General features: G+C 39.6%; 3 protein-coding genes and 1 pseudogene across 10 annotated transcripts; 2 read left to right on the forward strand and 2 right to left on the reverse strand.

Moving 5' to 3' along the window:
- Window positions 1–10980: 10980 nt before the first annotated feature.
- LOC118352619 (uncharacterized) lies at window positions 10981–34725 on the reverse strand. 7 transcript variants are annotated; one of them, XR_004810014.2, is made up of 5 exons: window positions 34219–34725; window positions 33459–33854; window positions 14862–15273; window positions 12205–12327; window positions 10981–11173 (listed from the first exon to the last, which is right to left on the reverse strand). XR_004810014.2 is itself a non-coding variant. In XM_049115743.1 (3 exons), exons 1-2 carry the CDS (start codon window positions 34723–34725, stop codon window positions 33498–33500), a joined length of 864 nt encoding a protein of 287 aa, XP_048971700.1. In that variant the 3' UTR covers window positions 15280–18903; window positions 33459–33497. The 7 variants fall into 7 exon arrangements, 1 of the variants encoding a protein (XP_048971700.1); XR_004810013.2 differs by having other exon boundaries at window positions 33448–33854; XR_007413709.1 differs by lacking the exon at window positions 14862–15273 and having other exon boundaries at window positions 34224–34725.
- Window positions 34726–34835: 110 nt separating this feature from the next.
- Window positions 34836–58492, forward strand: ZNF367 (zinc finger protein 367). Its single transcript, XM_025423091.3, has 5 exons — window positions 34836–35228; window positions 48869–49019; window positions 51541–51660; window positions 52962–53100; window positions 55943–58492. Exons 1-5 carry the CDS (start codon window positions 34836–34838, stop codon window positions 56163–56165), a joined length of 1026 nt encoding a protein of 341 aa, XP_025278876.1. The 3' UTR covers window positions 56166–58492.
- Window positions 58493–60699: 2207 nt separating this feature from the next.
- Window positions 60700–109240, forward strand: SLC35D2 (solute carrier family 35 member D2). 2 transcript variants are annotated; one of them, XM_025423092.3, is made up of 12 exons: window positions 60704–60939; window positions 71867–71900; window positions 73898–73984; window positions 81087–81154; window positions 84803–84874; window positions 85770–85838; window positions 90320–90422; window positions 91728–91820; window positions 97051–97118; window positions 106502–106580; window positions 107611–107693; window positions 108530–109161. In XM_025423092.3, exons 1-12 carry the CDS (start codon window positions 60752–60754, stop codon window positions 108630–108632), a joined length of 1047 nt encoding a protein of 348 aa, XP_025278877.1. In that variant the 5' UTR covers window positions 60704–60751; the 3' UTR covers window positions 108633–109161. The 2 variants fall into 2 exon arrangements, with proteins under 2 accessions (XP_048971708.1, XP_025278877.1); XM_049115751.1 differs by lacking the exons at window positions 90320–90422; window positions 91728–91820; window positions 97051–97118 and having other exon boundaries at window positions 60700–60939; window positions 108530–109240.
- Window positions 109241–113136: 3896 nt separating this feature from the next.
- Window positions 113137–114377, reverse strand: LOC112643494 (syntaxin-18-like; annotated as a pseudogene).
- Window positions 114378–123480: the final 9103 nt, after the last annotated feature.

Raw genomic sequence — 123480 nt, forward strand, 5'->3', positions numbered from 1 at the left:
TAAGGTGATGACAGTATTAACCCCAGCTTGAAGGAGAGTTGGCCTCTTAGTGGGGACATTCCCTTCTTCTCAGCCCAGACCATCAATCTGCATCTTCTCTTGCTTTGTCTCTGGTCTGTATTTTTAGGCCAGCTTAAGCAGTTGAGTAGCTGTTTGGCAGTCCAAGGCCCGGGTGAACTGGCTAATTTTGGGAAGCACTTTTAGACATTTATAGAAAATAGCCCTTTTATTTTGCAGCTGGATGTAGTGGGGCCATTTGACAAGGTGGGTGAGTTCCCGTTTGGGTTGGATGGCTTGTCCAATGCCAAAATTCTTGGGTCTTTTTACAAACGGGATTGACCACCTTCTTGGCCTCCTGCTTCTTTACAACAGCAGGGTTGGGGCCACCTTCTTCCCTTTATCCTTCTTTCTTTTAGCATCTTGGATGGCTAGAGGTGAGAGCTCTTATAAGCAGCATTTAGATGGGTCTTGTTTTTTTTTAAGATTTTATTTATTTATTCATGAGAGACACAGGGAGAGAGGCAGAGACACAGGCAGAGGGAGAAGCAGGCTTCCCACAAGGAGCCTGATGTGGGACTCAATCCTGGATCCTGGGATCACGCCCTGAGCCTAAGGCAGACGCCCAACCGCTGAGCCATCCAGGCATCCCCGGTCTTGTTTTTTAAATCCATTCAGGCAATCTATGTCTTGATTGGAGCATTTAGGCCATTTAACTTTAAAGTCATTATTGATAGTTATGTACTCATTGCCATTTTGTTCATTATCTTCTGGTTGTTTTTCTTTTAATTTCTACTCTGTTCCTTTTTCTCTTGCTCTCTTTCTTTGTGATGAGTTTCTCTAGTATTATGTTTGACTTCCTTTCTCTATTATAGGTTTTGTTTGGGTTTGTGGTTACCATGTGATTCATTTATAATTTCAAGACTCTGTGCAATTATATCTAGGAAAGGGGCTATTTCGTGTATAACTTTGAATAATCAATTGAAATAATTCATTATACTCTGACCAGCCTTATTTGAGTTTCTCTTAATTGTAGTTCATTGATTTTCTTGTATTTATGTTTTTAAGCAAATTTGGTCATTCTTTCTTTAAATATTCTTTCTGAACAGTTTTATATTCCTCTTTTTCTGGAACTCCCACTATGCACACGTCACTATGCTTGATGATGTCTCGCAGGTTTCTTAGGCTCTGTTTAATTTTCTTTCTGTTTATTTTTTCCTTTCTGTTTCTTAGACTGGATAATCTCAAGTGACTTATCTCCAAGTTCATGGATTCTTTTTCTGCCAGCTCCTATCTAACACTGAACCACTAGTAAAATTTTAATTTCTGTTATTGTACCTTCAGCTCTAGACTTTCTATTTTGTTCCTTCTTATAATTTCCATCTTTTTTTATTTACTACGTGGTGAGACATCATTCTTATACTTTCCTTTAGTTTTTTAGACATATCCTTAGGCTTTTTGAACATTTTTTGAACATGTTAACTGACTGAGCCACCCAAGAGCCCCCAAAACTGGACATTTTAAATAGCATAGTGTGGCAACTCTGAAAACTGGATCTGTCCCCAGCTTTGGATGCTGCTACTTATTTTAGTTGTTTAGTGAGGTTCCTGAATGAATGCTATAAAATCAAAGTATAAAATGCTATACTTTGTTGCATGTCCATGCTGACCTCTCTGCTTTGTTAGCCTAGTGGTCAACTAGTGATTGCACAGAGATGCTCTTCAATGCCTGGAACCAATGTATTTACAGTCTTTCCTAAGGAGACAGTGTTTATTGGCACACAGTTCAACACTAAGCTGCAAAGTTTACTACTCTGCCTTAGCCTTCACTCTCTGCTTATGAGGAACCTCAAGATTAGCCAGAGGTGAAAACTCAGGTCTTTCCTGACCAAGTGCAAAGTTTCACACGTTTGTCTGACCTCTTAGGTTCCAAAAAGATATCAGAGCTTTTCAAAGTCTGAATGGATATTTCATTTTTCATCTTTTCCTGTCAAGCTTTTCTGATAGTCTATTGTTTGCCTCAACTATTACATTGCACATGTCACCTCTGGCAGTCATAGCATTAAAATATTACCAGTAAATATTTTTGACAAACACTCCATTGGCATTACTTTTTTTGGTAGGTCCCAAAAAAGTATTAATACCAGTATCTTGGGAAAATAAAATAATCACAATCTGTTGTTTCTATTTTTAATAACTTTTTAGAGACTTTTAAAGCCTCTCTTTTTAGAGAGGCTTTAAAAATCACTTTTATTGAATAAATCCACAAAGTAATTATATGTAGATCAATATTCTCTTTACCTCCCACCCTTTCATTTCGATACTTGAAAAACAATTCTTTTTGATACTTGAAAAACAATTCTTATGTCTTAGATAAAATTTGATTACTTGAAAACTGCCTGAAATAAACATGAAACATTGTTTTTTCTCAGTGTATCTCTCCATTTCTTATTTTTAAAGATTTTTTTAATTTCAAAATTATGAAATGTTAATAAATAGTATATTGTAGTTATCAGTGTATAGGTCTTTCACACGTTTTGTCAAATTTAACCCTAATTATTTCTATTTCTGATGCCGTTATAAATAGTATTTTTTATAGATTTTAATTTTTAGAGCAGTTTACATTTATTCGAAAAGTAAGCAGATAGTACAGAGTTCCCAAATGTTCCCTGCAAACAATTCTCCCTATCATTAACATCTTATGTAAGTATGGTATGTTTATTACAATTAATAAACTAGTATTGATACATTATTATTGACTAAAGTATATAGTGTATTCAAATTTCCTTAGTTTTTACATAATGTCCTTTTCTTTCCAAGATTCTACCAGGATACTATATTACACTTAATTGCTATGTCAAGGAAACTTGGTTCTTCTTGGCTGTGCTATTTCTCAGATTTGATTTTTTATTTATGACAGTGGCATTTTTGAGGAATTTGGGAGATATAGGATGTCCTTCTGTTGGAATTTGTCTGATATTTTTCCCATGGTTAGACTAGGGATGTGGATTTGTGGGAAGAAGATCACAGAGGCAAAGTACCATTTTCATCACATCATCAGGATACATACTATCAACATGATTTATTATTGCTGCTATTGACCTTTATTCCCTGGCTTAAGTAGTGTTTCCCCAATGTAAAGTTACTTTTTGACCCCCTCTTTCCATACTATATTCTTATTTGGAATTCTTCTGCATTGGAGATTTCTCTCTTCTCCCCCATTATTAATTTAATCAATCATTTATTCATATAATATGGACGCATGGATATTTATTTTATACTATATGTTATAATCCTATACCATATGGTATTGCTCAAATCACTCCAGTTTTGACAATTGAAAGCTCTTTCCATTTACTCTTCTGTCCCTTTGTCATACTCATATCAATGTAGGGCTTTTTTGTTTTTTGATTGATCGATTTTTTTTAGCACTTTTCTTATTTTTTGAAACTACAAGAAGCTTCAGGATCATCTTCAGTATTTCATAGTATCAGCCATTTCTCCAAGGAACCTTGGTTCTTAATATTGATGATTTTTATTAGAAACCAAGATCTAGGGATCCCTGGGTGGCGCAGCAGTTTAGCGCCTGCCTTTGGCCCAGGGCGCGATCCTGGAGACCCGGGATCGAATCCCACGTCGGGCTCCCGGTGCATGGAGCCTGCTTCTCTCTCTGCCTGTGTCTCTGCCTCTCTCTCTCTCTCTCTCTATCATAAATAAATAAAAAAATAAAAGAAATTAAATCAAGATCTAAGAACTAGGCATGTAAAATACTTAAAAAATGATATGAAACTGTTTAATGAGTAGTTTCTTGAATATAACATCAAAGGAACAAGGAAAAAATTGAATTCATCAAAATTAAAAGACCCCCCCAAGAAAAAAAAAAGATCCTATAAGGAGAGTCAAAGGATGCACAGAATGGGAGAAAATATTGGCCAGTCCTATAGCTGAGAAGTCTAGTATTCAGAATATATAAAGAACTCTTAACAACTCACTCGTAAAAAGATAACACAATTAAAACTAGGGAAAGTATTTCTTTTTTAAAAAGATATTATGTATTTATGTGAAAAAGAGAGAGAAAGAGAGAGTGCATGATCAGGGGTAAAGAGGGAGAAGAAGGCTCCCTGCTGAGCAGGGAGCCCTATGTGGGGCTCAATCCCAGGATCTTGGGATTATGACCTGAGCTAAAGGCAGGTGCTTAACTGACTGAGCCACCCAGGTGCCCCTAGGAAAAGTATTTCAATAGACATTTCTTTTTTTTTTTTTTTTTTAAATCTTTATTTTTTTTATTTATGATAGGCACACAGTGAGAGAGAGAGAGAGGCAGAGACACAGGCAGAGGGAGAAGCAGGCTCCATGCACCGGGAGCCCGACGTGGGATTCGATCCCGGGTCTCCAGGACCGCGCCCTGGGCCAAAGGCAGGCGCCAAACCGCTGCGCCACCCAGGGATCATTTCTTTTAAGAAGAAACACAAGTGGGCAATAAGCACATAAAAAGATGGTTAATATCATTAATCATTAGGCAAATACAAATGAAAACCACAATGAGATAGCATATCACACCCACTAAAATGGCTATGAATTTTAAAGGAAAATAACATGTGTGTTTTCAGGAAGTGAAGAAATTGGACTTCATACGTTGTTAGTGGGAATGTAAAATGGTGTAGCCACTGAGGGTATTTGGCAGTTCTTCAAAAAGTTAAATATAGAGTTATCACATGAACCAGCAGTTCCGCTGTTAGGTATATATCCAAGAGAATTGAAAACATGTATAGACACAAAATTTATACATGCAGCAGCATTATTAATAATAGCCAAAAAGTGGAAATAACCCAAATATTCATAAACTGATAAATGGATGAGCCTTGAAAACATGCCAAGTGAAAGAAGTCAGACACATAGTCACATGTAGTATGATTCCGTTGATACAAAGTACCCAGAATAGGCAAATCTATAGAGTAGGTAGATTAGTGATTTCCAAGGGATTGGGGAAGAGAATTGGAATCTGTGGGGTTTCCTTTGGGGTGATGGAAATGTTCTGAACATAGATAATGGCACTGGCTGCACAATGCTGTGAATCTACTAAAAATCCTGAATTGTGTATTTTCAAATGGTTAAAATGATAAATTTTATGTTGTGTAAATTTTATATCAATAACAAATAAGTGATATGAATAATGTGATCATTAAAGAAAAATTGGAAAATAGAGATAAGCAAAAAGAAGGAAATCTATATCCTAACTCCATCCCCTCAATACACAATCTTCCTCATTATCTCCTATGCATATGTATACATCTAAATAAATGACATCGCAGCTTATCATTTCTGGTTTGCCAGAGCAGATTCTGAGACAAGGATCTGAGGACAGTAAGTTTTTTTTGGGAGAGAGGAAACCCCTGGCTGGAGGGTAGGGAAGTGAAACAAGGAAGGGAAAGCAGTTGGTAAAGTCTGCCTTTTCAAGCAAGCAAATTACCACTGTTGGGCAACTGAAAGTGAATTTCACTGGGGAAATGCTGGGAGCGAGTGCAGATCATGCACCTGACCCATCACACTCGAGAGGAGCTGAGTATGTATACACCAACTGTTTCCATTGTTGGAGAGGTGCTGGGAGGAGGCAGTGGTATTAATTCCCCAGCACTTCTGATGCACCGCCCTAACATAAAATGGGGATTCCGGGGATGAGAATAAGTTCCCAAAGAGCTGCAGGTTCTAGCAGCTGGAAGTCCAGCAAAAGTATGTGCTGAAAAGATAAATGTGAGAGGATATGAGCAGGGCACTGATAACATAAGACTACATATACTGTACATATATAAGAATCAGATTGATAGGTCGATATAACTAGATCTCAAACTATATCTGAAATATTTTCATCAAAGCATCAGTTTGGATATACAGATTAATCCTTTATTTATGGCTAAAGGCATTTTTACTTTATTAAAATGTTCATCACAATTGGACACTTCCAGAATGGCATTGAGTTTTCTAGGATTCTAATAGAGAAATTCTTTTTTTTAAGATTTTATTTATTTATTCATGAGAGACACACACACAGAGAGAGAGAGAGAGAGAGAGAGAGAGGCAGAGACACAGGCAGAGGGAGAAGCAGGCTCCATGCAGGCAGTCCGACACGGGACTTGATCCAGGTCTCCAGGATCACACCCCAGGCTGAAAGCGGCGCGAATCCGCTGGGCCACCGGGGCTGAGAAATTCTTTGTCAAAGTAATTTTCATTAAGGCTATCATGATAATACTAAGTTAGTTTAAATTTCCACTACATAATGTGAATATGAATATTATTACATTTATTAATTCATGATTATTACATGAAGCTACATTTTGTATTATTCTGACGATATTGATATATATCCTTGCTTACAGGAAACAAAACGCCCAATGTTAAGGTGATGTTAATTGCAGAAAATATGATGCTTCATTGGAGTTAGGCTTTAGGAGAAAATATTTGGATGTATTATTAATAACTAATTTGCATTGTCCTTTCTAAACCACGTTATTATTTATTTATTTATTTATTTATTTATTTATTTATTTATTTATTTATTTTCTTTCTCTCCTTTTCCTCCCTTCTTCCTTCTATTTTGCTTTGGTTTTTTTGTTGTGGTTTTTTTGTTTTGTTTTGTTTTGTTTTTTGTTTTTGCTACTGGGGTATGTTAGATCATTTTCCTACCTGTTGCTGCAAGTCAGCCATGTGGCACAAAGGTAGCTGGTCAAACACTCTCCAAATCTTCTAAGCAGAGTGTTCTCTGGAGATTGAAAGCTTGGGAATTGCTGAAGATAGGGCAAAAAGTGTTGGGAAGAAATCTTTGGGATCTTTTCTCTTTAGCTAGAGAGTTTCTAAATTCAAAGCAGTACACATTTTACTCTTGTACTACTTTGAATTTAGAAACTCTTCAGCAAAGGGGCACAAGAGAACTTTCTAGATGGATGGAAATGTGCTGTGTTCACTGGGATGGCATTTAGGCAGGTGTATACTGTTGTCAAAAGTCACAAATCTGAATTTTATTGTATGCAAGTTTATTTCATTAAAGTTGATTTTGAAAAAAAAATATTGTTGGTAAAAAAACAATAGCAACATAGGAAACAACAAAGCAAGTAAAATATCAAAAAACAAAACAAAACAAATTAGGGGTGCCTGCGTGGCTCAGTTGGTTAAGTGTCTGCCTTTGGCTCAGGTTATGATCCCAGGGTTCTGAGATCGAGCCCCATGTCAAGGTTCCTCCTAGGAGGGAGCCTGCTTCTCCCTCTGCCCCCGTTCTTGCTCTCTCTCGCTCTCTCTCTCTCTCTCTCTCAAATAAATGAAATCTTTAAAAAAAAAATTCAAAGTAGTATGTACGATGTAACCAATTGAAGAAAATGTTATTATTTACATTGTTACAGATGGTGAGCATTGAGTAATGTATAGAATAGTGTATTACTGTGTTGTACACTGTTCAGATAGTATAGCATAACACTGCATGTGAACTATATACATCAATAATTTTTTAAAGGAAGAAAATGATATTACTTCATGTGGCTCCAGAATCCCTTCTAGGGAGACAGCTAATATTGGGACATTGCGCAGCTCTCCCCCCACTGTCTGCTAAACTCTTCCATTATCTCAATGCAAATCCCACTATCCCAATGGATAGTTCTGTACCAATTCAATGATAACTTCCCATTCTCCCTTCCCCCAGCTCTGGTATCCATACTACTGTGTAATTTTTGAGTTGTGATACACTGAAAAAGGGGTAGAGGTGTACATTAGCATGGGCCAGTGGATGTTGCACATGAGGAAGTCAGAATATGGGAAACAGAGAGAGCTAAGAGAAGGGGGAGTCTGCCTCAATCTCAGGAACTCTGGGAAGATTGTCAACTCCTACCACGTGTGAAATTGGAGGACCAAAGCAATTTAATTTACCTCTCAAGCATCAGAAAGGCCTGCAACAGAAGATGAGATTACAAAAAGCACTTGCTAGTTTCTGCAAGGCTTACAAAATTCATTTATTTATTCAGTAAATACTGACCAAGCACTTACTATGTGCCAGGCACTGGGATGACAATAGTACCTAAGATACGTTTTCCACCCTTATGGAGTTTACCATCTGGGAGGAAGGCAGTAAACAAAAATCCCAAAACTTTAAAGTTATAAGTAATTGTATTTGTAATCGGCACAAAAAATCCTCAAAGAGTTTGCAATCTACTGAGAATGCAGTTGGGCAGGAATAACCCTAAATATACAACTACATTCTATAATATCCTTCCAGTAACAGCTAATATATCCTTTTATCTTTGAGGATTTCTGGATGCCCATCTTTATAAGTGTAATTAATCAATCCGTTATCTGCTCTAGTACAGTTCACACCAGTCTTTAATTTTGGGCAATCACATTGGATTTCAGTTATTGTTATTTGGTCTTCCCCACTAGACTGTCATCTCCTCAAGGGCAATTAGTTTACTCAACTTGGCTTCATTTGATTGAATAAACTTTGGTTGAGAACCTGCTGTGTACTGGACACAATGCAAAGTGCTGGGGACCCAAAGATATAAATATCCTTAGCTGTTGGTTTCATACTTAAGGAAGCTCACTTCCAGGAAATTGAATAGGACCAGGGGAGGGAGACTGACGGAAGGGGGTCCAGGGAGGAGGGTTTTTTTTTTTTTTTTAGAATTTTATTTTATTTTATTTTTATAATAAATTTATTTTTTATTGGTGTTCAATTTGCCAACATACAGAATAACACCCAGTGCTCATCCCGTCAAGTGCCCCCCTCAGTGCCTGTCACCCATTCACCCCCACCCCCCGGGGAGGAGGGCTTTATAACAGGGTGAGAATAAACAAGCAAAGTCTGAACTAGGGCAGTGGCAGCGGGAATGGAAAGGAGGGAATAAATTCAGAAGACATTCTGGAGATAGGATTTGGCCATTCATTGAATATGGAGGAAAGTGGAGTCAAAGTTGAAGACAGTTGCTATTTTTTTCCTCTTCTAGTTGAAAGCAAATAAAAGGTTGATTCTGCTTATATGAGAATATATCTAGAATAGGCAAATTCTTTTTTTTAAGATTTTATTTATTTATTCATGAGAGGCACAGAGAGAGAGGCAGAGACACAGGCAGAGGGAGAAGCAAGCTCCCTGCAGGGACCCCGATGCCGGACTCAATCCCGAACCCCAGGGTCACGCCCTGAGCTGAAGGCAGACCTGCAACCGCTGAGCCACCCAGGCATCCCAAGAATAGGCAAATTCTTAAAGATGGTAAGTGGAATAAAGGTTGCCAGGGGCTGAGGGAGGAGGAAATGGTGTTCACAGTTTCTGTCTAGGTTGATGAGAAAGTTTTGGATGTGAATAGTATTGATGATTGCACAAAATTGTGAGTATACTTAATGCCCTTGAATTATACACCTAAAAATAATTAAAATTGTACATTTTATGTTATATATATATTACCACAATAAAAACTTAAAAAAGTGAAAGGATATATTTTTAGAGAAACGATCAGCAAAATTATTTACACATCAAAATCATTCCTTTTTTAAAATTTCAGATTTTTTTCTTTTTTTTTTTTTTTAAAAGATTTTAGTTATTTATTCATGACAGACAGAGAGAGAGAGAGGCAGAGACACAGACAGAGGGAGAAGCAGGCTCCATGCAGGGAGCCCGAAGTGGGACTCAATCCAGGGGCTCCAGGATCACACCATGGGCTGAAAGCAGCGCTAAACTGCTGAGCCACCCGGGCTGCCCAGAATCATTCCTAATTAGGGACATACATACATACCTTTGTGGCATGCTTTATATAATGAATTCACATGTGTTCACTGAAGAGTATTATATAGTTGACTCCAGGATAGCATAGGTTTGAACGGCATGGGTCCACCTATGTGCCCATTTTTTTCAGTATATACAGTACTGTATTTTTTCTTATCATTTTCTTAATAACTTCTTTCTCTAGCTTATTTTATTGTAAGAATGCAATATTAATACACATAGTACACAAAATATGTATTAATTGACTATACTATTGGTAAGGCTCCTGGCCAACCTTAGGCTAATAGCAGTTAAGCTTTTGAAGGAGTCCAATGTTATATGCAGGTTTTTGAATCTCCACATTGTTCAAGGGCCAACTGTAATCAGTGCTATAAGAGAATGTGGAGAAATGACTTGCAAAGAGAGTCAATTTAATTTTTAAAAACTATACACTGAGTGCCAAATTTCACACTCCATCTCATTTACTCCTTATACAATCATGAGGAAAGTATTAGCTTCATTTATTAATGTTTTTAAAGCTGGATTATTCTTAAGTCAGCATTTTCTGATTTGTCATTATAAATTGATGTGCATAGCTACTGAATCTTTTTCAAAACCAGTAATTGTTTACTGCATCTTTATGTAGCTAATCAGAGTTTTGAGAGTTTCAAGCATGAACACCATATTTCAAAGTTAAATTAGTGGTAGTGTCTACTTACATTAATTCATTCACTAAGTAGAAGAATTAGTGTCATATAATGAGTCTTGATCATTGACATGTCTCTTTATGAAGTTCTTTGGTTTAATTTTTTTTTAGATTGTATTTATTTATTCATGAGAGACAGAGAGAGAGAGGTAGAGAAACAGGCAGGCTCCATGCAGGGAGCCCGACGTGGGACTCGATGTGGGACTCGATCCTGGGCCTCCAGGATCATGCCCTGGGCTGAAGGCGGCACTAAACTGCTGAGCCACCCGGGCTGCCCTAATTTTTATTTTTAAGATTTGTTTTGCCTCTTCTTGTAAATTTCGTAAAATAGTTTTATTTTTTACCCTTGAAATTTATATATTTCCCTACATATTCTACTAAACTTGAGATAATTCTTAGAACCTCCAAATAATAGTAAAAATGTTGTCATAGGTATTTTTTTAAGTCCAGATACAGAAAAAAAAGACAGTATCATTAAGCCTATGAATCATCCCACTTATACTCCATGAAAGCCACACAAATATTAGCAATAAGGACAAGGATCATTCAAAAAGGGTCAGGAAGGTTATATTTAAGGGATAATTTTTCTTACTTCAGCATGTGCACATTTGGAAATATCAGTGCTTAGGGGTGCTGGGTGGCTCCCCCGGATAAGCCTCTGGCTCTCAATCTGAGCTCAGGTTCTGATCTCAGGGTCATGCATTCAAGCTCTGCATTAGACTCCATGCTGGTTGGAGCCTATTTAAAAAAAAAGAAGAAGAAAGAATATATGAGTGCTTCAGGTAACTTATTTGTAATATTCATTCACTTTATGACTTTTAATTAGAAAAGTTTGAAATTTATTGCCTAATATAAATTTAGTGTTGTAATAGATCAGATATTTCCCCAGCAGTGCTTCAGAATATCAGAGGCATTCCAGTTCAGGTTAGCAAGGGAGCCCCAGACCATCAGACCATCAGACCATCAGGGGGTCTGCTATTGTTTTTCTCATGTTAAGTTAAAAAAAAAAAAATGTAACTTTCAAAAATGGGCAAATCCTTAGAGACAGAAAGAAGATTAGTAGTTGCCACAGCCTGGGGAGAGAGGGAGGAAGGAGCCGCTGCTTCATGAGGGCAGGGTTTCTTTTTGGAGTGATGAAAATGTTCTGGAGCTAGAGAGTGGTGATGATTGCCTGACATTGCCAATGTACTAAATGCCACTGAATTTTCACTGTCACACGGTTAAATCAATAAAGTTTATGTTATATCTATTTTACTGCAATAAAAAAGTAATCTTATTACAAAATGGTAATTTAAAATTATTTATACCAGCATGAGGAGATAAACATCACTGGCAATCTGGCTACCCAGATGGAACCAATGCTGCCATTTTGGGGACTATCCTCCTAATTGTGCTTCTGTGTATCTAATTATGGTCTGTCTTAGTTAAGTAACACAAAATAGAAAGCAGGTGTCTTCTGGAGACCATGGGCAGAAATGCAGTGGGGCCTCAGAAAAGGGTAAAGGCCTCTGGGAGCTGAAGGGTCATCGAGAGGTCAGGCAGAATGGGCTCTGTGGGTCATAAGAGACACAGAGAAAGGCTGAGACACAGAGGGAGAAGCGGGCTCCCCATAGGGAGCCTGATGTGGGACTGGATCTCAGGACCCCGGGATCATAACCTGAGCCGAAGACAGACGCTCAACCACTGAGCCACCCAAGCGTCCCTTACATTATCTTGCTTCACTTCCCCATCCACATGGCAGATTGCTGCCCCATAGCCCCTCAACGTACCTGTTGACATGCCAGTTCCCCACAAACTGGCTGGTTTTCTCAGACCCAATTCCAAGTTCTGCTCAGCTTTAGCCAGGGGATTCAGGTCAGGCAATATAAACAGGAATTAATTCAGATCATTTGCTTTGAAAAATTTTGAGACAGAGGTATCATTAGCGTTAGGTGTTTTCCAAGGCATGAAAAAATCATAATGATAATAACAGTTATGATTATAATAACAGATAATAACAGGAACTTTAACAACATATTGTACATATACAGTTAATAATTTTCTACATTAGTAGGTATTTCACAACCAATTGCAAAAGTAGGTGTAATTTAATTAATTGGTTAACTAATTTAAAAGTCGATGTGAAAAAAAAAGTTGATGTGCACTATATCTTCAGTGAAGTCATCAATTTGGCACTTCACATGGAATGCTCTGGAATTATTTTTTTCTTAATTTATTCTCTGATTAAAGGCCAAGCAGTGCTTAGGATGCAGGTTCTTTAGAGAATTTCTTGATAATATGAGGATTTAAGTAAGTATTCTTTTTAAAAAAAAATTATGTATTTATTGGAGAGCAAGAGAACACAAGCTGGAGGAGAGGCAGAGGCAGAGGCAGTGGGAGAAGCAGGCTCCCCACTGAGCAGGGAGCCCAATGCCAGGACTCAGTCTGGGACCCTGAGATCACGAGCTGAGCCAAAGGCAGATGTTTCACGGACTGAGCCACCCAGGTGCCCCAAGTAAGTATTCTTTTTAACTGAAAAGGGCAATTTGGGGTTTTGTTAAAAATTAAAGTATAATTTACATTCTACAAAATCCTATTGTAAATGTACAATTCAGTTTAATGAGTTTACGAAGTTGTGCATATGTCACCACAATCTCATTTTACAGCTTTCCCTTCACCCACAGAAGACCCCTCTACCTAATCGCATTCAATCTCATTTCTACCTTTAGCCCAAGGCAACCACCAATTTCTTTTCAGTCTCCATGGATTTGTAAAAAGGATAATTTTATAAAAATTTTTATAGACTTTGTGGAGCTCTCAATATCATCATATACAAATAATGTCCAATTTAATGAGATAATCTCTCATTTGATCTTCATCAAAATATGTAATTCACTACCCTGTTTTTTCTACTATACATTCAAAGTTATACATATGCATAGTTGAAGTATGTAAGTATATATTTATGGGGGGTGAGCTCATTTTTTAAGTCCTCCTGAATTGTCCCGCATCAGCTGCTGCTCCCTGCCCCCATCAGCTTTTTTTTTCTGCCAGTCACCATCTGAATTCATGGGCTCTAGAATGGGATGCTGCTTTGTCCACACAGGCCGAGGAATCATGAGAGAGGAGACAGCCAGACTATCCTTTCTGCTTCGTCCCGTATTTTTCATATGACTATGCCCCATGCCTCTGAGGATACGCTAAGCTCATCAAACATTTGGATTATCACACACGGGTGGAAAAATTTGAAAGTATTCCTGAAGTCCTGGATATAAGTGCTGAAGGAGTTAACCCTCCACAGGGACTCCTCATTCCTGTTTGAATCTCTTGCTTCTGTCGTTAGGCCTATGAAAGTATCTCCTTCTAAATCCTGTCATACATAGATGTCCCCAACCCCTGCCACTTTCCTGGAAACTCTAGTCCCAACACATAAGGATTAGTCTTACTGGAGATCCACACTTCTCTCAGGACTCTAAGTATTCAAGTACGAGTTACTTGATCCCTGGGTGGCTCAGTGGTTTAGTGCCTGCCTTCGGCCTAGGGTGTGATCCTGGAGTCCCGGGATCGAGTCCCACATCATGCTCCTGGGGATGAGTCATGCATTGGGCTCCTCACAGGGAGCCTGCTTCTCCCACTGCCTGTATCTCTGCCCCTCTCTCTCTCTCTCTGTCTCTCATGAATAAATAAATAAAATCTTAAAAAAAGAAAAAAGTATGAGTTACTTCATCCAGGTTGGAGTTATATACTCCAGAGAAGAGGGCCTAGGAACCAAAGTTGGTGGTGGCCTCTCAAGTGTCAGAACAGGTCAGAACAGGTGGGCATAGGTGTGACGGAAGACTGGTGTTCCAATCTCAGGAAACGTGTCAGAGTAGCTGTGGGTAACTTAAAATTGAGTTCTCTTGATAGCTCTCCTCCACTGGAAGTTGAACATAACTTTTATTCTCTGGCCTATCCAGGCTAACTACAGAATAAAATACACAAATATATCATCATGTTTATCATACCATCCCCCAAGGACAAATTTTAATTCTCAGAAGTCGTGCAGTAAAGTCATGAGGAGGGAGAGAAGTATTTTCCTGCTGACTCATAATTTGTAATCAATAAAATCTGTCTTGTACATTATTTACTGCACAAATATAATATAAGCAGTATTGGTTCTCTTCCCTCTCCCCCTTCTCCACTCTCTGCTTTCAAATTATGACCTCTCGGGTCTTCTAGGAAAACAAAGAAATCCTATTGTTAGTTCATAAACTGTATGTTTTCTTGGCTGTTCCCTTAACTGTCTTAGACTCAGCTGAAGCTGTGAAATCAGTACTTATAAGTTCTTGATTAAATTCTTGGCCAAGGTCATACTCTGTCTAGGGAGGAGGAGAGGTCATGATTTCATTCTTCTAGTTAAAAGCACATAAATTAGTATATGTTCTTAATTTACATGATTTCTACTTACCCTATTTACTAAGCAACTCATGGATACAGTGGCATTCTGTTAGTCCTGTCCAGTGATGGTTCTCAAATATGGGCAATACAGTTTTGATAAGATAAAGCTGAGTTTACTGCTTGGATTGGTAAGAAGCACACCTCCACAGAGCTTTGGCAATGTCTCAAAGAGGGTAAGGTCAGGTCAGAATTTATTGAGAATTTGAAGTTTGTCTTAAGGTGAGTCTATCAATGCAGAGATTTGACTAGAATTGGGTAAGGATTAGACAAAACAGGATTGGTGGAAACAATAAGGAATGGGTTTTGAGGCTAGAGCTTCAAAGAATTGCAGGGCACAAACTGCCTGTTGATGCCTTCCATTGGAGACTTTCTTTTGGGAAGTTCTGTGATGAACTCTCAAAGCTTGATGGAAAAAGAAACTCCTAGAAAAGTAATGAAGATAGAGGAATAAAAAAAACAGGTTAGAGAAGAAGGTATGTGAAGTAGTTTCAGTTCTCAGTGTCCATGGTAGGTGGAACGTAGTTGGTTTGGGTTATTAGCCCCCCTTTTCAATCTCTCCAAGTGAATTAAGCTGTTAGAAACAGATAAATTCCAAATGTATGTTGCTCAAATATGAAAAAATTTACTCTTCATTCAGGTTAAGTCCAAAATAAGTGTTCCTAATCAATGTATGGTTTTCCTCCTTGGGGAGAGGACTCCAGCTTTTTAGAAACTGAGCTCCTTTATCTCTTAAGGCAATGACCCTCACATTTGAGCAGTCACCAGAATCACCTGGAGTTTTTGCTAAACTATAGGTTGCTGGGTCTTATCCCTAAAGTTTCTTGTCACATGACCCCACCTAGACACATAGAGAACTAGGAAATCTTATCCCTTTGACTGAAAAATAATTTTTGTAGAAAATGAACCTTAGTGGATATGTATCCACTTCTTTCTAGCCTAGCATGTAACCAACATAACTCCAAGAGCACCCATTTCCCACACATAGAGCACACTCAACTCCTCCAAAGACCTATCCAATTTACCATATTCTCTTTACAATCCTCTTTACTAAACCCAAAAGTGTCTCCCCATGGTTTACACCTTATAAACCAAAAAATTGTTTGTTCTACAATACATAATGGTTAAACAGGGATAGGATAAAATGCCCATTTAGACAAGAAAAATGGAGAAACACAGCAGTCATAGCAATTTGTCCATAGCAATGACAAAATCCTGTAGGACAGGCATGGATAGGAGCGGGAGAGCAGTTCACTTAGCGGATCCAAGCATGCTGTCTAGAAAGAACTCCCTTTGGCCATAATCTGTGACACTTGTGGTCATGACTTCATTGTGACCCTTAGTAGGCTTCTGATCTATTTGCAATCAGGCAGTTCAATGTGCTTATAACTGCACTTTAGGCAGAATTCTGAAGCCTAAATCTACTTTTCTATTTCTTTGTCCCCTATTGCTCTTTTTAAAAAAAGAGAAATGCTTTTCTTTAAGATTTTCTTTCTTTCTCTTTCTTCTTTCTTTTCTTTTCTTTTCTTTCTTTTCTTTTCTTTCTTCTTCATGAGAGACACACAGAGAGAGAGGCAGAGACACAGGCAGAGGGAGAAGCAGGCTCCATGCAGGGAGCCCGATGTGGGACTCGATCCCGGGACTCCAGAATCACAGCCTGGGCTGAAGGCAGGCACCAAACTGCTGAGCCACCCAGGGATTCCCCACTATTGCTCTCTCAATGGGGACTACATTGAGGCCCTTTTGAAACAGTAGGTGAAAATGTCGCATTCATGATGGCTTGTTGGTGTAGATATGTTTTGGTATCTAAGACCTCTTTCAGGCTGGTCTCTTACTGTTGGGGTCTGCAGTCATTTTCTGCAACCCTTAGAAGTCCCAAAACTTTGGATTCTCATTACCTTCCATTTTTCTGTTTGCAAGCTGGCCAGTTCTTCCCAGATGTCCATGATTTATGATAACTTGCTAAAAGCAAAGTAAATGTTAGCATACACTAACATGCCTACTCTTACTAACCATTTCCACTCAAGCTACTGACTTGTAGACTCTGGTCTTCTTTCCAATCCATCAGTTTTGCCAAATGTCTTGTGGCTGCATGAAACAATAAATCTGTGTGTATTCAGTTTTTGACTGCTTCCCCTGATCACTAACCAAGCTTCATATACTTTAGATTTTTGTCACATCAATATCCTATTTCTGATACTAATTTCTGTATTAGTTAAGGTAAATCTGGCTGCTCTAACAAATGAACCAAAAAATGTAAGCTCAGTCATGATAGATGCTTATTTCTCACTCATGTGAAGTTTCATGAGATTCTTAATTGCTAGCAATTTCCATCTTTGTAGTGATAGAGCCTGATTGGGGCTCTGCTATCTCCTAGGGCTTCAGTGTTCTTGGCTTGATTTTCTGCATCTAGCTTACAGTCAAGAGACTGTGGGCTAGGCATATTCTCTTCTTAACATTGCTGGTCTGGAAACAACACGCATCACTTCTGCTCACATTTTATTACTGAGAACAAGTCACATGGCCCTACCCAGATGTAAGGACTAACAAAACATTAGTCTCTACCTGAGTAATCCTTTTGTAGCAAAACTCCACACTGTGGAAGGGAAGCACAAATCTTTGGTGGCCATCAGGTCATATGCCACACCAGCAAACCCTATCATTTATGCCATCCAGGCAAAATCTAACTTGGATATAGGTAAGTATTCTACCAGTTAGAATTGCTTTGGGCTGTTAGTAATATATTTCAGAAATAAGAGTGACTTAAACAAGACCAGAGTTTATTTCCCACTCACATAAAACATGTAGAAATGTATCTACAGAGAGAAAAGAATGAAGCACATCTATAATGAGAGGAACTGAGGCCATGTGTTTTCAGAAGGTTCTGCTGGCCAATTCCAGGTTCTAACCCTGACTTTGGAGTCCATTAGACACCTTTCTTTTTTCTTTCCTTTTTTTTTTTTTAAGATTTTATTTATTTATTAATGAGAGACACACAGAGAAAAGCAGAGACACAGGCAGAGGGAGAAGCAGGCTCCCTTTGGGGAGTCCAATGCAGGACTCAATCCCAGGACCCTGGGTATCATGACCTGAGCCGAAGGCAGAATCTCAACCACTGAGCCACCCAGGTGCCCCTAGACACACTTGTTTTCTTTTAATAATTTTCTTTGTTCTCTGACCTGGTCTGACAGGCTTACTATTACCTGCAACCCAAATCAGATCTCCTATTTGAAACCAAAAGTTATTTCTAAGAATATCAGCAATACTATCATTGCTTATTAGGAGGTATTTGGGCACTTGTGACAGTATATAGGGCAAATTGATGCTAAAAATTATTTCCTTACTCTCTTGACTTGCTGAAACTTTCATGGGCAAGGTTCTTAAAAATTTTGGGGGGGAATGGTCTTTTGTATGAAAAATGTACCTGGTTTGTGCTTAAAAATTGCTTTGAAATATTGTGGGAAATGATTTCCTCCTTAGATTTGTCTTTGTAAGATAACTTTTTGGAACTCAAATTTGAGTCTGTTGCCAAACAAAACATTGAGAAAATTATTTTGGAGAATTTTTATGGTAAAATATCTTCCTGTTACTCTCAAAACAAGTGATCAGATATTTTTATCCTATTTCATCTACCCCTATTTGCAAAGCTATTCTATTTGCACTTTTCTTTGTGAAGACATCATTTAAAAGGATTTATGTTATGCTCAGTCTCCCACACTAACTAGATTTTGTAGCAATCAAGCAGCTTCAAATACTCTTATTGATACGTTTTCAAAGTGAGAAAATCTTGCTTTGTCTTACTCAGGTTTTGATTTATCTTGAAACTTTAAAATACATTTTAAAAAGAGTCGGGTTTGAGCTATATATTGTTAAAAAGAGACAAAAAGCTTCAGACAGAGTCACTTATTCTAAGTCCCACACCATCAAACTGAGACTTAATGCCTAACTTAATTATAGTTTCAACCTCTCCTGGGAGTAGAATTTTAAACTAGTCAATCTGGAATTACCTGGTCAGCACTAGTAAGGTAATCTTTCTGACAGACCGCTGTTGTCTTCTAAAGAAAGATAAGCTTGTCACAAACAATCCATTCTTGTCTACTTTCTTGTCCTTCCCCCACTTCCCCCACCCTGCCTATAAGTCATTTTGTACAACTCCTTGGAGCTCCCTTATTATTTGCTAGATGGATACTGCCTGATTTATGAATCATTGAATAAAGCCAATAAGGTGTCTTTAAAATTTACTCAGATGAATTTCATTTGTTTGTTTAACAATATTGGTGGCAGTGGTGGGATCTGAGAGAAACTTCTGTTGGCTTTAGGGACAATGAGAAACACAGACACTGGTACACAACAAACTCTTTAAAAAGAAAAAGAAAGGAAGAGAATTCAAATAGATTTTATCTATCTATCTATCTATCTATCTATCTATCTATCTATCTATCTATCTATCTTATTTATCTATTTATTTTAGAAAGAGAGTGTGTGAGAGCATGAGCGGGGTGGGGGGCGGGCAGAAGAAGGAGAGAGAGAATCTCCAGCAGACTCCGCACTAAGTGTATAGCCCAACTTGGGGCTCATCTCATGACCCATGAGATCATGACCTGAGCTGAAGCCAAGAGTCAGATACTTAACCTACTGTGCCAACTAGGCACCCCTGGTGTTCTCTTTCTTGTCATTTCTGAGGGTCGTGGGTAAGTTCCTCTCCATTCTGAACTTCACTTTCTTTCTGTCAAGATCACAATCTAATTGGCTTTCCTGTTCAGGGCTCAGCATGTCAGCCTGAGCTGGCAGATAGTTCCAACTGGAACCCAAGTCTCTAGCCTTTAGTTAAGTCTGCAGTTCCCCATTTAATTGAAACCTTCAGCTCTTGGTTCAGTCCCAATCCCACATTAGGATACTGTTGCTGGTTCAGTTTGTACTCCCCATTTGTTTGGGTTTGCTGGTTCAGTACTTTCTTCAGTTGACAATTGCTAATACACTCAAGGCCTCTGTCAGCCAGTCCATAGTAACATCTCTTTCGTTACTGTGGTATGTTGATGTGCACACGTTTATCTTGTTTTGTGTAAATAAAATTAGTGGGCATGAGTCAAGACCTAAAAGCTGTTTCAGTGCTAACCACTTAACTCAAAGACTTCTGGGTTAGGATAACTTGGTCACAGATTGAGTTAGACCGATACTAGGTCACCTGCCAATCTCAAGAAAATTTCCATGCAGTGAGGTACACTGTAAAATACCACACAATCCCCAACACAGTGGCATGCTCCTCTTAGGTATTAATTTGGCTCTGTGGGACGTAAGGCTTAACTAAAGAAATGTGATCCTTAGTTCCAAAGAGTTGAGCTTGTCACTTTCTAGCACAATTGTTTATATCTAAGAACTGTGATCCTGGAAGCTGTAGATGTCTACACAAATGGCAAGGTCTTACTAAAATTTGTGTCCTGAGAACTTGGCTTGGTAACTCTCAGGTTGGGGGCCCCAATATACGGCCGGACAGTACTATGGGTTAACGTCCATTTGTAGCTAGGGTCCTGCCAAACTGTCACCCCTCAATCTAAATTTACAGTGGCCAGTATGAGAAAATGATCTAGTTAGACAAGATCATTCATTTAAAAGTGAACTTCAAATCAAGTGAACTCAAGTCAAACAAATAGAATGGGACACTTAGTTTAACTGGCATTCAGAAGTCTCCAAAAGGCTTCCAACATTCCAAAATAGCTTTATTGATAGATTCATTACAAATGGTTAATGAAAAATTAAAGATATAAAAAATACTGACATTAACTCCTATGATTCCCCTCTTTCTTCCTTTTAAAAAGTACTTATTGTAGTAATTCTATCTGAGTTGTCTTTCTACTCTGAAGACATCACAAGATCATAAACAAAAGTTCACCAAGTTGATGGCCCTACAGATGCCTCCGTGTCTACCCTTGAAGGAGTACCCCCATAGAGCTCCTCCTAGGGTTGATGGTACTCTTGAGGGATTTTCTGATACAATGATAGGATATTCTTTTAAACAGCCAGGAAGAAACTAAAATTATTATTATTTTTTTAAAAGATTTTATTTATTTATTCATGAAAGAGAGAGAGAGAGATAGAGAGAGAGGCAGAGACACAGGCAGAGGGAGAAGCAGGCTCCATTCCGTGCAGGGAGCCTGACGTGGGACTCGATCCCAGGTCTCCAGGGCCACACCCTGGGCTGAAGGCGGCACTAACCGCTGAGCCACCTAGGCTGCCTGAAGAAACTAAAATTAAAATTAAATGGAAAACTGCCAAGTTTTGATAGACACCAGAGTCTGCAGATGAGATCCTCAGAAAACTTGCAGAAGCCAATCAACGGTAAAAATTCTTACCAGAAGGAGAGGCGAAAAGATCGTGGCAGTGTAGGAGGACCCTAGGCTTGCTTTGTGTCACAAAAACAACTAGATAACTATCAAATCATCCTAAATACCTTCAGAAATTGACCTGAAGCCTGGAAAAACAAACTCCACACCTAAAGTTAGAGAAGAGAACATATCAAAGAAGGTAGGAAGTGCAGAGACATGGTTCAGGGGAGAAATGGATCATGGTACCGTGGAGGGGAGGGAGCCATAATCACCAAGAAGGATGAGAGAGAGGAGCGTAGAGGGGAACACACAAGGAGGATGTTTCCCCATAGTTACTGGCTTGGAAAGCAAGAGGGGCTGAATTTTGTAAGTCCTTGCAACCAGAGAGGCTTAAAGCCTGAGCTGCTTACACTAAGCCCCACACCCTGCACTCTTGTGGAACTGCCCTTCTCAGTCAAGCTTACCTCAGTCCCAGATCCCGGGGTCCTATTCACTAGAAGACTGGCACAAAACCCCGCCCCTATCATGTCTCCTGACCAGAGTTTTGCATGGCCTTGGTTCTGGAGAAGGTGGTGACAATTCTCATTTCACAAGAAGACCAGAGCACAGCTAGTTAAAACTTGTCATATTCAGACCAGAGACTAAACAATGCCCACAGAAGGCACTACACATGTCTGGTCTGAAGGACAGAACAGCCAGAGCACAACAGCAGAGTGCCTGCAGCACACACTAGAGACACTCCCTGATATGCCAGGCCCAGACTACTTCTTCGTAAGGCCATTACTTTCAAGAGCAGGAGACATAACTGGCTTTTCTAATACACAGATACAAAGACTTGGACAAAATGAGAAGACAGAGGAATATATCCCAAATCAAAGAACAATATAAGGCCACAGCCAGAAATCTAAAGACAGTATAAATAACATGCCTGGTGGAGAATGTAAAGCAATGATCATAAGGATATTCACTGGACTTGAGAAAAAATAGAAGATAATCAGTGAGACCCCTATGACAGAGATAAAAGAGTTAAAAAAAGAAAAAGTCAGAGATGAAGAGTGCAATCAATGAGCTAAGAAACACTCTTGTTACAATAAACATCAAGCTGGAAGAAGAGGAATGAATTCATGACCTAGAAGACAAAGTAATGGAAAGCAATGAAGCTGAACAAAATAGAGAAAGAATTATGCAAAACAAGAATAGACTTAGGGAACTCAGTGACTCCATCATAGTAACATTCCTACTATTATAGGGGTCCCAGAAGAAGAGAGAGGAAAAGGGGCAGAAAACTTATTTGAAGAAATAATAGCTGAAAAATTCCCTAATCTGGGGAAAGAAAAAAATATCCAGATCCAGGAGAAAAAGAGAACCCCCAACAAAATCAACAAAAAATAGATCCACACCAAGATACATTATAATTAAACAGGCAAACATATAGCAACAAAGAAAAACATCTTGAAAGTAGCAAGACTAAAGAAGACAGTTATAAGGGAAAACCCACAAGGCTATCGGCAGATTTTTCAGCATAAACTCTCCAAAGCAGAAGGGACTGGCATGATATATTCAAAGTACTGAGTGGGAAAAATCTGCAGCCAAAAATACTCTATCCACCAAGGCTAACATTCAGATTAGAAGGAGAAATAAAGAGTTTCACAGACACTAAAGGAGTACATCACCACAAAATCAGCCCTGTAAGAAATACTAAAGGGGACTTTGTAAGTGGAAAGAAAGACCAAAAATGACAGTATGAAGGTAGTAAACACAAAAGCAGGTAAAAATGAATATTTCTATTAAAAAATCAGTGAAGGATCTCATAAAATAAATGGATATAAAATATGACAACATATAACTAAAATATGGGGAAGATAGAAGTAATGAATGGGTTCAAACATAAAAGACCATCAAGTTAATACACAGATGTTATATACAAACCTAACCACAAATCCAAAACTACTAATAAATGTACAAAGAATAAAGAGAAATAAATCCAAATATATCACTAAAGAAACCAGCAAACCATAAAAGAGAGAAAGATAAGGGTCAGAAAATATCTCCAAAAAAACCCACAAGTAATAAAACGGCAATAAGTACATATATATCAATAATTACTTTGAATGTAAATGGACTGAGTGCTCCAATAAAAAGATATAGGGTATCAGAATGGATAAAAAACCAGGACCCATCTATAGATTGCCTATAAGAAACTGATTTTAGACCTAAAGACATTTGCAGATTGAGACTGAGGGGATGGAGAAACATTTATCATGCAAATGGTTTTCAAAGAAAAGCCACGGTAGCAATACTTATATCAGACAAACTACAGACTTTAAAACAAAGACTGTAACAAGACACAGAGAAGGACACAATATAATAACAAAAGGGATAATCCAACAAAAAGATGTAATAATTGTAAATATTTATGCACCCAACATGGGAGCACTCAAATACATAAAACAGTTAATAATAAACATAAAGAAACTAATTGGTAATAATACAATAATAGCAGGGGACTTTAACACCCTACTTGCTTCAATGGACAGATCATTTAAACAGAAAATCAACAAAGAAACAATGGCTTTAAATGACACACTGGACTGGATGGACTTAAAAAATACATTCAGAACATCCAATCCAAAATTAGCAGAATGCACATTCTTTTCAAATGTACATGAAAATTCCTCCAGAAAAGATCACATATTAGGCCACAAAAGAAGCCTCAACAAATTCAAAAATATCAAATTCATACCATGCAATTTTCATGACCATAATGCTATGAAACTAGAAGTCAACCACAAGAAAATCTACAAAGACCAGAAATACATGGGGGGTAAATTACATGCTACTAAACAATGAAAGGGTCAACCTGTAAATAAAAGAAGAAATAAAAAACACTTGGAAACAAAAAAATGAAAACATAATGGTCCAAAATCTTGGGATGCAGCAAAGGGATGTTATGTAGCAATACAGGCATACCTCAAGAAGCAAAAAAAAAAGAAAAAAAAATTCTCAAATAATCCTAGTCACAGCAATCAGACAGCAAAAAGAAAAAAAGTCATCCAAATTAGCAAGGAAGAAGTAAAACTTCCAGTATTTGCAGAAAACATGATACTGTATATAGAAGAGCTGAAAGACTGCTAAAAATTGCTGGAACTGATAAAGAAATTCAGTAAAGTTGCAGGATACAGGGGGCATCAGGGTAGCTCAGTGGTTGAGCATCTGCTTTTGGCTCAGGTTGTGATCCTGGGGTCCTAGATCTAGTCCCATCATTGGGCTCCCTACAGGGAGCCTGCTTCTCCCTCTGCCTATGTCTCTGCCTCTCTCGCTAATGAATAAATACATACAATCTTTAAAAAGTTGCAGGATACAAAATCAATGTACAGATATCTGTTGAATTCTATACACCAATAATGAAGGAGCAAAAAGAGAAATTAAAGAATCGATCCTATTTACAATTGCACCAAAAATAATAAGATTACCTAGGAATAAACCTAACCAAATAGAAGAAAGACCTCTTTCATTGAGGAAAGAAACTGAAGATGACACACATAAAAATGGAAAGACATTTCATGGTCATGGATTAGAGGAACAATTATTGTTCTACACAAAGCAATCTACAAATTCAATGCCAATGAAATCCCAATGAAAATACCAATAGCATTTTTCACAGAGCTAGAACAAATAATACTAAAATTTGTATAGAACCACAAAAGAGCCAAATAGCCAAAGCAATCTTGAAAAAGGAAAGCAATTCTAGACTTCAAGTTATATTACAAAGCTGTAGTAATTAAAACATCTTGGTACTGGCACAAAAATAGACACATATATCAATGGAACAGAATATAAAACCCAGAAATGAACTCAAAATTATATGGTCAAGTTATCTTTGACAAAGCAGGAATTAATATCCAATGGGAAAAAGACTGTTTCTTCAACAGATGGTGTGGGGAAAACTGGACAGCCACATGCAAAGGAATGGAACTGAACCATTCTCTTTCATCATACAAAAAATAAACTTAAAATGTATTTAAAACCTATATGTGAGACCTAAAATCACAAAAATCCTAGAAGAAAGAACAGGGAGTAATTCCTCTGATATTAGCCAGAGCAACTTCTTTCTAGATATGTCTCTTGAGGCAACGGAAACAAAAAAAATTAACCTATTGGGACTTCATCAAAATAAAAACTGCACAGAGAAGGAAACAACAAAAGGCAACCTACAGAATGGGAGAAGATATTTTGTAAACAACATATCTAATAAAGGGTTAGTATCCAAAATATGTAAAGAACTTATAGAACTCAACACCTGAAAAACAAATAATTCAATTAAAAAATGAGCAAAAGACATGAATAGACATTTTTCCAAAGGAGACATAGTGATGGAAAATAGACTAGATGCTCAACATCACTCATCATTAGGGAAACAAATCAAAATCACAATTAGATACCACCTTACACCTCTCAGAATAGCTAAAATAAAAAAAACACAAGAAAGAACAGGTGTTGTTGCAGATGAGGAGAAAAGGGAACTTTCTTGCACTGGTGGTAGGAACGCAAACTGGTGCAGCCACTCTGAAAAATAGTATGGAGTTTCCTCAAAAAATTAAAAATACAACTACTTTATGATGCAGCAATCGTACTATGAGGTATTTACAAAAATAACAATCCAAAGGGATACACACACCCTGATGTTTATAGCAGCATTGTTTACAATAGCCAAATTATGGAAACAGAGCAAGTGTCCATCAATTGATGAATAAATAAAGATGTGACATATATATTATATATAATATATATTAGATCTATAATGGAATTTTCCTCAGCCATAAAAAAGAATTATCTCTTACCATTTGCAAGAGAATATGATGCTAAGCAAAATAAATCATTCAGGGAAAGACAAATGCTATATGATTTCACCCCCATGTGGAATTTAAGAAACAAAAAACAAGGCGGGGGGGAGAAAGAGACACAAACCAAGAAACAGACTCTTAGCTATAGAGAACAAGGTGCTGGTTACCAGAGGGGAGGTGGGTGGGAGGACAGATAAAATAGGTGCTGGGGATTAAGGAGGGCACCTGCTGTGATAAATATCAGGTGATGTATGAAAGTGCTGATTCACTATATTGTATACCTGAAATTAATATTACACTGCATATTAACTATTTGAAATTTAAATAAAAACAAAAAATTCTTACCAGAGTTAGCTCTCCTGAATCTGCTGCAGTGCCCAGCAGAGGAAAATAAATTTTTACACCGTCCCTTCCTTTACTACTTGTCCCCACTGAAAACTGACAAGATAGTTGAAAGGATTATTTTTCCAAAGTTGATTTGTGGCCTGAAATTGCCAAATTGGAAGAGCCTGATAGGACCTTTTTTGGGCCTTCACTATGCTAAAACTACACAGTGGCAAATAACACTTTACTTCTGAAGCCTTTGTGAAAGGATTTATTAAAACATCCCAAGGACACACAGCTCTCGATCTAGAACACAAAATCCATGAATTCTCATTCCTATCTAAGATAAAAATCTTCTCCCTGTTATAAAGAAGTGAGGATAATGTGGTTGGATGGGTAGATCAACCCATGATATGATGTAAATCATAACCCAATTTGAAAAAATATTTTATTTATTCATGAGAGACACACAGAGAAAGAGAGGTAGAGACACAGGTAGAGGGAGAAGCAGGCTCCATGCAAGAAGCCAGATGTGGGACTCCATCCGGGGACTCCAGGATCATACCCTGGGCTGAAGGTGGCGCTAAACTGCTGAGCCACCTGGGCTGCCCATATAACCCAATTTCTTAAGGAATTAAAAGCTAACGTCTTGGTGGGGGTGAATGGGTGAAGGGCACTGAGGGGGGTACTTGACGGGATGAGCACTGGGTGTTATTCTGTATGTTGGTAAATTGAACACCAATAAAAAAGAAATTTATTATAAAAAAAAGGAAAAAAAAAGCTAACATCTTTATCTTTAAAAATCTTAGTAAAGGCTGAGCCACCCAGGCTGCCCATATAACCCAATTTCTTAAGGAATTAAAAGCTAACATCTTTATCTTTAAAAATCTTAGTAAAACTAGAAAAACAGCTTCAGAAATAGTTCTACTTTTACGTATCCTTTCTACCAATCCCCAAACCTCCACAAAACCAAACGAACTTCTGATTATTGTAAAATTTCTGGCTTTAGGAGACAAAAGTCCTTCTTAGAGGAACTTGCTTTCTTTCCTAGTAGCTTTGAGACATAAATGGTCTACTTGGCCTTCTCAGGAACCCTTCTAGGTCATTTCTTTGAAATACAAACTGTAAGGAAGTAATTCTTATCAGAAATAAAACAAAGGCAGGGGGAATGTTATTTGAAACTCAGGCAAATAAAAAAATCTTAGGAGTCCTCTCCACAAATATTAGTAAAAAGCTTTAGCCACCTAAGCAGGTAACCTTAACTTATTCCATCTACCAAAAATAATTTGGATCTAACTTCTTTTGTAACCAGTAGGTTTTGTATTATTGTAAGTGATTCATGGGTTAAAGTTTAGAATGGGAGCCACTTAGAAAAGTCTCAGTTTGTGTCTGTCTGTGATTATGGGTATCTGTATATACAGATATATTCATGTGTTGTATTTTTCTACCTCCAGATGATAGAGCCACAATTAATTTGCAAAGGAATTCTATTTAATTAGCTTAAAGAAAATTAAGGATTCTCTAAACTCTCAGAAATATAGAAACTAACTCAAATGTTTTTCAACTTTATGTGATCTAGGCTTAATTATTAGTAAATAAAAGTAGTTTAAGTTTGTTGATTTTTTAAAAATATTTTTGTCCATCTTAATGTATTTTTATTTAAGATTTTATATGCCTTATTCATGAGAGAAACAGAGGGAGGGGGGCAGAGGGAGAAGCAGACTCCATGCAGGAAGCCCGACATGGGACTCGAACCCAGGTCTCTAGGATCACGCCCTGGGCTGAAGGCGGTGCTAAACCGCTGAGCCACCTGGCTGCCCCAAGTTTGTTGATTTAATTAAAACAGGCATGTGTCTTTAGAGTAATTAGCATTAAATATAGTAATTTTATTCTGCCTCGATTTAGTAAAGGCCAATTAAGTTCATGTTATCTCTTTAAAAATTTGTCAGCAAGAAAAATACTTTGGGATGATGGATGACTTCTCTTAACTTTTCACAGGTGGTCTAAACATAACTGTTAAGAACAAAGGATTTAAATAGAGTAGTTAGCTAAGTGTTTCTAGGTGAACTCTTCAGCAATAATCATGTTTTAAGGTATTTAGTTTCCAAAATTGTGTTGGTTACTTAAAACCTTAAAGATATCCTGAAATAAAGTAAATGATGGATTAAATATCCAAATCATTTGCAAATAAAATAAAATATTAAAACATAAATCACTGAACATAGTTTTATCCATATTTTGGTTTCTTTTTAGAAAAGAACTAAACATATTTGGGTGTATTAGAAAACACGTTTTGTGCCACATTGGAAATATTACTGTGAGGAAGAATATCCTTCTAGAAATTATAAAATGTACTTATAAATTTGCCAACCCACAGAATGTTAAGGTAAAGACAGTACACAACTACTTACTTCTGTTTTTACTAGGAATTAAGGATTCTAAGGGTAGAAAACTCTTTTTTAAAAAGAATTTTTAAGTTCTTTTTAAAAACAATCTCTACCCCCAACATGGGACTTGAACTTACAACCTAAGATCAAGAGTTGCAAGTTTTACCACTGAGCCAGGCAGGTAACCCAACTACAAGTTGAGAACTCTAATCAGTATATGTAATTAAACTAGTTAGGGTAAAAGGAAACAAGTTTGTATAAAAGGTAGGTAAGGAAAGTAAAATGATTCATTATTCCATAATGAGAAAGAAGAAAAACATAGGACAAAATCTGAAGGGATTTTCTTTTAAAGATTTATTTATTCATGAGAGACACACAGAGAGAGTCAGAGACACACAGGCAGAGGAAGAAGCAGTCTCTCTACAGGGAGCCCAGGGTCCTGAGCTGAAGGAAGCCACTCAACCACTGAGTCACTCAGGTGCCCCAGAGACAGAGAATCTTAGGGAGGCTCCATGCCCAGTGTGGAGCCTGACATAGGACTTTACTCACAATGCCAAGATGGTGATCTGAGTTGAAATCAAGGCTTGGATGTTTGACCTACTGAGCCACCCAAGGGCCCCTGTACTTGCCACAGTTAGACATAAATATCATTGTAAATCATAGTACATTTGCACTCCCATGTTCTTATGGTTATCCTATATCAGACCTACCCCCAATTGTGAAAGGATCTATCAGCACCCATCTTGGCAAGGAATTTAGAACAACTTTTTATTTCAGGCCAAGATATTTACTTTTCAAATGCACTAAAAACCTAACTGACTCCCTGGTTTGAATGGGTAAATGCAACAATCCCCATGAACGATTCCATTAACAATCTCAACTTAGTGGGAGCAGTTTGTTCCCTGACAGGGTTTGTACTTGTCTGTGATGGTTATTTTCCTTGAGCCTGTGAATGCTTCCATGTGGGTGCACAACTGGGAATGTGCCGTGGGCAAGGTTGTCTAACTGTTCCTCTAAATGTTCACAAACAAATTGGGACATCTCATTGGTCAATTCCCGAATTTACATTGTCAAATTAGAAAAGACATACCAGGAGGTATTCACAATTCAGGATTTGCTTATTATGGCAAAATTTCACTTACTTTCCTGGCTAGGAGTGAGTTCAAAGGAGTCCATGTTCAGGGATCTCTCCTTAACTCTTAAAAATATTTCAGAATCCACTGTTAAAGGAATAGCTGCCCGATAAAATCCCTTATACTCTCTGGCCAAGGTTTTGTTTGTTTTTTCCCAAAGCTGTTGTTAACAATAACATAGCCTTTGATTATCTTTTAACTAAATGAAGTATTTGTGCTGTGGACAACATCACTTGTGGCACTTGAATGGACACTCCAGGGAAGTTGAGATTCAGCTACATAAGATCACTGAATAGGCCTCTTGGCTTAAGAAAGTGACTTCTTCAATGGGATCTTTCTTTGACTTTTTTTTTTTTTTGAGAGAGAGAGAGAAAGAGCAAGAGTGAATGGGGGCGGGCAGAGTAGGGGAGGGAGTGAGAGGGAGGACTACATGCTGAGAGGAGAGCCCTACATGGGGCTCCATCTCAGGACCCTGAGATCAAGCCCTGAGCTAAAACCAAGAGTCAGATGCTTAACCGACTGAGCTCCCCAGGTGCTCCTCTGACTTATTTGATTTTGATTGATTTGGGCCTTGGAGACCATGGCTTTGAAGTACACTCCAGATAGTACACTCCGGAATTATCATTATTATCATTATTATCATAATAATCAGAATAGTCTCCCTGTGTGCTATATTTTGTCAAAAGCTTTATTCATTTTTTAATATATTATTTATTTATTCATGAGAGACATAGAGAGATGTGCCCAAGATTGCGAATCTGAGAAACCACCAAGGAGCCGACAACGATGCAAACACACGAGGGCTCATTTACGAGCTCGAGCTTGGGTCCAAGTATACCCGACACAGGGGAACAGGGACTTGGACCCCAAAGTGGGTTACAGCTGGGTCTATACGCTGGTCTAGGGGATTTTCAGAAGGGGTGGAGGAATTTCTCAAGTTCTGTTTACATTCTGATATGGGGCTTTCAAGGGCTTTGAGCTCTGTTCTCATTCTAATATGGGACTTTTCACCACTGCCGTGGGGTCTGTTGTCTTTCTGATATGGGATTACCTGCCGAGGACATTGAGGACATTCTGCAGTTTTTCCCATAAAGTTCAGCTCCTATTCACAGGGGCTTCAGATGGCTGTACTTGTGCTAATGCTAAACTCGAGGTGGAATGGCCTTGATTTTTCTCGGCCTCCACGAGAGAGAGGCAGAGACACAGGCAGAGGGGGAAGCAGGTTCCACACAGGGAGCCCGATGTGGGACTCAATCCCAGGACCCTGGGATCATGCCCTTAGCCAAAGGCAGATGCTCAACCGCTAAGCCATCCAGGGGTCTCTCTCTCTCAAAAGCTTTAAATACATGTTCACAGCGCAAATCACCAAGCAGATAATCTCTCTGAGACTGGATCTTCAGGAAATGAATGTAATAAAGAGAATGACCAATTTAATCAATGTGAACCTGAAGTGATGATGTGTGAATACCACAATGATTCAGCAAAAAGACATCATGCCCTGTGACTATCACAGAGCACTGGCAAACACTGCCAGAACCTCAGAGTTGTCTCTGGGAGCGGTACTAATATCTTACATTTTGATTACATCTTTCCATTAGGCTGAAAGCATGATTAAAAGGGGGCTATTGTTAAGACAAAACAGGCCCCAAATGGAGTCAATTGTGCTAAGCCCAATGTCACTAAACAGATTTAATATCTAACTTAATTAGTTTCAACCTTTCCTAGGAGGGAAATCTTAAACCTGTCCATCTACAATTACCTTATCTCTAGGGAGATAACCCTCCTGATACAGACCCCTGCAGTTCCCTCAGGAGGTAACCTTGTTGCAAACAATCCACTCTTGGCTAATTACTTCCCTTTCTACCTATAAAAGTCTTTCTTTTTGTATAGCTCTTCGGAATTCCTTTCTATCTACTAGATGGGATGGGGCCCGATTCATGAATCACTGAATAAAGCCCAACAAATCTTTACAATTTACTCAGATTAATTTTAAAAAACAATATCTCTATCAGAAGATGTCTATATTTTTAACAACTGGAAAGATTACTATAATAATAAAAAGTATCCTGAAATGGGCTTTAGTATTCTTCAGAGTTAATATACACTGTGGGATGTTGATGTCTGGGCAGGACAAAGACATCAAAAATATGATCTCGCACACTTCAGCTTCCTAGTTGCATGAACAGGGAGCCAAAGAAGCAGATCTTGCATGACCTCAGCTCTGTTCCTGGAATCACCCTCTGTTCACTTCACACATTCCTGGCATGTCTTTCATTCTCTTGTGCAGAGAACAAGTAGAGTTGCCAGGTTACTGTTGATGAAGAGTAGTTTTTAGAAACAGAAAGTCAGTGTCCTGGTTCTGAATAATTTATCTTGCTCTCTGGGGCATGTTAAACAGTAACTATTGGTTGGTGCTTAATCTATTGGATCTTACTCAACCTATGATTTGAGTGTCTATGATGGATATATCACTTTTTTTTTATCTTTCAAGTATAAATTGGATGTGCTATATTTCCCTTCCAGAAGTATATCGTGCAGTCATTTGGCATTAAATTGTTTTAAAAAGTTTACTAAATTAACTGAAATGAAAAATGAACTTTCAGCTTTCCACATCAACTATTAAAGTTTAAAGTTGGATTTAACCCCTAAAGGTTTTAAATATGAGAAAGTTCTCAGAAATGTGGGGGCCCCATTTTTCAGTGCCTTTTGTTCAGCAGACTCCATGAGGTATAAACCAGTAATTTTCAGAGGCCAGAAGCCCTGGCTTCTATATATCAGTTATGAGTTATGTGACCTTGGACAAGTTTCCTCATCTGTAAAATGGGAATAGTAATATCTCAACATCACAGAATTGTTGAGAGTAGTAGAATGTAAGTACATCACCCAACCATATTAAATGTGTATCAGTAGACATATGCTATTATAGTAGGCCTCCAAAAAATGGTAACTATATACAACTTTATTTTTTGAAAAGATACTTTCACTTGGTTCAAAGTGCAAAAAATACAAAGAGTTATAAGTATCTCTTGAAATCTTTTCACTTATTTTTCATAGTCACATATTACACTTCCCTGGTAATAACTGATGTGTCAGTTTCTTGTGTATCTTGCAAGAGATATTGTGTATATCTAAAAGCAAAAATTTAGGAGTGCCTGAGTGGCTCAGTGGAGTAAGCTTCTGACTTTGGCTCACTTTACCATCTTGGGGTTCTGGGATCTAGCACCTACTCTGCAGGGAGCCTGCTTCTCCATCTCCCTCTGCCCCTGCCCCCACTCAAGCTCACGCTCTCTCTCAAAATCTTAAAAAAAAATAAAAGCAAGAATTTATACTTCTCCCTTTTGTGTGTGACTGAAATCCTACAATTCAAGGTTTTCTTCTTATTGCTTGAAATGTATCTTAGAAGTTACTTATATAGGTTAAATGTTTCCAAACAGTCGCGGCTACATTAATTTAGCCATAGCTGTGTATTTGTACGTCTCTCACACACACATACTACTCAGCCATCTATTATATAGGCATGTTCCGATTTAATTATCAATTTTAACCCAAACTACTGGATATTTATTCATTGATTGAACAAGTACTTACTGAAGGCTTACCATGAGTCAGGCTGGGCAGGGCAACGCATCAAAGAACAGTCAGTCACTTCTTTCATAGCTAGTGAATATGAGGCTGGACATTCCATCTCGCCCCATCCTTTGCAGCTTGGGGGTTTCTGAGCCCCCAGCGGCTCCCAGGGGGGTGTCAGACAAAGCTCGCCGTCCAGCATCCCTCCCGTGCGGGGTGGGATTCCTGAGCCAGAGCCGGCAGACAGAGGAGTCCGGAATGAACGCAAAACCCCACGCAGGAGCGGGGACGCAGGCCGGCCCCGCGACGGCGTGAAAGCAGCCCCGGAAAGGGGTGGGGGTCTCGAGGGTGGGAGCAGATCCTTGCCTGCCTTCTTGTCCCCTCCGCACTGTGAGCGGCACATGGGGGCTTCGGAGACGACTTCCTACCTGTGGATGGGAGACCCCATCTGTACAGGAGAAACCCAGCCCGGGAAGGCGATCCCACCTGACCCCACCTCAGCCCGGGGGCGGGGGCAGACTGAGTTGGGGGACACGGACAGGGTCAGCGGAGCCAAGAGCTGGGCAAAGGGAGTCGGCTAGGACACTAGGCACCTTTGGGTGTCTACCAGAGGCAAGCGGCGGCGGGGGCCCAAGCCCTTTAAAGTCCCTGCGCGGGGGAACGGCTGCCCAACAGCCGCGGGCGGGTGCCCCCGGCCTGGCCCCTCGCCGACGCCTCTCCAAGCAGAGCTGGCCGCCTCCCGCCCCGGCCCCGGCCCCGGCCCGCGCCCCCGACACGACACCCCGCGCAGACCAGACCGCGGGGCGGCGCTCCCGAAGGGTGTGTCTGCCCAAGGGCAGCTGTTGCGCGCTTCCCCGGAGTTTCGAACGCGGTTGGCCCGCGAGGCAGAAAAGAGAGCCGCGCGGTGACCAATCGCGCGGCAGGACGGGCCCGCGCGCAGGCTCGGCCCCGCCCCCCGGCCGCAGACACGTCCGGGCGCGGCCATTGGCTGGCGCGGCCTGTCGCTCGGCGCTGCGGCCAGCGGGCAGGGGCCTCGCGGTGACTGGTTCCGCCCAGGCGCGAAATGTAACGCGGGAAAAGCCGGAGCGGTGACCCAGGCGGCAGGTTGTTATTTTCGGGGGCTCGGCGCAGCACGTCCTGCTGTCCCGTCACCGAGGGCTGGCCGCCCGCCGCTCCCGCCGCTGCAGCCTGCGCCGGGAGCACGAAGGACGGAGGGCGGGCCTGACCGGGGCTGGGGTTTGGGGCTGGCCGCCGGCTGCCGGCCGAGCCAGAGGGTTCCGGGAAACGTCCGCCAGCCATGAGCCGGCGGCACTGAGCGCCGGCGCCTCGGGAGCAGCGCGGGCGAGCGGAGCGAGGGGCCAGAGCGGGGCGCAGGGAGTGCGGCTGCCGAGCTGCACCGGGGCCGGGCGATGATCCGGGGCGCGGAGGCGCCCATGGCGGACAAACCGCCGCAGCCGCCGCCCGTCATCTTCTGCCACGACTCCCCGAAGCGGGTGCTGGTGTCGGTCATCAGGACCACCCCGATCAAGCCCACGTGCGGCGGCGGGGGGGAGCCGGAACCGCCGCCGCCGCTCATCCCCACCAGCCCCGGCTTCAGCGACTTCATGGTGTACCCGTGGCGCTGGGGCGAGAACGCGCACAACGTGACGCTCAGCCCCGGGGCCGTGGGGGGCGCCGCCTCGGCCGCCTTGCCCGCCGCCGCCGAGCACCCGGGACTCCGAAGCCGGGGCGCGCCCCCGCCCGCCGCCTCGGGAGGTGAAGACGAGGAGGAGGCGAGCAGCCCGGACAGCGGCCACCTCAAGGTGAGCGAGGCGGGTGGGGGGCGCGGGGCAGCCGGGGCCCGTTAACGGCGCGGCCCGGGAGCCGGCAGCGCCCGCGGACGCGGCGGGTGGGGCGGGGCCGAGTTTAAAACGCGAGGTCTCTCTGGCCGCGGCGAGGGCGGGGGCGGCTGACAGGACGCTGACGTCACTGCCGCGCGCCAAAAACGGGTCCCCGCGGGGGAGAGGCGGGGCGGCGGTCACGTGACGCCAGCGGAGGGGAGGTGGCCGACCGAGGGGACCCGGCGGCAGATGCGGTGAGCCGCGGCGCAGCCTGAGGTCGCGGATGATGACGCTCGGCCGGCCGAAGAGAGGTTGAAGGGGCTGCGGGCGGTCCGCCGCTCCTCGGTCCTCGGTGCGGGAAGGGAGGGCTTTGCGCAGGTGCGGCTCCATCAGAGCGGACACCCCGGCCTTGCTGAGGGTGCCCTGCGGAGATGGCCGAGGAGCGAGAAGGGACTCGGGCACTCCTCTGCCGCTCGTGCAGCCAGAGTTCCGCTGGGCCTGTTGCTGAGAGCGCACGGTGCGGTGGGACGCTGTTGGTAACCTCGGAGCGCTCGCACGCGCGAACTGCTTAGAGCTGGGAAAGATGTGACCACCTGGTTCTGGTTCAAGTCTACGCTTGACAGCAGGCAGCTAAGCCTGAGAGGGATTGGCGAAGGGACGTCCCCAAGGTCACAGCTAGGTGATGGGAGAACGGGGACTACAGTCGAGGTGTTGTGGCTCCTGCTCCTGAAGCATGTGTTCATGGTGACATAGTTATCTCTATAGACTTTGAGCTCCTCGAGGGCGGGAATCGTTTTCTCTGGAAGACTGTTCAACTATAATACCTCACACTCTAAATGCTGAATAAAAGTGCTTGGTAAAAATTTCTATCATGAATGAATTGTGCCGATATAAGGTTAATATTCAGGTTCTGTTTGCTAAATAGTAGGTCAGATAAGCAGTTGACTGAAGATAAAGCAAGTCAGTTTACTGCAGTAGCAAAGATGTTGAAACTCCGTTTTTTGAGCCCTGAGGAAGTTGATATACTTTGTTGCTAGTGGCATTGTTATCAAAGAACTACAAAGTTATAAAACTGCTTTGACGCCCTTTTGAAGTGTCACTTGAGTAAAAATTTGAAACAATTTGAAAGAACAAGCAGTGGAAATATTAATAACAGTGCTGAGTGACTTTGTAGAGGAAACAATCCCTGTTGCTGTCTCTAGGTAGCCCTTAGGAACATGGCTGGATAGCCTAGAGATCTTTCCTATGTTAACATATTTAGCCTTTTAGAAAACTAGGATATATAGCTGAGAACCATAAAGGCATGCATGCACAAATAATTGTGGAAGATTTTGCATTGACTATTAATGATAACTCAACTTAATTTTGCATTATCCAGGATATTAGTGTTATAATAGATAAATGAAATTTATAGGTATATTCTTTGTGGCCCAAAATAGACTTAACTTCACATATGTTGCATAAAAGTTGCTCACACATTGCATGGGTTTGAATTTTAATTCGTTTGTCTACCTCTTTTCAGGGGTAAAATACACCTGAAATTATGAAGAACATGAAAGAGTGAAAATGCTGTTTTATATTTCACTTTTTTCCCTCTTCACAGTAATATTTAAAAATTACTAGATGAATTGATTTTAACTTGTCCTTTTCGTCAATGAAGCAATCCAACTGCAGCTCCAAAAATTCACTTAGCTTTCCTATCTTGAGTGGAAGGGTCTTGAATATACCTTTATTTAAGGATATTAACCAGTTTCATTTGTGATCAGTACACTCTAAAGATAGGAAGATCCAGCCCTCTTCCTTGTTTTGTTTCTCTGTACTTGTAGTTCTTTATCTCTACATGCATCGTGGGTGAATCATGCAGACTGAATCTGTTTACTTTATGGAAAGATGGGAGACCAGTAACATGTTTCCCCCATCCCCTTCTCTCAGTTACAGATTAGAGGCAGTAACAGCTGTGAGTTTAAGAACGTTTGTGTTCTTTATTGTCTATGTGTTGCCACTGCTTCCTGGGGAGGTGTTAACATCTGAGACCCTCCTACCAAGTGTAGGCTCTTGCTTGCTCTCTTGTTTCTGCCCTACGCTCCCTCCTCCCCTGCTTGTGGGGAGAACATCCATCATCTACTAATTTATTTTGGCCCCTCATTACAGGATTGCTTAGCACCGTCAGGGTATAATTATATATTAGCACTATCTTCTTAGTTTATAGAATTCCAGGAGGGGAAGGAAGGGAACAGGTCTAATTTCTCTCTGCCACAGGTCATTTCCAAGCCTCTGCATGTTGTGGCCTCTACTCAGACTGTGTTCATGAGGTTACTTCAATGTGGGATCTGTGGTTCCGCTTCTCTGTGCATAGCCTCAGATACTATTCACTTTTCAGGACTTGCCAGCTGCCTATCCCACGTAACCCTTTCTATCACCTGCACACTACACATAGTCTTACAAATAGATTAGTACATATAATTTTGATCACCATGTTAAACATGTAACATAGTAGCCACCATTTATTGCCTGGCATAGCAAAACTGCCAGGGTCTGTGCTGAGTGTTTTGAATTCTTTATCTTGTTAACTGGATGAACAAGGAGGAATTAAAGAGTCTCCAAGATTAGGTTTAGTTAACATCATATAGTAAGTGGTAGAACTGAGTGCAATCTTCCAGAGCCATTGTTCTTAATCCCTACATGATATTACTCCTGTATATAACATGTATAAATTGACTTTAGGGATTTCTTATTTTTTTAGTATTAAGCTGATGAAAGCAGACTATTTACACCTATATGTATCTCAACTGAAATGCTTTATGAGGGTACACACAGTAGAGCAGACAAATGCAAATTAAGACTCAGAGAGTTGCACAGATAGGTCAAGGTGGGGGATAGAATGAGGAAGCAGATATGAAAGCCAAAGGAAATTTGTATCTAAACCTGAATTTGAAAAGGGAAAGATGATTAATTACTTTTTTTTTTTTTTTCATGTCAAGGTGCATATGCCTTCCTCTGTGACCCATTTCCTTGTAGGTTGTATTTGTGGACTTTATTTGAATTTTAGTTTGTATGAAAATGTGTTGACTTTTAGGTTTTTTGGTTCTCACATGAATACCCAGTTTGACTACAACTTTCTCTAAAATCTAGGTAAATGTGTACATTGTTCTAAATGGCTTGAGAAATAACCAATGTTTTATAAAATAACCTTTTAAAGATAGTTATTGACATTGAAAACTCAAAACATCATGTTCTATTTCGGAAATCACTTGGAAAATCACTAATCTACCTTCCAGTGGTACTGAAATTCTGTATTAGAAATTAAATGTACCGAAGTGTGCAAATATTTTTGGCAATCAAATCATTTTACTTCTTTCTAGTAGCTTATGTCACAGGTGTTGCCACATAATAGAATGTGTTGCATTTCTTGTTAGCTCTTGTGAACCAGCAGGCAGTTCTGACAAGATCTGTCTGTTAGACTACTGGTATACTTGATTGCTAATGAGTTAGTTAACACTCTGTTATTGTCAGAATGTACCTACAAACATGGTTTTATAGCTAAGGCCAAAATGAAGAGAACCTTCTTTAAGTAACAGCTTCTTTTTGTATGTATCGTTAAAAGCTACTCTTTATTCATTTACTTAGGGCATCAGATGATTATTTACCTTCTTTGATTTTTCTCAGAAGAAATGAAACACTCAGTGAAGCCTTAACCTGTATATGGCTAGGATGTTGTGTCATACTATATTTTTTAGCTCTGTTTCTCATTTGGAAAATGCAAATATGTGATTTAAGCTGGGAAACAGCCAAATTGTTAACTTTTAAAATACTCAGTCCCTTGGGAATGCCTGGTTGGCTCAGCAGTTAAGCGTCTGCCTTCTGGGCAGCCCGGGTGGCTCAGCGGTTTAGCGGGGCCTTCAGCCCAGGTTGTGATCCTGGAGACCTGGGATCGAGGCCCAAGTCAGGCTCCCTGCATGGAGCCTGCTTCTCCCTCTGCCTGTGTCTCTGCCTCTCTCTATCTCTCATAAATAAATAAATAAACAAACAGACAAATAAATAATGTATTTTTTTTAAATTTTTATTTATTTATGATAGTCACAGAGAGAGAGAGAGAGGCAGAGACACAGGCAGAGGGAGAAGCAGGCTCCATGCACCGGGAACCCGATGTGGGATTCGATCCCGAGTCTCCGGGATCGCGCCCTGGGCCAAAGGCAGGCGCCAAACCGCTGCGCCACCCAGGGATCCCAATAATGTATTTTTTTAAAAAAGCGTCTGCCTTCTGCTCTGGGTGTGACCCTGGAGTTCTGGGATCGAGTCCCACATTGGGCTCCTCACAGGGAGCCTGCTTCTCCCCCTGCCTGTGTCTCTGCCTCTCTCTCTCTCTCTCTCTCTCTCTCTCTCTCCCTCTCTCTCTCTCTGTGTCTCTCATGAATAAATAAATAAAATCTTAAAAAAAAACAAAGCAAAAAAACCCCTCAGTCCCCCCATAAAACATACTTGAAAATACATACATATATATATATATATATATACATATATTCTTTTTTTTTTTTTTTTACTAGAAAGGGAAAATAGTAATGGATAACCTAAAAATTTGGATATTAACTCATCAGTTATTTCAAAGTATAATAGAGGCAACAGTATATTTTTATGTATTTAAAGATACTGGGAGGGGCGCCTGGGTGGCTCAGTTGGTTAAACATCAGACTTTTAGTATCAGCTCAGGTCATGATCTCAGGGTCTGTGCTCAGTGTGGAGTCTGCTTAGGATTCTTTCCCTCCTCCTCTCCTCGGGCTCCCTCCCTCTCTCAAATCTTTTTTAAAAATATTGGGAAAAGAGTGTTTTATGGCACAAGAGTTGTATCATTAAGGTTTTTTAAAAATTAAAGTATAATTAACATACCATGTTATTTGTTTCAGGTGTACAATATAATGATTCAACAATTCTATACTTTACTCAGTGCTCATGAAGATAAGTGTAATCTTAATCCTCTTTATCTATTTCACCCATCCTTCTACCTACCTCCCCCTGGCAACCACCAGTTCTTTAAGAATCTGTGGTTTTTTTGTTTTTGTTTTAAAGATTTTATGTATTTGAGAGAGTGAGAGAGCACGAGAGGGAGAGGAGAAGTAGGCTGCCAAGGTGGGGCTCTATCCCAGGACCCTGGAGTCGTGACCTGAGCCAAAGACAGATGCTTAACTCACTTGAGACACCCAGATGTCCCAAGGATCTGTTTTTTTTGTCTCCTTTTTTTCTTTGTTATGTTTCATAAATTTCATATATGAGTGAAATCATATGGTATTTGTCTTTCTCTGATTTATTTCCTTTAATGTTATACTGTCTAGATCCATGTTGCATATAGCAAGATTTCATTCTTTTTAATGGTTGAGTAGTGTGTGTGTGTGTAAGACTTTCTCCATTCATTGATGGAGAGATACTTAGGTTGCTTCCATATCTTGGCTATTATAAATAGTGCTGCAATACACACAGGATGCATATATGTTTTTGAATTAGCATTTTTGTTTTCTTTGGGTAAATATCTAGTAGTGGAAGTTTTGGATCAGATTAATTTTTAATTTTTTGAAGAACCTCTGTACTGTTTTCCTGGTACAGGACACTGCACCAGTTTGCGTTCTGACCAATAGTGTTCCTTTTTTTCCACATTCATGCCAACACTTGTTATATCTTGTCTTTTTGATTTTAGCCATTCTGACAAGGGTAATGTGATATCTCACTGTGGTTTTAATTTGTATTTTCCTGATGAATAATGATGTTGAGCATCTTTTTGTCTGTTGGCCAGCTGTATGTTTTTGGAAAAGTGTTTGATCAAGTCCTCTGCCCATTTTTAATCACATTATTTGTTTTTTGTTTTTTTTTGTGTTTTTTTTTTTTTTTTGAGTGTTGTGTAAGGTTTTTTATTTACTAACAAAGTGCCCAAGTCAGTTTAAGTGAAAGCATGCTGTAGAATACAAACTCAGAAATCCCAATCTCAGCCTAATCATGGTTCATGTTATATCCTATGAGGGTTGACTGCAGATATGTGCCTTGTCCTATTCATCCTGGGACCCAGAAGGAACATCCTCTACCTGGGACATTTGGGTCTAAAGGCAGAAGAACCATGGTGATGGCTTTTAAGGCTTTTGCATTGAAGTCCTACATATACTTTCCATTCACATTTTATTAGCCAAAGCAAGTCATGTGGTCACGTTGGCCTCATTGGTACCCACACACAGTGAGAGAGGGGCACTGAATATTTTTACAGTGTTATTATTGCCATAGTGCCTTTCCACCATCCTTTTTTTTTTTTCTGATGGCAAAAAGTATAACAAAATTTATCATCTTGATAATATTTGGTTAACAATATGCACATTGTTGTGTAACAGATCTCAGGAACTTATTTTTGCAAAACCAAAACTCTGTACCCATTGAACTCTCCTTTTCTCTCTCCCTGCAGTCCCTAGCAACTGCAATTCTACTTTCTAAGAGTTTGACTACCTTATATAAGTGGAATCATGTAGAATTAAGAATACTTAGCATAGTGTTTTGAAGGTTCATGCACATTATAATATATGGCAGGATTAATTTTTTTAAGGCTGAATAATTTTCCTTTGTATTGTATATGCTATCTTTTCTTTCTTTCTTTCTTTCTTTCTTTCTTTCTTTCTTTCTTTCTTTCTTTCTTTCTTCTTTCTTTCTTTTTTTTTTTGATTTTATTTATTTATTCATGAGAGAGAGAGGCAGAGACACAGGCAGAGGGAGAAGCAGACTCCATGCAGGGAGCCTGACGTGGGACTTGATCCTGGGTCTCCAGGATCACACCCTGGGCTGAAGGCAGCGCTAAACTGTTGAGCCACCCGGGCTGCCCCTATGCTATCATTTCTTCATTAATCTACCAGTTGACATTTCTTTATTCATCTGTTGACTGTTATGGAAATAGATTTTAATATCTAAATTTTTTGAACATGACTTACCCTATAAAATAACCCAATCCATGTTGAGATTGGGCCTCTTTCAAAGTGAGTTAATTGAATGGATTTTTTTCCTGGAGCTTATTGTTATCAATCAAGGCTTTGACCTGATGTTTGTAAGCATATGGAATGCTTTAGGTATTTATATTGCACACAGTAAAAGCAACTTCATTTTGGATGTAGTTGTACATAATACTTTTTATTGTTTTTTTATGTAACTTGTATGTGTAAAATTTAACCTAACCTGGGAAATGAGATTATTATTATTATCATTATTATTTGCAAGTGAATGTTTGTTTTCAATTAGTTCTAGAGGGATGTAGAAAAGTGAAGGGTGTTCCCATAAATTACATACCCACCTTTCCCATTGTTAACATCTTATATTAGCATGGTATATGTGTTGCAATTAATGAACCAAATTGATATATTGTTATAAACTGACATCCCTAGTACTTTCAAATTTCCTTAGTTTTTTTTTTTTCAGTTGAGGTGAAATTAATGTAGCATAAAATTAACCATTTTAAAGTGTGTAATTCAGTGACATTTAGTAATTCACAATGTTGTTTAATGACCACCTACATATCAAGTTTCAAAATATTTTCACTACCCTAAGGGAAAACTCTGTACTCATTAAGTACTTCGCATTCCCCAGGACATGCAGTCTCTGGAAAGGAATCTCTTCCGTTTCTATGCACTTAACTATCCTGTATATTTCATTACATGGAATTGCACAATGTGTGGCCTTTTGTGTCTGGCATTTTTTTTTTTTTTAAGATTTTATTTATTTATTCATGAGAGACACAGAGAGAGAGTCCAAGACACAGGCAGAGGGAGAGGAGAAGCAGGCTTCTCACAGGGAGCCTGATGTGGGACTCAATCCCAGGACTGGGATCACGCCCTGAGCCGAAGGCAGATGCTCAACCACTGAGCCACCCAGGCGCCCCTGTGTCTGGCATCTTTCACTCAGCATACTGTTTTTGAGGTTCATCTGCCCTGTAGCATGTATCATTTCTATTGTTGAATAACATTCCATTGAAATGTATATGTATATGACATTGTACCACACTCTCAAATTGTTTTTTCCATAGTGGCTGAACCAATTTACATTCTCACCAACAACTTTTGAGGGCTCCAGTTTTTCTACCTCTTTGCCAAAAACTTTTATTTCCTATTTCTTTTTTTGAGTGTAATCTAGTTGGTGTGAAGTAGTATCTAATTGTGCTTTTTTTTAAAAAAAGATGTTATTTTCTTCCTCAAGCTTTATTGAGATATAACTGACCTCATTGATTTTGATTTGCATTTCCCTAAAGATGTGGGGCATCTTTTCAGGAGCTTGCTGCGCATTTGTGTAACTACTTTGGAGAAGTTTCTATTTATGATCTTTACACTTTTTTTTTTTAAAGATTTATTTATTTTAGTGGGTGAAGGCAGAGGGGAGAATCTGAAACAGACTTTCTGCTGAGCACAGAGCCCGACATACAGGGCTCAATCCCACAACCCCAAGATCATGACCTGAGCTGAAATCAAGAGTTGGATGCAAGTTCTTTATATATCCTGATGCTAGACCCTTATCAAATATTTAATTTGCAAATGTTAATCTCCTGTTCTGTTATGTGTCTCTTCACTCTCTTGAGAATGTCCCTTGATAAGCAAATATTTTTTAACTTTAAGGCCAGCTTATTTATTCTTTTTGATGCATATATTTTTTATGCCATTTCTAAGAATCCATTTCTACATCCAAGCTCATGAACATTTATCCCTCTTTTTTTTTTTTTTTTTTTTTTTTTTAGAGATTTTATTTATTTATTCACGAGAGACACAGAAGAGAGAGAGGCAGAGACACAGGCAGAGGGAGAAGCAGGCTCCGTGTAGGGATTCAACTTCATTCTTTTGTATGTAGAAATGTAATTGTCTCAGAACTGTTGGTTGAAGAGAGTTCTTTACCCATTGAATGTTCTTGGCACCCTTGTTGAAAGTAAGTTTGCTGTAGATAAGGGTTTATTTCTTGACTCTCAATTCTGCTCATTGGTTTATGTGTCTTTCCTTATGCGACTACCATAAGTTGCTGCTTTGTAGTAAGTTTTGTAATAGGGATGTGTAAGTTTGCTGTAGATAAGGGTTTATTTCTTGACTCTCAATTCTGTTCATTGGTTTATGTGTCTTTCCTTATGCGACTACCATAAGTTGCTGCTTTGTAGTAAGTTTTGTAATAGGGATGTGTGTGTCCTCTGCTTTGTTCTTTCTAAATATTGTTTTGGTTATTTGGAGCCTCATCCAGTTTTACATGAGTTGGAGGATCACTTTTTCCATTTTGGCAAAATAAAAAAGGCCTTTGGAATTTTAATAAGGATTGCACTAACTTTGTACGTCACTTTGGGTAGCATTGTTATCATGTCCTTCGATCCAAGAACTGTATCCCCCAGGTTTTGATATGTTGTGTTTTTGTTTTCATTTGTGTCAAAGTATTTGTTGATTTCCCTTGTGATTTCTTCTTTGACCCACTGGCTGTTTAAGACTGTGTTTAGGGGATCCCTGGGTGGCGCAGTGGTTTAGTGCCTGCCTTTGGCCCAGGGCGCGATCCTGGAGACCCGGGATCGAGTCCCACGTCGGGCTCCTGGTGCATGGAGCCTGCTTCTCTCTCTGCCTGTGTCTTTGCCTCTCTCTCTCTCTCTCTCTCTCTCTCTCTGTGACTATCATAAGTAAATAAAACTGAAAAAAAAAAAAAGACTGTGTTTAATTTTCACTGTTTGTGAATTTTCCAGTTTTCTTTTGGTTTTTGATTTATAGTTTCATTCCATGTCTGTCAAAGAAGATACGGTCTTTTAACATTTATCAATACTTAGGTTTGTATCCTAACAGTCTTTTCTGGGGAATATTCCACGTGCACTTGAGAAAAATGCATATTTTGCTGTTTTTATGTGGAGTGTTCTGCATATGTCTGTTAGGTCTAGTTAGCTTAGAGTGGTGTTAAAGTCTTCTATGTCTTTGTTGACCTGTCTAGTAGTCCTGTCTTATTTAAAGTGAAAGTCTCCAGCTATTTTGAACTCCTTCCCCTTTCGATTCTGTCAATTTTTGCTTCATACTTTTTGGGAGCTCTGTTGTTAGGTGAGTGAGTCTTTATACTTGTTATTCCTTTTTCCACCCCCTCTCCCTTTTTTTTAAAGTAAGCTCTGGGCCCAAGGTGGGGCTTGAACTCACCATCCAGAGATCAAGAGTTGCATGCTCTACTGGCTGAGCCATCCAAGAGCCCCTCCATACTTTCTCCTTTAACCTATTTGTGTTTTTGGATTTATAGAAGTCTGTTATAGGCAGCATATATAGTTGGATCACTTTTTAAACACCCATTCTGCTAATCTCTGCCTTTGAATTGGCAAATTTAAGCTATTTATGTTTAAAGTGATTACTGTTAAGGAAGAACCTTTATTATTTTCTATATGTCTTATACCTGTTTTGTTTTTCAGTTCCTCTCTTACTGACTTCTTTGTGTTTATTATTTTTTTGTAGTGTATTATTTTCATTCCTTGTTTCTTTTATTGACTTTTAGATTTTTTTTTTTTTTTTTTTTAGTGATCCCTGGGAATTTCAATTCATCTCTTAGACTTAATCTATTTTGAATTCGTACCACTGTAGCTACAATGGTATACAAAAACTCTGCTCCTTTCCAGCTCTGTTGCTCCCTCTTTGTTATAGTTACAAATTACATCTTCTTATATTATGTTCCCATTAACGTGGATTTATGGATTTTAAAATACATTTGACATTTGTCTTTAAAAGTTTAATTTGTTTACTTAAGCAATCTCTACTTCCATCATGGGGCTTGAACTCATGACCCTGAGATCATGAGTTGCACACCACTGTGACCGAGCCAGCCAAGTGTGCCTGGCATTTATTTGTCTTTCACATTATATAGGTAAAAAGAGGAGTTGTAAGCAAGAAATACACTTTTGGCATTTGTATTTACTTAGGTAGTTACCTTTACTAGTGTTCTTTGTTTCTTTGTATGGCTTTGAGTTTCTATCTAGTGCCCTTTTGTTTCTGCCTGGAAAACTCTCTGTATATTTATTGCATGGCAGGTCTACCAGCCACGGACTCTAAGGTTATGTTTATCTGGGAATGTCTTAATTTATTTTTTATTTTTGAAGGATAATTTTAGTGGATGAAAGAATATTGGCTGACTTTTTTTTTTTTCCTTTCATCACTTTAAACATGTCATCCTGCTTTCCATAGTTTCTCCTGAGAAATCAGCTGTGTATCTTAGAGAAGATTCCTTATACCTGATGAATTGCTTCTCCTGTTTTCAAGGTTCTCTCCGCCTTTTGTCTTTTGACAGTTTGATCTAATGTGTCTCATTCTTGAAGTTCATTGAGTTTCTTGGATGTTTAGATTTATGTTTTATCAAATTTTGGAAGTTTTCATCCATTATTTTCAAATATTCTTTTTGCCCGTCTTTCTCTTGCCGTCTGGGTCTCCAATTATGTGTATATTGGTATGCTTGATGTTACAGTCTAAGTGTTTACGTACCCCAAAATTTGTGTGGTGAGTGAGATCCTGACTCCCAAGATGATGTTGTTAGGAATTAAAGCCTTCGAGAGGTGCTTATGCTGTTAGGGTGGTGTCCTCTTGAAGGGGACTGGTTGGTGCCTTTATGGTAAAGGCTCCAGAGAGCTCTGATGTGAAGACACAGCTAGAGGGTGCCAACTATGAGCCAGGAAGAGGGCCCTCACCTGACCACACTGGTGCTGTGATCACAGGCTTTCCAGCTTCCAGAACTGTGAGAAATACATTTCTGTTGTTTCTTATCTTGTTACAGTAGCCTAAATGTACTAAGACACTTGATATCCTACAGGTGTCTTGGGCTCTGTCCATTCTTTTCTCTTTTGGTTCCTCAGACTGGATAATTCCAGTTGACCTGCTCGAAATTTGCGGGTTCTTCCTGACAGTTCAAATCTACCATTTAAATTCTTCAGTGATTTTGTTTTTCATTTATTATACTTTTTGGCTTCAGAATTTCTATTTGGTTTCTCTTTATTTTATTTTTTTTAAGATTTATGTATCTATTTTAGAAAGACAGCAAGTGAGCAGGGGCAGGGCACAGGGGAAAAAAATCTCAAGCAGACTGCCTGCTCAGTGCAGAGCCCACCTTGGGGCTTGATCTCAAGACCTTGAGATCATGACCTGAGCCAAAATTGAGTTAAATGCTCAACTAAGTCACCCAGGTGCCCCTTTATAATTTGTTTCTTTATCGGTACTTTGTTTGTTGAAAGTGTTCTCCTGTTTTTCCTTTTGTTCTTTGTCCGTGGTTTCCATGAACTCTTTCAGCATATTTTAAGACCATTTATTTAAAGTCTTTGCCTAGTAAGACCAGTGTCTATTTCCTCATGGTTTGTTTTTATTAATTTCTCCTATGTATGGACCATACTTTTGTTTCTTTACATGTTTAGTTACATATTATTAAAAATGGGCTGTTTTGAATATTATAATGTGATGAGTCTGGAAATCAGATTCTTCTCTTTCCTCAGTTTGTTTTTGTTGTGTGCTGCAGGTTGTAGTTACTTGTTTTGAGAATTTTCCAAACTATTTTTTTTAAGATTTTATTTATTTATTCATTAGAGACAGAGAGTGAGAGAGAGGCAGAGACATAGGCAGAGGTGAGAAGCAGGCTCCATTCAGGGAGCCCAATGTGGGACTCGACCCGGGGACTCCAGATCACACCCCAAGCCAAAGGCAGCCAGCCGCTCAACCGCCGAGCCACCCAGGCGTCCCTCTAAACTATTTTTGTAAACTCTATTCTTTGTTGTGTTCTCTAAATTTCTGTTTCGTTCAACATTGTTAGATATTTCCTTGAATGCCTGGAGCCAAAAATTGAATGAGAAAAAAACTCTTGACTTTGCAGAAATGGCTCTGTGTTATAGTTCTTCAATTCCTGAACTGATTACGAGTCTACATTTTTATCTTTAGGATACCAGAGCACTTTTCTTTTTTTTTCTTTTTTTCTTTTCTTTTCTTTTTTTTTTGTTATACCAGAGCACTTTTCAATGCCCTAATTTCCCAGAGAAACTCTCTCTCTCTAGCTTTTCCTCTCAGGCTTTTGATGTATCCTTTCGTCTCAGTTGAAATCTTTTGCCCTAGGGTGCAAGTTATTATTAGCTTTACAAGGTTTTTGAGCAATGCCTTCTGTTTAGCTGCTTTTCTGCCCTGAGAGTTCTAAGGTAAAACAAAGACATATACCTTGTGTCAGTTCTTCAGGTAGCCCCCAGACAGGTTAAGACAGACAAACACCTTTCTTTTAGAATCAGGTCTGCTTTGCTTTCTCTGTAGCCAGGGACTAAGTTCCCACATTGAGAATGAAGAAGGTTCTTCAAGACCACTATGGGTATCAGGGAGCAGCAAGGGCAAGCAGTAAAAATGCTGCAAAGCTTTCCTGCTGTTTCCAGGTGCCTCTTCCTGATTCAATGTTCACAAGTTGCTGTAAATCTCTATTTTCTGGAGTTGTGATAAAAGGTGATTTTGACAGTTTGATTTTTTTTTTCAGTGATCTGTGGTGGGATTGCCCTTTGGAACGACCATTTTCGTTGATATCACTCAAGAATATGAAAAGTGATTTATTGTGAAAGTCTATTCTAATGAGTAGATACAAGAAATTATGTTAATGTTTATACAAATTGTTAATAGGATGGAATCCGACGTGGCAGACCCAGAGCAGATACTGTCCGGGATCTAATAAATGAAGGAGAGCATTCATCCAGCAGAATCCGTTGTAACATCTGTAATAGGGTATTTCCACGAGAGAAATCGCTCCAGGCTCACAAAAGGACTCATACAGGTAAGCTGAGTAGAATACAGCTGATTTGATGTTTGGGCCCATAAGTTAATGTTTTAGTTGCCGTATATTTCATCATTGTGAAGTTTCTCAAACAGGCATTGTATAGTCCATTTCTTTTTTGGTAGGAAGGAATGGTTTTCTCAACATTGGTACCATGTGACTTGTAAAGGTATTATGGTAATTAATTTAATTGTCCTAGGAATGTTAATGCTAAATGTAGTTCTGTCATTTTACCTACCCAAATTTTACTTGATAAGCCCATTAATTGTCTGTATAATTGTTAAGACTGGTTTGTAGGCCAAATTCTAAAACATTAAGTGTCAAGTGTTTAGTAGAATTTCTAGAATCCTCAGTGTGCCATCCATATGTTTACTTAGCCATTTAATCTAAGATGAAGTAGAATTTTTCAGAATTAAATGTATTGTAGATAGCTATCCCAGGACTATCAAATATCTCTATTTGTGTAGAGAAACTATATTTACATTTTAAATACCATATAGAGAGCAAAGAAATGACACAGAGATGGCCCTTGTTCTTTCCATAGAGAAATTTAGCTCCAGAAGAAGGAGCCTTTTGGTTCTAATAATGGTATTTAATAATTTACAGATGAGGAAACTGAGGCACCAAAAAAGCAATGACCACTGCCTTACAACCTCCCACACCCTTGAGTCTAAGGTGATGCTGGCCAATATAGTAGGACATATGGCTCGTGAGCACTTGAAATCTAGCTAGTCTATATTGAGATGGGCAGCATGTATAAAATATACTTAGTATGAAAAAGAGTAAATGGTGTTCTTGATAACCTTGATATTAATTACATATTGAAATTATATTTTAGATTTATTGGGGTAAATAAATTATCAAAATTAATTTCTTCGGTTTCTTTCTGCTTTTGTAATGCGGTTACTAGAAGTGGTTCCCATTATATTTCCATTGGGGAGTACTGGTCTAGAACTTGGGCTTTAAAGCCTTAGTTCCCTTTTTTTTCCCCACTGTGTTTATGGTCATCACATGTTTTTTGTTTTTGAAAAGATACATTTTAATAAGATGCTGGAATATACATTTCTTAGCTAACTCCCTGAAAAAGGGTAAAGTTTTAATATTGAATCATTATAAACTAAGGTGGCCAAGAGGTTTTGACTTAAGGTGTACCATTCAGTAAAACCATTACTAAATGAGAAATCTGATTTTGAGAATTTTCAGATTTTTAATAATCTAATTAGTCTGAAATACCCCCAAATAACTGGTTCACAGGCCATAAAGTATGTGTTGCCAGTGTGGATAAGATTCAGGACCATGTGGCATAATGAGACCCCCGAGTCTCAGGCCTGATCTACGCCAGCCTACCACATGTCACCCAATACTTCAGGCTTTGCTGTATGCCAGAGAACTGAGCCCAAGATCTCCATGGTATGATTAAGCTCTAGTATATATATACATTGTAAGAAACTTCTGTTACTATTTTCAATAACCTCCCATATCCTGTGTTTTATTAATTTGTGTTTAATTATCACATTTATTTAGTACATTTCTAAATAATAAGAAATTTAGGGAGGAATTGTTACCGTTCTTTGAGTCATGTGGGAAGGACCAGTGCATAATTACTGATCAAAGAATGATTTTTCAAAAAATGATAAAGTTTAATTATGGTTGGTTGAACAATATTTTCCAACACCTTCTCAAGCCTCTAGCACTGTGTTGTATGTATAAATTGCAGTGGAGTACAAAGTATTGTACATTTTTGTATCAGTAGAGTACCAGGATGCATAAATAGCAGTAGATACTGAATTAGTGAAGGGATATATAGTTCAATTATTTGGAGATAGCAGGGAGTTCCACTGAGGACCTACAGGGTCGGGAAGATTTTGCATTTTCAAGGAGTAGAACGAAATGAGGAACTGCCTCCCGGAATGAATCTCAGGAGTGTGAAGTAAGATCAACCCTGCTCTCTAATGCAGTAGCTATAGTGCAGTTGTTAGGGGATCACTGAAAGTCAGCAGATCATTTCACTCATTGTTTAAGGGATGTAGTAGGGTTTGAAGTGATGTAGGTGGTAGTTTGGATGACAAAAGCAAGAGTTCAGTGTCATTCACTCCAGAAGGGCTGTGCAGGGGTAGAGAATAGAGGTCAGTTAGGCTTCCTTCTGGGTGGGAGGGGCTGCCAGTCTGACCAGGGAAAGTTGCAGGAGTGGGAGACACTTTGAAGAATCCAAGAGCTATTGGATCTAAATACTATTTTAGATTATGGGGAGAAAAATGACCTGATAAGCTGAAGATAACTTCAAGGCTTGAACCTGGGAACCTAAAAGCTCAAGGCCTAAAGACCATATTACTGTGTTTCCAAGTAGATAGCTGCTTGGTAGGCATCAAAGTGCTGTTGTTAGCATTAACACTTGCAGCTTTATAGAAGCTGTGACATGTTTTATTGTTGAGTCATGACCTACATAGAGGTTGATTCTCTTTGTCCCTTTCTCTTTTCACCTTATTGTCTCAGAAATAATAAATAATATTTGTCTACTTAGGTGAGAGACCCTATCTGTGTGATTATCCAGACTGTGGAAAAGCCTTCGTTCAAAGTGGACAGCTCAAAACACATCAGCGTCTTCACACCGGAGAGAAACCTTTTGTTTGTTCAGAAAATGGTATGGTGTTAGGAGTTAAGTTTATGTAATGAGTTTTTAGGAGGAGAGATTTTGATGTAAATTTTATAAAACATCATAAGCCCTCTTTGTAAATTGTGATCCCTGCTCATTTTCTGGGAAATGATTGATTTTTAAATAAAATATTCTTTTTAGGTGAAAATCTTAAAGGGCAATTAAAAGTAGTGTATTCAGAGGGTGCCTGACTGGCTCAATCTGTAGAGCATGTGACTCTTGATCTTGGGGTTCTAGCCCCATGATGAGCAGAGATATTACTTTAAAAAAAATAGCAGTGTGTGCGGTTAGAGGTGGTAGAAAGATCTATAAAAGTAAATATAGCCTTTATAGTAGTCTTTTATTTTGGTTTTAAGCTTCTTAAGTATTAAAGGAAACACATCATTGAACACATCATTGTCTAAATTTTTCACAGAGAGGGAGATTTTACCATTTTACTACTGCCGTTAGTAATTTCTTATCACTTTTTTTTTTTTTTTTTTAAGATTTTGTTTATTCATGAGAGACACAGAGAAAGAGAGGCAGAGACACAGGCAGAGGGAGAAGCAGGCTCCATGCAGGGAGCCTGACGAGGGATTCGATCCCGGGGCCGCAGGATCACACCCTGGGCTGAAGGCAGCGTTAAGCTGCTGAGCCACCTGGGCTGCCCTCTTATCACTTTTCTTAAGTGATTTTCTAAATCTCTTAGCACAATTTCTTGATGTTTTCCTTATGCACATTTTTACATAGTTATAGCTGAAATTCAATAGAGTTTTGTATTGTTGCTCTGTAGTTTTTTTGACTGTTGTCACTTGTTACAAATGTCTACACTTTTCTCCAGAAACCAATATTGCCCTGTAAGCTAACTCAAGTTTAAATTAAAACAAAAAACAAAACACCCAAAACAAATGTTTACACACTTTAATTTGCTTAAGCATTGCCTCAGTGTTGGATATTGAATGTTTTTAAAATGTGCTTGTTGCCTACAAAGCTGAGGGGCATGGTGTCCCCCTTAAAGCTTTGTTCGTCTTATAGGATGTTTCCTTACCCCAGAATGAAATTCTTGGTCGGTGGTTTTGAGCACTTTTGCTATGAAATCCCTTTCTGGTGGGGTTGATGCATTTATGCTGCTGTGCACAAGCAGTGAAGGAATGGCTTCCTGTTCAGGTGGTTTTTTCCCTCCTCTATGCTACAGAATGTTAAATCCCAGGGTCTTAATGTACTTTCCTTGGGTACAGGTGAAACTGAACATTTTCCATGTCTGCTGGATATCCAGATTCTGATAATTGTTTCCCTCTTATGTTTTGAAGGCTGCCTAAGCAGATTCACCCATGCAAACCGCCACTGTCCGAAGCACCCTTATGCCAGGCTCAAACGGGAGGAGCCCACAGATGCTCTCAATAAGCACCAGGCTGTGGACAACCAGGCTGCCGCTGAGTGGTTGGCAAAGTAAGGTTTCCCGATGCTCCACTGCGGGATACCACCCAGCACATGGGTGGAAGTTGGGAGCTTTGACAGTTTTCTCATTTTAAATAAGTTGCTTTTATACACAGTTTATAAAATAACTTGAAATGGTTCTTTATTTCCTTAAACCACAGAATTGTTAGCAGCACAAGGATCTTGTGTGTGGTAGAAAACAAGTATGAGATATTAATTAGTCTGAGTGCCCAGCGCAGAGTTTATTTTAAAAGCAAGATTTTCCTCATTTTCAGGATGTTTTATATGTACTGTATTCCACAGTGCAGCCTCTCCTCATTTGCTTCATATTAGATATGTTCTGATTATTACTGGGATACAAGCTAGAGGTTCTTCTAAAGTAAAGCTCTGCGGAACACCCAGTTTAATTTTCCTTTTAACAGCAATAAGGGGCCATTTGAAAAAAGTTTCTCTTAGGGTATTCTGATTTAAGGAGTCATCTGTTGTGTACAAACCAACATCAGCTGTTTGGGACACTCCCTACTTTTTCAGATTTCTCTGCATTTAGAATGAAGTCCGGAATCCCTCTGCTGTAGCTTTGCCTCCCTCTAACAACACAACTGTCTCCAGCTACCTGGGCTTCTGATTTGTTAGCACCACTCACACTGTGGCTCCCACACCTCCCTGCCCCCTCTGCCCAGAATGCTGCTTTCCTCTTCATTTAGCCACCCTCTCTTTCTTCTTTTTACCGGTCGAACATCCCTTCAGGAAGTTCTTCCCTCATCTGTTCACTAACCCCCAGAACAAACAAGGTTATACTGACTTAAGAGATGCTTTTACAACACGCTGTTTTCTCTTTCAAAACCTTCATCACACACTTATTTGTTCGATGTCTATCCTCCCTGCTGAACTGGAAGCTCCACTTGGGCAGGTGTTGTATTTGTCTTGAGTACTGCATCACTTCCTCCCTCTTTCCTTCTGGCTGGCCTCTGCTACCCCATTAGCTCTAATTTTGCCCAAGTCCGAAACTTGTTGGTCATTTGCTTTCATCCTTTCTCCCATCTACTCAGTGTAAAGTCTAAACCCTTTATTTTGGCATTCAAAGTCCTTGATTCCTGGTCCTTGCTGACCTTACTAAAAGCTTCTTTGCCCTTCTCTATTACTAGTTGTCCTTCAAGCCATGCTGAACTATTTGCATTTCTTTTTTTATATCTTTGAGCATTGCCCAGATTTTTCCTGGAATGTCTAGATTTCCTGAAATCTAGTAGTTGTATTATTTTTGTGTGTATGATTATAAAAACAGCTTTATTAAAAAAAAAAAAGCTTTACTGAGGTATAATTGACTCACAATAGATTGTACACATTTAGAGTGTACAATTTGGGGCACCCGCATGACTCAGTTGGTTAAGTGTCTGCCTTGGAGTCAGGTCATGATCCTGGGGTCCTAAGATCAAGCCCCATCTCGACTCCCCACTCAGCGGGGAGTCGCTCCTCCCTATCCCACTATCCCTCCTCCCTGTCTGTGGTCTCTCTCTCTCAGATAAATAAATATTTAAAAAAAAGAGTGTAGAATTTTATACATTTCAACATGTGTATATCTGTGAAACCATCATCACAATCAAGATGGTGAACATATCCATCACTTGAAAAAGTTTTCTCATGCCTTTTTGTAATTCATCTATCCTTCCCTTCCCTGCTTTTTGTATCATTGGGGGTTTTTTGTTTTGTTTTGTTTTGTTTTGTTTTGTTTTTTTCAGTTTATTTTTTTACTGAAAGTATAGTTGGCACATAATTTTATGTTAGTTTCAGGTGTACAACATAGTGACTAAGTCTGTACATTATGTTTGCTCACCTCAAGTATAACTACTATCTGTCACCTTACAACCCTAGGTTTATTCCTTCTTACTGTTGAGTCATAATCCATTGTATGGATACACCTCAGGTTATTTATTCACCTGTGGCCGGGCCTTTGGGCTGTTTTTGCCTATTACAAATAAAGTTGTGAGTGTTATACAGGTCTTTGTATGGGGCATTTTTATGTGGAGTGGTACTGTTTTTAAACATGACTTTTTTTTTTTTTTTTTAAGATTTATTTATTTATTCGTGAGAGACAGAGAAAGAGAGTGAGAGTGAGAGAGGAAGAGACACAGGCAGAGGGAGAAGCAGGCTCCATGCAGGGAGCCCGATGTGGGACTCCATCCCAGGTCTCCAGGAGCACACCCTGGGCCGAAGGTGGTGCTAAACCCCTGAGCCACCCGGGCTGTCCTAAATATGCCTTTCTTCAGTTACATAAAGGTGGAATGTTTTCTCTAGGAAATTATCAGTTGGCTATGTAACAGAAATAATGGTAGTGCCTCTTAAATTTTTGAATAAGTTCTGTGTGTTACAGATACTAATCTGTCATTTTGTGTGAGGTTTCAAATTTCTCATAGTTAACGCTGTCAGAAGTCACCATCTCTCTGTAAATAGGATAAATAGGTTTCTAATGATTTATCTTACTTTTTAAGTTTATTTCTTTTTGAGGCATAATTGACATACAGCATTTGTTCTATGACTGTATTTTACTGTAGTCCCTTTAACATATAACCTTAAAGGCAGCTGTGGTTTATTGGTGAAGACCCATGACCAGAGAATTGAATAAAAGACTCAGAACTGCCAGTGTTTGATTTTTTGGAAATCTGAGCAAGTCCCTCAATTTCTTGATCTTGAACTTTTCCCTCTATAATGGAAAATATATGTAATATATATGAAATCACTTTATAGCTTTATAAGCTAAAACACAGAAAGTAATACTGTGGTCAAGAACCTGGTTTCAAAAGAAAAAAATTGAAAAGGTCATGTTTATATATAGCTAATGCGCATGCATTTCGTATAGGTATTGGGAAACCAGAGAGCAGCGTGCCCCCACCTTGAAAGGAAAACTCGTTCAGAAGGCTGATCAGGAGCAGCAGGACCCTCTGGAATTCCTTCAATCCGATGAGGAGGATGACGAGAAGCGCGGTGCCCAGCGCCGGCTGCAGGAGCAGCGGGAGCGGCTGCACGGAGCCCTTGCTCTCATAGAGCTCGCCAACCTGACCGGAGCGCCGCTCCGCCAGTAGCCTGAACTCTGACTCTTCCACTGTACAAAAGTACTGCCCAGCGTACTTACAAAGTAGATCCTTGGGCATAAGCTAAGCACCTTATTTGCTTATCATAGGCTGCTATTCTGTAGAAATTTATGAAGAATGTCATTGCCCCATAATATGGGGTGAGAGAGAATTGCACTTTTTTTATATGGTAATGGATTTGTTGTAAAGTTTAAAATATTTTGTAAATACGGGACTTCTAGTACAGGGTAGAAAAGGACATATTGTGGGAAGCTAGATTTTGCAAGTTTAATGCATTCATTGGAAGCAGTTCTCACAGGAAGCACTTTCTGAATAAGACACTTGTATGAAAAAAACAATGGTACATGTAGCCAAAGAACGTTGAAATAGATTATTTATAAGATCATTAACAATGTATATTAGTATGTTTAACAATACTGTAAACACTGAAGCAAGCCAGAAAGTATAAGATATGTGTATAAGATACGTATTTTTAAATTGCAAAATAGTGTGCCTAATGAGAAGTGGAAAACTGACTATTTTGGAAAATGTTCTAGGTTGTGGACTTTGGAAGAAAAGAGATACTTGAGGATCTTGGTAAGATGCACAGTAGTTGAGAATTTTCAGAATTGGAGTAATATCAGTCTTATTCTATTTTCCTGAGGCTTTACAACTCACTATGATGTTTAGGTTTGAAAAGCACTTGGCATCCCTATTATGTTAACTTGGGAACTTTTGCACATTGCATATTTCTCATTTGCTGAAATTGAGTGGTTAATCTTGCAAAGTCTAGGTAACTTGGTGATTGGGTTTTTTTTTGTTTTTTGTTTTGTTTTTTAATTATGGGCCCTGTAATGAGATTTGGCACTTGGATTTTTATTGATAAAAGGGACATCTACAGGGTTGTTTAGTAGTGAACTGTTTTAGATCTTTTGTTAGCAAACACTAAATTTTAATTGTACTGCTTGTTTAGAATTATTAGCAAATGGAAGCCTCCTATTTATATTTTCAGTGCATAAAGCCACCTTCTTGCTTTTACTTCAGAGTAACATGCCAGGCTATTTTGTGTTCACTAAATTTAGTTATCAGTTAAACACTGCAGAAAATATTAGCTACTCAGATAAGCAGTTTTCTGGAATAGGTTCGACTGCAAGTGTGTTAACTTGTGTGGTGGTTTTAAGCCATTTTTCCAAATGAAGTTTTTAAATACCACTTTATGTACTGAAGCATGAACAGAAAAAACCTGAGCAGTTCACCTCCTTTATGTAGGCATAAACCTCCATCATTTAAGCTTTTGTTTTAGGCAAAAACTAAACAACATGCATAGCATGATAATTTGATAGATTGCTTAATTGGAGTAAACCTCAGTAATGAGAAGGAAATATGGGCTCTTCAGCGCCTTTTTTTCCCCCTTTTTTGAAGTAGTAGCCTACAGATGTAGTTTAAACATTATCTAAAATGTAGGCTTCTTTATCCAAAAATCCCAGTGTGTTGCAGTACACACATAGTTTAAAATACGTAGCCATGGGGAAGGGGTGGTTTGTAAATGTCTTGGAAAGAAGCAAAAGTATGAAAGATGATAGTAACAAATAATGTGTATGAATGAGGACATACTTTAAAAATGTAATTCCTCTGTACAGTAAATCACAAATCTTGAGGGATTTTTTTTGTAATAAGAATTTATATTTGTAATGGTCTAAGAATTTTGTTTGTAATCTGGTATATAGAATTTTAACTTGGAGCACTTATAAGCACAGTAAGAGATACTGTAGCATCAGAATCTTTATGGGTTAGGCTTCAGCATTTTCTCTAGAAATTTTCCTCGAATATAACTTAAATGAAATATTAAAAAGCAATACTCATCAGTCTTGGGAAATTTAAAATTTGATGAACTTACCTAAAGGAAGGAAGGACAGTAAAATTGTATTAAAAAATACAAGTACTTGCCATTTCATGGTTAATAAAATTTAAGGCCTTCAAAAATAAGGGTTTTTATTTGTTTGTTTTTCTGGTCAGCTTTTGTCAACTCTAATAGTTATATTCACAAACATTTTTTATTTGTATAATTGGAAGTTTAAGAAATTATTACAACTAACTATAGAAATATTTAAAATGTTCTTTCTTGATATAAGCTATATACTTGGACAAAATACATTAGCATCTAAAATTTGAGGTGTGTTAAGACTGCTTTTTGTTTTAAAAATGTGGTTTACATTCAAATTTTTGAAGTGTTTTATGCTTCATATGGCTAAATTGTAGGTTGGCAGAGATGACAGCATAAGAATAAACATGCTGTAATTTTAAAAGATGCTTTGAATAAAATTTTATTTTAATTTACAGTTTAAAGTACATGTCCATTTTTGAACCCTTTATACTTTTCCTCTCAAAAATATAACTATAAAATAAAAAATTGAAAAGGTAAAAATGTTGCCTCCCCTCATTGTCATTTTGGAGCGTTTTATGTTTCATTTCCAGTCTCCTCAGGCATCTGTTTAGCATTAGTAGAAAGCATAGTGTGAATTGCTTTTTCTTACTTTAAAATTATGGCCTTTTAGATTGTACAGATTAATTTAACTTCCTCATCTCATTCATCATTACAGTGTTAAAAATACACTGGCTTAGATAAGTATTACGGTTTGTATTCCAGGCCATATGGTAATGGTGATCAGGAACTGGGATTTTATTTCACTTATAATCTGGATGTATTGCATGTGGTCCCCTCCCTGAGAAGCCACTTAGGGCCTGTTAATATTTTAGTCCAGCAAGTTGGTCTAATTTTTTTCATTAGTTACTAATCTTTAAAGTATACTTGCAATAGGCAAGGTTCAGTCTATCTAGGCTTTGAGCAAAAGAATTTCATAGGGAACTCTTCGGTATGAGTTGCGATTTAAACAGAGTTGGGATGAGATTTTGACAGCCAATAAGGTCTTGAAAGTATGCATGTAGAAGCAAATTAAGTGCAAATATGATTAAGGCTGTTATTAAAAGGGAGTTTACTGTTAACTTGTAAAAGTGGGCTCCATGGGATCCCTGGGTGGCGCAGTGGTTTAGCGCCTGCCTTTGGCCCAGGGCGCGATCCTGGAGATCCGGGATCAAATCCCACGTCGGGCTCCCTATATAGAGCCTGCTTCTCCCTCTGCCTATGTCTCTGCCTCTCTCTCTCTGTGTGTGTGACTATCATGAAAAAATAAATAAAAATTAAAAAAAAAAAAAGTGGGCTCCATGCTGGGCAGAGCTTGAACTCAAGACTCTTTAGATCAAGACATGAGCTGAGATCACCAAGTGACAGGCACCCCATTTTCAATTTTAAAATGGTCTTAATGTGTGTCTGCTTTTTTATTTTTATTATTTTTTAAAGATTTTTATTTATTCATTCATGAGACACACAGTCAGCCAGAGGGAGAAGCAGGCTCCGTGCAAGGAGTCGATCCCAGGACCCCAGGATCATGACCTGTGCCAAAGGCAGATGCTCAACTACTGAGCCACCCAGGTGCCCCTGCTTTTTTTAAATTTTATTTTGAGTAACATGGACTCTGGTTGTTCAAAGTTCTGGTTTAATTCTTACCAGTGCTGAAAATGTTCCTGGTTGTTCAGTGCCTACAACAGAAATACAATTGAATGGCATCAATACAGTTGGCCCAAACATTTTCATTTGAAATCTTGAGCTTTTTTTCTAAAAAGCTAAAATTTCAGATTCTTAAAGTTAATAGTTGAGAATGAAAATATGGGACACTTACTTGAAAAAATGCTCCATCAGATTGGTCAGAGTAGGCAGCTCTGGGAGACTCTCCTTGGATTTGGGTGAATACAAACACTGAAGCTAGTTGCTGTTGGCTGAGGAAAGAAAGGGGCCCTGATGTTGAGAAGCAGCCACCCAGCACCCAGAGGCAAGAAGACTTGAGACGCTGCACCACCTTCACCCTTTCTACTCCTGTGTATTTACCGGAGAGAAAGGAACATGTGTTCCTACAGGAACCTGGGCATTAAGGTTCATGGAAGCGCTCTGTGTCACAACCCCACGGGGGAACAGCCACTGTGACCCCATCAGCTGGGGAGTCAACTGTGTCTCAGCAGTTTAAAGAAACAACAAGGTGGGTGGTAAAGGCCTCGAAGGGACCGTACCTCTATGAAATTCCAGAAAAGGAAACTCCAGGCCGATAACCGAAGTCAGTCGGAGACGGGCGGGACTTGAGCTGGGCACGGAGGCGCTGACGGCGGCGAGGGAACCGGGGATGTGGGTAGTGCCGGGCGCACGCGTCTCGGAACCAGCGGTGCGCTCCTAAAACCACTGCATGGCCGTCCTCACACGTCAGACACTACTGGAGAAAGGCAAACCGGGCGCTCAGACTGAAGGGGGAGCAGGAAGCCAGGTTTCTGCGGCGGGTCCGGGAGCGGGGGCGCTGAGCCCCGGGGGCTCTGCGGGCGGCTCTGCGGGCGGGGGCCCTGCGGGTCGCGCCCTCGGGGCGGCCGCAGCCCTTCCTGTCTCGGACGCCCTCCCTCGGGCCGGCGGCGGGCGGGGACGGAACTGGGGCGGGGCGGGGCGGCGGGGGCGGCCTGGGCGCGGCGGCGGCGGCGGCGGCGGGCTGCGACCGCAGGACATGACGACCGGCCGCCGGGCTGAGGGCGCGGACCCGGGCCCGGGCCCCGACCCCGACCCCGACCCCGACCCCGACCCGGCCTCCGCGCGGCTGCCCTCCCGGGTGGCCAGGCTGCTGTCGGCGCTCTTCTACGGGGCCTGCTCCTTCCTCATCGTGCTGGTCAACAAGGCGCTGCTGACCGCCTACGGGTGAGCGGGGCGCAGGGGGCCGCGCGGGGTCCCGGGTGGGGGGGCGGGGGGCCCGGGACTGCGGAGCTGGCGTGCTGGCCGTGTGCTCCGTGCGCTGAGCACGTTTCCGCCGAGGCTGGAGCCCCGACCTGCCCCCGCTGCTGAAAACCGGACCACAACCTGACAGAGTCATTTTACGACCAGCAAATGTGGACACGCCTCTGCACCGCTTACCACCGCGTAGCTGGTAGCCCTGCACCCTGAGGCTTTCAGATGCACGGGGAGCTCAAACAAGTCATCTTGATGCGAACTCTAAAGGCGAATAGTTCTTTGCACAGACCTAGACTTTCAACAATCTGATGAGTCCTAAGCGGATAAATTTATGTGCATTGTTTGATCGTTTATTTTCAAATTACCAGTGTGTTCGTGGAAAACTGGGGAAAAAAACAATTAGAAGTGCACATGATGTACTTGTTTGGATTAGCGTACAGTAAGCCAGATTTGTGGTTCTTTGAGCTTATTTAGAAGGACTAGAAATTCCTGTTTAATTCTGCTATCCATGTAGCAGCACTGAAAGCATAGTGGATTTAGATCCGGCTGTACTACCTAATAGCTGTGCGTCTTGGGCTACACCTATAGTCAGCAGTTTCCTCAGATACAAAAGCTGGATAATTACAACCCTGTTCATTACCTCCCAGAGCTTTGCAGGAGCTGACATAAGTGAGGACTCTTTGTAAACTATACTAGTGCTACAAGAATGTGAAATCATAATTGTATAAAGAGCCTAAAGAGACCTCAGAGAATATCTTTAGCTTTCTTATTTTATACTTGAGAAAGTTGAGACCCACATGAGCGTGGCTGGTTACACCTCCAACAGGTGCTTACTGAGTGCCTACTATGAGCCAAGCCCATGACAGGCACCAGGGAAGCAGCTGTGATCAACACAGAGCCCCTGCTCTGGAGATTCCATACAGAAAAGAAGTGGGTTCATAAAGAAGCAGGGTGATTTCAGGTATGTTATGAGAGTGACTGGGGTGGAGTGGTTGGCACAGGAGCATTCCAAACTGAAGGGAAGGTGACAAAATGGACAGGAGTTTGGTCTGCTGGAGGAACTGAATGAGCAAATGAAGAAGAAGGTAGGAGAGATGATGAGGAGGGAGGCAGGGAAGGCAGGATCAGGTCTTTCATTCATTCAATATTTTTTAAGCACCTGTTAAGTGCCGGGCATTGTTCTAGGCACTTGGGATATAGGAGTGAATAAAGCAGATCAAAATCCCAAATGTTATGGAGCAAGCATCCATCCTCCTAGAGCTTACATGGAACTTTCTAGTGAATCAGTAAATAAGCTGATAGGATTTATATTATGTCAGATGTAGTTGTGTGGTCAGGAGTAAAAAAAATAAGGCAGGAAGGGGAGTTTAGCAGAGTCTGCCATCTCAGTGTGATCAGGGAAGCCTCACTGAGGAGGTGGCATTTGAGCCAAGAGATGAGTGAGGTGAGGGAAACAGGAAAAAACATTGCAGACATGAAAGATAAGAGTGTTTGGGTGGGAATGTTATTAGGTGAGGTCCCAGGGTAATGGATTGCTAGATCCTACAGAGCCTATGAAGCCCCGTGGGAGCTTTGAGGGAGATGGGAGCCACTAGAAGGTGTTGAGCAGAGTAACATGAACTAAATCACTCTGGCTGCTGTGCTGAAGGCAGATGTTGGGGGCCAGGGTGGAAGCAGGGAAACCATGATAAATAGTTTTAATTTTAGTCTAAATGCATTTGGCAGTCCCTTGGAAGGTTTCAGTATGATGAGTGACATGACAACTTACGTGATTAAAAAGATTTCATTGGCTGGCAGGTGGTTGGAGTACTGATGGCATTGGAATCCGGGAGAGGAGGTAGGAAGTGATTGCTGTATTCTAGATAATTCTAAGAGATGGCCTGGACTGGGGTGAAGGGTAGCAGCACATAGGCAGGAAAAGAGAGAGTTAGGATATTTTTTGGCAATCCCATAGACCTACAAGATCTCTACCAGTGCGTCGCAAGCATGTTTGCTGGTGTCCAAGGAAAACACAAACACTGTCTGAAAGAAATTAGAATGAATGTATACCTAAGCCTGTATCATTTAACACTTACTATGCAAGCTAATGAAAGAAAAAGAAAATATAAAACATCTATGATAAAAAAAAAAACAAAACAAGAGAATGGTATCAAGAGGCTTGTTTGGAAGTGATTGGCAGTTATGTTGGATGAAGTTTGAAGGTCAGTCTCTCTTTTCTGCACTTGAGTGGGCTGTGTGCTCTCTGGCCATGTCAGTCACTGCCTCCCAAAACATGTGTCATCTTGTTGGAAGCAGGGACCAGTAAGCACTGGTTAAGTGCTTCGAAGATGAAGGGCAGCAACCAACTGGGAAGAATTATTATTATATGAAACATCTCATGTTCTAGTCTTTCCACCTTTAAAATTTTGAGTTCTGTGATTGAATGAAGAAATGGCATTTTTGTCTCTGCAAGACAAAACTCTTTTATCCTTAGAAGTAAACATTTCACATTTCTGTAATATAACAAGCAATTAGAGAACGCTGTTCAAATAACACTGTTCATTCTCTCCTATCAATGTGTGCCTTAGGAACACATTTTTGAGGGGAAGGTTGGGCTGATTTGGTTACAACAATAAACCATAGAAATCTGATCCAAGCATTAGCTGTTTGAAGATAGAATAGAAGGAAGAACATTTCAGTAATTACCTAATCCACAGGGTCATAGGAATGTACCTCAAGGGATGTTTTTTCTCTTCCATTTTGAACAGATTGTTTCTTTCTGGGGACAAGACTGATGGGTGGTCTTCATTATTTGTTACGCTAGACTTGTGTGGTTCATTTGGAATCAGGCTCATGAGGGTTGTGAGTGGCCTGGTTGCCACTGTGATATACTGTTCTCTGTGACACGCAAGAATTTACTGATGGTGCTTAATAAAAATATGGAGCTTAGTTGTATTCAGTTTAGCAAGTATTTGCTCTCTACTTCTTTCTGCATCCCAGGACTTTGGGGATCACTTACCACATGGTTGGAAACCATCCAACCCTGCCTGGGAGTGTGAATTACTCGGGGAGGTTTTATAAAAGCTGTTGAATCGTCTCCAATGGTGGAAGCTGGAAATCCATATTAAAGACAGAGACAGCTTGTAGTTTTCTCCTACTCTGATAGAAACCTGCCCCCTCCGGAAGGCACCCCTCCCAGCCCCTGGATGCGGCTAGGCCTTGTCACCCGGGGCTGCCCAGGATGGGGTTGGGTCCTCGTGCCTCCCCACGGCTCACACTCACCTCTTCTGTGGTGTCTCCTGAGCTCCCGACACTCAGGTGACGATGGGCCCTGGTCTTCCTCTCCACCTGGACTGGCGGTGACCTTGGATCCACCGAGGGACCCTAGCAGTCGCTGCGGCCTCGCTGCCCACAGCCACCCCGGGTCATTCGGCCTGAGCCGCCCCGGTCTGCGCAGCCAGCCTTGCGGGTCCCACCCAGGCCCACCGCGGGGCTCCGGGCCGCCGCGGCCTCCCCACCACTTGCTCCGTCCTCCAGCCTGCACAGCACAGGCTGGAGGGGACCACGGGCACCTGGGGCTGCCCGGCTTCAGCTTAAGATGACATCCTGGAGCTCTGCTGGCTTCCGTGCTCCCCACTGATTTCGGCCGGGCCGGAGGCTTGCTGTGTTCAGCTCCACAGTGACTCCTTGACGCTTTCTCCTCCCAGAACCTTCCCTCACCCCCAACCTCCACTCCCCTCCCAGGTACTGTTGGCAAAGTGGAAGCCAGTGGGTGAGGCTGCTGTGAACACATAGGGAGCTTCTGTCCCCGGGGAAGGCCGGCCCTCTCCTCCTGCAGGTCTGTCCCCCAGCTCCTTCTGTCTTCTCTTCTCTCCACTTTAGTAGCCTCTGGCCCTTGAAGACATATTCAGATTTCTCAAGCTGAAATAACCCCTGCTTGAACCCATATGGACCCTCATTTGTTTCTTTAGAGACTGACTTCAAAAGTTATCTTCATTTCTTCACGTTCACTCCTACAAGAATTCTTTAAAAAATTGGAGATTATGTAAATACAGAAATGTATAAGGAAGGCAAAAATAATTATTTATATTCCCACTACCTAGAATAGATGTCTTGAAATATCTACTTAAAAAAAATTGGGGATGCCTGGGTGGCTCAGTGGTCGAGTGCCTCCCTTCCACCCAGGGCTTGATCCTGGAATCCGGGGATTGAGTCCCACACTGGGCTCCCTGCATGGAGCCTGCTTCTCCCTCTGCCTTTGTCTCTGCCTCTCTGTCTCTGTGGCTCTCATGAATAAATGAATAAAATCTTTTAAAAAATTAAAAATAAAAATGAAAAAATAAAAATTGTTTTAAACTAAGCTCTCTTCCCAATGTGGGGCTTGAACTCATGACCCCAAGATCAAGATTCATGTCATCTCCTGACAGAGCCAGCCAGGCGCCTCTCTATTTTTTTTTTTTTTCAAGAAAAGTCATTCTGGCATGATCATTACAAAGAATTCAAACAAAATATTAAGGTAAAATTAAAAAAAAAATACTATGGTGATGCCTGGGTGGCTCAGTGGTTGAGCATCTGCCTTTGGCTCAGGTCGTTATCCCGGGGTCCTGGGGATCGAGTCCCGCCGGCATCAGGCTCCCTGCAGGCTCCCTGAATAAAATCTTTTAAAAATAAAATAAAATATTATGAAGATGTATAGATTACTTTTTAAAAAAGATTTATTTATTTATTTTAGAGAGACAGAATGAGCAGGGGGAGGGGCAGAGGGAGAGAATCTCAAGCATAACTCCCCCCTGTGGGTGGAGGCTGAAGTGGGGCTCGATGTCACAGACCTGAGATCATGACCTGAGATGAAATCAAGAGTCAGATGCTTAACCAACTGAGCTACCAGGTGTCCCTAAATTACTTTTTTAAAGAGAGTCCATATTATAGATACCAGTTATTTACTCTTTTATTTATAAATTGTTTTCTTTAATCCAGTAAGTATTTGGAAAGAGGGGACACTTTTAAAAATTAGTTTTAGAGAGAGCATTTAGTAATTTATCAGTTGCATATAAAACCTAGTGCTGATTACATCAGGTGCCCTCCTTAATGCCCATCACCCAGTTACCCCATCTCCCTCCCCTCCTCCAGCAATCGCAGTTTGTTTCCTAGAGTTCAGCATTTCTTATGGTTTGCCTCTCTCTCAATTTTCATCTTATTTTATTTTTTTTCCTTCCCCTATGTTCATCTGTTTTGTTTCTTAAATTCGACATATGAGTGGGATCATATGTGTATTTGTCTTTCTCTGACTGACTTATTTAGTTCCAGCCATTGTATTGCAAATGGCAAGGTTTCATCCTTTTTGGTGGCTAAGAAATATTCATATATGTATCTCCCACATCTTCTTTATCTATTCATCTGTCAGTGGACATCTGAGCTCTTTCCATATTTTGGCTATTGTGGACATTGGAAAGAGGGGCTTTGGGACACCTGCACCCCGATGTTTATAGCAGCAATGGCCACGATAGCCAAACTGTGGAAGGAGCCTCGGTGTCCAACGAAAGATGAATGGATAAAGAAGATGTGGTTTATGTATACAATGGAATATTACTCAGCTATTAGAAATGACAAATACCCACCATTTGCTTCAACGTGGATGGAACTGGAGGGTATTATGCTGAGTGAAGTAAGTCAGTCGGAGAAGGACAAACATTATATGTTCTCATTCATTTGGGGAATATAAATAATAGTGAAAGGGAATATAAGGGAAGGGAGAAGAAATGTGTGGGAAATATCAGAAAGGGAGACAGAACGTAAAGACTGCTAACTCTGGGAAATGAACTAGGGGTGGTGGAAGGGGAGAAGGATGGGGGGTGGGAGTGAATGGGTGACGGGCACTGGGGGTTATTCTGTATGTTAGTAAATTGAACACCAATAAAAAATAAATTAAAAAACAAAAAAAAATAAAGCTAAATATAGATCACCAAAAAAAAAAAAAAAAAAAAAAGGAAAGAGGGGCTTTTATTTAATTATTTTTTAAGGATCATCTATATGCCCCTCCAGGACTTTTTATTATGAAAAGTTTCAAGCATACAGAAAAATGGAAAGCAGAGTACAATGAACAACCATATACATATCACTGAGATGAAATAATGAACATTTTGTTATATTTGCTTCCCCCTCCAACTGCTGAAAGTAAGTTACAAACATCATGATATTGCACTCTAAGATTCTTTAGCATGTCTCTCCTGAAATATAGATAGTCTCCTGCATCGTATCATTTTTGCTTTTAACAAACTTTAATGATTTCCTAAAATAATATAATACCAAATATGTAATCTTCCCATTCGTCCCAAGATATTTTTATGGTTGTTTTATTTATTTATTTTTAAAGATTTTATTTATTTATTCATGAGAGACAGAGAGAGAGAGAGAGAGAGAGAGAGAGAGGCAGGGACACAGGCAGAGGGAGAAGCAGGCTCCATGCAGGATGTCCCATGTGGGACTTGATCCCAGGACCCCAGGATCACTCCCTGAGGCGAAGGCAGATTCTTAACTGCTGAGCCACCCAGGCATCCCTTATGGTTGTTTTAAATATTTAAATCAAGATCCAGTCAGGCTTCATGAAATGCACAGAGTTATGTCTTTATACTTTATTTTAATCTAGAAAAGCGCCTCATCCCAGTTCTTTCCCATGATACTGACTTTTTGAAAAGCCTGGACCAGGTATTTTATAAAATGTCCCATATTATGGATTGTCTGAGTTATGTTTTTGAAGTCTTGCTTACCTTATTTCCCAACTGAAATTTAGATCTAAGAGCTTGATTACATCCAGATTAAACTTTTTTGGCAGGGTTGCTTTATAGCTGACCCTGTGAATTCATATTCTATCATATCTGGGGCTGTCCCACTATTTGTCATGCTGGCTACATTTGAAGGCTTATTTTAGGTGGGGATTGCAAGGTAAAACTGATTTTCAAATACAGATTTCTTTACTACAAATGTTTGTATTTCTTAAAAGACCCCTCTAAAATGAAGAGGTCATGAAAAACATTAAGAAGTTGATCTCTTGGGGCACCTGGGTGGCTCAGTGGGTTAAGTGTCTGCCTCCAGCGCAAGTCATGATCCCAGGGTCCTGGAATGGAGCCCCACGTCAGGCTCCCCGCTCACCAGGGCTTCTGCTTGTCCCTTCCCCTCTGCCCCCCCCCCCCACCTCGGGCTCTCTCTCTCTTAAATAAATAAATAAATAAAATTTTTTTTTGAAGAAGAAATTGATCTTGTCATGTTTATTTTGTAAACACATTTCAATTATAAACACGTGTCAATGGAAGACCTCTCTGCTCTGAAGGATGAAGATGTTTGCGAGTTTCTTCCTAACCCTCCCTACCTCCATATCCTGTTTTATAATGTAATGTCCTATTGTGTAATTATAATCCTACAGCTGTTTGCATCTGTTCTGTATTTAAATGGATACAGTCATCAGCAACAGCCATTTTACCACAATGTCTCCATTCCCAAATTCATTATTTTGATTTGACTCCTGATTGGTGGAACCATTGTCTGTAGTTTTCTTATGGATTTCATGGCTGCTGCTTTACTTACAGCGAACATTACTTACATTGAACATTCTTTAACAATGTGGTTTTAGATCAGAAGATTCAGTCTGTTTTCCTTGTGTCAACAAATTTGCTTTTTATCTTTGAATCATTTTCTCTGTTTATTGAGTTCCTTCTCTCCCTGTATTGTATTTTCCTCTGACTCAATCTCTTTGTCTTCTGTAAGCCTTTTGTTGTTGTTGTTTTACTGTTTGTTTATGTTGCTGTCTCGTGGCCTCCTTTGATGTGGAAGGTTATATTCTCTGGGAAGCTGACTGTGAGATGCGGGGGAAGGGTATGGGGGAGAGCTCTTAGGATCACTCCTGTGGTGGAGTGAGGGCAGCAGGACTTGGCTGTTCTGCAAGCACAACAAAGCCTGATCCCAGGGGCTCTGGAGCTGGGATGGCTCAACAGACTTCTCCTGAACTGGGGTGGGGGCCCTGGCCTTTTACACCTTTGCTTAGAGCAGAGATTGGATGCAGGATGCTCACAGGGAGGATGTTTGTGATTGGCAAGGCAGCTTTCTTCAGTTGAGGATGTTCTTGGACAACTGGAGAAGGACTGCTCAGTCCAGAGGGCTGTCTGGGTGGCACAACTGGCACACATCCCTTGCAGTTAATTTAATTCTCCTGGTGGTGCTGTCCAGACATTCATTCTGTTTTCTTTGATAAGGTAAGTCAGTTCTTTATTCTCATCTTGCCCTATCTGAAAAGGTAATATACAGATTGAGGGCTGAGTGTGTGTGTGTGTGTGTGTGTGTGTTATTTCCCTCTATTGTAGTAGCCTGAGAGAATGACTGGCAGCCAGTGGAGGTTTGGACAGTGAACAGGGTGTGTGTGCTGCCTTGTTAAAAGTATCTAAACTACCTGATGCCATTTGTGGAAAGGTCATTTTTCCCTCACAGCTCTGCACTGTCATCTTTGTCATATCTGTGTGTATCTGTCCTCATCTCTGTCTCATCCATTATGTCGATGCAAAATGAACAATCTTCAGAATCTCTAAGAGTAAGAGAGTTTTATTCGAGCCCAAGTTAGGACAGCTGCCTGGGAAACATGCTCTTCACAGGGAAGAAAGAGCTCCAGAGAATGAACAGTTTTTATAGGGTTACATATTGTTTTTACATCTTGTAAAAGCTCAAAAGATTATATATTAACATATATGCAAGAACCGCAAGTTTTAACGTCAAGGAATGCAGGGAGTAGCATTGATTGCTATCTTAAGGACAACATGGTTTTCCTTTAGGCCACTCATTTGTAAAACAGGTGTACAATATATGCTTGATGGACCATAAATCGGGCTTTTGGTATAAACAAAGTTTATGTATAGCTATGCTGACTTGGGAATCTAAAATAGCTTCTCTAAAACATAAAAAAATAAAATAAAATAAATAAAATAGCTTCTCTTCTATCTCAGGCCTTGAAAGATTTTTTTCTCTCAGCAAATATAATAAATGCATTTATTGTGATCTTTAGTCTTTTATTAGATTTGTTCCAGAGTATACTATTACTTTTTAAAGTTTTTATTTATTTGAGAGAGAGAGAATGAGCCTGAGTAGGAGAAGGTGCAGAGGGAGAGAAAGAGGGACAGGGACAAGCAGACTCCCCACTGAGCAAGGATCCCGATGCCTGACTCGATCCCAGGGTCCTGGGGTCATGATCTGTGCGGAAGTCAGACACTTAACCAACTGAGTTAACTCAAGCGCCCCAACTAGGTATATGATTTTTTAAAAAATGTTTTTATTTATTTATTCATGAGAGACACAGAGAGAGAGAGGCAGAGACACAGGTAGAGGGAGAAGCAGGCCCCATACAGGGAGCCTGATGTGGGACTCAATCCTGGGACTCCAGGATCATACCCTGAGCCAAAGGCAGGCACTTAACTGCTGAGCCACCCAGGCATCCTGGTATATGATTTTTAAAAAATAGTATAGGCATACCTCTGAGGTCTTATGGACTTGGTTCTAAACCACCACAAAAAAGTAAGTATTGCAATAAAGTGAGTCAACTGAGTTTTTTGGTTTCCCAGTTCATATAAAAGTTAGGTTTACACTATACTATAGTCTATTAAGTGTGGAATTGCATTATGTCTTAAAAATAATGTATATATTAATTAAAAAATACTTTACTGCTGAAATAATGCTAATCATCATCTGAGTTTTCAGCGGGTCATAATCACTGGTCACAGATCATCACAAGTATAATAATAATAATGAAAAAGTCTGAAATATTAGGAGCATTATCAAAATGTGACACAGATATGAAGTGAGCAAATGCCATTGGAAAAATGGTGGCAATAGACTTGCTCAAGTAGGGTTACCACCAACCTTCACTTTGTATGGTGAAGTGTGGTATCTGCAAAGCATGATAAAGTGAAGCACAATGAAATGAGATATGTCTGTATAATGATGAATTATCATAGAGCCCTCACCCAGTTTCAACAACCTTACTGCATTTGTATTCCCCCCTCCATTCAGTCCTACCATTTCCCCCCAGATGATTTTGAAGCAGATTAAAAATATATCATCACATGCATTTCAGTATGTATTTCTTTTTTCAAAAGATTTTATTTATTTATTTATTTATTTATTTATTTATTTATTTATTTATTTTAGAGAGAGACAGCTTGTGTGAGCAAGGGGAGGGGAAGGGCGTGGGAGGGGAAAGAATCTCAAGCAGACTCCGCTCTGAGCATGGAGCCTGACATGGGGCTCGATCTCACCACCCTGAGATCATGATCTGAGTCGAAATCAAGAGTTGGATGCTTAATTGACTGAGCCATCCAGGTGTCCCTCAGTATGTATTTCTAAGAGATAAGAAGGGCTCTTTTGTTTTAAAAAAATACCACCCTAATATTTTTCATACCCAAAAAAGCAAAAATAATTCCTTAATATCATAAAATGAACAGTTAAGATTATTTGATGTGTTTTTAATGCTATTATAAAATGATCTTTTTAAAATTTTCACTTGTTTCTTATTGGCATATAGATATATAAATGATTTTTTCATATTTTCATCTTGTAGCCCATGACTTTGCTAAAGTTATTTATTAATTCTAATAATTTATCCCCAGATTATTTTGGCTTTCTACATACATAGTCATGTTGTCTGTTGACAACAGGCAAGGGACATGACAGGCAAGGGACAATAGAAAATCACCAAGTTTAGCAACAATCAGTTTTAAAAAAAAGAACAAATGAAAAGTCAATGAATTTTATGTTAAGTTTTAATTGTCTAAGAATGAAAAAAAAAGTAATATCTTTTTAAATAACTCCTGCCATTATGTATTAAAGACTGCAAATTTTTATCAGTTGCTAAAGTTATTTGTTATTCTGTGTTTTTTTGTAGATTCCCATCACCAATTTTTCTTGGAATTGGACAGGTAAGTGAAAAAGAAAGATTAACTGCTTAGTTGTCATTATACATGATGAAATTTTAAGTGCTTTTGTTTAAGACTGTGGTTTACAAATTTATTCAGCTGGCAGAGGGCCAGAGGATCAGGATACTTGTGGTTAAATAGCATGAAATAATGATATACATTTTATGTCTTTCTATAATTTAGGAACAGTTGTATTTGGAGGGAAAAAAATGAACTACTTGTTTCAACTTCCTTAATTGAATTTAATTGCTGTAAAGCAAGGAGCCAGGAGAAGGAGAAGCCAGCCACCTACAAGACCTGGTGGATGACAAATGAATGGGTTGGAGACTGGGGTGGGACGGGCCACTGTACCCAGAGAGAAAGGGCTGGGGAGATGCAATCCCATTCACTATGTCCTTATTATCAAAACTCTGGAGGTGTTTCAGGAGAAGCAAGGCTTTTGAATTTTTACATCAAATTTGTAAATGCTGGCCACACATTCCAATTTTTACAAAACTCTCTATGGGCCAAACGAAACATATTTGCATTCTGCTTCTTGCGGTTTGTGATTTTTTTGTTCTCGAGTATAAAGACAAGGTTGGATAAGCTTTCAGACTATCCCCATTTGGCTACTTCTGAAGTTTCCCATTAATATTAATTTGTGACTTGTTTACTCTCTTGATCATATGCTGGTGATTTCTAATAGGCAAGTGGTAACAGGCACCCAAGGTATTTTTTTTTTTTTTTTGGTTTGGATTTGCTTTAATTTATAGGGAGAAAAATGTAAAATTATTAAAATTGTATCTGTTAGCTAAATTTTTAATTGCGAATCTTGGAAAGGATGTCATTTATATGATTAAGCATTATTCTGGTTAAATGTTTTTGATAAGGTATTCTTTGTGACAATGTTTTAGGGAGAAAAAATATTAAGAAATGAAAATAGTTCCTTGAGGTCAAAAATATATTATCTTACTCTTTCAATGTGAAACATATAGAAAAAAGTACTTTAAAAGATCAGTGAATATGTAATAATGTACCCCTAGTAATCCCCAAGGCAAATAAATTCACTGGCTTGTACTCAAGGTAAAGCCTTTCTGATATGCAATTTGTGGGGAAGAGAGCAGTAGACCTAATTTAAAAAGCCTGAGTTATAGAATATTTTAAGTAAGTGTTAATATATTTCTGTAAGAATTATAAAGTAAGTCATAAATATAAACTGTAATTATAATTCAAGATGGGCTCATGTTATATTTATCATAAGTATTACATTTGTAAGCTCATTAGGCTCAAGGTTTAGGATGATGATCATGTTGAAGGAATTCTTAAATTCTTGATCATAAAATGGAGAAAATTGAGTAAGTTCTAAAATTTGCATAGGAAGATATTAAAATTTTTTCTTTCATAATAATAATCTGGAGTATTTCTAATATACTTGATGGACTCCAGATTAATAGGGTTTGAATGAGACATTTTCATAGTACTGGCTAGATTGAAGAGAACAATAAATCTCTTTTAAAATAGTTTTTTCTCCTAATTTGTCTTCTGTATTATAGGAATATTGGACTTAACAGAAAGTGTGTTTATGTGTGGAGATTTCCCCCTTTGCCCTACCCACAGATTCACTTTATGTGGGAAGGTGACCATATGCTTGGGACACAGGAATTATGGTCCAGCATCAAGGAGTGGCCTCATGACCGTGGTCACTCTGACCAGTTTTGGGGACACCATTTCTTTATTCCTCTCTGTCACTGTTCCTTGAGCCCCTTGATATCATATGTATGTGTGTAAGTCTATTTGATCTTGTACTTTTTGCCTATAGTTCTGATGGAATTCATACATTGGCAAGAAAAACAATTTTAATATTCTAAGAAATAGTTATTATTTGGAACCTAGAGTATGGATTTTTCTGAATAATATTTTCTTTTTGATGAATGTGTTTTCTTCTGATGATGTCTTTGTACCTAAAATAGTCCTTTCAGATATTTTACTGAAGTTTCTACCTTCTACCTTTTTTTTTTTAGATGGCAGCTACCATAATGATACTATATGTGTCCAAACTCAATAAAATAATTCACTTCCCTGATTTTGACAAGAAAATTCCAGTGAAGGTATGTGATGAAGAGTAAATACAGCTTTGTTGGAAGGTGTGAAAATACTATAGAGTTATAAATTGATCTGAGAATACACGTCATGTTCCACACACACTGTGCTTCCTGCTTACACTGAGTAGAAACTTAATAAAGATATTCTGTTATTCATTCAGTTGTCCATTAATGTAATGTAGTTATAGTAATAGTGTGTGCTTAGCAAATGACATTAAATAAATACTTTATATCTTCTGAAATGGAAATTGGTAAGCTTTTTTGGTTAAAAAAAAAAAACACACCAGGTAATATATATTTAGGCTTGTAGGACAGACCATTTCTGTTGGAACTATTCACTGTATCCTGATACATAAATGAATTGCTGTGATTGTGTGCTAATAAAACTTTATTTACATGGACAAAAAAATGGGTGAGATTTGGCTGGTAAGCCCTACTTTTCTGATCTTGTTAGAAGTTTTCATTTGTAGCTTGGATTGATAAGAGCTGTGAGTGGAATGAAGAATACAATTTAATATACCTAGAAATATACGAATTTTTCTGTGGAGGAACTAGAAACATAAAACCTGCCTTTCCTTCCTGGGAATGTGGAATAGAACTACCTTTTTAAAATAGTTGGTGGTTCAATAAATAGTTGCTTTAAGCCAGACATTTATTCTTAGATCGATCCTATAAACAGGTGGTATTGATTGGATTATGACTACATTTTTAGATTTAGGGAATTAAATCAGACTGTCACTTCCTTGAGGATGAGGACCTTGCATGGCTTCTTCACTACTGTGTCTCTAAGATCTGAAAGATGCTGGCATCTAAATTATTTATCACTAAATTGTTCATCAGTCTGACTAAGCACATGCATGCAGCATCAGTAATCAGGGACATCTACATAAAGAGAAAAACAAAATATTGAAGTATAATGAAAGCTATTAATCCAGCCGTAATAGGAAAAATAAGAATATTGTTGGGCTTGCTTACACTTAGTTTATGATACACTATAGTTTTTAAACATTTTAAAATTGTGAAATCCGAATCTAAATGCAGGGAAAAAAGGCATCAACATGAATGTATATTGAATGAATAATAACCTGTGCAGTCCTTGCCTAGATCATGAGATGGGATCACAAAATCTTCCTTACTCATTATTCTCTTATAATATACTTTTCTTGCTTTCTTTGTAATTATTCTAATACGCATTCCTGAATTATGTTTTGCTATTTTTGCATGTTCTGGAAAGAGAATACTGTTCTGCACATACTTAGGGTTGGATCTCAGAGCACATATATCAGTCAGCTAGGGCTCCCATAACAAAAACAACAGACTTAGGGGCTTAAACAACAAGAATGAGTTTTCTCACAGTTCTGGAAGTAAAAAGTCCAAGATCAAGGTGTCGGCAGGGTTGGTTTGAGGTATAAATTCTTTCTTTGGTGTTTTGATAGCTGCCTTCTTGCTATGCCTGACATGACCTTTTATGTTTTGTGCGTGCACTCCTGGTGTCTCCTCCTCTTCTTCTTCTTCTTTTTTTTTAAAGATTTATTTATTCATAGAGAGAGAGAGGCAGAGACACAGGCAGAGGGAGGAGCAGACTCCATGCGGGGAGCCCGACATGGGACTTGATCCCAGGTCTCCAGGATCACACCCTGGGTTGCAGGCGGCGCTAAACCACTGCACCACTAGGGCTGCCCTGGTGTCTCCTCTTCTTAGGAGGACATCGGTCCTATTGAGTTGGGCCCCATCCTTATGACCTCATTTAACCGTAACTACCTCTTAAAAACCCTATCTCCAGATAATAGTCACATGGGCATTAGGGCTTCAAATATGAATTTTAAGGGGACACAACTCGGTCTAAAATGGCACTTGTGGCATGAGTTTCTCTGGGAGGTCTATTAAGAAGTGGAATGGGGGACCCCTGGGTGGATCAGTGGTTGAGCATCTGCCTTTGGCTCAGGGCGTGATCCCAGATTCCCAGGATCGAGTCACACATCCGGCTGCCTGCATAGAGCCTTCTTCTCCCTCTGCCTGTGTCTCTGTTTCTCTCTGTGTCTCATGAATAAGTAAATAAAATCTTAAAAAAAAAAAAAAAAAAAAAAGAAGTGGAATGGTTGCAGTAGTTGAGTAGATAACATCAATGTGTTCTCCAAAGTGGTGGTACTAGTTCACACTCCTGACAAAAGTGCGTTTAAGTCCCTGCTGCTCTGCCTTCTTGCCAATCCTTGATAGGTCAGTCATTTTATTTATTTTTTACTTTTTTGCTATTTTAATTACTATGTGTTGATATGTCAGTCATTTTAAATTGTGCTAATCTGGTGGGATATAATGCCCTCGGCTTTAATTTGCATTTTCTTGACTATTAATGAGGTTTTTTTAATGCCCATTTTGGATATCCTTTTTTGTGAAGTATTGGTTCAAGACTTGCCCATTTTTCTGTTGGGTTGATGTCTTTTTTTCACTGATCTGTTTAGGAGTTAAAAGAAAATTTATTAATGATAATCCTCTTGTTAATTACATACAGTATTGCAAATAGATTTTCTCCCTCTGGGGTGTATCTTTTTATTTTGTTTACATGTATTTATCATGTATTTCCTATCATAAGCAGTAATCCTAATTTAAAATTAGTTAAATTTTATCAGTCTTTTCCTTTATGATTAATCACTATTCTTAAGAAATCCTTCCTCAGTTTGAGGTTATGAATATATTTTTCTAGATAAAAGATATGTAGTTTTTTAGAATTAGGTTTTTAATCTGTTTGCAGTTAATTTGTGTGGATGGTGTGGGGTAATGGTTCAATTTCATTTTTTTTCCCAAATAATGGGCATTGGTATTCACATATTTTATTTCTGTGCTCTCCATGTCTTTTCATTTGTCTGTTTGGTTTTTTGCAACATTACCACACAGTCTTCATTCCTATAGCTTTGTGAAAAGTTTTGCTATCTACTAGAGCAAATCTTTCCTTTGTTCTTGATCCTTCAAATTTCTTTCTTTTTTTTTTTAAAGATTTTATTTATTTATTCATGAGAATACTCTGAGAGGAGAGAGAGAGAGGCAGAGACACAGACAGAGGGAGAAGCAGGCTCCATGCAGGGAGCCTGATGTGGGACTCGATCCCAGGTCTCCAGGATCAGGCCCTGGGCTGAAGGCGGCGCCAAACCGCTGAGCCACCCAGGCTGCCCAATCCTTCAAATTTCTATATGGATATTGGAAGCAGCTTGTCAAGTTTCAGAAAAATAACCTTTTGGGATTTTAATTGGGATTTCATTGATGTTATAAGTCAATTTGGGACAAATTGATATTTTAAAAATATGGAATATTTCAGTCTGTCAACATAGTATACGTATACCTTCTTTAATTGCCCTCAGTAAAACTTTATAATTTTCTCTGTAGAGGTCTAACATTTCTGTTAATTTATTCCAAGGTACTTCTTCCTTTTTTTCCTTTTTTGCTCTTACATATATCTTTAAAAAATATATTATTTGGAAAATTAGAGGGATATATTTTATAGTGTATTTATATATTATTTTATATCCACAAAATTATAGAACTAATTATTGAATTAATATATCATAATTTACTTCTGGTTTCCTTTAGATTTTTTTCTTTTTTCTTTTTTAATTTTTATTTATTTATGATAGTCACACAGAGAGAGAGAGAGAGAGAGAGAGAGGCAGAGACATAGGCAGAGGGAGAAGCAGGCTCCATGCACCGGGAGCCCGACGTGGGATTTGATCCCGGGTCTCGAGGATCGCGCCCTGGGCCAAAGGCAGGCGCTAAACCACTGCGCCACCCAGGGATTCCCCTTTAGATTTTTTTCTACATTCACATTTCATCTGCAAAAAATGACAGTTTTGCTTCATTTTTTCCAACATTCTAACTTTTATTTCTTTTACATGCCTTAATGTATAGTGTAGGACCCTAGGTGCAATTTTGATTGAAATGGTTATACCGACATGTTTGATTTCAAAGAGAAAGTTTTTAACATTTCACATTAAGTGTGTTGTTTGCTGTAGGGTTTTTGTAGATACTTTATATGCCTGTTCCAGTTATCTTTTTTAGAAAGATTTTTTTATTTGGGAGGGTGGGGTGCCAAGGGAGAGGGAGAGAGAACCTCAAGCAGACTCCATGCCCAGCAGAGCCTGATGTGTATCTTGATCTCACAACTCTGAGGTCACGACCTGAGCCAAAACCAAGAGTTGGATACTTAACTGACTGTAACCATCCAGGTGCCCTGTTCCAATTATCTTATGCTGCATAACTTAGTGACTCAAAACAATAATCACTGTATTATTTCTCACATGTACTGTGGTTAAGGAATTAGGGACAGTTTTCAACTGGGTAGTTCTGGCTTAGGGCATCTGTATAGTTTCAGACAGACAATAGCAGAGTGGAAACAACAATGGGGGTTCTGGTTTGTGCAGCTGGAACCTGGTCCCAAATCTTTCTCTTCTTATTATCTCAGGCCTCTCTATATGTCACTCATGTAGGCTAGTTTGGGCTTCCTCACAAAATGGCAGGTTTCACGTGGTCAAAATTCTTACATAGTACTGAATTCTACAAGGGCGAGTGTTCCAGCAAGTAGGGAAAAACTACCTTGCTTTTTGTGATCTGGCCTCAAAGATCACATAGTATCATTTCATCTGTACATTATTAGTTGAAACAGTCCCATGCAATTTTAAATGGAAGGGACCTAGATCCTACCTCTGGATGGAAGGAAGTGTCAAAGTCATGTTTTAAGAGCATATGAAATGGGGAGTCCTGTTGCAGCCTTCATCTCTGATTATGGATTTGTCTATTTCTCTTGTTTTTTTATTTGTTTTGTTTTTTCTTTTTCTTGTTTTTAAAGACTTTATTTATTTGACAGAGAATGAGCACAAGCAGGGGGAGTGGCAGGCAGTGGGAGAGGGAGAAGCAGGCTCCCCACTGAGCAGGGAGCCAGATGCTGGGCTTGATCCCAGGACCCTGGGATTATGACCTGAAACTCATGAAGGCAGATGTTTAACAGACTGAGCCACCCAGGTGCTGCTCCGAGGATTTTTTTTTTTTATAAGTATAGTACGGTATTGTAGATGTGTCTTCTTTTTCTTATAATTTTCTTAACATTTTCTGTAGCTTACTTTATTGTAAGAGTATAGCATATAATACATATAACATAGAAAATACACGTTAATTGACTCTGTTATTGCTAAGGCTGCTGGTCAAATGTAGGCTGTTAATACTTAAGTTTTTGGGAAGTAATATTGTACATGGATTTTCAACTGTGCAGGGGGTTGTCATCCCTAAGCCCTGCATTGTTCAAGGGTCAACTGTATATGAGGTGTACCCTTTCTGTTTGAGTTCTTTTACATTTCCCTGGAAATTACAGCAAGCATACCTAACTTACCAAAATCTAAAGTTGATTAATAAATGTGTCTTCCTTGTCAACATTTACCTCTCCTCCCAATTTATTTTGCTCTTGTCAGCAGGTACTTTAATCCTCTAGCTTTATGTAAATCTCACAGTATGTTTTTCTTTTCTTTTTTCTTTAAACCATCAATATTTGTTTATATTTATCCATGTATATTTACCCATGTATTTATTGCTTTCTTTGCTTTTTTTTTCTTTTTTGCATCTCACACTTTCCACTTTCCTCCTGATTAAAGTATACCTCCTTTAGGATGTACTTTATTAATGGTCTGATTAAATTCCCTTAGTTTTTGTTTGTTTGTTTGAAAAAGACTACGGTTTTCTTTGCTTTTGAAAGATATTGTCATTGGGGGGTAGCATTCTAACTTGACTTTCGAGGAGGCAGTTTTGCGGTCTTCTGGCTTCCATTGTTTCTCTCTGGGTTTCTGTTTTCACTTTAGTTTTGGCCTAGGGACTCACTATTTTCCCACATACTTTTGGAAGTTTCCCTTCATACTTTTATGAAGGCTTTGAATTATTTTATGTAACATTGTTAATTGTTTTTAGTGGGGAGATTAATACAAATAATCTAGCCCATTGTTACTAAAAACTAGAAGTCAATATCGTTTTTATTTTGAATCATATAAGGAAAGGGGGCCAACTGATTCTTTTCAATGCCTAATAACTTCTAAAGTTATAATATTCCAGGATCAGTTGTAGGCTGCTAGCCAGATTGTTGTGAATGAAGGGGAAGGTCCTGGATCTGAGGTCCTCTATGTCTTCTTTCTTGAACAAATCTCCTAATAATAACATTTTATAAATTTGGGGGGGTAGATGACACTATTTCAAAATCCTTCAAAGAGTATCTTATCTGAGTTGCATGCTTAATGTCTTTTTAGTGGAAAAAGAAGTGCTAGGCTCACCTTAATAGCTATGGATTATTGTATCAGTCAAAAACTTTTCAGTTATTGTGTGACCTAATGAAAGGATATATATATATTTTTTTCGTTTTATGGAAGACTAGGTCTTACATGTCGTGTGTTTCTTCAGTATGTTTTGAACAATATTTCTCTTGATAATCAGAAGATAATTCAGGAGCTAAGAGCTCAGTTAAACCTAACTCAAATACTATTGTTAACATTGTTTAACCTTGGTAAATAGGTAATCATTATGCACCTTGAAAACAAATAAAGTAACTCCAAAGTAATGTGGCTGGTAGACACAACTTTTTGAAAGGGTCACCAAGCTTGTTAATTCCAGTGAGATCTGAACCTTTGTTGTTATCCAGAAAAGTGCATAATGCATAGGTAGCAAGTTTGTCCACCTTCTCAGGGGACCTTCTGAATCTTATGCATATACTATAAATACCCATTATTAGCTGAAACAGTCCCGTGCAATTTTGTTATCTGAAACCCAGGGGTTTCCACTTGAGAGAGATGCTTATTCAGAGCCTTCCTGTAGAGAAATAGTCTGCTAACGTTGTCAGGGTCAACATTTCTCTTTCAATGCAGCTCTACCCCACCCTGCCATGGTTATAGCTATCACTGCTCACCTAACTAATTTGGGCACATGGAGAAACTCATGATGTGTTTTAGGTTGTGAAAAATTCACAGCTGCTACAGGGAAATGGACTAGAATGATTTGCTTACTGACAGGGAGTGTCACCATTCATACATGTGAAGGAAAATCATTTTTGGAGTCCTAATCAAATATTCTCTCTTTTTTTTCATGGAAGCTGTTTCCTTTGCCTCTTCTCTACATTGGAAATCACATAAGTGGATTATCAAGCACAAGTAAATTAAGGTAGAGTGCAGGAGAATGGTTGATGGGAGGTTCTTGACTCATTTGTTTCCAATGGTACAAAGACCGAGTTTGACCTTGAAGGTACTGCATGGGCTACATACAGAAGACAATAATATTTAATAATTTAAGGAAATTAAATGGAGTTTTGAGTTTGATTTGCTAATATTTTTAGGAAAGTTAAAAAGTTGATTTTTTTTTTTTTTTTATGATCAAGTCTGAACATAGAACATGAGATCTGTGGGCATCAAGACAGAGGTCTGATTTATCCAGGAGGATTTATTTATATTATATATCCAATATCCAATTCATTTCTCTGAATGGTTCTGTGCAACTGATTTCATCATGGTTTTGTAAAAGCAGGAACATTCTGTCAGATTTGGTATAGGTCAGGTTTGGTACAGAGGAAGAAAAGTGATAGATGTTATTTTTAAGTGCATTGTATACTTCTGAAATTTGCATTTGCATGTATTGCAGGGTCCTTTGATTAACTACTTTTGTTAAAAGTCACTGTAAAAAATGGAAATGAAAGTATAGAAAGACCAAGCCAACCATCAGAATACATGGTGCAAGATGTGTAGCCTAATTAACACAAATGAATAATGAGAAAATGAAGTTTGTGCAAAGAGTGACAGAGATGGAGGAAAACCCTGTGAGTTTGGTGAGAGTAAAAGGGGGCAGGTATGAGGTTGAGTAGAAGGAGAAGATCGTATAAAACTGAGAACTAAAATTAGACCTGTTGTCTTTCCTCTTATTTGGAAAGAACAGGTTGTGGTTGTAGAAAACAAAATGTGAAATATTGGTTTTAGTTATACATTTTAGTTGATTTTTGATAGTTTGCAGTTTATATTTAAGATCCTCTTATATAGTAAGAGGATCTATTTTGAGTTTCTTTATGAAAGATGTAGGCTCTATCTAGATTCTGTTTTTTGCATGTAGCTGTCCAATTGTTTGAGCATCATTTGTTGAAAAGATCATCCTTTCTCCATTGAATTATGTTTGCTCCTTTGTCAAAGATCAGTTGACTATATTTGTGTATATTTATTTCTGGGTTCTCTAATCTGTTTTGTTGCTCTATTTCATTTATTTGATGTTTCAATTCATCATATAAAGAATTCTTTTGATACTCACATTATCCCATCTCAGGCCAATGGAAGCCCCTTTGAGTTGTCTCTTATCTTCTAGAGCCCCAGTAGTTTCATTATTTCCTTGCTGTATACCACATGATGTCCCAGGCTTATTTTGGACTTTTCCTGCCATTTCTCCAAGGATCCCCTGGTTATTTTTAATGTTAGAGATTATGTGGAGGCCACAATCTGGGTACTGGATATTTTGTGAAGGACCAGCCAACACAATTTCTTGATGATTAACATGTGAGGTGAAACAAAGAAAGGAGACAAAGATGACTTCATGGTTTTGGAAGAATGGGATTGCCATTGATTGGATCTATGCCTGGGAGTAGGATTGTTGGTCATATGACAGTTCTCTATTTAAAATTTTGAAGAATTGTTGAACTGTTTCCCAAAGTGGCTACACTAATTTACACCAGCAATGTAAGAGGGCTACAACTTCTCTACATTCTTGCCAAATTTGTTGTTGTCTATCTTTTGGATTATGGCTGTTCTAGTAGTTGTGAAGTAGTACCTCATTATGATTTTGATTACATTTCTCCATTGTATTGTGGAGAAATTTGGCATGCTCTTGAAAAGAGCTCTTGAATTGATTATAATTGTATGGATTTATTTCTTGATTCTAAATCCTATTCCTTTGATTATATGTCCATAATCAATAACTAGATAATACTGCTCCTTCTAGACTCTGAAGGACTTGTTAAATTGATACGTTAGTGTTGAGAGCAAATATTATGGTCGTCTTACTGATCTTAGGGGGGAAACATTCAGCTTTTCATCATTAAATATACCTTTGCTTGCTTTTATTTTTTTTAATTTTTTTAAAAAGATTTTGTTTATTCATAGTGACAGAGAGAGAGAGAGAGAGAGAGGCAGAGACACAGGCAGAGGGAGAAGCAGGCATCATACAGAGAGCCCGACGTGGGACTTGATCCAGGGTCTCCAGGATCACACCCTGGGCTGCAGGCGGCGCTAAACCGCTGCACCACCAGGGCTGCTCCTTACTTGCTTTTAACAGACATCATCTAAAAATACTTTTTGGAATTAATTGACTTTTGGCTTGCTTTGAAAAAGGCACTTCTAACCATTCTCATAAGACATCTTTAAGTTGTGGATATAAAGTTCCTGAAAATTCATTCCTACCTGCTCTCTGGATGTGGTGTCATCGATGACATGAAACCCCTCCTCAAGTCTGGTTATGAGGAGCTGGCCACTACCCTCCTGGGTCTGGTTCTCACTTTCTTTCTTCAGGTCACCATCTACTCAGGGTCATACCTGGAAGCAGATGGAAGTGGGCTGTTCCAGCCCAGGCAGTTCGTTGACTGTGCATTGAACTATGTCTTGGAGTCTCTGGCTTTTGAGAGCCACTGAAAGGTTTTTAAGGATTTTTAAAAGACAGTGAATATAGCTTTATTACATAAAATTTTGGGGAAAAATAATCCATAATTTTATCCTTTAACATACTATTTTAAATGTTGATTTCAGTCTTTTCCCATATGTAAACTGTCTTGTTTCAGTTGTAGACTACATGGTTCTGTGTCCTCCTTGTTTTATTTAATATTCATTTTTTAAAGATTTTGTTTATTTATTCATGAGAAACAGAGAGAGAGAGAGGCAGAGACACAGGCAGAGGGAGAAGCAGGCTCCATGCAGGGAGCTCAACATGGGACTCAATCCAGATCCCGGGATCACACCCTGAGCCAAAGGCAGATGCTCAACCACTGAGCCACCCAGGTGTCCCAGTATAAAGTTTTATATTATATAGGTAACATACCATGTTCCCTCAAGTAGATGTGTCATATTTATTTTATCATTATTTTATGTGACTTTTAAGTTATTTTTGATGTTTTCCCCAAGACACAATTGCAGTGAACATATTTGTGCACATGATTTTTTTCTTTTGTATTATTACCTTTGGTTAAGTTTCCCAAAAGAAATAATTAGGTCCAAGTTTAGCACCACTGAATGACTGTTCATACATAGTTTCAACTTGATTTGACAAAGGGTGTGTTTGTTGGTTTACATTGCATACACTCTTTTAGAATGGGCTTTGTAATTTTAGCACAATCTTTGCAGTAGTTGAATAGCATGGTTTTTAAAAATTATTAATAAGTGAAAAAAATTGCTAATAAGTGAAAGTGGCCTGAAACTATTTTTTTTAAAGATTTTATTTATTTATTCATGAGAGACACAGAGAGAAAGAGAGGCAGAGACACAGGCAGAGGGAGAAGCAGGCTCCATGCAGGGAGCCTGACATGGGACTCTATCCTGAGTTTCCAGGATCATGCTCTGGGCTGAAGGCGGCACTAAATCGCTGAGCCACCCAGGCTGCCCGGCATGAAACTATTAAATCTCCATTTCTTTTTATTATTTAATGTGATTTGCTAATAGCATATGTGAGAATTAAGGTTAATTTCTTATATTTAATTTGGAAAGTTAGTGGGCTTAGTTAAAAATGTAAAATATGTTTAAAAAAATACTTGGTGTCTGATGTTATTATACATGAATCTTTTCCCAACAGCTTGCCGATGTTCACCGTGCTCAGGAAATTTACCATTCCACTCACTTTACTCCTGGAAACCATCATACTTGGGTGATTTTTGTTTTTCCTCTATTCCTCTAGTGTCTTTCCCTTCACCCCACATTATTTTTGCATAGCAAATTCTCAACATCTATTTTTCCAAATAGTTAACTTGAACTGCTAGTTGCAGTAACTTAGGGCCCCTTGGTTTACTCACTTAAAAGTATCTCCTGTTTCCATGATTTCTTAAGAACATAATGAGTGACTTTTTTTACTTTTTTTGCTTGTAACTTTATATTTAAATGTTTATAATAGAAAATTATTTTAAAAACGCAACAATGCACCAACAAATGTAAATATGTTTCCTAGATGGAATATACACTGATTTTGGAATACAGAGGAAAAATTGTCCATGTATACATACCAGATCGGAATGCAGGAAATCACAGAAATCCATTCTGCTGCAGTGATTATGATGTAACATAGGAATAAATTAATAAAATTTAATTTAATTTTTATAAAAATCTTTCATAAAGATACTCAAGCTGATTTCAAAAAGATGATTCTTAATTTTGCTGTGAAGATTATTTAGCGATGAAATTTGGATGATGGCTCAGTGTTCAAAGTCCTGCTTTTGAATTTTACCTTAATCTTTGGGTGCTTGATATAAGACTGAGTAGAACTGCTAGCAGGGCCTCTTCTCCATTTTGTCATACATCTGTCCAATGAGAACGGAAATACATTTATATTAGATGAGACAGCTGATTAAGAAATAGATTTGGTGTGATTTATTAACCCACTTATAGATACTTACAGTGCTTTCTTTATGTAAATTGATATCTGTTTGATGTTAGCTATAAAACTGTGAACAATGTCTATATTCAGTTGAAGAATTATAATCCATGTGTTTTTCCTCTCCTCCTCCTTTCTTTTTCTGTCCATCCATCCATCTATTTATTTATTACAGGAAACAGTATTCCTTGAACATCATTGCCAGTGTTTTTACCATCATACTTGGTGCTTTCATAGCAGCTGGGTAAGACTTTGGACTGTTTCTGATCAATAAGCTCTTTGTGCCTCTGACAATAGGCCCCACCCCGCCCTCATTTTCCATTTTCCATCTGGCTGCAGTTCAATTGAGCAGCCAAGAGACAAGTCTGTTGATGTTAGTGGATTCCCCATGTGTTCCTGTGAAAGTCAGATGGGGTTCCAACTTGGCCAGAACATTTCTGAGAACGTATAATGGGAACGTTAGAAGCTATGAATATAGCTTTTCTTCATAAAAAGGAATAAGCTATATGCTTTTATTACTGAGTGATTGTCTTCAATACAAAAAATTTACTTGAAAAGTTCTTGGGCATTTGGTCAAGAACAACAGCTTTATAAAGCCCTTGTATGCTGATTTGTTTTATCACCTGGGATGTCTTAGCAGTCTGTTTCCAAGGGTGGGATACTCTCATTAAATGTATTTGTATATTTGGGACATGAGCCAGTGCATGACCAAATTGACCCTTGAGCAACACAGGGATGAAGGGCTCAACAACCCTCCCCCACAACTCTCCGCACCCACATAGTGGAAAATCCAAGTGTAACTTTCGACTCCTTAAAAATTTCACTACTAATAGCCTATTGTTGACAGGAAGCTTAACTGATAACATAAATAATTGATTAACATGTATTTTGTATGCTATGTGTACTATATAGTGTATTCCTAAAATAAAGCAAGCTAGGAAAAGTGTTAAGAAAAACCTAAGGAAGAGATAATACATTATGCTACTGTACTGAATTTATTGAAAAAAAATCTATGGATAAATGGACCAGCACAGTTCAAACCTGGGTTGTTTGGGGTCAACTATGGTATCTTATTCGGTAATATGCAAGAGCAGGAATGAGGACTCCCAGGTTTGCATTTGAAAGCAGACCCTCAGACTCCTGGCTTTTATATCCTAGTGGTTAATAAAGTATGTTTGGGTCCAAGACTTAGCCTGGCCCCTTGCCAGCTCAACCTCTCTGTGCCTCAGTTATACTCATCTGTAAAGTAAAGAATGCAATGGAAAAGAAAAACCTACCTGAATGAAGGGAAGAATGCCAAGATTGGATGAATTTCAGTTAAACTAGTTTCCTTAACTGATTTAGAAATCAGAGTTCTGGGGGTGCCTGGGTGGGCTCAATTGGTTAAGCGTCCAGTTCTTCATTTCAGCTCAGGTCATGATCTCGGGGGTCCCTAGGTTGGGCCCTGCGTCTGGCTCCATGCTTAGTGCAGAGCCTGCTTCTCCCTGCCCCTCTCTCTGCTCCCTCTCTCTTTTAAATAAATAAAATCTTTTTTTTTTTTTTTTAATAAGGGTTCTGGATCACCAGTTGCAAAATAAATAAGGATATGGGTATTATCCTAGTCTCCTGGCTTACTAGCTATATAATCAGGACAGGCTATTTAACCTCCTTGCACCCCAGTTAGTTCAACTAGAAAATGAAGATTAGAATAGACCCACCTAGTAGGGTCTTTGTGTGAATTAGACGAGATAACAATAAACTGAGGTTTACACGAGTGCGTGGCCAAATTCAACAGAAACATGTGGAGTGTTAAGTCGTGGGCTGCCTGGCGCCCTTCCAGGTGCTGGGGAACCCAGCAGGAAACAGAATGGACACGGAGCTTCCTTTTTACTTGGCGGAGACAATGATCAAAACAGAAGATATAGCAGGCCAGATGGTGACATACTAGCAATCTATTTTTTACTATAAATGTGTTTAGCCCTTTGTCTGGACCAAGGTTTGTTATTTCTGGTTTCGTGTGTGATGTCCTCGGCCACGGCCGACTTGAGCTCCTGCAAGCACTGGTGGAGCCCACAGGCCCAGCAACATTGATAGCCTGTGTCTTCATGAAGATTCTGTTTCAAAGAAGTCAGAGGAGCAAAGTGGCTGAAAGAGGGAGGCCCTGTGTGAAGAGTACACCCATCCCACAGGGCCTTGGGGTGTCCGCTGGGCAGCCTCTCTTTTCTAAGCTTCTTAGAGCTCAGTTTGGAAACTCCTGACAGAGCCAGTCATGCACTTTTACAAGGTAACGGGTCTGTGGAGCCCTGGTGAGGAGTGGCACTTCAGACGCTGTGTCTTTCCAGGCCTGGTGAATAGAAATTCAGCTCATCGTTACCACATGTGACATTCTCATGAGCCGAAGGGGTAAATAGGGTTTTGAGAGCATCTAACTTGCCCCCAAGAGCTGGCTTGGAAGAGCACTTCTGGACTCTTCCCTTCCTCAGCACCCAGAGAATGGGCACTGTGCGTGGGGGACAAGCAGCCTTCGTAGCTGCAGGCCTGCCATGACCCCACTGTGCTGTCCTCCTGTGGATCTCCTCATCCAAATGCAACTGTAGAACTGGTTCAGTCAGAGGGGCCGGGTTGCACTGCTGCAACCAACAGCTCCCATGTCCACACCCCAAATGTGTTCTGATCCTGCCGCCCACTCAGACCAGCCGAGCTGGGCTTAAGGCCACGGTGGGGCCATGGCGGCCACGTCGGGGCTCATCGTAGCTACTCAGGGGTGAGGCTGATGGAAGCCCTGCCTTAGAAGGGACGTCCTTACTTATCCAGGAGAGAAGAGGGCCTGTGGGCAAGCCTGCTTTGGCTTTTCAACCTTTTGCCTGGAAATGCCATGTGTTGTCTTCTCTTACATTTTATTTGCCAATGCAAGTCACGTGGCCAGAAAAAGTTGAAATACTATGTCTGTAAACAGCCCTAAATGGCAACTACAAGAGTTAAGTAACCATGAATTGGCTTTCATTTATTGAAGCAAGTAAATTCTTTTCAAGCTTCTGTGCTTTTACCAGTGGCCTAAACAACTGGTGCTGGGGACAGTGGCCCCTGGAGCAGGAGGCCTGAACTCTGGGAATTGCCCTCAGGCTCTCTGAGGGAGTGAGTGACTCCCTTCCCCTCCCCTAGAACCCTGGCTTTTTTATCCATTCAGCTTTGCCATTTTATGGAACAGCAGACTCTTGTTAACATGGAGCCAAATGTGTGTAGACATGAGATTTGGGAGATTCTATTTCTTGTGATTGAGCCCAGAGATTTTGATTTATGATGATCTAAAGTGAATTTGCATTCTTACAAATATATCATACCAGCAGGAGCCTCAGGCAAATTGGCCTAATTTGCATTCAGATTTTGATTAATTTTTTGCCTCTTTATTTCCTTCTCCTCAGTTAGAAATAGCCTTTAAAAAATTCATTTGTTAAATATTGCAGGGGATCAGGATATGCCACTCCAAAATTTGCCGCTTTGGCATAAACATTATTTTGAACTGGTGGCATTAATTGAGAATCAACAGATGTAGGAAGAGTTCTATCTTCCCCTTTCCTGCCTAAAAGCAGACCATAAATATCCCTTTGTAGAGGTGGTCTCACCTGCACCCCCCACCCCCCCCTTCTCCAGTAATAGGAAAGCAGTTCTTATCACTGGTGATAGAGAATCGGTAGCAAGATGAGTCTGCATAAATACAGCTCCTACAATAACCCTTATCTTCAAGTAGTTTCATCCATGAATTTCCTAGCCCTTTTCCCATAATTTATTTGTTCCTTGGAATCCAAACTTCTTCTTTTTTAAAATGGTATATAAGCCTTAGAGTCTAATTACTTATTTGAAATTTTTTGTGAACTCCCGTATATGTAAAATATTTACTTAAAGTCATATTCCTTTTCTCTTGTTAACCTGTCAGTCAAACTTGAAGGCTCCAGTCACTGAACCTAAGAGGGTAGAGGAAACCTTGATGCTGGGTATTTATGAATTATGACATGGGTCTGGTACTGTCTGTAAGATCAAGTGTAGTAGGTGAGTCATATCATGGCTCAGCCGCTCTCTCCTTCCTGTGCCATATCCCCCTGAACATTTTTATACTAGTATTATTTGTGTAAAGTGGAAATTGAAGAGAAGAGGTTTCAAAAGAATGGGGCGAAAGGAACCTTAGAGAAGTTGCAGAGAAGGAACGGATCTCTGCCTTGCCATTCTGCTGGACAGGGGTGGGGGGTGCTGGTGGATGATGGGACCGGCTGGGCACCAGATGGGGGGTGTCAGTTCCTCATTGGACCCTCTTTGCCCCAGTAACTGCTCAGCTGTCCCCAAAGGACTGTACCCTGGAGATGGCCCTGTTGATTACAATAAGCAAAGCCACTGGGTGGGTTGGACAAACCATTCCCCTTAAAAAAAGCAGGGCTCACCAATTATTATGCCGGCGGATCTTTAGCCAAAGAAAGGGCTTTGCAGTAAAGGAAGATGGCTAATGTCCCTCTGGTTTTAAGCCATTCATGATTAAATTGAAGCCACCTGATGGCCTGGTTTTGTTTTGTCTGAAGGCAAGGCAGAGGAATTAACCACAGAAGGGGAAAAATCTGCCAGAGGAAGAAAAGGTAGTTACCAGCATCACAAGTGGATTTGATTAGGGAAAGATAAAACAGGCAGGCAGGCTTTGAAGGCCAAGTTGTGTTGTGAGTTTCTGAATAATCGTCCTCCTTTTTGTGTTCTCCCTCCCAGTTCTGACCTTGCCTTTAACTTGGAAGGCTATATTTTTGTATTCCTGAATGATATCTTCACAGCAGCAAATGGAGTTTATACCAAACAGAAAATGGACCCAAAGGTACCAGATCTTCACTCCTAGGGTTTTTGGGCTTTTGTCATCTGGACCCTGAAATTGCATGTGAAAAAAAAAAAAAAAAAAAAAAAAAAAAAAGATTGTAAAGTTGTCATATAATTTAATTTACATGGTACGCTTTATAAATCACTAATTTCTTTTCAGTTATCTTTTTCAGTCTGTATGGAGTCTTGTGACCCCTGAACTTGCAAAGTTTTGGGGTGAAAATCAGGGAGGGAAAAGGTACCACTATTTTGGATGCAAAATCAGAATATAGAAAGAGATTATTTTGAAAGGCCAACTAGAAGAAGTTTTTTCGCCATCCTCCTCAGTGACCAGGGCAAAGTCAGGGGTATTCTAAAGCAACTGAGTTTGAGTCTGAAGGTGTGGGTTACAGAGAGGAGTTGTGCTGCTGACGGGTCACTGTGACTCGGACCGACTTCTCCAAGGGTCAGATTCCTCTGTGGAGTGGCCCAGGTTGCAGGGCCGACCCAGCAGGAAGTTCCCTTCCTGGCAGTGACTGAGCAGGCCCCCCATGGCGACCAGATGAGTGCGTCTCGATGGGGCTCCCCCCGAGTCCAAGTCCAGGCCCCTGCCCACCCTCCCCACTCCCCCAGCTGTTTCAGAAGCTTGGGAGGATGAGCCAGGCATATGTTGCTTTGTTCCAAGTTCTTTGTGTTGAGTGAGGGAGTTTGCTCTGATGGACAGATTTATTTCTATGAGCTGTTTTTTTTCTGTGCGGACTCCTTTGTTTTTTACTGGTGGCAGTTTTACAAAAACAGGTTTGTTGCCCTTTGAGGGTCACAATATGTCACCATTCATGAAAAATGGTGAAGTGCTGTAGTCACATTAATGCAAGATTAGAAAGCAAGAAACCTGATGTTTTAACCCTGCTGCTCCTTAACAGAAAGAGCAGATGTTTTTAAGGAGTTCTGTTTATATTAACATTTTAAATGTTCTTTATTTTGTTCCAGATTTCCTATTTTGAATACAATACTTTAAAAAAATACCCAATTAGAATGTTAGAGATGGGTGGGACCTCAGAGGTCCTCCATGTTCATTTGTTTTATTTCCCATTTTTGTGTAAAACAAATGTTTATTTTGCTATCATGATGTACTTGAAGGGAAGCCTTTTACATGAGGAATTTGATTAAAAAAAAGGAATTTGCTGAATATATTCCAATATAAAGTTGGTCAGAATAATTTTTTTCAGAATAATTTTTAACTCAATAAATACATAGTTGTATAATTGGCCCTTGGAAATCTGATGCTTTATATTTCAAAAATTCAATGTTTTCTTTGTTTTTATAGGAGTTAGGGAAATATGGAGTGCTTTTCTACAATGCCTGCTTCATGATTATACCAACTCTTATCATCAGTGTCTCTACTGGAGACCTTCGACAGGTGAGATGGTGACAGTCATGACATTCCTGCTGAGCAGTCTTTTAAAGCCTTAATAGGTAACTTCTGGTGGTAACTGCAGTGGGAACCGTCCCAGTAACCAGGAGTACCAGGAGGGCCCAGGAAAGTAAGGTCTGTGATATCCAGAGTAACACCTTTTGGCACAATCCTTTCTGTGCTGTTTATTTTTAGACATGTGGGAAGCAGCAAGAAGTAGTCAAAAGAACTCTGGACTTGAAGCTTTTTTTGAAAACAATCACAGCAAAAATCTGAGTTTGAGTTTTAATATCCCTATTTGCTGATGTTGGATCCTGGGAAAACTAACTTAGAAGGGGATTTTAACAGTTTTAAAATGGGTTTATCTGCTACCTTTATAATGGACATTTTGAATCCTATGCAAAGCAGAATCATTTAATGGATCTCACATACCCACCACCCAGTGTCAACACTTTTTGGCATTTTGCCATTCTTATTTCATCTATTCATTTTTCATTTATTCATCTGCTTTCATTTTTTTTCCTCCTGGAATATTTTAAAGCAAATTCCAGACATCATGGCATTTTGCACCAAAATATTCCAGGACATATATTTGAATTTTGAGAATGTGTTGTGCATTTGGCATTTGCCCTGCTCATGTGTCTGCTGCACACAGATGAGAGACAAGTAAAATGGGCAATTAGTAGAAATAGAGGCGGCCCAGTTGGAGGGAGTGAAGGCCAGTCTCTCAGTCTACAGGGTTAATATTCACGCCGTAGCACCCACAGTGATGGTCTTGAAGTGTGTCAGCCCCTGCCAAACTCTACTTTCTCATAAAGTTGCTAGCCACACCACTTCTAAGAATTTTGCCTGTATCTCAAGGGAGATGTTTAAGTTCATGTGAGAAAATTTGCTAGGCAAAAATGATGGTTCGGCCTGGCCTCTGCCCACAGAACTAGCCCTCAGACATTAACTCTCCTGTTGCTCCATCTGGTGTGCGGTTCAGAGGGGCCCTGTGCAAATAGCATGCCCCCTCCATGTGCCAGTGTTTATGAGTTTACTAATCATCATGCTTCTGTGGTGCACACAGGTTGAGTAGATCCCATTTGTTGGAATACTTTGAGAAGGCTGCAGGCTCCTGTGGGTTCCTTGGGTGGATGTCAGGGCTCTTGTTCTCTCTCAAAGCTATACTTTCTCATTTGTACAATTTCTTTCCAAAAGAGGGGACAGCAGAAGGCTTAGCAGCAGGGTTATGAATGGCATGGTGAGCAGAAACTGAATTTTAGGTTACCTTATGAATTAAATCCGCTAGATGTATCATCTTAATAATTTATAACATTGTTTCAGTAGGAATGTATGTTCCCACATCTAAACCATTGCTTTATCAACTTGTGGCATGTGCTCTCAGAAGTTTCACCTGCTTGTGGGATGCCCAGGTGGGGCACCTGTGTGGCTTGTGGGGCGCCTGGGTAGCTCAGTTGGTTGAGTGTCTGACTCTTGGTTTCAGCTCAGGTCATGATCTCAGGGTCATGGGAAGGCCCCCCCCCCCCCCCATAGGCCCTGCGCTCAGCAGGGAGTCTGCTTCAGAGTTCTCCCCCTCTGCCCGTCCTCCCTCTTGTGCATGCGCACATACTCTCTCTCTCTAATAAATCTTAAAAAAAAAAGAAAAAAGTTTCACCTGCTTGTAATACTTAGGATTGCAGAATTATTATACTTTCTCAATTAATACTAAAGATAATATCTAATATTTACTGAGAACTTATTCTGTCATTGTTGAAAGCATTATACGTTAACTGTTTTACTGCTTTCCACAACAGTGCTCTGAGGAGAGGGTACTGCTAATTAGCTTTTAGACAAGGAATCTAGAGCACAGTGTTTAAATAGCTTCCAGGTACAGGTGGTACATCCAGGCAGCCTGGCTCTGGAGCACTTCCTCCACTGTAATCCTAGTTACTTTATTGTATCTGAAAAGTGTTTGTTTCTTTCCTTCATGCATGAAAAACCATAACCCATCACTTATGTCTTAGAAAGTACAAGTGGCCAAACATATACTTTAACTTATTAAATAGTGGTGTTCTAGGAGAATATTATGCTCCTATTCTGGATTTGTACTGAACTATCTCAGTATTTACCCTGTGTAGCCTCTTCTGTTTGACCAGGTTCCTAGGATTTCAAACAGAAGATCCTCTAGGTATCTTAGAGCCCCCCGGTTGTGGTTACTATTCACTGTAATTCCAGATGGATCAGAGCTAAATATATAGATTTATTTAAAAATCTGTAAGAAAATTATAATTTAGATAAAAATAGAATGTGTTTATAACTGGAAGAAAGGCCTTCTATAAAAATGACAAAATACAAAGTCATAAAATTAAAACTTTGACTCTTTTAGAGATAGGAGATGCCAAAAGATATGGGATACTTATTGTAATCATTTTTAAAACCCTGTAGAAAAAATAATGACACTTTTTACTAGTAAGATCGTTCTGCTGTGTTCCATTGAACCATGACAAGCTTCTTCCAATTGGTTACTTTTAATCATGTTTGAATCCATTTTAGTTGTGAACCAAATGATACAATAAAGAAGAGAACTTACGTAATTAGGTATGTTAGTCTCTAAAATTGCATTTTAGGGATCCCTGGGTGGCGCAGCGGTTTGGCGCCTGTCTTTGGCACAGGGCACGATCCTGGAGACCCGGGATCGAATCCCACATCGGGCTCCCGGTGCATGGAGCCTGCTTCTCCCTCTGCTTGTGTCTCTGCCTCTCTTTCTCTCTCTCTGTGTGACTATCATAAATAAATAATAAAATAAAATAAAATAAAATAAAATAAAATAAAATAAAATAAAATAAAATTGCATTTTATTTGCCCAGTTTGGTGTGATTGTACAAAAATGGATGAATTAGGGTGAAATGTTAACTTGTTAATAGAAGAAGTACTTTGATGAGTCATTTTTTCCTGTTGACTGGAGAGTATCAGAGGTTGTGGTAAGACTGGTGCATCTGACTCACTGCCCTAGAGTTCATACCTGGACCTTGGACTTATGTGGTCAACAAATCTGGTAACAGCACCTTGATTCTCTCTGATTAGCATAGTCAGCGATACCAGCAACTCTTGTCAACAGATTAGGCCCCTGGAAAATACTGATTGAGTGACCTTTCTTTAGTCAGTCTAATTGCTGCAGTCGGTTCAGAGTACATTGTTTATTACAGCTGATGAATAGGGATAAATAGGACTTATTTTTCTGATTAAAAAAACCACATATATGCAAAACAGATTCACACTCTACCATAATTTTATAACAATAGCAAGTCATAAGGAAGCAGTACGTTATTGTTATTCATCTTTTTTTTGCTTTGTTTTTTTTTTTTTCAAAGATTTTATTTATTTACTTGAGAGAGAGCATGAGCAGAGGGCAGAGGGAGAGGGAGAAGCAGATTCCCCGCTGGGCAGGAAGCCTGACACTGGGCTCAATCCCAGGAATCCAAAATCATGACCTGAGCCAAAGGCAGATGCTTAACCAACTGAGCCACCCAGAGGCCGCTGTGTTTTAAAATAAATGTCATACTATATTATTTTTTACAATGCCACCTGTATAGCCTCATCATTATTAAAGGAACAAAATCAAATCAAAATCTGTTAAAATTTAGGTTGGCAAAGAATCCAAATATTTTTATGAAAAGTACTGTGTATCCCTTAGTGGTTTATATAGTATCAGGAATACATAGTTTTTTACTGTTTGCAGAAATACTTCCAGCTTGTTGAATCAGTGTTTTCCTACTCTTGGTTTGAAGTTTAGAGCATATGGTTTTCGCTTATTGCCAGTATTATTTTAATTTTAGATATAGAGTGTTTTCTATAGTTTTTGTTTGGTTTTGATCTTTGCCTTGGATTTTTTTTCTGCTCCTTTGATTGGCTTGTGCTTGCCAGTAAGACAGATTTATATTTATTATTACTTTTCTTTCACCAGTAAGCTTTAAAGAAAATAATTTGATGATGGAAACCTTCAAACCTATACAGAAGGAGAACAAGTAGTATAACAACTAGGTTCAACAATTATTAACATTTAATGTGTCTCTTTTTGTTGAGAGAGATGAGTGAAGTCTTACCAATGAAACAATGACAAGTATGGCAAGGATGTATTAATTAGAGGAAGAGAATTCCATTCTAATTGGCTTAAAATTTTTGAATTATAAACTTAACAAAGATTTAAATAGTAGTTTTCAATCTATAAAGTTACTAAGACATGGCTAACAAGTTTTATCTAGTAGAAAGTAAATAGAACTTATACTGAATTATGTTGTTCAGCACATACTTAATGTATAATCTTGAGTCACTTTATAATCATTTTTGGATGCAAAGGACAAATTATGAATAACATGCTCCTTTTTATTGTGACCTATCATTTAAAGAAGGTTAATTTCATTTTCTCAGCTAAGGACTAGTTCTTGGAGAGCTGAAACTGTCTCATAAGCTTCTTTGTCCCAGCTCTTCCACCCTGATTACTTGCTTGCTTTGTAAATAGCAAATAATAGTTTATTTGTTTATAATACTTACTAAACATTTAGAAATTCTTCTTTTTTAAAGACTTTATTTAATTAATTTATGTATTTATGTATTTATTTATTTATTTTAGAGAGCATGAGTAAACAGGGAGAAGCAGAAGGCAAGGGTGAGGGCGAGAATTTCAAGCCAACTCTCTGCTGCATATAGAGCCCAACATGGGGCTCAGTCCCTTGACTCTGAGATCATAACCTGAGCCAAAACCAAGGGTTGATGCTTAACAGACTAAGCTACCCATGCGCCCCAAGCATTTGTAAATTCTTGAAAACAGTTCATGGACTTAAAATTTTCTTAACCTGCTAACATCACTAATTTTATAATAAGATTTCTTCTAAGATTATTTATAAAAAGTAAACCCAACCATAATTTTGTGAGTATGGATTAGTAAGGAGACAGTCACAACAGCATAGCTATGTTGTATACATGACACCTGCTGAGTTCTAAACAATTTCATTAAATCCTCACCTTGACCTTTTGAGGAAGTTTTAAAAAAAGATCCCTGTTTTGTCTCTGAGATTCAGGGAGTAAAAGCAATCTGCCCAACATCAAACAATTGGTGTTGTCTGGGATTTTTTAAGCTGTATTTCTTGTTTGGGAAAGTGGTTCCTGTATTAAAACACACAATTTGGTAAAAGCCATAGATTTGAACTGCAATATTATTAGTCTAATCATTGGTTTTCTTTCTTTCTTATAATAGGCTACTGAATTCAATGAATGGAAGAATGTTTTATTTATCATACAGTTTCTTCTTTCCTGTTTTTTGGGGTAAGAAACCATGCATAATTAGAAGCTTGATCTATGATATCTATTGACAAATCGAATCAAAATATACATTCCATCTGCTCTGTCAGAATCCCTCTGTCTGTGCTTCTCCAGATTTCTCTGGAAAGGACCCTTGCAGCAGAGGAATAGGACTCAGGGTCCCTGGGAACATCACCTAAAAGACTAGTAGCAAGCAGGAATCAGTTTTATTTTTGACAGTCATGCTAATGTCACATTCTACTCCAAAATATGATGTTGCCTATTGATTTCTGAAAGTTAGTCTGAATGACATCGGTTGATGTATCAAATTTAGTACTGTTCGTCATCTTGGGCATGATGTCCCAAGTTTTTCAAGATTTTCTACCTCACCTAAATATGTAGAAATGATGACCATTTACTCTAGTGCTGTACCTGCTATATTCAGGGAAATTTCTGAGGTGAGATGTCCAGGCCATTATATTGTCCAATAATTTTAGGCTTTTGTTCTTAAAATTTTCCTTATTTCTGTCTTCCTTTTGAAAAGCCATGTAGCTTGTTTTTGTTTTTTTTTTTCCAAAAGCTTGAAAATTCCTTTTCATGAACAGATAATACACACACCTAGTAAATAATCCAAGAATTGCAACAGAATGCCCGGGCAACATAAGCCCCCCTTCTTCCCTGCCCTCTAGCACTGTGGTTCGCCTCTCCAGAGGTCACCACTGCTCAGTCTTTGGAGTATCGTCCCTGAGCTGGGCTTCCTGCATATACAATACCTGTGTCTTATCCCATATGGAAAGGTGCTTTGAATGACTGTCTCAGGAAATTACTCATCAAAATATTTTTCCTGTGAAGAAAGATGAGTTTCCCCCCTTTTTTTTTTACTTCCAATACTATAATTTTCATTACATTTATTTATTTGTTTGTTTATTTATTTATTTTTAAGATTTTATTTATTTACTCGTGAGAGACACACAGAGAGAGAGGCAGAGACAAAGGCAGAGTGGGAAACAGGCTCCATGCAGGGGGCCTGACATGGGACTTGATCCCGGGTCTCCAGGATCACGCCCTGGGCTGAAGGCAGTGCTAAACCAGGCAGTGCTAAACCGTTGAGCCACCCACGCTGCCCTTTTCATTACATTTAAATGAACTAAGAGCAACTCACAATCTCTTTGATCAACGCTTAAAAATTCTCAAACTTAATTTTAATTGCAGTGATTAGTCACATAAAATAAAAACATTTATGTATATCTTCCATTTCACTAATTCTTTCCTTAGCTGTGTCTGATTTAATGTTTAGCCTGGTGATGGAGTCTTTAAAAAAATTTTTTTTTAAAGATTTTATTTATTTATTTATTAATGAGAGACACACAGAGAGAGAAGCAGAGACAAAGGCAGAGGGAGAAGCAGGCTTTATGCAGCAAGCCCGAGGTGGGACTCAATCCCAGGACTCCAGAATCCTGCCCTGAGCCAAAGGCAGATGCTAAACCACTGAACCACCCAGGCATCCCTGATTTTTTTTTTTTTTTAAAGAGAGAGTACATGAGTGGTGGGTGGGGGGGTGGGCACAGAAGCAGAGGGAGAGAGAGAATCTTAAGCTCAGCATGGAGCCTGATGTGGGACTTGATCTCACTAACACGAGATCATGACCTGAACCAAAATCAAGAGTCAGTCAACTGACTGACCCACTCAGGACTTTTTGATTTCAATAAGTTTATATTTTGTTTGTGAAAGTTTCACAGTTGTTGTTTTTTTTTTCCTCCAAACTTACTGTTCATTCCTAGTATTCTCTCATTGGTGATCTTTGTGATTGTTTTAACTTTCATTTATTTAAATGTTATACACATAGCTATTCTGTATCTAATGATTTCAATATATGCAGTGTTTAAGAGTCTAAATATATATGTAGAATGTGACTGCCAAACTGTGTGTGGTTGGTGACTTGTGATTGTGAGCATATTGCTTCAGTCTTAATATTGTGGGCTGATTACCAATTTTCAAATTGAAAATTTGAGAAACTTTCCTGTAGAGAAAAATTGCTTTTGCTCCAGCTGGTATCCAGGTATTGCCCCTGACCTGCACCACTCCAGGCATTTTCGAGGGTCTGGGCTCAGTGGGCTAAAGTGTAACTCCCAACTTGGAATTTGGCTCAAGGTTCCCTCCCTCCCTCCCTCCCTCCCTCCCTCCCTCCCTCCCTCCCTCCCTCCCTCCCTTCCTTCCTTCCTTCCTTCCTTCCTTCTTTCTTTTCTTTCTTTTCTTTCTTTCTTCTTCAGTGCTGCTCTGCTAAGGTCTCTGCCCTGAGGCCCCACTCTTGTTCCATTCTAACTGCTGCTCTGACTCCTGCCTGGTCCTAATTCTTTATCACTGCATCCAGTTACTCCTTTTTTAAAGAAGGAGAGTTTGGGTGCCCTCTTGTGACCTCTTCCTTCTATTACATACATAGTTCACCCTTGAACAACACATGTTTGAACTGTGTGGGTCCATTTATGTACAGAGTTTTTTCAAAAAATATATATAGTACTGTAAGTGCATTTCCTCTTCCTTATGATTTTCTTAATAACATTTTCTTTCCTCTAGCTTTCTATAGTATAAGAATGCAGTGTATAACACACATAATATACAAAATATGTGTTAATTGACCATGTTATCAATCAGGCTTCTGGTCTACAGCAGGCTATTAGCAGGTAAGTTTTGGGGAAGTCAAAAGTAATACCTTGGATTTTTTTACTGTGCAGGGGGCCGGCACCCAAACTCCTGCAGTGGGTCAACTGTACTTTACCTTCAGTGGTCAAATTTTAATTCTGAAACGGCTCTGGAAGGAAGCTTCAATTTTGGCATGTTGGATTTTTCAGAATCCTTTATCAAAGTTTCTCATTCAAAGGATTGAGTAATTTATTTCTTCACTGTAAAAGAAGCCATTCTAAGCTGCTGAGCACATTTTCGGTTTTCAGAACAACTGGTACTAGGCTCATCTGTCTCTTTTCTTAGTCCCTGCTCAAGGAATGACTCGAGGCTCATATATATGCATCCCACCCCTTGATTTCAGAGGGCTCTGATGCTCAGCTTCTCACTTTTTTCACTCTTTCAAGTTTGCATTTCAAACTTGCTTTTTCTAACCACTAAACCTCTATCCCATGTTGAAAACATAATTATAAAATTTTAATGCTTTAAAAATGCATGTTAAAAAATTAAAAAAATAAAAATGCATGTTAAGTGAATGGAATGGTGAAAAAAAGCAGACTTTTAATTTTCTTTTGAGTTATGATGGAAAGACTGTTTTCAGAAATGCTATTTGTAATCAGGAGTTTGTAAAGCATATGATGGAGTTTAATTATGTCAGGAAGGTAAACTGGATTGTGGGTACTAAGATAGTTTAATGCAGGCAGAAATAAAATATAGACAAACCTGAATTGACTAACTCGATTTTATAAAGCTAGCTCTGGGGTACCTGGGTGGCTCAGTCAGGTAAGTGTCTGCCTCTTGATTTTGGCTCAGGTCAGGGTCTCAAGGTTGGGAGATCTATACCCACAGGCACAGTGCTCAGTGAGGAGTCTGCTTGAAGATTCTCTCCCTCTCCCTCTCCCTTTGCCCCTCCCTCTGCTTGCACACACACACTCTCTCTAAAATAAATAAATCTTTTAATAAAATAAAATAAAAATCTAGCTCTGCAAGTCTTTTCAATCTTGCTGAAAAATTACAGGTTCTGGTTCATTCATACCAGCTGCTGGCAGTAGCCCTCAGGCCTTGGTGGTGATTAGTCTAATCTGTTTCTGCTCCAGTAGCAGACCTTTTGTTCTCAGTGAAGCAGTAATATATTCCTTAATAAAAACACAAAAGTACCAAATATTTTCTAATCCCAGGATAAAAAATATTCTCTTCCTTAAAACTTCCCTGATATGGGATTCTGTGGATAGCACAGGGCAACAGAACTTCAGAGAGTGCAGATATTCCCACATTCCCAATAAACCAATCTTCATGTAAAATCAGTGCCCTGGGAAGATGGACCACATATATCCCATGACTTTGACATCCCTGGCACACCACAGAGGCCTTGGGTAGGAGTGTGTTCTTACTAGAGATGAGTGAGATGAGATTACTTGAAATTCTTTGAAATCTGGAATTGGAGTCATGTGCTCGGGTATCACTGTGGTTGAGAGAAGGGAGATAAATGTGGCCTTTTATTATCTGAACATTTGTGTTAATTTATATAAATGCTCCTTCATGGAATGATAACTGTTGCAAGTTGTAAATGAGGTCATTTGAATTCTATTTGTGACTGCCATGAGTGTGCCATACAGCCTTGGGTAGATAAGTTATTTTTCGTGTCATTTTCAGAAATAGTAAGAACCTTGGAGCAGGAATTCTGCTCCAGGGGTTTCTATGTGAGCACATCCATCTCTTGGGGACCTGTAAACCCAAACATACGGCTGGTATATGTTGTCTGAATGTATATCACATACATGTGCTATTATTTTTCAAGTGTACATAGAAGATATATGATTTAAAAGTTCAGAATGGCAAGGAGCTACTGATAATTCAGCAATACTTTTAAATATCTTTGCATTTTTTTAATCCATAGATGCTAAAACCAAAACTACTGTCATGTGGAGGTGGATATTTTTAGTGTTAAAAGTGGTATGTTTTCCTTTGTACTGAATTAGCAGAGGTTCTTTTAATTTAGAAACTTAGTGTTCTTAGCCAAAGGATTATATAGGAACATACTCTCATGTAGAAATTTTTTCTTAGAAAATTGTAATACAGATTGTCCTACACTGACTACTTTGCGCCTTGTGGTTTTCCCCTTATCTTCTCTGGGGACACCTAGTGGACACGCTGATAAGTGCAGCCTCTTTGTCTGCAGGCCCCTTAGGGACAGTGGCTCTTTCAGGCACCCCCAGGCCTCAGAGAGGGGTTCCTCCTGTGCCCAGCCCAGCTGGTGAGTTTGTGTCCTAGCTGTCCACACTCATGGTGGATAGATACTGGAATCTTATATTCAAGGTATCAGCCAATTCTGATGCAGGTGGAGGTGATTTCACTAAAAGGTAGGATGGAGAAAACATTGCATATTTGGAACCCTGGAGTTGGAATTTTTAAACAAAAATAAAAATAACATCCATGATTGCCTTGGGTTGAAGTCTGCAGGACTTCATTTAGGAGGCCTGCAGGAAACTTTTCTGTTTTCCCTAAGTTGGGGTAGACCCCCTCCCTGTGCTCTTATCTCTAGTATTTTATTAGACTTACCTCCTCCAGGGTGGTTGCTGTGTTATGTACTCTCACTATCTGGGCAAACACAGTAGGTACTCAGTAACATTACATTGAGGTTTTTTGTTTGTTTGTTTTTTTGTTTTGAGATTTTAAAAAATTTATTCATGAGAGACACAGGGAGAGAGGCAGAGACGCAGGCAGATGGAGAAGCAGGCTCCATGCAGGGAGCCGGACGTGGGACTTGACCTCAGGTCTCCAGGATCATGCCCTGGGCTGAAGGCAGACGCTCAACCGCTGGGCCACCTGGGCGCCCCACATTGAGTTTTTTTTTTAGTCTTTTAATTTTATGCATGAATAGGATTATTTATGGTTCCTGGGGCTCTGAATTAATGTTGAATTTATTAAAATTATAAACATTTAAAAAACTTAGATTTTGGGGCACCTGGGTGGCTCAGCAGTTGAGTGTCTGCCTTCGGCTTAGGGCATGATCCTGGGGTCCTGGGATCAAGTCCCACATCAGGTTCCCCAGAGGGAGCCTGCTTCTCCCTCTGTCTGTGTCTCTGCCTCTCTCTCCGTGTCTCTCATGAATAAATGAAATCTTAAAAAAAAAAAAAAAAAAACAACTTAAATTTTTTTAAGTTCAATTTATAAATACTGTTGCTCTATAAAGCTAGTAATTTTTGTATTACCATAGAACATTTACTTTCATTATTTGATTAATGGCTTCTTAACTCAAGTTTAGTTGATTAAAATCTCCTGAACAATTTACTATAAGTTGGTCTTGTTTACTACTCAGTGAATTAAAAAAAAATTAAACATTTTAAACACCACTTACAAATACGATTCACCTGATATTTCTCCAGCTAGTCCAAGCCCTAATGCGGCCCTGCAAAGTTTATGAGCCAGGTTGCTTTACATACCTAAGCAACTCTTTGAAATCTAGTAAACCAAACTTAGAAATGTGATGTCACCTTCTTTTTAAACATCAACTACTGTGTTCGGACTGACTCAGATTATTTTACTTCTTGCAACTGAAAATTGCAAATCTAATCCCAATTGCACATTTCAGTTTCAAACCACAGAGGTCAAGACGTTGGGTCCTCGAACTTGTCAAATTGCTGTAATTACCTTAATAACAGAGACACATGTTATTCTGAAGATTACAGAATTTCAGTTTGTAATTGAGTTTATTCCCTAACATACAAGCTTGGTGTACTTTATCTCTAAGATTTTTTTCTTTACCATCCCTGGTAAGAAACATACTCAGGCCAAAAGCGTTTATTGATTTGTGATCCAGATTCTGTTACTAGTAGGGATTCTGACCTGGACCAGGGGCACTAGGTTTCTGCAGGAAGAGGCTACCTAACACACAGGGGCTGAGCCCATTCCTTAGAGTCTGATTCCCTCTGTTCTGCCAATGGGGGATCCAGCCTTATGCTTCCTAACGGGAATGTAGCTTTAAAATCCAACACACCTAGGATCTCTCTGTATCCTTTGGGCAGATGGAATTTTGTACCCCACTTAGGTTATTTTCTTCAGTTCTTGATTGGAATGAACATATTTCTTCTGATTAGATTCTGTATTCTTCCCTGTACATATGTATTCTTTGGCTGGTGCTTGGTCCCAATTCTATAGTCATTTTCTTGACATAAGCATCAATATAGTGCTCAGTGTTGAATGCCTGGTGAACTAACTTTGGTCCAAGGGCACAGGAGTATTATTGGCATGTGGAATCCATTAGTTTATTTCTTTCCTTTCCTTTCCTTTTGTGTACTCTTTAACAACCCTGTTTCACCCATTCCCACCCACCTTCCTTCTGATACCCATCAGTTTTTTCTCTATTGTTAAGAGGCTGTTTCTTGGTTTGTTTCTCCTTTTTTTTCCCCTTTGCTCACCTTTTTAAAAAATTTCACAGATGAGTGAAATCATATGGTGTTTGTCTTTCTCTGACTGACTTACTTCACTTAGCATGATACACTCTAGTTCCATCCATGTTGTTGCAAATAGATTTCATTATTTTTGATGACTTTGTAATATTCCATTGTGTGTAAAGACCACTACTTCTTTATCCATTTATCAGTGGATGAACACTTCGGCTGCTTCCATAATTTGGCTGTTGTAGATAATGCTGCTATAAACATCAGGGTGCATGTATCCCTCTGAATTAGTGTTTTTTGTATTTGGTGGGTAAATACCCAGTAGTGTGATTACTGGATCATAGAGGTGGTCCTGTGTTTAACTTTGAGTGACCTCCACACTGTTTTCCACAGTGGCTGCACTAGTTTGCATTGCCACCAACAGTGCACAAGTATTTCTTTTTCTCCACACCCTTGCCAACACTTGTATCTTATGTTTTGGATTTTAGCCACTTTGACATCTCACTGTAGTTTTGATTTGCATTTCCCTGATGATCAGTAATGTTGAACATCTTTTCATGTGTCTCTTGGCCATCTGTGTGTCTTCTTCAGAGAAATGTCTGTTCATGTCTTCTGCTCATTTGTTAAATGGCTTAATTGTGTTTTGGGTGTTGAGTTTTGTAAGTTCTTTATGTATTTTGGATACCAGCCCTTTGTCAGATATATCACTTGCATATGCCTTCTCCCATTCTGTATGTTGCCTTTTAGTTTTGTTGATTGTTTCCTTTGCTCTGAAGAAGCTTTTTATTTTGATGTAGGCCCCATAGTTTACTTTTGCTTTTATTTCCTTTGTCTCAGGAGAGCTATCTAGAAAGATGTTGCTATGACCAATGTCAAAGAAATTACTGCCTGTGTTCTCTTAGGATTTTTATGGTTTCAGGTTTCACATTTAGGTCCTTAATCCATCTTGAGTTTATTTTTGTATATGGTATAAGAAAGTGGTCCAGTTTCATTCTTTTGCACATTGTTGTCTAGTTTTCCCAGCACCATTTGTTGAAGAGCCTGTCTTTCCCATTGTATATTCTTGCCTCCTTTGTCTACAATTGACCATAAAATTGTGGGTTTGTTTCTAGGTTTTCTATTCTGTTTTATTGATCTATGTGTCTGTTTTTGTGCCAGTACCATACTGTTTTGATCACTACATTAATGTAACTCGAAGTCTGGAATTGTGATACCTTTGGCTTTATAGGATTGCTTTGGCTCTTCTGGGTCTTCTGTGGTTCTATACAAACTTTAAGGTTGGTTGTTCTAGTTCTGTGAAAAATGCTGTGAAAAATGAAATTGTTACAGAGATTGCATTAAATGTATAGATCACTTTGTTTGGACATTTTAACAATATTCTTCCAATCCATGAGCATGAAGATGTTTTTCCATTTCTTTGTGTCATCTTCAATTTCTTTAATCAATGTTTTATAGTTTTCCGAGTAGAGGTCTTTTACTTCTTTGGTTAAGTTTATTCCTAGGTATCTTATTATTTTCAGTGCAATTGTAAATGGGATTGTTGTTGTAATTTCTCTTTCTGCTGCTTCATTTTTAGTGTATAGGAGTGCAACAGATTTCCGTACATTGATTTTGTATTCTGTAGCTTTCCTGAATTCATTTATCAGTTCTAGCAGTTTTTTTTTTTTTGTGGAATCTTGCTATATACAGTATAGAATAAGTAGTATAAACCTGCAAATAGTGAACGTTTGACTTCTTCCTTATCAATTTGGATGACCTTTCTTTTTGTTGTCTGATTGCTAGGGAATCCTTTAACTCTCTTCCATCCAAAGCAATGCTTTGCTGATTTTCCCTTCTAAACACCAGTGGTTCTCAGCTGGTAGCATGTGAGAATGACCTGTAGAGCTTTGCTACTGCACGCAGCCAAGGACCCCACCTCAAACCCACTGAGGGAAAACTGTCACACATCATTGTGTGTTAAAAGTGTGCCGGGTGATTCTAATATACACAGAGGATTAAAGACCACCGTTGTGACATAGCTGTTAAAAGATTTCAGACAATTAAAAAAAAAATCTCCGTGTTCTTACCCTCTTTACATGGAAACATAATGGGAAATGCACAGACAGAATGAAAAGGATACCGAAGGTAGAAACTTTCACTAATGCCCAGCTGGACCACTTTACTGTACAAAGATGGAATTATAAAGGAGATGTTTTAAGGTGTAGGTTATAAAATCTTTTCTTTTTTACTTGTTTAAAGTACTTGTGGGTGGCTCACGTGCAGATTCTTCTTCATCTGTTATACCTGGCACAGTAAGGCATGCATCTGGCGCTTCCTTCCTTGATCCAGGTTTCTGCTGATGTATTCCATGGTTCTGTGCAGCTATTACAATTCAGCCCTCACTACAGCAGTGGTTGGAGCCATCAAGGTAAGTGGGTGAAGACTTGGGTGTTGGGGAACTAGCTGTGAATCCAGTTATCACGAAAGAAGCGGAGTTCGATTTTATTGTGGTAACGGAGATAATGCAAGCATGGAGGCTGGTGACATTTTCAGCTGTAGCTGGGTGATCTCTTCTTAGATCTTCTTATCCCCTAATCCATAAACAGAGGGCTCACTAATTTAAAAAGGAGAGACAAATTTTAATGTTTACTTTGGGGTTGATAGGAGGGGATGGTCTAGGCAAATGTAGTAAAAAAAGCAAAGCAGAAAAAGTCCCAAATTTCTGCACTCACCGACATATCTTATTCTATACCTTGCTTGTACAACTTGGTTTTCTGGGAGAACCTGTTGACTAAGAAAGGGAAGCCTTGTGAAGAACTGCTTTTAATCTAGATATATGCTCATTTGTAAGGTACTAAACTCATGGATTGCATGTAGGTATGTTTTGTGTCTGTGCACCTGATACACAGGAATGAAGAGGGGGGTGTCCTGTGTTCTATGCTACAGTTGCTTTGTTTTCCTATTCACGTGGATAGAGTGAGAAAGACCACCTGCTTTAACAGTAGACTCCTCCGTTGGCCACCTAGGTCCTTCTGGAATGCTCAATGCAGGGCACTGCTTGGAATTCGCTGGATGTCTAATCTGTGCAAGTTTAGGGTCCGTATGATTAAAATTCACCACCCAGTGATGGTAAAGAGATGGGATCTGGAAAGCTGATGACAACTCAACTCATATCTCTTTTCCTATGTATTAATTGTAAGGGGCATGAATGATGCAGGGTTCTGTAATTATCATGCCATGGTTCACATTCTTTATAAAGCCATATGTAATGGTTTTTTATTCATTTATTCAACATTCTGTGAACAGCTCTGTGTACAAGTCTCTGGGCAAAGTAAAATATTTAGTTTCAGATTTTACCATATGTATTTTATGTATGGTAAAAATATATATTTACTATATGTATTTTCCCCCTAAACCCTTCACTTTGAAAATGACTAATCCTCTCTCTTTTTCTGCAGAATGTATCCATTGCCTACATTGGGATGTTAGTTGGTGGAGACTACATTTTCTCTGTGTTAAACTTTGTAGGGTTAAATATTTGGTAAGTGGGATTTCTAAATGAACATCATTTTAGTAAAATCTGAATTTTAAAAAGTCTGATTCATCTATTATAAGTGAAAGAATGGGAGGTGTTTTGACATTTCTGTTTTTGAGATAATTTTACTTAAATCCCTCAATTCATCTGTTTTTATGACATGTTCCTTCATATGGATTGTGGGGACATGTATGATGAAAATTCAAGGGGCTGAGATCTGAATTTAATCCGTGTGTCTTTCTCACAAAAAAGTCTCCTAAGTTATCTGTCTTCCTTTTGTGAAGTGGGCCTTACTTATGTCCTGCTCTGTCAAAGCACCATACACTGATATTGGGAGGGGTGGCTGAGATACCTTTGAAAGGCATTTTGGGATCCTAGATGTGGGATACTGTCTTGGATAATAGTATAGTTTATTCAGCAATAAACAAATGTTTATTTTCTCTTCAAAGTTTTTTTTTAAAGATTTTATTTATTTACTCATGAGAGACAGAGAGAGAGAAGCAGAGACACAGGCAGAGGGAGAAGCAGGCTCCATGCAAGGAGCCCGACGCGGGACTCGATCCCGGGACTCCAGGATTACACCCTGGGCTGAAGGTGGCGCTAAACTGCTGAGCCACCCAGGGATCCCCTCTCCAAAGTTTTGTATTAGATATGATCTATTCTTTTTCTGCCTCTACAGATTTCTAAATAAGAGGGGGTAATTCTCATCAAGTAATCTACAAACTAGGAGAAAAACAGAGATCTCAATAAGCTGGCTATATCTATAAAGATGTATATTTTATGAAGATCTGGTGGTACTACCTGTGAGATTTATTTATTTTCACTTCCCCCCCTCCTTTCAGCATGGCAGGGGGCTTGAGATATTCCTTCTTAACTCTGAGTGGTCACTTAAAACCTAAACAACCTGTGGATGAAGAAAACATTCCTCTGGATTTGAAGAGTTAATGTGAGGCAGAATTGCAGACTGGCTTACAGACTGGGGACATGGGGAGGCATTCCCCCCATGTAGGAATGTGAATCCAGATGTTCTGGTCATGGACAGCACTCACCTCCCCACCCCCACCCCCGGTTAAAGAACAACAGGAACATCTGCAAAATGTGAAGAGAATCTACCTCACATGCCACTGCACAGTGAGCCATCATCGGCCCTGAGAAACTCATCCTGGCAAAGCCTTACCATCTGAAAGCAGATCTTTCAGAGTAAACCGTTGATTAAAGGGATTGTAACCCAGGGTCTTGTTTGGGCAGAGCACTGACTGTTTGCTCACTCATGCACAGCTCTGAGCTGCTGTTTGCCAGTACCACATGTGCTTCAGAGGACGAACAAGGCCGATGGTGTGAGAGTGATTATTATCAGCACGTTGGCCTTAACTTCAAGGATCCCAGCCAAAGCAAAGTGCCAGTGAGAACATTTTTCTTCTCAGTTTAAACAGACATGTCTTTATTTTAATAAAATTAGCCAAATTAACTGCAAGTTATTTGTTAGCTCTGATTTGATCATATATACTGGTATCTTTTCCCAATCATCAAAGCAAAATAAAAAATAATTTATATGCAGCCTCATACTGTGATATTACCGTAGATAGACAGGAAGACTCTGCCTGGAGGAAGATATTCCTTTTAAGGCTCATGCTGGAAAATATTACAAAATAACTCAGTGGGGGAGAAAAACCCTCTATGTGTCCTGTTCACATTTCAGTAGCTTATATTTCTTTCCCCACCTTCCCAGGTTTGTTCAGTGGGCTTTGAAATTCAGATCACTTGGATTTTAACCAAATGTATATTCCTTCATGGACTCGTCTGGCCTCCCAGTGGTGTATGGGCAGGAGCCCTGAATGGAGGAGCGTTATTATTTTTATTAACATCAAAAAATGAGCTGGGGTGCCTGGCTGGCTCAGTCGGAGGAGCATGCAACTCTCAATCTAGGGTCATGAGTTCAAGCCCTGCGTTGGGCATGGAGCCTGCTTAAAAGAAACAAAGCAATGGGCTGTCCCTGTTGGGGTTCAGGTGTCAGGTAAGGCCCCAGTCTGGGAGCCTCGAGCCCTTCTAATCCCACCTCTACCACTAACCATCCAACATCCTCACAGCTTACCTCGCCATTGGGGTCTGCATTGCTTTATTCTGTAAAAATTGAGCAGGATCTCCAAATCCCTTCTAGGTCTCACTTTCTCAGTTTCTAGAAGCTGAGTCAAATGTGTGGCAGAGAGCAAGTGAAGGAATGATTATATTGATGTGTTGTTTCAAAGTACCTTTTAAGGAAATTTAGTTTTAATTGTAAAACACATGGAACATAACATTTACTATCAGAGCCATTTCTAAGTGTGTTCAGTAGTGTTAAGTACATTCTGATTGTTGTGCACGCAATCTCTACAACATTTTCATCTTGCAAAACTGAAACTCTGCACCCTTGAAATGGTAGCTCACCACAGCCCCTGGCAACTGCCATTCTACTTTCTGTCTCTGTAAACATGACTGTTCTAGATATATAAGGGGAATTGCGTAGTGTTTGTCTTTTTGTGCCTGGCTTACATTGCTTAGGGTAATGCCTTCAGGGTTCATCCTTCTTATAGCAGCTGTCAGAATTTTCTTCCTTTTGAAAAGGCTGAATAATATTCCATCATATGGATGGATATACCACATTTTGCTTATCCATTCATCGCAATGGACACTTGGCTATTTATGAATAATTCTGCTATGAGCAAGAGTGTGCAGATGTGTCTTTGAGACCCTGTTTTCAATTCCTTTGGATATTAAAATTAATTTCCTCTCTGTATAGACACTTCTGACATCAAATGTGTGGAGTTTTTACTCCTATCAAGGAATTCTCCTGTTCTCTGGACACCAACTAGGTGTCCTGCAAATTCTGTTCAATTCTAACTGCCTGGCATGAGTGCAGATCCCACAGGTGAAGGGCCCAGTCCCACAAGGATGCCCCCACTTCTGATGCCAATCCCAAGTCCCAGGTTGTGACCTGTTCTGCTGACCAACTGGCCATGAATCAGGGGTTTGCACATACCCTCCCTTGGGTTGGATAATTTGCTGGAATGACTCACAGAACTCAAAGAGAAGTGCTTGAATTCTATTACTGGTTTCTTATAAAGAATACAGCTTGGGAACAGAAAGAAGAGATGCATAGGAAGAGGTGTGTGGAAAGGATTGTGGAGCTTCTGTGCCCTCTCTGGGTGCACCCCAACCTCCCACACACTGATGTATTCCCCAGCCCAGAGCTCTCCTAACCCGGGGGTGTAGGTATCCTTACTGTTTCCTATAGCAGCTGCACCATTTTACATTTGCACAAGGGATTCAATTTCTCCATATCTTCTTGTCTGACTTGTTATTTTCTGCATTGTGTTTTGTTTTTATAGTAGCCATTCTGACGGGTGTGAGGTGATTTATCATTGGTGTTTTGGTTTGTATTTCCCTAATTTTTAGTGGGGTTGGACATTGGACATTATTTATGTGCTTCTTGGCCACTCGTATGTCTTTGGAGACATGGCTATCTAATTCCTTTGCCCAGCTTTGAATTGGGTAGTGTGTTTTGTTGTTGAGTTCAAGAGTTCTTCATTGGGGAATCCCTGGATGGCTCAGCGGTTTAGTGCCTGCCTTCGGCCCAGGGTGTGGTCCTGGAGACCTGGGATGGAGTCCCATATCGGGCTCCCTGCTTGGAGCCTGCTTCTCTCTGCCTATGTCTCTGCTTCTCTCTCTCTGTGTCTCTTCTGAATAAATAAATAAAATCTTAAAAAAAAAAAAAGTTCTTTATTATTTTACCTTACTTTGAAGAGGCTTTGGAGCTGCTGTAACCACCTTCTCCTGCATCATGAACATCAGTCCTGAAACCCAGAGACCAAAAGTGCTAAGATTTAAAAGATGTGAACATCCATTCCTCATTTTTTTAGTGACAAAACAAAATGGTAGCACATTTTTGCTTTCTTCCAACAATTTTTTTTCTGGTTTTCATTCTCTGAATTCTTAAAGGAAGATGATTTTGTACTTTTCTACTCTTAGTATGGTCAATCCTTTGTTTCATAGTCAACACGCCTCTTTGGGGGTTCCTATTTAAGTTTTTTCTTCTGCAATCACCCTGAATGCTTTTTGGCCTTTTCTCACATGACCCTTTCTTTTTACCTGTGGAGACTTGTCCTGCTTCCATGTGTGGCCAGCAGAGGGCAGCGAAGAGCAGCCCAGCGGCATCTGCAGTTTCTTTTTGTGTATTTTTTTTTATTGGAGTTCGATTTGCCAACATGTAGCATAACACCCAGTGCTCATCCCGTCAAGTGCCCCCCTCAGTGCCCATCTCCCAGTCACCCCATCCCACCGCCCACCTCCTCTTCCACTACCCCTTGTTCATTTCCCAGAGTTAGGAGTCTCTCATGTTCTGTCACCCACAGTTTCTAGAATCTCTAGAGACCCAGTTCCCGCGGTGTCGCTGGTGGCATTGTGGTGGGAGCTCCAATCTGATTTTTGAATTAATATTAGTTGAAGCTAGGAGTCCAGAGTTGGTACGAAAGGGATTTGTGAGCCTCAAGGAGGCTAAAGGGTAAATGTAGCCTCATGCTTCAGGTCTCTTCTTTTTTCCTTACTAAAAGGAGTTGTAAAAGCCAGTCTGGATGGGACAATGAAAATTAAAATCCTCAATATTTTGCTTACTTCTGGCTATTGCACTGCAATAACGGTGACACCACCTGTTAACTTGGACTTTTTCCTGCTGTTTTAATATTTTTCCTGCATATTAAATGTATCTCAAGTATGGGGACACTGGAGGTTTGGACAGCTGAGTTTGCTTAAAGAATAGAACCTAGGTTAGAGAAAAGTTATAATATTATGTATATGTACCTATACACACATTTATATTTATATTTGTATATATTATCTGTGCCTTTGGGAAAATGATGAAGTTGCCTATGTCAATAATTTCAGAGTTTTAGTCACTTTTTTTTTGCACAATCATTTGAACTTAGTTTTCTCCTTTCTTTTCAACTTCATTGTCTTTAGCTACAAAATCAGCTTAAAACCACAGGTTTGGGGGTACCTGCTGTGAGAGTACATGTTTGCCTCCGCCCCCTCCCCCCAGTTGGTTCTGGGATAACCTCCTATCATAAACCACACTCTGATGCTGGAGACCCAGGACAGCATACTGTTTGTCAGAGATCAAGGGTGGGGGCAGCACCCGGCACAGAGCTTGCTTACAGCCATCCTGCGGATAGGGAGGAGCAAGGAGGAGGATCACATCACCGGGAGGAAGAACTCCAGCTCCAAGCATGCTTCTTCCTGGCTCTCTTCATCCCCCTCCATAGCTGCATTCCCTCTCCAGCTAATCGGTGAATGCCATCAATCTTGGCTTCTTGCTGTAAAAGCTCTGTGACTATCTGTGAATCTGGAAATTCCAACCACTTTTCCTTTGATTTGCCCTGCTTCCTCCAACAGGCCATTCACTCAACCACTTAGGCTCTCATTGTTCCAACATTTGTGTTTTTTTCTGAGGATGGTCTGTCTTCCCCTTTGCCGTCTCCCCAGATGCCCAGGTCAGGTTGTGCTCTGCATGGAGTCTTGTTTGGATATTCCTTATTGATGGGTTTTTCATCAGAATCTTTTGAGGGTTTCTGTGAAATTTTCTCAGAAGACATGAATTCTCTTGTGTTTGTATTTGGATCTGGTTCCAACTTACATCATCTTTTCTCACCACTACTTGTTGGACTCCGGTGGCTCTTTGTTCTGAGTCAAGTTTGTATACTCTTCAAATAAGCTGCCCTAAAATCCGAAACAGCACTCCTGTGCTCCTTGAGGGCTTGTGTTCTTAGCTGCTGGATGGCTTCTGAGCAGATCCTCAAGACTGTCTGAATGTCCTGGTCTATCTGATCTTCTGTGCCTATCATCCTTCCACACTCGGGCATGATATGGTGGTAACCATTCATATAATCTGTCCTGTGTTCCAGAAGATAACTTCTCAATTTGTCAGCATGCAAAATCTTGTGCAGGACAGAAGCACAAGGATGGTGAGCCCTGGGGGTGTGCAGTAAGTGCTAGGACAGAGCAGGTATGCAAGGCACAGAGATAGAGGCCACAGGCATTTTTCTCCCCCAGCCTACAACCATCCAATCCATCAAATGGAGACAGCACCTTCCTCTAAGTGTTATAAGAATTACATGAGATAACACATGGAGAGTGTTTTGCCACTGCTTGCCCCTAGCGACTGATAAAAGTTAATTACTGTTGTTAATAATAATATTATTATTGTTATCATTCTTGTTTCTAATTACAGTGGGGAGGAACTGCAAAGAGAGCTTCGCTCTACAGAGAAGGTGTATTTGGAAGAATGACTAGGAATTTATCACTTGGGGATGAGGGCAGAAGACCACTTCAACTCTAAAGTCTTGGTTACTTGGCCTTATTAATCATTGCTGTTTTCTGTGAATGGATGTGTGTACTTGGGCTTACGTTTTGGGTGCTGGGACTTGGCAAGGGTCAGCACCCTAGTTGACCAGCAGGTGCTGCTCTGTGGCAGCTTTCAGGAAACCGAGGGTCCCAGCAGCTCAGAATCTCTGTTTCCTCTCTGTCATCAGACACTGAAACGTGGAAAAAGAAAACATGCCCCTAGGATGAAGTCAGAAAATCCCAATCCTATTCCTGGGGATGCTCAGGGTCAGGAAACACTTTCTGTGTGCCTTCAACTCTTACCTCCACACCTACCATGATGAGCTCAGGGCCTTTTCTCCATGCTGTGTGTCCGCAGCCTGGACCAGAACACCAGCATGTTAGGGGATGTGTTAGAAAGAGACCCCCTGCAGGATGTTGGGGTGCACACGAACAGAAGCTGCATTTTTACCCAGGTGATTTGAGAAGCACCACTGCAGATGATTGGTCCAGACCACACTTTGAGTACCAGTTCTTAGCCAGGGGTTCACAGGATTTAGGGGGCTGGTGACTGGGGATAGGGAAAGAATACATCTTAATTTTCCCTGACCAAAATTTAGCATTTTTCATTTGAAAATGTAGACAAAACTGTGTAGTAGTAGCTTTATTTCTGATTTTGTTATCAGGAGAGGTTGAGATATTTTCATATCATGTACAGTTTCTGCAGAAAAATCATTTATGTCCTGCTGGGGACTCTGAGTTACTAGACCTTCCACCAGTTCTTGATGTTAGCATTAGTTCACAAAGAAGCTTATGTGTCATACGTCATATTTAGAAAATACTGTGATAGCTTTTTTGGGGGGAATCTGTTTATCTTTTTATGTATTTTATTTTAGGGATTTAAAACCATTATTTCAGGAAGGAGGCAGTAGCTGCCCCTGAACGACTGCTGTGGTCCATGGCACTGAAAAAAAGGGAACGATCCCTGTCTTAGAGGGAAAGAGAAATTTCCAGATTAATATGTTTTCTCTGGAAATTGTTCCATTGCTGGCCTTTCTACCAGTGGAGATCTGTGGCCTGAATGGGTGTGGATGTGCCCAGGAGCATTTTTTTTTGCGTCTGCCGCCTGGTGGGAGGGGGTCATCCTTCAGCCCAGGGCCGGCTGTCTGCAGCTGCACAGCCAGAAAGAGTGGAGCAAGAGAGGGACAGACAAGGGCAGCCAGGCTCCCTGCTGCAGCCACCGCTTTTGAAGATCAGAACAGACACAGGGATCCTCAGTCGTGTCACAGTACAGAACCTTATTCTTCCAATTCTGTGACCGCTTGCCTGGGGTGTAATGTTAAAGGTCTATCGATGAGAGGGTGGGACGGCAGCGTGAGGAGCTTTGCGGAAACTCTCTCCGGTGAAACACGCAAAACTGGAGAAAACGATCAAAAACAACCATTTAAGTAAGATCTCTAGAAGTTATCCTAGGGGCAGGTAGCAAAGGAAGAAACATGGATTTGAGAAAACGTAATAAACTTGGTAATGAGAGTGTGGCACTGGAGCCTTGACCCACCTCCTTATCAATGCCCTGAGCTCAGCCTGGGGAAGCTGCATCCCAGGAGGCTGAGGCCAGACCCAGGGGCTCCTGCTCCTGGCACCCAGTGGGGTTTGTGCCTGACCAGGGGGACAGGTTGCCCAGGTTTCCCATCTTCTCCCCATTGGAGAGGCCTGGCTCCCACAGAGTGTGGCAGATGGACAGGGCCTCCCTGTCTAACCCCCACCCATTGGATGGAGGCTTTCCCCAGGTGTGCTAAACCAAGAATCCTGAGTTCCCCATCACCCTCACCCCAACTTGGTTGTAGGGCGGAGCTTTGATCCCTGAAGCTGACAAGACCAGAGACTACTGCCTGGCTGGCATTCATAGCTGAGACTCAGAGAGCGTGCCCGAAAGAGCCAATCTGTGCAGGAAAGAATTTGACCTTACAAAAACAGATGTCTGGCCTTTGCCCTTGGCTTCTAGATAGTTCTACGCCCTTGGAATATTATGCCTGATAGAAACGTTATTATTTGCCTGGTGTCTTCAGGTCATACTGGATAGTCTTGACAGTGTGATTTAGGATGATTTAGGATGGGAAAGCCAATAATGTGGCTTAGGATGGGGACTCTGTGAGGTCCAAGGAGGCTGGAGACTGAGATCAGCTATCTGGGCCATCAATCATGTTATGTAATAGAGCCCCAATAAGACTCTGAACCCTGAGGCTTGGTTTGGCAATACTCCATGCATATTATCACACACCGATACTGGGAAAGTTAGTGTCCTGACTCCACAGAGAGAGAACAATGGAAATCCCACATTTGGTAAATTCCACTCTATGCTCTCTCTTAGAGCTTGTGGCTTTGGGATGGAATGCTATTGTGTAATTTGGGTTTTTAGGGATACTGAAAATTACTTAAGGGTGGCAATATCTTTTTTCAGAAACTACAGGGGATTGGGGACTTCTGTTTTGGGCAACTCTTCTAGACTGAGTTTTTCAAGCATTCCAGTCTCAAACTTGTGGTATTGGCTTGAGGAGCAGGGGGCGGATAGTGTTACCATGTGCACGGTTTTGAACCGAATGGTCATGCATATTTTATCTTGGAAACCAAATGAGGAAATTGCTGACATCTAGATGACTTGCATTTTCCAACTGTGATATTATTCTCCTGTTGGTGATTGTACAGGAAGGCAACAGTTGTGTGAGGGCAGCTTCCAGCATCAGATGGCATGGGTTTACATCCTAGCTCTGTCAATTAAAAAAAAAATTACCGGGACACCCCGGAGGCTGAGTCGGTTAAGCATCTGCCTTTGGCTCAGGTCATGATCCTGGGGTCCTGGGATGTCCTGGGATTGAGCCCTGGTCATGCCCCCTGCTCAGTGGGGAGTCTACTTTTCCTTCTCCCTCTGCCTCTCCCTTCTGCTCATGCTCTCACTCTCACTTTCTCTCTCTTAAATAAATAAATAAAATCTTTTCGAAAAACAGATTTATTGAGATATTATTTAAGTGCCACAAAATTCACCAATTGCAAGTATATAATTTAATATTTTTGGTAAATGTATAGAGTTGTGCAACCATCACCAAATTCAGTTTGAGAATGTATCCATCACCTCAAAAAGAGCCTTCATCCCATTTCTAGACAATTTCCAATCCACCCCCAGCCCTAGGGAACCAGTAGACTGTTTTGTTCATAATGCATGTCAAGAAAATTTTCCAGTTATTTGAGGGTAGTACTAGAGCATGAAGGACGAATATGAGGTTTACTGCACCCTCATGAGTGCTGAGTAACAGCCTCAAATTCTGCTTGCTAATTTAATTTACATGTATGTAGCATTTTATTCACTTAATTTGCTTTTCTAATGATACAGGGAGTTAAATATTATTCCACACATCTGCATATTCATTATATTTCTGTATTTAATTCTTTGTTTATGTCTTTTACCTCAAAATTTTCTTTGACCGTTGGCCTCAACATTATGTCCTGAATCTGGAGACCCCCCTTGGGCCCATAATCTGGCCCAGGCCTTAAGCATTTGCATATTTGATCCCAGTTCCTTCCAGAGGCCAGTTCTTAAACTATTTGTCTCCATACTATGTAGAGTTGCTAGATATGTATGGCGGGGAAATTTTTTCGTTACTATTTATTGAGCTTTAATAATATTGTATTTATAGAGAACAGATTGGTGGTTGCCAGAGGGGTGGAGGGAATGGGTGAAATGGGCAAAGGGGGTCGAAAGGTACAAACTTACAGCTATAAAATAAATAAGTCCTGGGATGTAACATACAGCAAGGTGTCTATAGTTAGCAATAATGTATTGCGTATTTGAAAGTTGCTGAGGGTGTAGGTCTTAAAACTCCTCATCATAAGAAAAAAAGTTGTTACTATGTATGGTGATGAATTAACTAAATTAATTGTAGCGATCATTTTGGGATGTATACAAATATCAAATCATGCTGTATACCTACAACTACATAATGTTATATGTCAATTATATCTCAATAAAAAATAAAATAAACATTTTAAAATTTTGCTGATTTAAGTACACTTATGATAGCTTTCCAGATTATACAGTTTTTAAAAAGATTTATTTATTTATTTATTTATTTATTTATTTATTTATTTATTTATTTATTTGAGAGACAGACTGGGAGAGAGACAGCATGGTGGGGAGGAACGGAGGGAGAGGGTGAATGAGAATCCCAAGCAGACTCTCCATTGAGGGCAGAGCCCAACATGGCATTTGATCGATCTCATGACCCATGAAATCATGACCTGAGCCAAAATCATGAGTTGCAACCTTAACCAACTGAGCCACCCAGGCGCCCCCATACAGTTGTTTTTAAAATAAAAAGTATATGATAAATTTTTTTAAAAGACTAAAAAATGTATTTAAAAGTTTTTTTTTTTAAGATTTTATTTATTTATTCATGAGAGAGAGAGAGAGGGAGGGAGAGAGGGAGAGAGGGGCAGGACACAAGCAGAAGGAGAAGCAGGGAGCTGGACATAGGACTCGATCCCAGGTCCCCAGGATCACACCGTGGCCTGCAGGTGGCGCTAAACCGCTGCGCCAGCGGGGCTGCCCATATTTAAAAGTTTTATGCTATTTTTAATGTTGCTATAATAGTATCACTCATTTAGTTGTATTTCTTTTTTTTTAAAGATTTTATTTACTCATGAGACACACACACACAGAGAGGGAGGCAGAGATACAGGCAGAGGGAGAAACAGGCTCCATGCAGGGAGCCTAACATGGGACTTGACCCCGGGTCCCCAGGATCACGCCCTGGACTGAAGGTGGCACTAAACCGCTAAGCCACCCGGGGTGCCCCATTTAGTCGTATTTTTTGAGTAGGGGAGATAACAGCTGATATAGACTAGAAAAAACATTTCTGCTTTGAAAACCTTGATTTTCAAATGCACGGAGTTACTCTTGTAAGTAGTAAAAGACAAATTTATTTAAACGTTTTTCTAAATCCATAGTCAGACATTGGCATGTAGTTTCTTAACTTATTAAAGGTGTTGAATATATAAATACGTATGTATATTAAAATTTTATTTATTTATTAGAAAGAGAAAGCACAATCAAGGACAGGGAGGGGCAAAAGGCAAGGGAGAGAGAGAAGGAATTTTTTTTTTTAAAGATTTTATTTATTTATTCATGAGAGACACACAGAGAGAGGCAGAGACACAGGCAGAGGGAGAAGCAAGCTCCGCCACAAGGAGCCGGATGGGGAACTTGATCTGGGGTACCAGGATCAGGACCTGAGCTGAAGGCAGATGCTCAACCGCTGAGACACCCAGGTGTCCAAAAAGAAGGAATTCTATTTATTTATTTATTTATTTATTTATTTATTTATTTATTTATTTCCAGAAAAAGGAATTCTTAAGTAGACTCCCCACAGAGCACAGAGCCCAGTGCAGGCTCCATCCCAGAACCCTGAGATCATGACAACCAAAATCAAGAGCTGGCCGCTTAACCTGCTGAGCCACCCAGGTGACTCTGAATGTATTTTCCATATTGAGAAGTAAAAGTGGGAACTTTGATCTAAAATCAAGCATACAGGGATCCCTGGGTGGCTCAGCGGTTTAGCACCTGCCTTCGGCCCAGGGCGTGATCCTGGAATCCCGAGATCGAGTCCCACATCGGGCTCCCTGCATGGAGCCTGCTTCTCTCTCTGCCTGTGTCTCTGCCTCTCTTTCTCTCTCTCTGTGTGTCTCTCATGAATAAATAAATAACATCTTTAAAAAAATAAATAAAATCAAGCATACAAGTGATCTGCCATTTCCATTTCTGGTAATTATGTAAGGCTTAGTTATCTACACCATTAATTGTAGGATAAAACTTGTTTGAAATTGAAGTATAATAATTTATATTCAGTAAATCACAGACTTCAAGTGTGTAGTACGAGCAGTTCTAAAAAATGGCATACTCCCAAGAAACACACACATTTATAAAAATATAGAACATCTTCATCAGCGTAGAAAAGTTCATTATGACCCTAACCAATCCTGTACTTCTACCAAGAAACCAATATTCTTATTTATTTTACTAAAGAATAGATTTGCCTGTTCTTGAACTTCTTGAACTTTGCCTGTGAAAGATCTTGAACAAGAGACACCCAGCCGATCCATGCTTGCATTCCTAGCCTTCAGGAGTCATGAGATAATAAGAAGTGTTGTAAATGGGATGCCTATGTGGCTCAGTGGTTGAGCCTCTGCCTTTGGCTGAGGGCATGGCCCAGAGTCCCGGGATCCAGCCCCACATCAGGCCCTGCTTCTGCTTCTGCTGAAAACCTGCTTCTCTCTCTGCCTGTGTGTCTCTCATGAATAAATAAATAAAATCTTCAAAAAAAAAAAATGAAAGAAAGCTCTCATCCCACACGGGGAAGAAGGAGGACTCTTAAAAAAAAAAAAAGTGTAAGGCCTGAAGTTTTGGCTTAATTTTCCTACCAAATAGAAAAATAATGCAGTACTTTTCTATGTCTTCTTTTGCTCAACAAAATGTCTGATTTTCACTCATGTGTTTTGTAGGTAGAGGAAGATGTATTCTTAAAAATCTTTTAAAAGCATGAAAAGCTATCAAGACAGCAAGATATTGCAGTGTAGGAGTAAACTCCAGTCTAGAGCATTAAAACCACATTAGCCCTACATTTGCTAAATGGGGTGACTTTGAGCATCAGTTTTATGAGGACAAAAGTGGACTTAGGAAGAGTCTAGTATAATAACATCTTCCATGAAGCTGGGATCCCAAATGGCTTTTACATACTCAGGATATACGTGATATGGAAGAGTAAAGAACATAGTTAATAATATTATAATAACTTTGTGTGGCAACAGATGGTAACTACACTTATCGTGGTAAGAACTGAGAAATGTGTAGAGTTCTTGAATCACTATATTGTATATCCGAAACTAATATGACATTATGTGTAAACTATACTTCAATTTAAAAAAGAGGATGGGGCACCTGGGTGGTTCAGTTGTTTAAGAATCCAACTCTTGCTTTTGACTCAGGGTCTTGAGATAGTGCTCTGTGTCAGTCTCCTTGCTCAGTGTGGAGTCTGCTTGATATTCACTTGCTCTCTCCCCCTTTGCCCCTCCCCTAACTCTCTCTTTCTCAAATAAATAAAGGATAGACTCAAGACTTTCCTGAATGAATTTTCTATTGTAAATTTGACTTTGAAGTCAAATTTATACATTTATAAAACAAGTTTATACATTTATAAAACAAAGTTAAACCACAGAGAATTTTTAAAAATGCAATCTCTGAAAAAAAATGAAAGCAAAAGGAGTAAATATATTTACACCCCAGAGGACAAAGCCAATGTGTTAAAAATGAAGATTTTCAGTGTCAGAGAAAAATAATCCACACATAAAAGATACTAAGTAAAACTCTCATATTTCTAACTTTGACTCATGAAGTACATTGACTTAAAAGAGTTTCCCAGTATTGCCCTATAAAGGGTTAGAACTAATGACAAATTTGGCAACAAAGAGTACTCTTGGTGTCCAGTTTATAGTCTCTAGATGTCATTTTCCACTAAAAGGACTCAGGCTCCTCTGAGAAAAGGCACATTCCATGTCTGAACACAAACTAGACAAAATGTCATTCTGGAAAAACAGACACTAGCAAAGACTGCTGGGGTCTCGTCAATCTTGTCCGAAGAATCCAGGAGTGAACTGGAAGAGGTCCCACTGACTGAAGGTGAGATGCTCTGAGCACTGGTAAGAATAATAACTGCAGGGCAGCCCGGGTGGGTCAGTGGTTTAGCGCCACCTTGGGTCCAGGGCATGATCCTGGAGACCCGGGATCGAGTCCCACATCAGCCTCCCTGCATGGAGCCTGCTTCTCCCTCTGCCTATGTCTCTGCCTCTCTCTCTCTCTCTCTCTCTGTCTCTCTGTCTCTCATGAATAAATAAATACAAATCTTAAAAAAAAGAATAATAACTGCAAAGGATTGAAACAAATAAAAAAATGTTAATATCTATGTTTCATAATGATTCTCTCACCAAAAACCCTGCAAAAACAAAAACCAGACAAACCACAGAAAACAACCAATCAGGTCTTTGGTCCACCTTTTAGGACACGAGGAAACCAACTCATTACTTTGAAATTGGTAAATAAAAGAGAAAGAGTCAAGCACTTGCTTTACCTTTTCTGTATTAACTATACTTTAGTGTTCTGTGCAATCCTGTAGTTCAGGTGTTTTGTTGTTGTTGTTGTGGTTGTGGTTGTTTAGAATACTGCAAGAAAAATGATAGAATTAGAAAGTCACCATTTTGCAACTCATAATTAAAGACTGGATCTAGGCACTGATCATGAGTCATGCTACTTTCAGAAAAAGAGACAACCAGACATCAGTTACCTCCTCTAGAAACACACAGCACAGCCTGTGAAGACGGCTTGCTAGGAAATTGTACCTCGAATCTAACCAAGTGTTTAGGGCAGGAGTTGGCAAACTATGGCTGGTAGTCTAAATCTGGCCCATTGACTTTCTGTAAATTAAGTTTTATCAGAACACAGCCATTCACATAGTTATAGTTTTTTGTTTTTTTTTGTTTTTTTTGCTTGTTTCTGGTATTCAGAAAAAGAAAACTGCACTTATCAAGTACTTCTATAGCCCAGGATTTGAAATATACATACATATTTATTTCAATATATGTAGAGAATATTATATATAGAAAAATATATAATATATGATGCATAAAATATATATTTATAACACATTATATATATAATACTGTATATATATTTTTCATTTAAAGGTTTAGTCCTCATTCTATTTTATTAAGATTTTACTTATTTATTTAGAGAGCTTGAATGGGGGGAGGAGCAGAGGGATAGGGAGAAAGAATCTCAAGCAGACTCTGCCCTGAGCATGGAGCCTGAGGTGTGGGGCTCCACTTCACGACCTCGAGCTCAAGACCCAAACTGAACTCAAGAGTCTGATGCCCAGCTGAGTGAGCCACCCAGGCGCACGAGTCCTCACTTTATAGGCAAGCAATTTAGGTCTCAGAGTGATTCCATAACTTGCTCAGAGAAGGATCTCTGGCAATGGAAAGAGCTGAGAAGTTTTAACAAAAGTTTTAACAAAAGTTTTAACAAAAGAAGTTTTATCAGGGATCCCTGGGTGGCGCAGCGGTTTGGCGCCTGCCTTTGGCTCAGGGCGCGATCCTGGAGACCCGGGATTGAATCCCACGACGGGCTCCCGGTGCATGGAGCCTGCTTCTCTCTCTGCCTGTGTCTTTGCCCCTCTCTCTCTCTCTCTCTCTCTCTGTGACTATCGTAAATAAATAAATAAATAAATAAATAAATAAATAAATAAATTAAAAAAAGAAGTTTTATCAACTCAGCTGGTTTAATGGTTTGGTGGAATTTTAATTCAAATTCATGATTTTTAATTATAAAAATAATACACCT

This window comes from Canis lupus, chromosome 1 (assembly GCF_003254725.2).
Source record: "Canis lupus dingo isolate Sandy chromosome 1, ASM325472v2, whole genome shotgun sequence".
In the NCBI taxonomy this organism is placed as follows: domain Eukaryota; kingdom Metazoa; phylum Chordata; class Mammalia; order Carnivora; family Canidae; genus Canis; species Canis lupus.

Bases quoted from the DNA above. Each gene is read 5' to 3' on its own strand.
- LOC118352619 (XM_049115743.1), bottom strand. From the start codon at position 34,725: ATGGCTGGCGGACGTTTCCCGGAACCCTCTGGCTCGGCCGGCAGCCGG. The intron at 33,855-34,218 runs GTCTGCGCGGGG...TCCCATCCACAG, and splicing joins GAGCGCCGCCCCGCGGTCTG to GTAGGAAGTCGTCTCCGAAG.
- ZNF367 (XM_025423091.3), top strand. From the start codon at position 34,836: ATGATCCGGGGCGCGGAGGCGCCCATGGCGGACAAACCGCCGCAGCCG. The intron at 49,020-51,540 runs GTAAGCTGAGTA...TTGTCTACTTAG, and splicing joins TCACAAAAGGACTCATACAG to GTGAGAGACCCTATCTGTGT. The intron at 51,661-52,961 runs GTATGGTGTTAG...TATGTTTTGAAG, and splicing joins TTTTGTTTGTTCAGAAAATG to GCTGCCTAAGCAGATTCACC.
- SLC35D2 (XM_025423092.3), top strand. From the start codon at position 60,752: ATGACGACCGGCCGCCGGGCTGAGGGCGCGGACCCGGGCCCGGGCCCC. The intron at 81,155-84,802 runs GTAGAGTGCAGG...TTTTCCCAACAG, and splicing joins TCAAGCACAAGTAAATTAAG to CTTGCCGATGTTCACCGTGC. The intron at 91,821-97,050 runs GTGAGATGGTGA...TTCTTATAATAG, and splicing joins CTACTGGAGACCTTCGACAG to GCTACTGAATTCAATGAATG.